General features: G+C 33.7%; 2 protein-coding genes and 3 long non-coding RNA genes across 5 annotated transcripts in view; all 5 read left to right on the top strand.

Annotated features, from left to right (window-relative positions):
- The window catches only part of LOC138700409 (zinc finger protein 436-like), a 12,610-nt gene extending 11,697 nt beyond the window's left edge, over positions 1 to 913 (top strand). The window contains exon 4 of the mRNA XM_069827027.1: positions 1 to 913. This exon is cut by the window's left edge and continues 5,085 nt beyond it. The gene's annotated coding sequence lies outside the window, so the exon portion shown is untranslated.
- Positions 914 to 25,446: 24,533 nt separating this feature from the next.
- LOC138699584 (uncharacterized) lies at positions 25,447 to 62,362 on the top strand. The gene is made up of 4 exons (XM_069825586.1): positions 25,447 to 25,616; positions 51,194 to 51,297; positions 54,227 to 54,343; positions 60,061 to 62,362. Exons 1-4 carry the CDS (start codon positions 25,612 to 25,614, stop codon positions 60,141 to 60,143), a joined length of 309 nt encoding a protein of 102 aa, XP_069681687.1. The 5' UTR covers positions 25,447 to 25,611; the 3' UTR covers positions 60,144 to 62,362.
- Positions 62,363 to 67,668: 5,306 nt separating this feature from the next.
- LOC138699583 (uncharacterized) lies at positions 67,669 to 78,581 on the top strand. Its single transcript, XR_011332034.1, has 3 exons — positions 67,669 to 72,734; positions 75,524 to 75,648; positions 78,301 to 78,581. It is a non-coding gene; the product is annotated as an uncharacterized lncRNA (long non-coding RNA).
- A 3,195-nt stretch (positions 78,582 to 81,776) lies between these two features.
- LOC138700476 (uncharacterized) lies at positions 81,777 to 95,238 on the top strand. The gene is made up of 4 exons (XR_011332358.1): positions 81,777 to 81,799; positions 83,500 to 83,609; positions 94,860 to 94,931; positions 95,099 to 95,238. It is a non-coding gene; the product is annotated as an uncharacterized lncRNA (long non-coding RNA).
- A 9,106-nt stretch (positions 95,239 to 104,344) lies between these two features.
- Positions 104,345 to 113,036, top strand: LOC138700475 (uncharacterized). The gene is made up of 4 exons (XR_011332357.1): positions 104,345 to 104,480; positions 106,015 to 106,148; positions 110,081 to 110,177; positions 112,590 to 113,036. It is a non-coding gene; the product is annotated as an uncharacterized lncRNA (long non-coding RNA).
- Positions 113,037 to 144,179: the final 31,143 nt, after the last annotated feature.

Genomic DNA, 144,179 nt, shown 5'->3' with positions numbered 1-144,179 from the left:
AAACTTACAGTTCCCATTTGGCAGTGCTTAATAGCTCTCTTGGCGACATTTATTGTGCACACAATGTTAGCATTGGTACATTTCACCTTTGATTCTCTGTCGATTTTTGTATTGTTTTCTTACCTTCACGTCAATTGTCAATTAATGTTTTAACGTCAGCTATCTTAACGACAATTGCTAGCTTCCATCAGCTGGCAGCGTGATAGTTCATATTGGCAACATGGCACTGTAGTTCCAAGCTCGGCCACTTAACTGTCATGTCCCATCTTTCAAAAAAACAAGTACAGACATGCTTATTTATTTTGATAAGCTCAACCCTGGAAAGTTTATAATGGTAATATTTCAAATATAGAAGGCTGTGGTCTGTAGCTTGTGGTGGCCATTGTTGCCAATTTAGTAACTGTGTCATTTTTTATTGCACTTTTTAATAATAATTAAGTAAGGCACTTTGAAGCTTTAACATTATTTTAAATGATAAGTCTCAAAGGACATTGTAAAATGACCTAGTAAATAGCTGAAGTAAATTGAAATTATTTTATTAAAAAATTTAACGTGTTGCGTAAGCTTCAAAGATTCGCGTTACTGACTGCACGAAACAATTTATTTATTGCATACATCATGTATGTCTATGTTGTTAGGGAGGGGTATGCCTTTTTTTAAATCGAGGTATACCAGACGAAAATCTTGGGGTAGCATACTACCTCTGGTTTTTTCCCCCTTCCCTCACTGATTCTAATTGAAATGAAACTCTTGCCTCAACATCTACAGCCAGACTCAAGATATACAAGAACTTGGTACATGCTGTTTGCCGACAATTTGTACAATTTGGTCAATTTGTTTGGTGCTGACCTTCATAGATTTTTTATTTCTAATGTATCTTCTATGGAATGCAATAAAAATATTTTGATAGACATGAGTCACAAATAAATGTTCAACATAACACTAATCCATTTCAGCAATTCATATAAGTAATGCCATTTGCCCAAAATATCCATGTTAAAATATATATATTTTTTTTATTCTTTCATTGATTTACGTAATATATTTAAACATATTTCTTGTACATACCAAACTACATAAAAGGACCATGAAAGGATTGTTTGTCTAATATCAATGTAAATCCTCACTAGAACTAGAACTAGTACACTATAAAGTTGTGATCTAAAAGCCTATGTAGGTTACATCACACTGGCCAAACTAAGAAATGGACTTTGTAATATTCATGAAAGGTATTAGGGTATCGAAAAAAAATATGTAAGTGGAAGCAGTAGAATAAATGAACAAAAGGCCTATGTAACTCAGATCTTGATATAAATCAATACAATAACATTTATAAGTTACGGAGTTTCAGAAAAGAAGAAAAAAATTTAGAGAAATGGACATTTCATTGCATAAGTTAGCAATGTTAAAACCATTCACAGATGTTATGATGATAGTCATCATTGAACAAATATGGGTCCTCATTTGCCTGTTATGGTCTCACACAATCTTTTCATTGGTCTTCCTAAACTTCTTTTGCCTCTTGGAATATATCTCAAATTTGCTTTGGTGGCCTTCATGATTCCATTCTTAGAAAATGTTGCTTCCAATTTTTCCTGTACTCCAGGTGTAAACCACATCAGGCATGAGTATCTCGTGAAACACATGCTGTTTCCCGAAGAATTTCAGAAAATAAAACCCAGCAGATCGCAAAGCTGGTCACACACTGTGGTCTTCTGGGTTGATTTCCAGTCTATGACGTGCAAATGGCCCATTTGTGCATAAGTGTTTTAGTATTAGCCCTGATCACATGTACCTATAGCAGCCTGCACCTTTATGTAAGAAGAAAAAAAAGAAGAAGTCACAGTTAATATCTAGGAAAGTTAACATTATGATATATAATGCTTCAGTCAGACAAGTTTTGTTGGTGTATGCCTCTGATCCCTGTTAAAATATGGTGAAAAAATCTAAGCATACTTGGAATAAAAATAAATGCTTCACTTTGACTCAGGGACGTCGCTAGGGGGATGCGAAAGGGTGCGCAAGCACCCCATAAAAAATCGGAGCACCCCTTTCCGCACCCCAAAGGGCAATTTATTAACAAAATACTAGGCATAAATTATTTTGAAGAACAAAAACAAACAAACAATTACTTGGATGTGAAAAAACTACGTCCCATAGTGTATCGTAATGGATGTGATGAGCAATAATAATAATAGTAATAATAATAATAATAATAATAATAATAATAATAATAATAATAATAAACAGATGTATAGTATGCGCGCAAGTGCATGAAAGAACATTTTGGATTTTTTATGTACCACATTTTTACAGCTCGCACCCCATCCGCACCCCCCTTGCTCTGATCCTGGCGACCTCACTGCTTTGACTACTGTGACGTTTCATATAGTGACCTAAGTGCTGAACTTTCACAAAACTTTGACGTGCGCATAATGTCTGCTCCTGCTTTATTTTCAATATCTGCCAACATGTTCATTTATCAGAATGTATTTTACAACTCTCCTGGCTCCGCTCGCAAGGTTCCGGTAGACATTTAGTACGTTCTCTTTGCCTGCTATATCGAATTGTACATAATTCCACACCCAACTACCTTATCTCTCAGTTTACTCTTCTAGCTTCACATCATAATTGCAATATACATTCACAGCACAATCTGTTGCTAACAATACCACGTCATCAGATATCTCTGTACTCAAGTTCTTTCTCAATAGCCATGGTCCAGTCCTGGAATTCGCTACCGCTGGACATCACGGGTAGTCGTAGTCCTCAGTTCTTTAAATCTAGGTTATTTAGGAATATTTTTAATACATAGACTTAGTTTTTTGCATCCAGATTGTATAATGTATAGTTATTATTCTGTTGTGTTCATTGTTTCATTATATTCGTAGCTAAAGCCAAGATGGCTGTGACATAATCCATACAGATACTGATTATAGAAATTGTACTGGTACGCTTTCATTAATTTTGTCTTTGTACCCATGTGTATTCAATATTTTTTTCTTAAGTTAATATTTGTACAGACCTATATATTTTCCTGTATCTGCCTTGAAGCTGGTTGAGTGGAAGAGAAGGCCTGATGATCTTAATTCTGCCAGGGAAAACTATTATTATTATTATTATTATTATTATTATTATTATTATTATTATTATTATTATTATTATTATTATTACTATTAGGTAGAGTTACCATTTTCTAAAATCTGAAAATACTGACACACTTCTCTCACTAACGAATTCCAACTTCGTCATTTATATCACTTTTGCGGCTTCAGAATATTTATCACTAGATCTAATTTTCTTAACAGTTCCTTGCTACTATACAAAAGTCAAACATAGGTTTGCATGTTTATTGTTTATTGTTTGTAAAATTACATGTACAAAAATACAGTCTTAATTCTTCCCTGAAGAGAGTAAAAACTCGAAGATGTCTTAAATTAAATTTCACTAAAACAAGTCCTTTCACAGAATCGATGATAAGTCGCATTCATGAAATTTAATAACTTACTTGATAAGTCTACTGTTATTTACAGTTAACAAAATGAAGGATGTATCTGGATGAACAGCATTTACATGTTTAACAATCACACACACTGCAATACGTTTGGCACAGCTCACAGCAACATAAGACCAAATGAAACAAATATGAATAAATAATACAGTACTTCAATATGAGAAAATGCGAACAAATTAGAGGATTTCCAAAAATGCATGCGGGTGACCATTTTTATGATCAAAACCGGACATTTCCGCATAAATGCTGACGTATGTTAACCCTACTATTAGGTACCTATTAGTAAGAACATCTCTAAAAATTGTCCTTAACTTCTGTTTCCGAAGTTAAGATCTCATTAGTCCTTTGCCGAGAAAAGATTATGATCTTTTTTGCTTGTATTTTATTTCATGAACATTTTCTCAATATACGAAGATTTTAGTTTTTCTTACCAAATTAAATTTCCTTTTTAACATGGCTATGAGTAAGTCCACAATGGGGTTCATAGTCTATAAATGAAGTGTCTGCACCTTAAGCATACACAAATGGATGATGTATAAAATCAGTCTTTCATCTGATGCGTTACAAATGATTATAATTTATCATTCAAGATCCCTACTACTTCAGTCTGTTATGATTATATTTTCTTCTTTCAAAACATAATGCTTAAAATATACACACCAATTGGAAATACAAAGCAATATAAGTCTTCAGAACTACACAAATATAAAACTTCTCAACTCACCCTTTCCTGCAGGTTAAATCAGATGATACCAGGGAGCCTACCTGCAATGTGCAGTGGCATCTGAAAAATAATGATACCGTACTACATTTAGACTGAAATAATATTCTTGTTTTTCAACACACAAACAAACAAATACAACTACATAGGCGTATACAGACTCAAATGTAACACCTGCAATAACTTCTACGTAGGACAGACAGGCAGATCATTTCAAACACGCTACAAAGAACACATCACAGCCATAACAAAATTACAAAACACTTCCACATATGCAGAACACATCACAAATGCTAACCACACCCAAAGAGACATCAACACACACATGGAAATACTACACATCCAATCAAAAAGCCAGAAACTAAACACACTAGAACAATATGAAATATACAGACACACGAAAACACACCCCAACGAAATTCTCAACACACAACTCAATTTCAGAACACACACACTCTACACTATACCACACGAACACACCCTCACAGGAAACAAAACAAGAGGCGCCAAGACCAACAACAACCAGTTCTGAGGATGACCCATAAATAAGTCGAAACATGTAAACAAGGTACATTAGAATTTAACACAAGAAAGTCTTATCATTCATATTCCAAGTGATACAGTGTTAAAAGTTGTGTAATCAAGATGTATAGAATATTCTTGTGATATGAAGAATTGAATAGAATAGAATGTAGAGTATGGGTTTCCAATTCTGATATAATGGGACAAAGTAAGGCTAAGTGCATGGATCTGTAGACCATCAATTCCCAATAGGCAGCCTGAGTGCCTTATGTAGCCCATCAAAGGTTTAGTTCAGGCCCTCAAAGCAAAAATTATCTTAATATATAAAATTGAATGTGGGTATGTATATATGTATGTATGTGTGTATGTTCTCTATACAAATCTACACGCTTTGACCAATATGTGCCATAGTTTGCACATTTAACGTTCATAACCAGTTGAAGAACATAGGCTACATTAAAATTGTGTAAATGGAAGTTAAATTAATCAAAATTATAAAATATAAAAATAAATAGATCAAATCTTCATGTATAATATTAAAATACAAAATCGTCTACAGTCAATTGTTCTTTTATTATTGTGTGTTGTATTCAACATCGACTTTCACGAGGCCTTGGAAATTTTAACACGAAATTAAATTACATTGTTGTTACAGATCGCGAAGGCTAAAGCTAGATAATTCATGCAATAAGTATTTTTACGCAGTCCAGGACCGTATTATGAATTCCTCGATGCAGTTTTGTAGATAGTGAGCAAACTGTTTTATACAACTGAATTCTAGAATTCTTTGAAACTACAAGGATTGCTACCACATAATTTAATTAATAATGAATAACCAATAGTAGACTACTATTTGCAAAATATTGACCCACCAAAATTATGCACGAATAAGAATTGGTGTGAAAAACTCATACGAAACGTAATAGAATTGGCAATATTAACTGCAAAAATAAAAGGAGATGTTTTTATTCCATGTATTGCTAGGATACTCATTCTATTTTAAGCAACTGCAATTTCAATGCCACTAGCATTTGTAATGGCCATATTAAAATGAAGCTCAAGGACAGTCGCTCAAAGTTGCAGACGTTAACTTAAAAACTGCGTGTTTTTCATATCCTCAACTATATTTTATACAAAGAAGTGGAAAAAAAAATATTTTACACATATCAATAAGAAATTCAATGATACTTTTGTCATGCAGCTAATGTAGTATGTGAATGTACATAAGCCCACTGAAAATAACGTATTAATTCTCAAAATATTGTTGTTCACGTTGCAAATTTAGTATGTTAAGCGTTGTGGAAATAAAAATCTCTTAATTTATAAAATATCAGTAGGCCTATATGTTTCTCAGAATATTAGTCTTTATGTTAAAAAGTGACTTATTGCGAGTTTATATTATATCTGTATCCTGTGTATAAAATTAGAAAAAAATATAATATGTTCTGAATTTATGAGATATAGTTTCAAGTTATATTAAAAAAAAAAAAAAAGAACTGGGTATGATATAAGTGGGTGTACAGCGGTCAAGAGGTAAAAAAATCTTCCAATACAAATTAAATTATATATATATGTATTGATTCGATGCTGAAACTGATCAGAAAGAGGAGAAGGAATTATATTTTCGTTGGGTTTTACTTTGTTCATAGTTTGATTTTTCTATTACTTTATTTGTATTTCTGGCGCTGTGGAAGAGAAGGCCTAATGGCCTTAACTACACGAGAATAAATAAATAAATAAATAAATAAATAAAAACAAACAAATAAATAAATTTAAAACAACAGTTTAACGTCAGGCACATGATATGTTTTCTTTTCGGTGCCTTATTTACAACTGTTTTAAATTGAGTAAACCCTGACAGGCATTTGGCTAAGGAGTTCATTAATTCTTGTAAGTGACGTTAAGTAAAGATTCATCTTTATGGGCGAGGAAAGCTTAGTAAAGACAATTCGTTTTGGTTATGTATAGTTAGGTTTCCGAGATTTCCGAAAATGTAATAACCAGTTTAATTAAAAGTAGAAGCAGAAAGAAAAACCCGGGCAACGCCGGGTGCTTTCAGCTAGTTGAACATAAAAAGAATCCTAATCTGTCAGATGATGTTGTTATGCGAAATAAGATTTTTTAAGAAAAAAATACGAAATTAGATGGTAATTTTCATTTAACAGCAAAAATAACTTGTCAGACATTTTAATGTCCTTGTTAGGGTTTCCAACGCCCAGGATTGGACGGGATTGATCAGGAAATGTATGCTATGTCTCTGAGGAATTTTTTAATTCACCAGGACAGCAGAAATCCCGGAATTAGAATAATTTCCTATTAGTAATACATTTTGATCATGGGTGATATAGCAGGAAGAAGTTTGAGTCAAGTGCTTTTCACAATATTTTTCAAACTGGTATGATTTTGAATTATCAGTTTTATTTTTTAAATACAGTACTGTATCTGTTTTGTCTTTGAGAACTCTATCCACATGACCTGACCTAGAAATCTTGGTGAACAGTCTTCATGTTACATTTTATTACATTTTACTCGTATTACAATTATTACAATAAGAAAACTACAAAAATACGTCATATTAAATGTAATAGAAACAAAGACTTTAAAAAACTATTACATACATAAAACAGAAATATAAATTAAAAAATCTCGTATGGGCAAACACTTGTGGTCAGAAGTTCAAAATCGAACTGTATATAAGCAGAAGAAGAAGAAGACAAATTAAACAATTAATATAAGCAATAAAATAGCACAGATTACAAAAGGATACTAGTATAAAGAATTCACATTCGTAAAATTTCACTAATTACTCTCAATTAAGATGTTGTAGAAAAAAATTATGTATTTTTTAAAGGCTATAGAATATAAGGAAATGTGGAGGAGGCAGCATCATGATCTGAAGTTACATCTCTGCAGCAGGAGTTGGAAAGATGACACAAATCGAGGGGATAATGAAGAAGGAAGACTATCTTCGTATATTGAAGCAACACTTACACAGAAGTGCAGACAAATTGGGCATAAGGGACACATTTAAATTTTACCAGAATAATGACCCTAAACACATATCCTATCTTGTGAGGAACTGGCTCCTGTATAATTGTCTCAAAGTTATTGACACCTCTCCCCAAAGCTCTGACCTGACCCCCATATAAAATCTCTGGGCTGAGCTGAAATCACGAACACGAAAAACACCTTCAAAATCAAAAGGTGAATTAGAAGAAAAAATAAAAATAAATGGGCTAAAATATCCACTGAAAACATTATAAAAAATACATTTCTAATATGCCACAATGCTTGAGATAGGTTTTAAGAAGAAGAGGATATTCTACAGATCACTAAATGTTATTTGTTTAGTTTCTACAGAGAATGAATTTAGTTAAAAGTTGAAGTGGCCGAATATTAAAGTGACTGTGACAATTGTCAATTTTTTGTTATGAATTTATTTTTATGCTTTATAATGAAGAATAGTCTGATTAATTTTTTTAGTAGTATCTTGAAAGAGGAGTTGTTGACTTTGTATTTTTTGTTGTTCATATTTGTCATTAAGCTAATCAGAATAAACATTGGTTTGGTTACAAACCTAAGTGGCCGAATATTAAAGAGAGTAACTTTATATCATTTCCGCATACTTTTAAATGTATAAAAAAAGAACATGCATTTCACATACAATAATAATAATAATAATAATAATAATAATAATAATAATAATAATAATAATAATAATAATAATAATAATATATTTTTTCATACAACACAAATCATAATCTTGTGTTATTTTTTTATTTTTTCATATATTGCATTGCAGTGTAGGGTTACGAAGGTAAAGAAATGTTATTTTGGGAGTACACTAGCAAAAAGGAATGACTACCACTTCTGCAAAGTGAGACTAAGGAGATATGACTTAAACATGTGTATCTCTGTCGCTTGCTGTTTTCCATTTTATCTACATTTATTATTTACATTCATTTACACTTATTTTATTGTTTAATGTTTTTATTGTAATAGAATTCTGGTAATGAAGGTAATGATTGAAGTTTTCTTTCGTAGTAGAGTTGGGTCGATTCGTGAACGAATCGTTCATTCGAACGACTAATAATAAAGAATCGTAAGAATCGATTCGTGGTATCAACGAATCGTCGTTCAAAAGAATCGTAACGAATCGTCGTTCAAACGAATCGTAACGAATCGTCATTCAAAAGAATATGAAGGAATCGGCATGGTATCGTAACCCACGATTCTATTCGTTGTTTGATGTAACCTGTCAACGGACATTTCCGAACCGTGTCGAATGCTCCCGAGCGAGAGTGAAATCAAAATATGTACTGCATTTGTTAAGTATGGAAAATAATGAACACAAACCTGAAATTTGCATAGTTAAATAGAGATGTAATGCAAAAAATGTACTTCATAATAAGGTTCAGTTGATAAATTATAATTTAGAGACATTATCTTGGGTAATTTTGTAGACTAATGGAGTCCATACTGAATGGTTCCAGCCAATGAGAAAGAGACAATCCAATGTCTCGCCTCTTATGCCATCTATGAGAGAGATGTAGAACGTTTTTGTTCTACGCGTGGTTTGCAAAGGAAAGTGTCTTGCGACGATTCAAAAGAATAGTTGGAATCGCAGACTGGGAAGAATCGTGAACTCGTTGACGATTCAAAAGAATAGTTGGAATCGCAGACTGAGAAGAATCGTGAACGAATCGTTAGAATCGATTCGTAATGTGTGATTGAATCGTTGGAATCGACTTCTGAAAAAGAATCGTGTTGCCCAACTCTATTTCGTAGCGTATACACTTTCAAATTGATTACACAACACTCGACAGATGGCAGCATGCATTTGCTTTGGCATGTGCTGCATCTAGCGGAGACATCTCGTGACACTCAAAAGTTGGGAACCACCAACGAGTTATATTATTATAGGGTAGAGTGGCTACAACGCAACCAGTTAGAAGCTCTCTTCTAACTCGTTACAACGCCTTCTGGTTGAAGACAATTGAACATTAGTCCGCCAAGTTTTGTTTGGTCATAACACAAGGGTGTGGTTCAAATGTGGTAGGAGATGGCAGTGATGAAGTTAGTAATTGTTGTTAATTGACTTACATATTATGCTAACAAGTAAAAAATAAAACGCACACATGCAAAACTTAACGTTTTATAACAGCTACGTGTTATTAATTTCATTAAATATCGTCCAGATATTAAATGAGAAGTTCTATTCAATGTAGGCCTAACGAAACCAAAGCATTTAAAGACGGATGAATATATTTATTCGGCATAAATAATTACATAATTTTTGGCTTCGTCACAAATTTAATCATCTTAAATCTAATCTAACCTAATATAAAGCCATCTAATTCAGTACCAAAGTGACTTTAAAAAAGAGATGACGGTAATGTAACTAATGTGAATGAATACGTGAAGAAGGATGGTGGCGACAATTTAAAGAGATACTGCAATTATTTATAGAAGTTACTTATTGACATGCAACTAATGACACTATTGTCAACGCATTTAGAACTGGCGGATCAAGGTCAAGCAATGGACTACATTTGCCACGATTGCTTACTCCATTCTTGGACCATTCTTCTCAACTAAAGTCAGCTGGAACAGCCGGGATTACCAGTGCTTCAATTCAGTGACTCATGCGTGGTTTGTACGTTTATACGTGACCTTGATCCGCCAGTTCGAAATGCGCCAAGTGTAATAGCACAGTCTAGTATATACAGTCACGAAGCTTGAGTTGTGAGGGTGCTAGGAACAATAGACTGTGCGAGTACTATTTCGCATTGTCTGTAATGAGGCGATATTAGCGACCCTAGTGGTTAGCAACTATCTATGGATGCATATTCACTATGTATTGAGCTTCGTGACTGTATATACTAGACTGTGGTAATAAAAGTTATGCTTATCTGACTACATTTATTGAAAGGCTAAGCTACTTACGGTTAACATTGTTATCACGTTTCTACATTTGACACAATGATGAGAAATTAGGGTTATCTTCTATTATATGAATTGTGTCCATCTCGAATTATCAGAAATTGTTGTCCTTCATTAAAAAAAAAAACAAAAAAAGCAAATTAAAATTACGTAAAATAGCCATCGTAACCCTAATATACCTAACTAAATGTAAGGTAATTAAAATAAACTGTTGGGATGGATGGTGACCATGTACAATAATAATAATAATAATAATAATAATAATAATAATAATAATAATAATAATAACGTATTTAATCTGGTAGAGCTAAGATCAGTTGGCCTTCTCTTCCGCCCAGCTAGACTCTAATTCAAATTGAATACAAATGGCTTATAACAGTTATTACATTAATATCTAGATCGCAAAACAACATGAAAAGTGAATAATTAAAGTAAAAGTAAATAATGAAAGTTGGATAAGTAATGCTAGTGAGACAATAATAATAATAATAATAATAATAATAATAATAATAATAATAATAATAATAATAATAATAATAATAATAATAATAATAATACTTACGTACTTACTGGCTTTTAAGGAACCCGGAGGTTCATTGCCGCCCTCACATAAGCCCGCCATTGGTCCCTATCCTGAGCAAGATTAATCCAGTCTCTACCATCATACCCTACCTCCCTCAAATCCATTTTAATATTATCTTCCCATCTACGTCTCGGCCTCCCCAAAGGTCTTTTGCCCTCCGGCCTCCCAACTGACACTCTATATGCATTTCTGGATTCGCCTATACGTGCTACATGTCCTGCCCATCTCAAACGTCTGGATTTTATGGTCCTACATAATTATGTCAGGTGAAGTATACAATGCGAATAATAATAATAATAATAATAATAATAATAATAATAATAATAATAATAATAATAATAATAATAATAATAATGAATAATTTAAATATTTATCCTGTGATATACATAACCATTAAACATTGAGAACCTTGGAACAACTATTATTGTTAACGACACTTGTTAGAAAAATATTTCCTTAGTTTATTCTTAAATTGGTTTGATGTCTGACAGTCTCTGACATTACTCGCTACGGAATTCCAAAGTCGAGGAGCAGCCACAGTGAAAGAAGATGAGTATGAGGATGTTTTGTGTGAGGGAATGGATAATATTGAGGAGTGTTGTGATTGTGTGTCTAGATTATGGTGGGTGGACACATTTTGAAAACGAGACGCAAGATAGACAGAAGTGGAGAAATGCAATATATGAAAGAGGAGGGAAATACAGTGGATTTTCCTAAGATCTTCTAGACGGAGCCAGGACAACATTTCGGGGGATGGTGTTACGTAATCAGCCCTGCGAATATTGCAGACGAAACAGACGCACATATTATGAACACGTTGCAGTCTCTGCACCGAACTAACACATAGATCAGTATAGCTATCACAGTAATCGAAATCAAAGTGAGTGTTTGCATTAACATTTTTTAAGGGAAAAGAATAGAAAGTTCTGTAATCGCCTAAATGAATGAATTTGTGAGAATACTTTTTTTCAAATTTCTGCAACTTGAATGTTCAAATTTAAACTTTTATATGTATATAAAACTGATTCACGGAACGGAATTTCGGTGCCGTTTATTTTAATCGGAGACAGATTTGGTATGGTAACATGTTTAACAAACATGAATGAACCACAATTATTGATTGTAATTTTTCTGAATTTAAGTCGGAATTTCCGTGTCCATGTCAAAACTGAGTCAAGATCGTCATTAATTTTAGTTATTGCATCATTTATTTTGTCAGAGTGGAATTTGATGTAGAGTAAAATTGGTAATATTGTGATATTAATAATATTATGATAGTTCTTTTTGAGAATTTTTTACAATTTTACTGAGCGAGAGGAAGATCGATTTTTTGCATCCATATATTAAGGGAATGCTCGTGGACAAGATTCTGCACAAAACCGGTCCTTCTCTCGCTCAGTAAAATTGTAAAAAATTCTCAAAAAGTACTATTATAATATTATTAGTATCACAATATTACCAACCTTTACCCTATACTTCAAGATCGTCTGCGTAGAGGTGATGTCGGCAGTACCGGTACTTTAAATATTCTGATATCCCGTTTATATAGATTGAAAATAATAGAGGGTCGAGAACTGTTCCCTGTGGGACCCCTAACCTCACTTCCGGCCTTCTCTATTATACCACCGAAAGTACAAATACAAAACAAACAAAAAAATGCAGGTAGAAGTTGTAAATAAAAAAGAAGTATAAGTACAAAAATGTACATATAATACAAATGAAAATAATGGGGGAAATACAAGTATGATGAGTATGAAATTTTTACAATAAAATACCAATTAAGTATCAGATATGACTGGCTGATAAGAAACTCTTTTTATCATATTAATGAATTTTTAATATGTAAAGATAATTACACGTAATTCTTGCAAATTATTCTTTTGTATTCTGGACCTTAGTGTTCAACTTCAGTTCAGCAGCAGAAGAAAATTATTAAATTTTATTAGTAGTATTATAAATGCTGTATTTCTAATTTGTATTTGTATAGCTTGGCCAATTGTTATTGTAGCTTGAAGGTCAATAAAAATGTAATTTAGATTACAATTCATAAACCAGGCATTTCCAGACAAATATTTGTATTACATATTTTCTTCTTATTCAGGTGTGGAGAACTCAAACTCAATGTTTATATAAATATTTCTGACTCACCGTGTGTGCTGCAGTAAAACCTGGAATCAAATGGAATTTGGGGAGAGGGCACCAGCGAATAGGGATTATAAAGAATGGACACTTCGCGTCGGTACCTTTGATGTAGCCTGACTGATTTCAATGACCTTCAAGCCAGCTAAAGCGTGGGATTCTGCTTTCTCCCTAGAGTTGGCACTGACATCACACCAGCTAGCAGTCGACACAGCGGAAATATAACACATAAATTAATACATTTAGGTACATTATGTACTCAAATAAAATAAATTGGATCCATAAAATAATAAATCCGTCATTAACTGTAATGTCTAGACTCTAGAGTTCCTTTATAATGAGAGTTGAGACGTTGACCCCAACAACAATTAAAATATGTAATGATGTGATAGCGCTGAAAATGGAAAAACAAAACTCTTACGAGAAGTAAAACCAGATACCTATATTATATTATATACAAATATTAAACGAATTCGATACTTAACCCTCAACTACTATCCTTTTTTTTTTACATAACTACTATCGTGGGGTCATAAGTGACCCGGTTGCAAAATATAATAAAAACACACTTTATATTTAATGTTTATTTTTTCAATTGAAAAAATGAAGAAGTCATACATATGGAGACACAATGTCACCAAATTTGTAACATCATTACTTTAATTCTACGAAAAAAGTATGTGCAAATAAAAACATACAAATTCTATCTAAAATAATACACTGTGACATTATTTTAAAAATTTTCCTCTTTCTAGTGACCCTGCAGGAGTGATATGTCCACACTTATTTCAAAGAAACATAGTTCAATCATTGCATAGAAAAAAATACTTTGGTAATTCTCATATATAAAATTTAACAGGGGTGTACAAATGGTATTTTTTTTTCTGAAAAAATGTAATAACTATGTTTGTCCATGAAAAACATAAAACGAAACAAATGAGGAGAATTCGGCCGACACTGTGGATCGTGTCCCGACATAGCTCTGTTGAAAAGAGCGCTCATCGCGCAGATCTGAGTGGTCCCGAGTTCGACTCCCGGTGCCGGGACGAATTTTTCTCAAATTAGTCATAGCAGATGATTCGCTGTTCAGAATGACTCTTGCACATAGTTCGGTGACATACACTGCATACAGTCGGGTGTTTCTTGTCGCTGTTGCGTGGGCAAATGCAACATCGTCTCCGCTTTGGTGGACCCTCTTGGAAGTGTGGAAATAGTGGTACGCACCTTAAGGTGACCCAGTGTAAGTTCCATCTCGAGGTTCTTAATAAAATTGTGACGACTTTTTATAGTCTTTACCACTAGCTATTAGGATAATGTGACCACTCACGGTTGAAATATTCAACATAGCGTGCCAGATAGCTAAAGGCCATCTTCTACATCTTTGTCCAGTCCTATAAAGTGCACATTTCTGGCCGAGACCATCGACACCACTCTGTATTGCATTATAGAACATTATCATGTCAGGTTTTCCAGAGGAATGGATAGCACTGTCGTGGTGCATGGAAGACACCAAATACCAGCTTTAGATTTCTTTGGCACAAAAGACACTATTGTTTTGTCCTTGTGAATCCGAATTTCGTTGATCGAACTTCTCGTTTTTTGTTGGACAAAAATTGTGGTAGAACCCTTTTTTTGTTTTTCCGCACTGTTCCAATATATAAATCAAGACGATTTTTCTTAGCTCATCCATTAGCTCCAGTGATGTGAACGAGTTATACCCTGCAACATTTCTGTTAGTTCCTGAAATTGGTGACACCAAAGACAAGACAGATCTTGTTGGAACGAATAACTGCTAGGACTGTGGGTTAGGACCACAAATTTTCCCCGTATATACAAATGCATTGATCAGATAATGGGTCTTCGCATCACACAAACACATATAATTTTTAGGCCATACTTTTGTGGCTTTCCTTTTAAATACACTCTGAAAGAACACCTGCCACGGAAACCAACCAGAATCTCATCAACAGTGGTGTATTCTGAACTACAATAATTTTTGTTACAGTTGTTTATGAAACTATCGAAAACTTCTGAAATTGCAGCAAGCTTATTTCCTTGTCTTTTCCTTTCTTCTCTAGTTTCAATATTATCAAATCTAAGAGCTGACAGAAGAAACAAATACCGCTCCTTGGTCATAGTAGCTCTGAATATATCTTCCTGTTCCATCTGTAGCGAAGAGTGAGCCTACATCCTCATGGTTTGATTTGAATATCCCTGCCACGAACACCAGACCAATAAATGCTTTCAATTCCAGCTCGTCTAGGTGTCTAGTGAATGTTGCAGTTTCACCGTAACTGGCAGCCATTTCATCGATTTTCTTATTTGTATGATTGATAATTGTGCGAAGGATATCCTCTGTTATGAAGAGAGTCAAAGCTTGAAGAGAAGTTCTTGGTTTGATTTCACGTGCAGGATCTCTAAGACCAGGCAAATGAGTAATGATGTTGTGATTTCGAGTTCTTGATGCAGAAGGACAATTCTGTGACCACTTATATCTATTCCTCCCCAAAAAAGCTACCAGCAGAATTATTATCAGTATAACCATCTGCATCACGTTCATGTTTATTTTCACTCTCAGAAATTTCTGATCCAGTATTGTGATCGCTATGCTCAGTTTCCTTATCACTTAGTCCGTCATCATCTTCATTTTCAGCTTCAGTTTCGTCACCAGCGATACTAGCATTGTCAATAAAGTAATTTATTTCATCAGATGCAACGAAATTCCCGTTTATTATAACACCTTCACTCGACATACCGAAGAAAATAAAGTTACGCAACTACTATTGTGGGGTCACTGGTGACCCAAACACTCATTTACTTGTAAACCACTAACAATAAAAACCCCACGACTTGTCTTTTGTGAAATCTCACTGCGATGTGAGAATACATGGAGTGGCATGACTCAGAATGGCGCGCATGCGCAGAAACAGAAGAAAGAAAATGGCGTGGGTCAAATATGACCCCACCATAGTAGTTGAGGGTTAATTTTATAATATATAATATTATTTTATAATATAATTTATTATATCTGAAATATAAAATATTATTATTACAACTAGTTTGTCACCGAGAAATAAGGAAAAGCCGTTAACTTGAATTTATTTGAAGCAAAGCGTTACTGGGTTATGCAATAAGGTAGGCGATGTTTGGATCCTGTGTCTTAACTCTGTTCTCAACAAGTTCTCAATTATTATCTTAGCGTATGCTCGATTACACTAACCTCTAGCGCTTGAAAGTGGAACTATACGCTGGCGCACAGAGAAACAAAACACAGGAAATTTCGCTCAGTGTCCATTCTTTATAATCCCTATTCGCTGGGGGCACTATGACCCAGCATTCTCAAGCTAGGCGCGTTCCCAAACTCACACTGGCTGACTACACTAAGGTTCACTACGTACCCAGGTTTCGAGCAGGCAACCCTCCTCGTCCCTAGGCCCCCTCCGTGCGTCTTCAGCCGGCGTTCGAGGACTATTATGCTATGGCGAAATCGAGAACTGTTGATGGAATGATATAGATGCCTAACATGAGGGAACAGGAGAACCCTGAGAAAATTCTAAATTGCAACCTTGTCCTCTATCATAATATTATCAGAGTTTAATATATACAGTTGCGAAGCTCAATACTTACTAAATATGCAAACATAGAGAGCTGAAATATGCATCCATAGATAGTTGCTAGCTACTATCGCCTCATCACAGACTCTTTCCCTAGCAGACGATAAAATGTATTGTACTTTTGATATCGTGTTCTTTTGAAAAATTAACACCTTCCTTCCACTATTGAAATACGAAATACATAAGGTTTATACTATATTATTTTCATAACGTATATATTATATTTTATAAACTCAGGATAACTCTGACCTCTTTTTCTTAGAATTTATAGTGCTACAAACCTCTCCTTTTCCCATATTATTATTCAGGTTATTGTATTTTAGCCATTTACAGTTATTGCAACCGATAATGAATATCTCACAGTTTACACAACTTTTCACAACAATGCGAAATACGGCACAGTCAATGCCTTTTCGATCTAGACTAGGCCGTAATATATGTTCGGGTTTTCTATTTCAGTGTATGGAGCTCAGTGAATTACTATATTATAACTTTATGGCGTATCATAGCTAAGTTTTATTTAGTGTAAGTGTCCATAAGTTCCCTTTACTTCTTGTTTCATAATAGCCTATGTTGCAGAAACAATTACAAAACTGTGTTATTTTAATGTGAAAAGAATTTTACATGTTGACATAATCTTTTCGCATCAACATTTTAAGTTTAGAATGGAATCTATTTTGAGGTTTAATAAAAAAGAATTTATAATGTTATTTAATATAGCACATCTACCTCTCTTAATAAAGAGAGAAAATTTATCATACCACTCCTATGAAATTAGTGTACGTACGATTGTTACTTCGTCTCTTACGTAGTAGATAAATACAATAATTCAATACTCAATTGTAGTATTAAAATTCAGACAAATTGAATGTGCGGAGTATCATACATGACATTATGCTTAATTATAATGTATAATTGCGAATTTAGGAATATAAGATATAGTAAACATAACCTATAATATTTCCATATGAATGGCAGGGCATTGGAGACCACTAAAATTAGACAGAAACGGGCAACTGGGAAAGTAAACATAACCTATCATTTCAACATATCTAAATATCCGTGCGGTGCAACTGAAAATTATTGAATCGTGCATAAATGAATGTACAAGAATTTCGCAATATTTAATCGAAATAAAGGCAAGTATTACACATACGAACAACGTAATTTTCACACCAAAAATAATATTTCACCTTAACTCGCAAGTGATTTATGTCTGAAGTGTCTCCTAATCATTGTTTTAAATTTTATTAATGCAATTACACTACATTTTAGAGAAATATATGTTACTCTTTATGCATTCCAACTAATTTATATGGTTGAAACGCCGCCCTTCGTGATCAGGTTAAGCGAGTTACATGGTCTGCCTTACTGCCTATATTAGATCACGATGGCAGTGACACAGTCTATTGTTCATAGTACTCACAGCGCTCCAAGCGGCTAGCAACTATCGCGAGAAATGTAAAAAAATCATCCCAAGCTTCGCAACTGTATATATTAAACTGTGATATTATCAGCTCTTTTCTTGGGGAAAAAGTAGAAGTCTTCCATGTGAATTCCATTTGTCGGTGGCTCATGTTTATGGCCCGTACGCGGGACATTCTTGTGTCAAACATTCAAGAGTTCTTTTGTTTACAGCATTTCGCCAGACTGGAGGCTTAGCCTTCTGTTTTCCGTCGGCATTGCAATGATCGTTCTGATGTGCTGGCTCTGGAAAGGATATTTCTCAAGGAAAATGGTAGAGCGTAAGTCGAAAGTCAAACAGACCCAGAGTTGTCATAAATATGGAAGCTAATAATGGTGTTATTAAAGTTAGCTCATTTATAACAGAAAATCATGATTTTTATTTATAATGGCTTATAAGATTTTCTGAATCTGAGAATTATTCCAGTTTATAATAATAATACAACTTACTTACTTACAAATGGCTTTTAAGAAACCCGCAGGTTCATTGCCGCCCTCGCATAAGCCCGCCATCGCTCCCTATCCTGTGAAAGATTAATCCACTCTCTATCATCATATCCCACCTCCCTCAAATCCATTTTAGTATTATCCTTCCATCTACGTCTCGGTCTCCCCAAAGGTCTTTTTCCCTCTGGCCTCCTCTGCGAATTCATTTCAACAGCAGTCTCTGTTCAATGTATGTGAAACATGCATTTTTAAACAATTTACGCTGAATGTCGTTATAAATGATTTGCTTATTAAAAGTGTGTCCATACAAACATTTAATAATAAATCATAATTGATTTAATACAGATAAAAACCGTACTTCTTAAAGACTGATGCTGTAGTTGAATTGAGGGGCTTAGAACAAAAAGCAGGTAAGTGACAGAAACCTAGTTTTGAGGAAACTGCAGTTAAAGTTCTACATGCAATGGAATATTATACACTAGTTTGGTGAAATGATGCCCATATAGCAACACTGCACAGTGTGATCACTTCCCTGATTTTATCACAAAGAAACATCCTTTTGGGCTATCACAACACGCACTTACCTCATTTTTTTTAAATAATGTCACTTACCTGCTTTTTGTTCTAAGCCCCTCAATTGTCGCTATAACCAAGTTCAACTATTATTATTATTATTATTATTATTATTATTATTATTATTATTATTATTATTATTATTATTATTATTATTATTGCATAGTACGAAATGGAAATATAAAAATTGGAAATTTTATCCTTTGAAAAGATGGAATACACAGAAAAAATTCATATTCTTAACTACAAAATTGAAGCCCTAGTGATTTTAGAAGAGAAATACAGTAGAACCTCTATTATCCGTGGTAATGAAGGGGCTGGACTGAACGGTTGATCTAAAAAATCGGATAATCCGTACCATGAAAGATTTTGTAATTTCCTCCATGGTCTTGTATTTAACTCGCTAGGTAGTGGATCAGAAGTTCACTAATTTAAGTCTGGTTGTCAACGACAGGTTTTTAAGGGGAAAGAATGCCATTTGAAATTATTGTCTCAGGAAAGATAGGAATAAAGAAGGTCTTGTGTTGTAGATTTACATACTTTTTTATACTTTATCCTTGTTTTTTATTAAATCGCTATGTTGCAACTCCAGTCTCGTATTCTGATGAGAGATGAGCCACAGTTTTTCTTTCTCAAACCATTCAATTATTTGCATTTTTTTCGATACTTAACACAACACGTTTTCTGTTAACACCCTGGAAGACATTTTATATAGGAGTTATATTATAAAACGGCAATTCGAACAATAGATAAACCCATATGTAGAACCTACTAATATGATGTACAAAACAGTGTTTCATATTAGTTATTTATTTCTGAAGAAAAAAAGAGCGAGAAATACAGTCGGATAATCCGCTAATCGGTTAATAGGGTGACGGATAATCGGGGTTCTACTGTACACAAAATACTGCATTACAGCGGAGAAAAATGACTAGTAAAGTTTCCAAACATCTTATACACTTCAAAAATTTTGAAACGTGTAAGCAGCATATTAGGAACCATTTCCAGGAAAAAAACAGAAATCAATTTTTTGTCCAGAAATGTCATATTTTACTTTTAGGCCTCTCTTAACTAACATATTAGTAAAATCTGCCAAATATCTATGTGAACTTAATTTTAGAAGCTATATTCATCTTCAAAAGCTACTGAACAATTTGATTGCAGCCTGTATAAAGAGTTTGTGTGACAAGAACTATTCAAACCAATTTAATTTCAGGAATTGTAATATTTCTCAAACACAGTGCCTTTATTTATTGTTGACAGGTTGCCCAGCACCACCGTCGCCACCATAATATTCTACAACAATGAACGGTCCGCAACTACAAGGAAACAACATGATCGCCGATATGAATCCGAATTAAGTTAATGTAACAGATGGAGTTAGTGAGCTCTGTAATAAATAAAGTATGGTAGAAGATAACATACAAGTATTCATGTTATTCTTCCGGAATGTGATAACTTGTGAAGGATACAGGGAAAGAATGGATTCATCAACATTCTTTAAATTTTACAGGAGGGAATTTTAAGGGTTAAGAATGTAATTTCTAGGTTACATTTTAATGTTATGTTTTATTTCGCTAAATAATAATAATAATAATAATAATAATAATAATAATAATAATAATAATAATAATAATAATAATACTTACTTACAAGTGGCTTTTAAGGAACCCGCAGGTTCATTGCCGCCCTCACATAAGCCCGCCATACACTCTCTATCATCACATCCCACCTCCCTCAAATCCATTTTAATGTTATCCTCCCATCTACGTCTCGGCCTCTCCAAAGGTATTTTCTCCTCCGGCCTCCCAACTAACATTCTATATGCATTTCTAAATTCGTCCATACGTGCTACATGCCCTGCCCATCTCAAAGTCTGGATTTAATGTTCTTAATTAATGGCAGGTGAAGAATACAATACATGCAGTTCTGCGTTGTTTAACTTTCTCCATTCTCCTGTAACTTCATCCCTCTTAGCCCCAAATATTGTCCTAAGAACCTTATTCTCAAACACCATTAATCTCTGTTCCTCTCTCAAAGTGAGAGTCCAAGTTTCACAACCATACAGGACAACCGGTAATATAACTGTTTTATAAATTCTAACTTTCAGATTTTTCGACAGCAGACTGGATGATAAAAGTTTCTCAACCGAATAATAACACGCATTTCCCATATTTATTCTTCGTTTAATTTCCTCCCGAGTGTCATTTATATTTGTTACTGTTGCTCCAAGTTATTTTAATTTTTCCATCTCTTCGAAAGATAAATCTCCAATTTTTATATTTCCATTGCGTAGAATATTCTGGTCACGAGACATAATAATATATTTCGTCTTTTCGGGGTTTACTTCCAAACCTATCTCTTTACTTGCTTCAAGTAAAATTTCCGTGTTTTCCCTAATCGTTTCTGGATTTTCTCCTAACATATTCACGTCATTTTTTTTATTGGGTTATTTTACGACGCTGTATCAACATCTAAGTTATTTAGCGTCTGAGTGAAATGAAGATGATTATGCCGGTGAAATGAGTCCGGGGTCCAGCACCGAAAGTTACCCAGCATTTATATTCACGTCATCCGCATAGACAATAATAATAATTTATTTATATAATAATAATAACAATAATAATAATAATACTAATAATAATAATAATTGTTATTAATATTATGTAATAATACTATTGTTAATAATAATAATAATAATAATTGTTATTAATATTATGTAATAATACTATTGTTAATAATAATAATAATAATAATAATAATAATAATAATAATAATTGTTATTAATATTATGTAATAATAGGCCTACTATTAATAGCAATTATTATTATTATTATTATTATTATTAGGCCTATTACATTTTGTATTACATATTCTGCTTCATATAAACCAAATAAATTAACTTTTTTGTTTAACAATTGAAAAGAGTACAACGTAAGTGGAGAAAAGGGCTCATTTCAATGTCCTTGAAGAATATTTATACGTTTATAGGCACACTGGTATTCAAATATACCTGACCCCTACAAAACAATAGTGATTGATAATTTGTTCGTGTATTTTTTTTAGTTGGTTATTTAATGACGCTGTATCAGCTACTAGGTTATTTAACGTCTATGAGATTGGTGATAGCGAAATGGTATTTGGCGAGATGAGGCCGAGGATTCGCCATATATTACCTGGAATTCACCGTACGGTTGGGGAAAACCTCGGAAAAACCCAACTAGGTAATCGACCCCAAGCGGGGATCGAACCCGCGCCCGAGCGCAACTTCAGACCGGCAGGCAGGCGCCTTAACCGACTGAGGCTCGCCGTTGGCCTCTTGTTAGTGTAAGTGTGGCTTAATTCTATTAGTTACCGGTATTACTTCTACGAATAGATGGTGAAAATAACAGTTAGTGTCGCCAATATTACCGGTACGGTAATGGGGGTGGGGGTCGGCGAAAGAAAATCTCGTTCGAAAGTGCTTCGCGCCTTCAAAACGGCCTGGAGAATAAATGTTTAAAATGTTATGTACAGTAGTGGAGGGGGGGGGGGGAGAAAAAAAAAACGGACCGACCCTTTCGTGGTTCGAATCCTGCCTGGGATGGAAACTTTTTTTTGTTCCTTATTCAAATTTATTCCCAATACTTTTCGATTGCAGCGAGTGAGGGAAAGAAGACAGAGGACGGACACTGGAAAGTTTTCTTTTCTCAATCGTACTATCAGGGACTGGAATGCTTTACCTGCAGACTTACTAAAGGCTTTACCAACAACCAAAAACGTATTTAAAAATAGGCTTAAGGACTTTACTAATAGACGGTAATTATACACAGCATTTAAAGGGTGTAAATGATATTTTGTTATTGAAGTGTTGTTCAGTGAAGAATTATGTTGTGTCAGTGAAGTGTGTTGTGTAAGTGAAACGTGTTCCTGTCAGTGAAGCTTTATAGTTTATAGTGGCAGTGCAAAGTATTTGAACAGTGAAATGTTTTTGAAGTGTTAATGAAATCAGGATAGAATCAGTGAAATGTGTCGTAGTTCCAGTGCTGTGAGTGAGTTGACAGCGAAATGAGTGTAATGTTGAAAGATTCTTGTGCAGATATGAACATATCATACTCGTGGGTTTTAGTTCGAACTTACGTTTAAGATACAAATTAGATTTATTTTAAACGTTATTTTAAGTGATCGTGCTTCATTTAATTTAGCATATTCCCTGTTATTATTATTATTATTATTATTATTATTATTATTATTATTATTATTATTTATTATTATTATAAATTATTCTTAGTATTAATTATTAGTATTATTATTAATTGTATTTTTAATTAATAAGTTTATTATTGTCATTATTGAGTGTAATTAGTTACCACTCCCACCGGGTATATACCCATTGCAGTGTGAATAAATACATACATATTTTATTATTTGATTAACTTATTATTCCCAGAACATGAATTTTACCAGCTTATTTTCTAATGGCTTTCGAAATGGGCTACGTCAACAGTCAATTTCAATAGTTTACTCGCTATCTTGTGAATGCGGGCGTGGCATGCGCAGTGGCTCATTTCGGGGACTTCGATTATTCCGTCGGTCCGGTTTTTTTGCCACTACTGTACACAGCTTTTAACAACACATTCCATGTTCTTTTATTTTATTTACGTGCAGTAGTTTAACTCATTATTTGTGTAAAAAAGTCTACTTAGCAACCGCCTTTCTAAAAACACCAATTTTACACAGTGGTCGTTTAATGCAGTTTTCACTATACTTTTGTGCGAGATCGTGCGTACTTGCTTGCTTTCCGCACAAAACCAATACGCGGTAAGTGTGAAATACCACATTCAGTATTCCCAACGTAACACACATAACAATTTCCCTCTTCTTACCGCTTAAGCGCCATATTCATTTTACTGCTTTAGGCTTTTAACATATTATTTTTAGAGACGTTTAACATAGTAATAATTATAAATTGGAAACTTACCACTGCAATTTCACCTAAATAGCACTGTTAATTATTGTTTTTAAATATTTGCAAAAATTAAGTAAACTCTACCTACAACACCACAAAAGTTGCTGCATTAGTAATGCAAGTAACATTAAGAAAGGAGTGAAAAAATCAACAAGATTCCAGATGCCGATGTTATTACTGCAATATGTTATATAAATAATTTTTTTCAGTAGGTTATTTTACGACGCTTTATCAACAGCTTAGGTTATTTAGCGTCTGAATGAGATGAAGGTGATAATGCCGGTGAAATGAGTCCGGGGTCCAGCACCGAAAGCTACCCAGCATTGGCTCATATTGGGTTGAGGGAAAACCCCGGAAAAAACCTCAACCAGGTAACTTGCCTCGACCGGGAATCGAACCCCGGCCACCTGATTTCGCGGCCAGACGTGCTAACCGTTACTCCACAGGTGTGGACTATATAAATAATATTGTTAAAATATTAAAATGAAAAATAAATAATTACATAACCTTACCGTTTGTTTTAAGTTCGCATTTATAGACTGGGGGAGGGGGGGAAGACAGACGTATATCACGGCCTGCTGGAATATAGTAAACACAGAAAACATTTTATAGCAACAATGTTGAAGATAGATATTTTAGTTTTTAAAAGTTGCCGTCATTGAACAGAAACCAAGATGGAGATTTCATTGCAACTAATTAGAAATTCGTCTTTCAGGTATGTAATAAACGATCTTCGCACAAAATAATGTACGATTCACGAGCGGTATGTTTTCTTTCAATTCTCGGAAATTAAAAAAGCTCAACTACGTTTCGCTTTTTCAATCTTTTCCTCGAACATGAAAACATCAACATACCGCTCTTGTAACGCATATTACTATTCTGTAGGAGCGAGTCGCGCAGGAGTGATTGTGAGAATATTCCCGTTTTGAAGGACAAGTGATTGCAGTTCTGCGCAAGAAGCGAACCCGCATGAAGATGGCGATCGTGTGTCTCAGGCGACCCGGAATTCAGGCATTAGCTTGACTGCCTACGTCAGTCTCTCAAGGCAAACAAACCTAGCTCGTTCGATGTGTTGATAACGAAGACGTGCGGTTTCCGTCAGTTTGGAGACCCGAGTACACGCGGCGGGCAGAGGAGAACAACATGTCGTGAGTACCGCACCGTAACACTACTTATTTAACGACAAGTTCACACTACAGCAGCTATCGAACGTCTTTGCGATAGTGGAACCATTACGAAATGAGTACTATATCATATGACTGCGTTAAGAGAGAAGTTTTATATGATATTCTTGTTGAATTTGGTATTCCCAAGAAACTAGTTCGATTAATTAAAATGTGTCTCAGTGAAACGTATAGCAGAGTCCGTATAGGTCAGTTTCTGTCAGATGCGTTTCCAATTCACTGCGGACTAAAGCTAGGAGATGCACTATCACCTTTACTTTTTAACTTTGCTCTAGAGTATGCCATTAGGAAAGTCCAGGATAACAGAGAGGGTTTAGAATTGAACGGGTTACATCAGCTGCTTGTCTGTGCGGATGACGTGAATATGTTAGGAGGAAATCCACAAACGATTAGGGAAAACACGGGAATTTTACTGGAAGCAAGTAAAGAGATAGGTTTGGAAGTAAATCCCGAAAAGACAAAGTATATGATTATGTCTCGTGACGAGAATAGGCCTATTGTACGAAATGGAAATATAAAAATTGGAAATTTATCTTTTGAAGAGGTGGAGAAGTTCGAATATCTTGGAGCAACAGTAACAAATATAAATGATACTCGGGAGGAAATTAAACAAAGAATAATGTTATTATTCGGTTGAGAAACTTTTATCATCCAGTCTGCTGTCAAAAAATCTTAAAGTTAGAATTTATAAAACAGTTATATTACCGGTTGTTCTTTATGGCTGTGAAACTTGGACTCTCACTTTGAGAGAGGAACATAGGTTAAGGGTGTTTGAGAATGAGGTGCTTAGGAAAATATTTGGGGCTAAGAGGGATGAAGTTACAGGAGAATGGAGAAAGTTACACAACACAGAACTGCACGCATTGTATTCTTCACCTGACATAATTAGGAACATTAAATCCAGACGTTTGAGATGGGCAGGGTATGTAGCACTTATGGGCGAATCCAGAAATGCATATAGAGTGTTAGTTGGGAGGCCGGAGGGAAAAAGACCTTTAGGGAGACCGAGACGTAGGTGGGAGGATAATATTAAAATGGATTTGAGGGAGGTGGGATATGATAATAGAGAATGGATTAATCTTGCTCAGGATAGGGACCAATGGCGGGCTTATGTGAGGGCGGCAATGAACCTCCGGGTTCCTTAAAAGCCAGTAAGTAAGTACTATATCACCCATATTTGGGTACTCAGCAAGTTCTTGCTCCAGGATCGTTTCGTCCATCATATCTTTTTTTTTTCTTTCTTAGTAGAATCCACCACCTGATAAGGGCTCAAAATTGGACTTACTGCTATTGAACATGTTTGCAATTGTAAGAGTGTTTGAGATTTTAAATGAAATTTTGGTATTTTTATTTCTGTCTTTATACCCTCCGCAATGAAATTCAGCCTTCTCGCTGATTTCTTCTTAATTGCTCCACATTCCATGCGGCCAGTCTTCGGCGTAGCTCAGTCGGCTAAGGCGCTTGCCTGCGGATCATGAGTTGCGCTCGGGCGCGAGTTTGATTCCTGGTAGAGTTTTTTCCGAGGTTTTTCTCAACCCTAAAGTACATGTCAGGTACTCTATGGCAAATCCTCGGCCTCATCTCGCCAAATATAATCTCGCTATTATCAATTCCATCGACGCTAAATATCCTAGTAATTGATAAAGCGTCGTTAAATAACCAAGTAAAAAAATTCCATCCGATCTAGTGTAGTAACAATAATGCAATTCATAGTCGAAATCATTAACACATCAATATGATGCCAATGAGTTGTTTGAAATTGTAATTGGGAAATGTTTCATTACAGAGAGTTGGATTCATTTGGAAATTACTAACACAGTTGAGTACTTCAGAAGTAGACTAAGTTAAATTAACTATGTTTGCCTTCATACTCCCTGCATTTATTAATAACTCTCATTTGTGTACAAATAACAACTTTTTATTAAATTAAAATTAAGTTTAATATTTCGTTAAACTTTTACACGTTAAAAATTAATTTATGTCAAATATACAGAGTGTTCCAGAAAAAGGTTCCAATATTGAGAGAGAAGGTAGTATGCATCAAAACAAGAAATAAAAGTCCTACAAACATGGGTCCTAAAATTAATATCTTCTGAGAAATGAGCAAATGTTTTCCATCACTATAAGAGTTACATATTTTCCACTCTGAGCTCTTTGGCAAGAAACAAATGAAGAAACAGAATGCAACCGTTTGTCACTACGTACTACAGATACGCAGAGTCCGTGGATATAACCATATGATCTAGGATATAACACGGACTCTGCAGATACGAACTCTAACGTAGTAATACATTTACAGTCGCCATCTAGTTCACAACAATAGAACCAGTCTCAACAATAGTACACAGGCCTTCGGATTTCAACCAGAGATTAACTCGCGATATGATCAAACATGTTAAAGCGAGTATAAATAACAACGAGAAAAAAAACTCTAACGTACTGTCGTCTGCGCGTCCTCTTGATACAAACAGAAACAAAGGTATGCTATATAATACACAGTGACAAAGGTTGGATTCTATTTCTTCATTTATTTCTTACCAAAAAGCTCACAATAGAAGGTATGCTGCTCTTTATAATTATGGTAAACGTTAGCTCATTTCAAGATATTAATTTTAGGACCCACGTTTGTAGGACCTTTATTTCTTGTTTTGATGCATGCTACCTGCTCTCTAAATATTGGAACCTTTTTCAGAACACCCTGTGTAAAAATGTTATTAAAACAAATCAAAATCTCCAAGAAAATTATATAACAAAACAAAAACGTAGAATTAACTTAAAAAAAAACGCTATAGAAATTTGAATTGAAAAGAAACCAAAAGATATTACAATGGCCAATTATGTACATTCTTAGTTCATTCATTCATTCATTCATTCATTCATTTATTTTATTCCATAGATCTTACATGAGCAATGAAGCTTTAAGATGTGGAACATGTCAACATTTTACAATATTACAATTACAATTTTTACAAATTTTTATAGTTTTACAATTTAGTAATTTTCTACAATTTTTACAATGTTGTACAATTTTTTTTTTTTTTTTACATTTTGGCGAGATGTAGTGAGATGTTCCGAATATATTGAATAAGCAGTCGTGGACAGCCGATAAGGGGTGGTCCTCCAGCTTGGACCCATCACCGTAAAAAACAGCTTGTTACGTATCCCTATAATAATATTTGGGGCTAAGAGGGATAAAGTTACAGGAGAATGGAGAAAGTTACACAACACAGAACTGCACGCATTGTATTCTTCACCTGACATAATTAGGAACATTAAATCCAGACGTTTGAGATGGGCAGGGCATGTAGCACGTATGGGCGAATCCAGAAATGCATATAGAGTGTTAGTTGGGAGACCGGAGGGAAAAAGACCTTTAGGGAGGCCGAGACGTAGATGGGAGGATAATATTAAAATGGATTTGAGGGAGGTGGGGTATGATGATAGAGACTGGATTAATCTTGCACAGGATAGGGACCGCTGGCGGGCTTATGTGAGGGCGGCAATGAACCTTCGGGTTCCTTAAAAGCCATTTGTAAGAAAGTAAGTAAGTAAGTAAGTACTTAGTGTTCCGAATAAAAATTCCTCCACCTCTCTACTAATTAAAACTTCTTTCAACCGCACAGGAAGTAATCGTCTACTGCACCTTCCAGAGTGTTTTAGAGTTCAGGAACGTAGCACATGCAATTCTCTGCCTTGGCATGGTTTTCTGGCAGTACTACCATTTCTCTGTATCACTTCACTAACACTGTCCACCTTCCCCATATTTTATATCTTATTTGCCATAGTTAACAATAGATTACATTGAAATATTAGAGGTAGTATGGGTTTTCATTGATGATATAGAAAGGATTTTGGGTCCCGGGCTCTAGGGCTTTTCAGGCATTCATCCGAGGTCGGGACTTGACTCTGTAAGGGTTAAGGCAGGATGGCCTACCTGTCATCACAGGATTCACGATTGCCACCCCGGCGGCCTGTCGCACTTGGACAATCATCGTATCCGGGTTTATTGACGAATATTGTGCAATAGTCTAGCAACTGATTCCTGGTAACGTCATTGTGAAGAAAAACTTTCATAAATTATATACTGTACATGTGTCTGATTTTGAGTAGTTTTGAAGTAATCACAGTTCTTGCTTCCGTAGCAGAGATTCGTGTGAACTTCGCTCGAGTGTTTGGAATTATACTCTACTGTAAATAATTCACACTGCTTGGAACAATGGACAAAACGTTCCTTAAAAATTTACAAAGAACGCGTTCAGTTCACTCTCGGGCGACTACGTAAATTGCTGTAGGATGTGAGGACTTTGAAAACCAGGTTTAATACAAATTTTTCTGGTGTATAATAACGTGATTGTACACTAATACATTTATAATACTACCATTATAATTTTCCTAGATATTTAGAAGCATAATCTTCATAATTTCCACGTTTATGTTCAACTTTCAGGAGGCTGTAACTTAGTCAATTTTAAAATTACGACGTCTATGTTTATATGAACTATTTTCACCACAATTTTAACAAAAATCAGTTCCTAGAGTATTGCACGATCTTCATTAATCAACCGGTATTTAGGGCGCAGAATGGACCAAAGCAAATCTAAGTGTATGAATCCGTCCCGGGCCTGGCCATCGAAAAACTAAGCCAAGCCAAGGTGAGCCAGTGGCCTATTTCCTGCATTCCCTCCATGATCACAAACCCAAGTCAAACATGTTTCTTGCAGTGGCGTTCTATTGTTAGAACTGTTTTCTTTCGCTTTGCAGCCAGAGCAATAAACGTAAAACGAAATAAAAATGCAACCCGTAAAATAAGTTAGCAGCTAAACAAAGAAGTTTTAATTTCTCATAGTTTAACTGTTGGTTGGCAGTTTTCCGACTTATTCACATGAAAGGAATGGACGAAAATACTTATGTGGAATAATGTGAGAGTTTGAGATGTGCGGTAGCCTCGCGGTTAAGACTGCAAAGTCAAATATTGCGGGTTCGATTCCCAATGGGATCATGGATTTTCTCCATCTATCTAATTTTTCCGGCCGTACTATGGCCCTGAGGTTGACTCAGCCCGAAAATGAGTACCGTCCTTCAACTAATTAACCCTCGAAACTTACCTGGGGTCTTTTTGACTCCACATCATATTTTATTGTTAATATCTACATCCATATACTCCCAAACGTTCCAGTAAGATAGATATGCTGTCCTTGGTCATATTAGTTTTCCTTACAATTAAAATTATTATTTTATAATTATATATTGGTTATTCTTTTGATATTTCTTCCTGGGGTCGTGGATGACCCCAGTTATAAAACACATATTTATTTTGCATTTTAAACTTTCACTTATAACACTTATTGATGGAAATAAACCAAAATGCAATCTAAATAGTCTGTCATGTAGGCTGTGGGTAAAAGTTTGTAGGTTTAAGAGTAATTACTCGTATTTATAAAGTAAGGTTCTTGTATTTTCTACTGCAACAGGTGATGAGAATAATTCTATTATTTATATAAATAATATTTATATTATAAATATTATATTATATATATTATATTATATTATAAATAATTATATTACTTGATGCAATAACAATTTAATTTTTTTGTGCTTTATTTCAAGGAAAGTGAAAGTGTTTTCTGATAATTTGAAAAATATAAATAAAGATACAGAATAAACAGTGTGCCATTACAATAATTAAAATAATTCATTCATTCATTGTTTCAACATAATGAGTAACTATAGTTGCAATAAAACTTTGAATTTATATATATATATATATATATATATATATATACTTTTTGAAAAGCTCTTAACGAGCTTTATTAAAAAAAATATATTGGGTGTTCCATTTAAAATAAGAGAGTTGGAGTTACTTCCGGTTAAACCGGAAGTAGAAAAAGCTCGGAAATACCATTATTGAGTTCTTAGCATATGGTTATCCTCACGTACCAAGTTTCATATCACTGAACCGTATGCTTCAAAAGTTATTTAGGTAGTGCATTTATTATTTTAATATTCGATACACTTTTCTGTTTCCTTGACTTAGCAACAATGAATTTGTACAGAAGTATCAAGTGTGGGTAATGTTTGAAAAGCTCTTAATGAGTACTATTCAAAAATAAAAAAAAAATATATTGGGTGTTCCATTTAAAATAAGAGAGTTGGAGTTACTTCCGGTTAAACCGGAAGTAGAAAAAGCTCGGTAATACCATTATTGAGTTCTTAGTATATGGTTATCCTCACATACCAAGTTTCATATCACTGAACCGTATGCTTCAAAAGTTATTTAGGGAGTGCATTTATTATTTTAATATTCGATACACTTTTCTGTTTTCTTGACTTAGCAACACTGAATTTGTACAGAAGTATCATGTGTGGGTAATTTTTTAAAAGCTCTTGATGAGCACTATTCAAAAATAAAAAAAATATATTGGGTGTTCCATTTAAAATAAGAGAGTTGGAGTTACTTCCGGTTAAACCGGAAGTAGAAAAAGCTCGGTAATACCATTATTGAGTTCTTAGTATATGGTTATCCCCACATACCAAGTTTCATGTCACTGAACCACATGCTTCAAAAGTTATTTAGGTGGTGCGGGACTTTTAACTAACCCTGTATATATATATATATATATATATATATATATATATATATATATATATATATATATAGTGCATAAACCTGTAAAATGTCATAATTATTTACAAAAACTATGATTGGGGTCAAAAAATACCCCCAGATAAGTAGCATTCTAAAGCAGCTAAGTTACGAGGGTTAAGGGGTTAGGTGCAGCTTACAGCAGTAAAATTTTGGAAATATTCAACCTTTGTTTCCTTCATTACTGTACCTTGTATAATAATGAAAATTAGTATGTGTAAAACACTGTCCTTCTGCTATATGATAAAAATATTTTTATGATTAAAAAAAATATTTATGTATTTTCTTTCAAAATTCAAAATGGTGGCAGTTCACTATGCAGTGATGAAGCGTTTCCTTCATAACTCAAAAACTATCCAACATTCTGTGATGAAATTTTTGTGTGTATTTATGCATATCATATCTACAATATGATGTAAAATCACTTCTCTATCTATGATAGATTGTCTGATAAAAAATAAATTCATTTTTAAAAATGGTCAAATATCAGTATTTTCTTATAATGCACAATACATTTTTTTTTTTTTTAAGGAATGTAGTTGAAAGAGCATGATATTGTAAACACGAGTTTCAGCAATAAAATAAAAGAGAGAGAACATTAAAAAATTTAACAAGTTTATGAGTTATGAGGGAAACGCTTCATCACGCACAGTGAACTGCCACTGTTTTCGAATTTTGAAAAAAAACTACATATATAAATGATTTTTTTTAATCGTAAAATTATTTTGTTCATATAGCAGAATGACAGTGTTTTACACATACTTATTGTCATTATTGTACAAGATACAGTAATGGAGGAAAAAAATGTTGAATATTTCCAAAATTTTACTGTTGTAAGCTGTACCTAACCCTTTAAGAGAAAATACTGACGCTAGACCCTGGATTCTTTTCGCTGGTATTATCACCTTCATTTCACTCGAAGCTAGATAACCATAGCAGTTGATAAAGCGTCGTAAAATAAACCAATTAAAAAACTGTAAATGTTTTCCAGAAAAAGAATATGTTTTGTAAGTCTAACTTTTTGAAAAAGAGAATAGACAGTCTTTATTTATTTTGCCCGATACGCACTCTGAAGCAGTCATTTGTCACTCTGTTGCGTATTGGTATGTGTTGGGTATAAGGTCATTGGCAATGACAGTCATGTTCGGTCGAGACATTGCAAATTCCACTTGCCAGGACAATATGACAATCATTATCATCATGTAGGATTTTTGTATCCATTGCGATATCAGATACAAATGTTTCTCACGGATGGTCGTTCATACCTTTGTTACTTACTAGTCCTTGTAGATAATATAGTTAATGCCATATTTAGGTATTAAATTCTCGTCCATTCTTTGTGCAAGATAATGCCATGAGAAACAGGGATGTGGGGAAGAAATATTCGAAGGAAAATTACGCTACAAACATTCGAACAGCACATATCTCAAGATTATCTGCCGGGAAACAAACTCTGGTGTTTACCATTAAAAATAATATAGAATTCTTATAATATAAATATCACTAAAAGTATTTCCTTGCTAAACAGGAATTATTCATAACACAATCAAGTAGGAAGTAATGTTTAGACTGTTCCATAAAAATCCCGCAAAGTGTAGATGAGGAAATATCGTACTTGTTGCTGAGTTCTTTCTCAAGAAAGAGTTCCAGGTTTTATTCTCGATGCATTTTATGATTTTTTCGTAAATGAAGCCTCTGTAAGACAGACTTTTGAAGTTTAATTTATATATTCGACCCACAGTAAAATAAAAATAATAGGATTTGGTGGAAATGAAATTCAACTGGAATTCGAACCTAGGCTTCCTGGCTTATAAGTCCAGCTACACACACTACTTTTAGACAGCCATTTTAATTAATTTATTCATTCATAATGTTCTGCCCAAAGGGAGGTCTTTCACTGCAAATCCAGCGTTCTTCAATCTTTTCTATTTTATGCCCTTGTCTTAGTTTGCGCATATGATCCAAATATCTGGTTGAAGACCAGCAGTCCACACCTGTGGAGTAACGGTCAGCGCGTCTGGCCGCGAAACCAGGTGGCCCGGGTTCGAATCCCGGTCGGGGCAAGTTACCTGGTTGAGGTTTTTTCCGGGGTTTTCCCTCAACCCAATATGAGCAAATGCTGGGTAACTTTCGGTGTTGGATCCCGGACTCATTTCACAGGCATTATCACCTTCATCTCATTCAGACGCTAAATAACCTAAGATGTTGATAAAGCGTCGTATAATAACCTACTAAAATAAAAAATAAAATGAAGACCAGCAACGACTAGTTCTGAAGAAGACCAATAACAGGTGGAAACATGTAAACCAGGTACGATAGAATTTAACACGAGAAAGTCATATAATACATATTCCGAAGTGATACAGTGTTAAAAGCTGTGTAATCAAGATGTATATCTTAATGTCGTCTATCATCTGATATCTTCTTCTGCCTCGAACTTTTGTACCATTAAACATTCCTTCGCTAGGCAGTTTCTTCTCAAGCAGTGATCCAACCAATTTCTTTTTTCTCTTTCTGATCAGTTTCAGCATTATTATTTCTTCACTCACTCTTTTTTCTAGCAAAGCTACATTTTTATTCTTTCTGTCCACTTCACACGTTCCATTCTTCTCCATAACTACAATTCAAATGCTTCTAGTCGCTTCTCTTCACTTCGTCGTAATGTCTATGTTTCTGCCCCATACAATGCCACACTCCACACAAAGCACTTAACTAGTCTCTTTTTTATTTCTGTTTCCAGAGGTCCACAGAAGATGCTCCTTTTTCTGTTAAAATCTTCCTTTGCCATTGCTATCCTCATTTTGATTTACTGGCAGCAGCTCATGTTACTGCTTATAGTACATCCCAAGTATTTGAAGCTGTCCACTTGCCATTGTTAAAGGGCATAGTAATTTGTCAAGTCTTTGAACAATTTATTTATTTATTTATTTATTTATTTATTTATTTATTTATTTTGCTAATAATTGTAACATAAAATATAATATATACAGAAAAACTTTAGCTCGCCCCTGAAAGAGTAGAACTCGTGCTCAGGGGCGGATTCCTGAATTGAAAATTATACAATACAATTTGTCTTATGTCTACTATGCAATTATAGTATATAAATTTAAATTTACAATTTTTCAATGTTTATAAAATCCATACATAACTGCTTTAATTTAATACTAGAACTATTAGAATTGACAAGATTATGATATTTAAATATAAATTTGTTATATATTCTTGGGCCTAAATTACTACTAGGATTATTAGTGATAGAAATTTGGAAAATGTTTCTTAATTTATGATAAATAATTCTTCAAAAAACGAAATAATTGAATCAGAAAAATTAAAAAAAAATCGGAGTAGTGTAATCGCAATTTTCTATGCGTGAATACGTCGCTGATAGATTTGCTGTTAAGGTAAATGTCAGTAATGAAAATCAACGTCTCTTTCCAGTTTCCCTGAAAACCGGTATAGCTTCTCTGTGCTGGAACTCCTGGGAGTTGCCGTCTTGTATGCATTGAAAGAAAACAGTCGGTTGCTATAGTAACTACAGTGCTTTATTGTTTACTACCCGTTTCTTATACGTCCACTCCCATTTGCGCTGCATATGCCTCGACATTGTGAATTTTTTCTCTTCACTCAATTTCACTCGCGAATTTTTGCAATTTAACTTGTCGACTGCTGAATGTTGTTCAATTAGGACTGTAGCTAGTTCGTTATGAATCGTTTGACACCATTGCGAACGTTTAATTGATTCGCATTCTCGAGTTACACTGCCTCGACTGCCGCCAATTCATGCCTGACTTTCCTCCTTCTCACGTATCGCTAGATGACATCATCGCTCCAACTCAAGGTCACGTTGGAGATATTGCTCTTTCTCTGTCGATCGTCGTTTACTGCATTGTAATATGACGTGTACTTAGAAATTATACGCATGAAAAATATGTTGGTAGACTTTCTGGAAAGGCGCGTATTATTGGAGTGAACTTACAGACGTATTCATGTCATTCACGTCAAAAACTGTTGGTAGATAGAGTCAGGGTTGCCAGATTGGGCTACAAGTAGCCAATTGGGCTACTTGAAATTTGAATTGGCTATTGATTTTTACCATTGGGCTACTTGCGACTTTATGGGCTACTCAAAAATTTTCGGGGCTATTTTCGGGCTATTTTTTTTTCTGATTTGAATTTGTGGAAAATTAATAATAACAGGTGTAGTAATAGTCTTCCTCTCCGTGAAAAAAACTGTTGCAGTGTACGTCTAGTCTTATTTCACCACCCGCTTAATGGCGTGAAACAAAGTATCTATGCAAAGTATATTGCACAATGTCACATGACCAAGCCAATGTAAGGGGATTTACTCGTTTCACCATCACCAGTATCAGCAGAAATGCAGTGGCGCAGTACAGCCTGCAAGTAGATAATAATCAGTTGCTGTTTTTCCTTCACTTCAAGCGTTAATATTTTTGTGAATGCCGATGTAGTTTATTAAAACAATCTTAAATTAGGAACAGCGTTTGTTGTAAAAGTGATATAGGCCTACAGTTTTTAAGTTATATTAGGGAATTGCTCTTTTGACATTTTTTGTAGCCTAATTATAATGTAGGCTAATTATTTCATTCTGAGTCCGATAGTGGAATAATTAAAAAAAAACTCTGTTATAGAAGTGATATATAGTAACATTTTAAAATTGTGACAGAGAATAACTTGTTATACATTTATTTTGTTTTGTAATCATACTGAAAATGGAAATATTTGCTAATTCGTTGTGTAATTACTGAAAATGGGAAAGTGGGACCCATAAATTGAGAAATATGTATTTGTCAGAGACTGCTGTGAGTTGGTTCGAATCCTACTTACGGGAAAGACAACAATGTGTTGTATCCGGGAATCGAAGCTCCTCCTGGCTTGACATAACATCAGGTATACCACAGGGGTCAGTACTCGGACCATTGTTGTTCACAATATATGTCAATGATATTACATCTCTTGTAAGGCATTGTAACTATCACTTGTATGCTGACGACCTTCAATGCTACATCTCTTCCCGCTTAGACCGAGTAAACGACGCTATAAATAAATTGAACGAAGACATTGACTCGATTGTGACATGGACAAAGACACTCCGTCTTAAAATCAATCCTGGAAAGACACAAGCAATTATATTAGGACACAAACGGCAAACCGACGCTGTAAAACACCTCGACATTTCCCCTGTTAAAGTAAATACAGTGCATATCCCTTTCAGTTCTTCAGTAAAAAATCTTGGCATTCACATGGATAATAATCTCAACTGGGACATGCAAATCACAGAAACCTGCAGAAAAGTATATTCTATTATCCATGTGCTAAAAAGGATAAATGTTCATCTCCCCTCTTGCTTAAAAAAGTCCCTTGTGCAGACACTTGTATTTCCCTATTTCGACTATGCGGACATTTTACTGACTGACCTCTCCAGCGACAACAAAATGAAACTTCAACGTGCTCATAATTTGTGTGTACGTTTTGTAAGCAATGTTCGTAAATATGATCATATTACCCCATCCCTGGAAGCAATAGGTTGGCTTAAACTAGATAAGAAAAGAAATTTACATTCACTTCTCTTTCTCTTCGAAATCTTGAACTCTTCTATTCCTTCGTACCTGTCGTCTCGCTTCACTTACCTTTCTTCCCACCATAATCTGAACACACGCTCTCGTCATGAAACAATACTAACAATACCATCCCATCGCACCTTCTCATACTCATCTTCTTTCACAATAGCCCTGCCAAGACTCTGGAATTCGCTACCTGCAAGCATCAGGGACTGTCGAAATAAAATTGAATTCAAACGAAAACTTACTAGGCACTTGGTCAGTAATTGATTACTTGTAAATAGTTTCTTTAATCTATGACAAAATATTTCAATATTCAGTAATTTCATCACTATACAATTTTGTTATTCTAGATTTAATTTGTAATTCAGTAAATATAAAATATTCATTGTTTCTCTATGATAAATTATCTAGCTTTAATTATTCAGGTAATCTTTTCGTACTTTGATTTTATTGTAATTGTAAATTTAATACTAACTGTAATATTATTTGTAATTGTAATTGTAAATTTAATACTAATTGTAATTTTATTGTTGATATTGTAGTTGGAATCTCCTGGTAGAGGGGCAGAGAAGACCTGACGGCCTTATCTCTACCAGGTTAAATAAATAAATAAATAAATACTAATACTAATACTATACTAAAACTTAAAAACCAATGGTTAAATGATACTTCATTCTCAAACTGGCTTCAGGATGTGAAAGACGGCAGCAATAAAGCAGCTTGTGAAATTTATAAAGTTCAAGTTAAGGGCTCATAAGGGAGACTTGAAAAAAACATTCCGATTCAGTTAAACATATACAGGGTGTTTCAAAAATACGGGGCATAATTTCAGGTATGTATTTCCCACATGTAGACAATCAAAATAGTTCATTACAACATGTGTCCGGAAATGCTTCATTTCCGAGTTATGGCCTTCACCAACATTGAAATTCACCGGAACGTTTTTCTTTCCGCAGATCGTTGCCGTCAAAGGAGACATTAAGAGGGCACTCTGACAGTTCATTCAGAGGCGAAGGTTACATTCAGTGTTGTGTAGGCATTAGACTGTGCGACATGTATTCAAATCAAGAGCTGGCAGAGATACACTTCATGTACGGTAAGACGGATGGCAATGCTGCGCTGGCTCGTCGTTTGTACCAGGAGAGGTACCCACAGCGACAATGTCCAAATCGGAAGACATTTGTACGTCTCCATTACCGTCTGGAAAATTTAACTCTCCTGGTTTGGGAAGGGGACGACCAAGATCTACAACTCCAGAAGTACAGGAGGAGATTCTGGAGGCTGTGAACATGACTCCTTCTATCAGCACACGAAGGGTAGCGTTGCAAGTCAATGTTCCTCAGACGACTGTCTGCAGACTGTTGAAAGAGTATCAATTGTATCCTTATCATTTGCAACGTGTACAGACCCTGTCACCAGCAGATTACCCTGCACGAGTTAGGTTCTGTCAGTGGTTCTTGTAACAGTGTGGTGTAAATCCGAACTTTCCTGCCTTAGTATTATTTACAGATGAAGCACAGTTCACACGAGATGGCATAACAAATTTCCACAATCAGCATGTATGGGCGTATGAAAACCCACGTGCAACTGTTCCATCTCATCACCAGGTGCGGTTCTGCCTCAACATGTGGGCCGGTATCATTGGTGATCGATTAGTTGGACCCCATGTACTTGTAAACAGACTTGCGGGGCAGGCGTACACAAACTTCCTGGAAAACACCATACCTACCTGATGTTTTAGAAGACACTCCACTGATCAATCGTCAACACATTCACTTCTTGCATGATGGCGCTCCTGCACACTTCAGTCGTACGGCTCGTCGGTACTTGGATCGAAGGTTTCCTGATCGATGGATAGGTAGAGGTGGCCCAATTGCTTGGCCTCCACGCTCACCTGATCTGAACCCTCTCGATTTCTACTTGTGGGGCCATTTAAAATCAATGGTTTATTCGTCTCCGGTGCCTGATTTGGAATCCCTTCGGAATCGAATTGTGGCATGTTCTGAGGACATACGCAATACTCCTGGAGTTTGGGATCGTGTTCGCAGGTCAATGAGACATCGATGTGAGGTCTGTATTCAAGTAGAAGGTGGACATTTTGAACATCTTCTGTAATGACAACGACCTGTAGAAAGAAAAACGTCCCGGTGAATTTCAATGTTGTGAGGCCATAACTCGGAAATGAAGCATTTCCGGACACATGTAATGAACTATTTTGATTGTCTACATGTGGGAAATACACACCTGAAATTATGCCCCGTATTTTTTAAACACCCTGTATCTTTCGAGAAATATAAATCGCCATTTATGTTGGGCTAATTTTGCTGAATGTTGGCTACTTTTTCAGCGAGCTTTCGCTACTTTTAGTTATACCAATCTGGTAACCCTGGATAGAGTATCTTTAGAATGATTGCTTGTAAAATCCTATCCGCAATATAGTACAGCATTCAATATATTCACTGACTGGTGTAAGCAAATGATGTGTTATGAACAGTTGGAAGTTGTTTGCTTTTAACACTTTACTGTTAAAAGGTCTACTTACTGTCTAGTAATGGCTGTCTAAAAATTAGCCTATTTGAGAAAGTTTCTTTTTTATCTCTACATATATGTGGGCATAGTCAATAAGCAGTTCGTATTGCGATAACAAGACATTAATGGAAAAATAATATTCGTGAAACCGAAATGCTTTGAAAAAACATGTCTCATAGTTCCCTTGTTTACGAGTTTAGTTACAGAGCTACAATAATGTGACCGTCTACTAACTTTGTGAGGTTTGTTGGATTACGTAATTGTCCTAATTTAAATAACGATACATAGAAATCGCTGCTTATTTGACTTTGTGTTGTTGGCAGTTGAGGTTAAGCTGTTTAGTAGCTTCTTGTTTCTCTAACAAAACGTGTATTACATACATACGCGTGGGTTGTGGGAAAGCCATTAAGTACGTGCGATTCGTTGACAAGTTACTTGAGGCCCGTGCTAGGCTGCCAGCAGACATACGACGGAAATCCCACCTACTGTCAGTGGTTTATATCCGTGTAGAGGCATGAACAGAAAATGAAGTTGCGTAGGCCTAAAGTAATAATAAGGAAGCCACGTATGTCAAATATCAGGATATCATTATTGATCAGAATTTAAAATGGCCTCATCACATTACTTATCTTTGTAAGAGGCTTCGTAAAACAATTTATAAATTCGTTAATCTTCGATGCTACTTACCTATTAGAGTTCTACGAAATGTTTATTTAGCCATTATTCAGTCTATCATTCAATATGGTATAATTGTTTGGGGTGGAAGTACAAAAATTAATCTTAGTCCGTTAAATTTACTACAAAAACGAATAATTAAAATTTGTTTGAAGAAACGTTTCGATTATCCAACTAAATTAATTTATTCTGAATTTAATGTATTTAATATTGAACAAATTTATAAGTATACGCTGTTAAAATTTTATCATAAAAATCGTAATAAGTTTGTATTACAGACACACAATTATGACACAAGACGAAATATTAATTCAACATTAGTAGAACCTAAATGTCTCACATCTGCTGGTCTAAAGCATAGCATAAATTTTGGCCCTCGGTTGTACAATGCTTTAACTAAATTACACCCAGAACTTCTAACATGTAACCCACTAACATATAACAAGAAAATTAGAAACGTGTTAATATCTTCAAGTTGATTAAATAAATTTATAGCCTATGTGTATGAATTAATCAACCTATATTATATTTGTATTCTATAATTTTGAAATATATATTAGTCCTACTTTTCACGTGCGATATTATTCTTCTCTAGTGTTAATATTATATTATATAATTCCATTGCCGCTGTAATTATATTTTAGTTCCTATTTTATTTTACTTATTTATTTATATTATTATTTTTTATTTTAATATTATATCTGAACTGCGACCGAGCACGAGCGCTGCTCATTCGGTCTCAAATTTTGTTAATACTACTGTATCTTCTTTTTATATTGCCTGTATTATTGTATTTGTATTTCTCTTTGTTTTGTTTTGTAATTATATTTCTTTATTCTGTATATTTGAAGTTAAATAAATAAATAAATTTAAATAATAATAATAATAATAATAATAATAATAATAATAATAATAATGATAATAATAACAACATGAAAATGATCAGGAGAAAAAGGAATTGGTTGGGCCACTCGCTGAGAAGAAACTGCATACTGAAGGATGCACTGGAAGGAATGGAGAACGGGAGAAAAGTTTGGGGCAGAAGAAGATAGCAATTAATAGACGACATTAAGATACATGGATCATATCCAGAGACTAAGAGGAAGGCAGAAAATAGGAAAGACTGGAGAATGCTGGGTTTGCAGTGAAGGACCTAGCCTTGGGCAGATCACTTTGAATGAATGAAATGATAATAATAGTAATGATAACAATAATAATTATATTGATAATATGAAACTGATTAGAAAGAAGAAAGGGAACTGGTTGGGTCACTGGCTGAGAAGAAACTGCCTGGAAGGAATGGTAAACGAGACAAAAGTTCGCTGCAGAAGAAGATATCAGATGAAAGACAGCATTAAAATATATGGATCTTATGCGGAGACAAAGAGGAAGGCAGAAAATAGGAAAGATTGGAGAATGCTGAAAGACTTGTCCTTGGGCAGGACGTGATGAATGAATGAAATGATAATAATGATAATAATAATAATAATGATAATAATAGCGAACTCTTATATTTTAAACCATTAACCTTAACTTTTTCTTTTCTACAGGGACATCATTTTATTTTTACTTCAATTTTTATTGTACTTGAGTTTTTGAATGTACTTCACTCCCACCCCTTCTACTAATGAAGTTTCAACTGTTTTCCAGACAGAATCAAGGCCGCTTATAGTAAACAGCACTGAGTTACTCAGTATAGTACGTTCCAGAAATATGTTCGCGTTTTCCAGTGACGAAAGAACTTTTAATATTGAATCATATTTTCGCACAGGTACTGTCCGTTTGCCTACGTCGCATCCCGATTTCCCCCACCTGCTTCTGCACGGCCCTCTGTAAAAGCAGGGCTGTCTTAGCTCTTTTCTGAAAACATTAATTTCTGCTAGGAATTGGACGTTTACGTAATATTACACAACTGTTTAAAATAACTTAAATAAAAGGGCCTCGTTAAGTAATTAACTGTCACGTGATTTCCCTCCTTTCTACGATCCTGCGAAATAACCACTTGGACGGACAGTAGATAACATGTCTGAGTAATTTTATCTATGCGAGTCGGGCAGAAGTGAAGATTGAATTTACATTGCATAAGGTACTCTTTTATAGAGTAGGTACAGAATTATTTCAACATGAGTTACTAGTACGAAGGACGAAACCGGTAATTGGAATTAGATGCAATAGTGCGATAATATGCACAAAAGAACTGAAGCCTGTAGGCTATCGAAATGAATGGCTACCATCTTCAAAAATGTGTTTAAATATCCATATTATGATTATTTTTCAATTGAACTTCATTATTCTCTATATTGTACGCTAATGTGCTGTAGTCAGTATAATATACAGTGCATAATGAATACGTTCGCATGGATAGCTCAGTTCGTGAGTAAAACACTTATTGTTAATACAGTACTGCATTTTGATTAAATAAAAATCTTAATGAAAATTATCGAACTCAAAATCGCGATATTTCCTAGTTTACGTAAATGGATGAAGTACTTTTCTTCCCTCCTATACCTAGTAAAGTGATTTGTTTGTGTTTTAAGCCAGTATCATCCAACTCCAGTTGTGGAAGGGGGTAGCGAACGGGTTTTCCGGTTATCTAAAGGTATAGCCAGGTTAATATTAAAAATGTTAGTAAAAATAAAATTATGTCCCTGTACATTCAATCCACTTAATGATTATTTTGTTATATTAATAATATATTTTTCGTAGCTTCATATCGGGTCCGAATGCCCAAGATCTATAATCTTATTTCAGTCAGAGCTTTGACCTTATCTTCCCATCTAATTTTAACTCTAAAAAGAAATTTTCCTAATTTATGGAGATTGCTAGCGTTTAGAGACCATACATTTTTATATGCCACTGTAGTGCTTATGTTCAAACATTTTTTATCCACTCAACACTTTCTCAAATCATTCGTTGCATCACAATTTAGAGCTACGGTATATGTATTGCGTCTTCCGATAGTTCGCATAACGGAAACTACTTCATATTACATTTGAATAGTAGTGGAAGGATAAGATGGGAAGAGGGACAGTCGTTCCTTAACATGATTATGATGAAGAAAAATAAATAAGACAATGAGTTTAGAATGTAGGAATATTATAAACCTCAGCACGCCCAAGGTTAAGCATTATATACACTAGACTAGGGATCATCAGCTCGAGACAAGCTTGCTCGATTTTTGGTTGGTGACTGAGGAAGCGTTAAGACAAAGTGTTAAGCATGGTATTAGACATATGAAGACCTCCCTCAAAGAAGGTTGTATATCAACGGCTTTTGCATATGATATACAACGTTCTTTGAGGGAGGTCTTCATATCTTCATTGTTATCATGCTGCTATTTCGTCACAAACGATTATCATCGAAAGAAAACAGTGGGAAATTAATGCGTGTCGTAGGCTATACCATCAGACTTAACACAATCACGGAACTTTCAAAGAAACATGTTAACTACACGGAAATTCCCCAGTAAGTATCCTGGGTGTCGTAAGGTACAGCTTTCGTCAGTCCACCACGGCTTAAACATTAAAATTAACTACTCGTACTTAAAACGTCATACTATATTATCGTAAAGTCACCAATTTACGTAAAAAGTGCTGACAGATTCGAAGTAACTCAAGATATTTTTGAAATGGCATCGTGTAACATCACCGTGACCCGAAGTGAACTTATAATATATTCTCTGTTCACGAGTGCGGCCACTTTTCTTTTGACAGTTGTACGTTGTTTAGTTATTGTGTAGACCTAAATGTAATTTGAAATTTGTACGATTTTCTTCACGCCGGATTTCACGACTTGTCATCCTATTCTGAGGTGTGGAAAAAGACGTAAAATTTATTCATTGCGTTCCGACGTTAAGATTATCAGAGCAATCCAAATGAAGAGCTTGCAGGTAATTACCATAACATTACATTTATGTCACAAAAATTACGCTTTTCACATGTAACATTATATTCGACCTATACCAATAGAAAAAGTTAAAGGATTTTGTGGAACGATATTCAATTTCGGTTGCCATGGAAATGCTTATGTCAGATCCAGGAAGCATTTTCGTTCCCAAACAAGTTAGGAGAGTTATCGGTTAGTATATCCTGCTTACGTCAGGACGCTACGAAAGGTATAACCTAGTTCGGTACATAATAATAATGGACCATGACAACTGTAAGTGGGATTGCTACTAAATTGAAATGATCTGTCCAGCTACTTTTTGACCATATAAACGCACTAACACTGCGAAACTAGCTCTGTACAAAATATTAGTGCTACATATGACAGAAAATATAATTATGTCGATAATAATACTGAACTAGTATATACAATCTATATTATAGAACATAATAGTAGGCCTAAATATTATACACATTAACTGTAAATACTCTATATATAATATATACAATTAATTCGTTTAACGAAATCAACTCCGTTACGGTGAACAAAAACATATAGGCCTATTCTGAGCTTATGAAATTCATATCTTTTACCATAAAACTGCTAGCAAAAAATTTTTTTAAGCTAAGAAAATGTTCTTCATACGTCATATGACATTACACGGACAATATAATAATAATAATAATAATAATAATAATAATAATAATATAATAATAATAATGATAATAATAACAAAAAACAATATACAAATGAGCAATATTTACATTTTACACAATATATACAAATAATTCATTTATCAAAACTCATCCGTTGCAGTAACCGAAAACATAGCCTATATTCTGAGATTATGACATGAAAATCTTTTACGAATATCACATAAAATTTGTTTAAACCAAGAGAATGTTCTTTCTACGTCATATGACATTATAGGGTATATTTATAATACATTACATCATTGTTATTCAATGACCCCATGCGTACCTGCTTCCAATTCTATCCTGCTTTCGCATCCACGTGACGTAATAGATGTACCGTATAAAAACTACTCGATCCGCTGTACATTTAGGAACAGAAATGCGCTGCCTGGTCATATCCGATATAAACGAGTGCATACCAGTACACAAGTGGAATCGGCATATATACATAACCCACTTGGAAGAGTTCATTATAATCCATGGGGGGATTTCATTATATTAAAAAAGTGTTATGCAGTTGTGCTTTGACATGGACGCGAAACAAAGGCGTGCACAATACATGCGTAACTACAGAAAGTTAATACAAGGTTAGCATTACTGGCATAGAGTTGGATAAATAACAGTAACAATATTTACAGGGTATCCTCATGTGCTTATGGAGAGTGTTCTGAAAAATGGTTCCAATATTTAGAGAAGAGATAGTATGCCTCAAAACAAGAAATAAAATTCCGATCCTAAAATTAGTACCTTCTGAGGTACGAGCAAATATTTTCCATCACAGCAAGAGCAGCATATCTTTCACTGTGAACTCTTTGGCAAGAAACGAATAAGGAAAACAGAATGCAACCGTTTGTCATTACTTACTTACTGGCTTTTAAGGGACCCGGAGGTTCATTGCCGCCCTCACATAAGCCCGCCATTGGTCCCTATCCTGAGCAAGATTAATTCAGTCTCTACCATCATATCCCATCTCCCTCAAATCCATTTTAATATTATCCTCCCATCTACGTCTCGGCCTCCCCAAAGGTCTTACTCTCAAAAATCCCTCAATCTCTGTTCCTTTCTCAAAGTGAGAGTCCAAGTTTCACAGCCATACAGAACAACCGGTAATATAGCTGTTTTATAAATTCTAACTTTCAGATTTTTTGACAGCAGATTAGATGACAAAAGCTTCTCAACCAAATAATAACAGGCATTTCCCATATTTATTCTGCGTTTAATTTCCTCCCGAGTGTCATTTATATTTGTTACTGTTGCTCCAAGATATATGAATTTTTCCACCTCTTCTAAGGATAAATCTCCAACTTTTATACTTTGTAGTTCCATTTCGTACAATATTCTGATCACGCGACATAATCATATACTTAGTCTTTTCGGGATTTACTTCCAATCCTCAGCCAGTATTAAGCTATGGTAGTGAAGCGTGGACTTTGAAGAATAAAGATGTCAGTAGAATAACAGCAAGTGAGATGAGGTTCATGAGAGCAACAGTTGGATATACTCGCTGGGATCATAAAAAAATGAGGACATAATGTAAGAACTTCAAATAGAACCCATTATACAGTTCATCAGCAAATATCAACTTCAGTGGAAGGGTCATCTCGAACGAATGAATCGATGGAGAATTCCAAAAGCACTGTTTCATTACCATCCATATGGCAAAAGATCTCTAGGACTGAAAATTCTAGTTTGAGACAGTAACAGGCCACTTGGCCTAATACTTGTTAGGAAGATGATGATGATGATGATGATGATGATGACTTCCAACCCTATCTCTTTACTTGCTTCAAGTAGAATTTCCGCGTTTTCCCTTATCGTTTGTGGATTTTTTCCTAACATATTCACGTCATCCGCATAGACAAGAAGTTGATGTATCCCGTTCAATTCCAAACCCTCTGTATTATCATGAACTTTCCTAATGGCATATTCTAAAGCGAAGTTAAAAAGTAAAGATGATAGCGGATCTCCCTGCTTTAGCCCGCAGTGAATCCGTTTGTCATTACGTATATAAATCTTTATAGGCTTGCCAACCGTCCCGTTTTTTCCGGGACAATCCCAATTTCGACCATTGCGTCCCGTGTTCCGAAATAATTTACACATGACGTATCAAAATGTCCCGATTTCATAGCATATTAGGCATTTACAGCTGATTTTCGTTCCTATCAGATTGTTGGATTTAATCTGGATTGGAAGATAATTTCGCACAATCTCATACAGACATGCTTACGAAATGGAGAAATGACCCTAGCACGCATGTTCAAGGCAAAAATTTAATTCTCGTTGATGTGTCAACGGAGTGACGGGGACCATGATCATAATACACAAGTTAGGGCAGGTTTGAATCATCTATTCTCTGTGCTCATCTAATGCACTTTGTCTTTAGTTTGGCGCCATTCAGTATTATGTCCACTTTTTTCCACTTGATGCATCATTCATTGGTTTCGGCGTAAAAGTGGAAAAAAAGAATGATTTATACGACCACTTCTACGACAGATATAGATATAAACGAGGGCAACAACAAAGACTTGTAAAATACCGCAGCCCCTCACGTGTGATAAGATCTGATAGCTCTGGTGATAAATCACGTAAACGTCTTTGTGTTTTCCGAGAAGAGTGGTTGAAAACTTTTATGTAGGTAGGTTAGGTTAATTCGAGTTAGTTCGGATTACGTTAAGTTAGATTAGTTCATATTAGGTTAGTAATAACATTAATAAGATGGTTCCAAATTTCCAAAGAGTTAACATTTGTAATAACCTTCAATAAATAGCTTCACATTCATTTTGAACTAAACGAACCAATCACAGCATCTGACGATATGGTGGAAACGGAACGTAATAAAATTAAAATTAATATTTCACTCAAGTATCTATTCACTAATGGAGCTTTAGAGGTCGTTGGATTTCATTGTAATATCCTTGTTTCAAATTTTACACTTTTATCACTAAAGTTAGGATTTTTTCAATCCCATAGTCATAATAATAATAATACCTCTCCATACGAATCTATATCACCGATGTACACCTAACTTGCAATCAAAGTAACCAAACGTAGGACTCTACTAATGTTATATGCAACTTCGGCGTCCTCATGTTCGTAGCGAGGTGCGGTGACGTTATTGGGAGTGGTGACACAAGTTACACAGATTCATGGAGTAATTACAGGGACATCATTTTATTTTTACTTCAATTTTTATTGTATTTGAGTTTTTGAATGTACTTCACTCCCACTCCTTCTACTAATGAAGTTCAACCGTCCTCCACACAGAACCAAGACCGCATATACAGTCATAGTAGCCTTACGGTCATAGTGAACAGTACGTTCCAAAAATATGTTCGCGTTTTCCAGTGACGAAAGAGCTTTCAATATTGAATCATTTTCGCACAGGTACTGTCGTCCATTTGCCTACGTCGTATCCCGGTTTCCCCCACTAGCTTTTATTCGCCAGCTAGTGGCTGGGCTGTCTTAGCTCTTTTCTGAGAACATTAATTTCTGTTAGGAATTGGATGTCTACGTAATATTATACAACTGTTTAAAATATCTTAAATAAAAGGACCTCGTTAAGTAATTAACTGTCACGTGATTTCCTCCCTTTCTGCGACCCTATGACATAACCACTTGGACGGACAGTAGATAGTATGTCTGAGAAATTATATCTTTTCGGATAGGGCAGAAGTGAAGACTTAATTTACAGTACGTAAAGTACTCTTTTATAGAGTAGGCACAGAATTATTTCAACATGAGTTAATAGTACGAAGGACGAAACTGGTAATTGGGATTAGGTACAATAATATATAGTGCGATAATATGCACATTAGAACTGAAGCCTGTATCGAAATGAACGGCCACCGTTTTAAAACAAATGTGTTTACATATCCATATTATGATTATTTTTCAATTTAACTTCATTCTCTATATTGTACGCTAATGTGCTGTAGACAGTGTAATATACACTGCATAATGAATACGTCCACATAGACAGCTCAGTTCGTGAGTAAAAACACTCATTCTTAATACAGTACTGTATTTTGATTAAACAAAAACCTAATGAAAATTATCAAACTCAAAAGCGCAATATTTCCTACTTTACGTAAATGGATGAACTACTTTCCTTCCCTCCTATACCTAGTAAAGTGATTTGTTTGTATTTTACGTCAGTATCATCGAACTTCAGTCTAGTAACATTAGACTCTGCTGTGGCTTATAGTATTGTTACAGTAAGCAATGAAATTTTATATTTTGCTTCGCCACTGGTCCCTGCCCATACTCGGTGCGGGAAAAGATGTATTCTACGTCAAAAGAAACAAAAATGGAATGAATATGTTGCTTAAAATCTTACAGAAGTCAATTCAAAATAGCGCTAACTACAAATTTACAGATCTATAGTTAGAAATTACAGCATAACTTCAAGTTTTATATAAGTTTTAATACAAATTCTTCTGACAAACTATTTCGTGATGTAAGTTTTTCATTAACCTTCAAATGGTATCCACTGTTCTCTATTGTTGAAGGATATTATTCTTCATTTTATACAGGGTGATTCACAAGGATTTACCGCCACTTACGGAGCTCATTTTCGAAGACATTCTGAGCAAAAAATGTCATGTAACAATGTGCCCTAATCTCAATATTTTCAGAGTTAGTCTACATTAATTTGAAGTTGTTTGTAAAACGCCGTTATTATTTAGTTTTAAGGGTAAAAGAATATTACAGATAATGAATGGACTATTCAGGAGCATCATTTCTTTAATTAACTAGTAATCTGAAGCTAAAAATGTGTTGTGAATTGCATAGTTGTTTTTCGATTTTTAAGTACAAAATTACATTTTTCTTATGAATTTATCACAACAATTGTTACAAATCACGCCACTCTCGTAATTTCTTCAAGACTTTACATTAGGATGCATAATTAAACTGTAAAGAATCAAGTTCTTAAAGTCATATGATTTGTAACAATTATTTTATAAGTGCGTAAGAATAATGTAATTTTTAGTTAAAAATTGAAAAACAAAATCGGTAAAAAAGCAATTAACAACACATTTTTTTAGCTTCAGAACACTAGACAGTTAAAGAAATGATACTTCCGAATAGTTTATTATCTATTTATAATATTCTTTTACCCTTAAAACCAAAGGAAAAAGATATTTTATTTACAATTTCAAACTAGTGTCACTCTGAAAACATTGAGATTAGCACACATGTTTATATGACATTTTTTTGCACAGAATGTCTTCGGAAATAAGCTCCGTAAGTGGCAGTAAATCCTCGTGAATCACTCTGCATATGCTTGAACTGCACTATCATAGCATCAAAATTAGCAGCTACTTTACTAGAAGATTAACATAAAGTATACTGTAGCCTCAAGAACGATAGTTTCCTCGTCCCTGCCTATGAGGGCTTGCTTTTCTTGCCCTATATTTCTTCTACTTCAATTTCCCTAATGCTCACACCATCTCGATGACTGTAACAATCTATTTTAACATAAATATTAAATGAAACTGAAGTGCAACATCATTTAAATCACGTTCGTTCACAGATTCATGGAGAACATGCGAGTCATTCTTCTAATCTTCGGCGCAGTTATGATTATCATGTCACTATGCTGGTGCTTCAAGAAGAGGAAGAGGAAGATCGTAGAAGGTGAGTCACAACCACGTTCCTTGCCGTAAGCAATATATAAAAAAATGAATTCCAGATAAGAAAAATCCTGAGGTAAACAAAAGGCTAGAGTTTTACCACTTCATATACCATCGTATGAAATCTAGCATGTTCTCTAAAATCAAGCATGTTCTCTAATTGGTTAGTGATGACGTACGCTCTAGAAATTAGTTCGCAATTCCTTATCAAGATGTTGATTGTTACTCATAATTTAGACAGAGATGAAATATAATAAAATCAAGAACCGAGATTCGTGATACGTTCAGAATGCAGATATGTGTTATCACCAGGCTTCGAGACTTCGGACCCAATAATGCAGTTCAGTGGGAAATCCGCATAACGGCGTACTGAGTATAGTGGTAAAGCGTACAGTGGGTGGGGGTACTGTAGAATGAATGCCAACATATACGCAAAGGAAAACTGCTCTGGATTTGAAGGTTCTGACGAATAATTTGGTTTTCGTACAAACTGTGTCTGAAACTATTACACGGTTAGAAAAGTCAGAGCAAGAGATGCCGGAAGCCCTCAAATTAATTGAGAAAATGACACAGAGAATTAATGAGACACCAAGTACACCGGTTACTGAACGTGTAAAACAGAAGTGGAAATCAATTTTATGTAAAAATAACTGATATGGATCATTGTGTAACATAAACAGCAAATTAGTGGACATAGTCACCCGAGAATAAAGGACTGACTCTTAGAGACTGCAATGATGTTAGGTTTTTTCGTTTTGCTCCTATCACTTCATGCGACGTAGAGTGCAGTACAAACTTTGGCAGATAACCGAAAAAGATTTACGTTTGAGACACTGAGAATGTATCTTGTAGTAGGTACATTGCAACTCGGTACTGTAACTGCACTTGTAATGACGACCAATAGGATAAATGTAAAAATTGAAATTGCTACATGCTTATTTCCACCATTAACACTGTGTATAATTAAAGAAAAATGCTTATAAAAGACAGGAGAATAAATGCTTTTCACATTTTTTTGACATTATCATTGTGTAATATTTACTTTCAGAATGTACATGTGTGTGTTTCCCCATACTACCGTACTCTACTATAAATAGCAACGTTGTTCCTCAACACATCTTTATCTACCTGCAGCGAGTCAACAACCTATAGTGCATGCACAGTAAACTTATTGTATCGGGTCCAAAGTCTCGAAGCCTGGTTATCACAAACCAATTTTTACAAAATTAACATCGCTGTCTAAAGTAGACGAACTTTCTTTAGGTTGTAATGTTGCAACTAGAATCTACGTCATAATGCAACCTAATCTAACCTAACCTCACCTAATTTAATCTAACCTGACCTGACCTAACCAAACCTAACCTAACCTAATCTAACCTAACCTAATGTAATCTAACCTAACCCAACCTGCACCAATTCGCGTCTCGTTTCTTCGTAACCCTACAAAGTTATCTCTTCTGTATGTGCCTAAGCATATAATGGTATATTGTACATTAAAGAAGAGAAACGCATGTTTTTCCCGAGGTAGCCTACATGATTGTACCGAAGTAAAAATCGTGTTTCGATCTCGTTGTGTATACACTATTTTTTACACGACCGGAAGTAAATTGCATTTTTTTCTGAAATAATTTTATTGAAGTTCACTGGATCTATTTTATTGAGTACATATGCATAGATGCAAAGGAATTATCATAACAACATAATGATGTTTCATTGTTAAGTTTAGGAAAAAAAATACCCGCGGAGGAAACTTCCTTTATATCGTCTTTTCATTTCAAATGTTTCTTGATTAAATCTTTCCCCATGCTCGTCGCTTGTCGCTCCAAGGTTAGGAGGAAAGAAATCCAAATGAGAATGTAAAAAGTGTATTTTGAGAGATATATTATTACACCCCATTTTCTCATACGCACTTACCATGGTTCTCACAAGTTCGATGTAGTTGTCTGCTCTAGAATTTCCAAGGAAATTTGAGCAAACATCTTTGAAAGCGTGCCATGTCATTTTTTCTGTAACGGAAAGTTTTTTCTCAAAGAATGAGTCAGCCATAACTTTGCGAATTTGTGGAGCGATGAAAATGTCCTCTTTTAATTTGTCTTCACTCTCACTGGTAAACTTTTTGTTTTTAAATACTGAAAACCACACCCTTCTTTGTTCATTGTGTAGACCTCACTATGAATTATTATGAAATTTACTCAATAGAAGGGACCAATATCATCTGTTTATTTATTAGAAGTATAAGAAAATATGCCAACAACCATAAGAATCCGGAAATAGGTCATAAACTCATAAAATGCATTAGATTTTGTTTTGGTTTACAACTCCCAACCCGTGCCAGATGTTTCCTGGTAGAGCGCTTATCGAAAAGTGAAATCATAGTAGGCCATATCTTAAAAACCTTACGTAATGCGAAGAAAAGAGATACATTTTCGGATTCAGCGCACACAAACCACAAGGGACACATTGTTTTAAGTTGGAGCAAAATTCTTGTTGTACAATCCTCTAGGAAACAAAAAAGAGATGACATTATTTTTGCTAAACTAAATTTTGTCATACGATATTTTGTAAAACTTGTGTTTCTTGTTTCAAGATTCTGCCCGACTGTAGTACTGTATAATAATTTATGTTTCAAAATGTTTTGTACTGTGTCACAGTTTGCACTTGATTTTGGAGTGTATTTTAGTAATTAAACATGTCAGAGTGACTTTTACTGGACGTTATATAATAATAAAAAATATTGCGGATAATTCGTGATTTTCAGTATTTCGATGAAGTTCGTGCATTGATTACCGCAAATTATCGGGATTCGACTGTAGTTGTAGAATTCTGTTCGTTGTTACTTTATGATTTGTCTCTGTAGGCAGCATACAATTGTAGGAAGTGTTCAATAAATTATCAAAGCATGAAATTATGATAATGTCTGTGATGTGTTTCAGATCAGGGAGTTGTATACGTATTACCAAATACTACGGAAGCAGTACCATGCGCGCCTGTGCAGTACCCCTACTCATTAGCGCCCCCACCAGGACACACATCTTACTTCGCACCACAAGGTACGCAACCTACATGGAATGTGCTGATAAAGCAATGTGGCAAGCAATGTCAAAGTCGAAACACTTATCACTGATAAACAACACCTTGGGAATTTTAAAGGTGTATCACTTGTTTTAAATCGGAAACATTGCAGAATGAAAGAAGGGGAGGGTAGAATATATCGTGTCAAGTTCATATCAAAAGGACTCCATAGCGATGGCCAGAAATTAAATATGACAAGGTCTCGACGTTTTATAACACTTTGCTAGGATATGTATTTCAAAAATCGAGCACTTGCATGTTATAAATTCGGGGTAGGAAAACTATAAAGTTGTATGTATCAAATGCTTTTGATTTAACAACAATGTTATTCTCTTTCTTACTTCCCAATATTTTGATATTAGGTACTGTATATAAAGTTTGCTAACGGCATGGCGTTGTTAGCAGAAGAGGAGATGATTAATAAGGGACATCCTGCAGTAGCTAATGACAGTTGAGAGCAGTATGGGATGAAGATAAATGCAAACAAGACGAAGACCATGGTTGTCGGAAGAAAAACAAAGAAGTAAGCTTGAGAATTCAAATTTTTATTTTGTAGGTTATTTTACGACGCTTTCTCAACGTCTTAGGTTATTTAACGTCTGAATGAGATGAAGGTGATAATACCGGTGAAATGAGTCCGATGAGTCCGGAGTCTAGCACCGATAGTTACCCAGCATTCGCTCATATTGGGTTGAGGGAAAACCCCGAAAAAACCTCAACCAGATAACTTTCCCCGACCGGGAATCGAACCCGGGCCACCTGGTTTCGCGACCAGATATGCTAACCGTTACTCCACAGGTGCAGAAGAGAATTCAAAATGAGGTAGTGGAACAAGTAGACAGCTTCAGATACTTGAGGTGTACTATAAGCAGTAACATGAGCTGCTGCCAGGAAGTCAAAAGGAGAATAGCAATGACAAAGGAAGCTTTTAATAGAAAAAATAGCATCTTCTGCAGACCTCTGAAAAAAAAGACTAGTAAAATGCTTTGTGTGGAATGTGGCATCGTATGGGGTAGGAATATGGTCATTACGACGAAGGGAAGATAAAAGTCTAGAAGTATTTGAAATGTGGATATGGAAAAGAATGGAGAGTATGAAATGGACAGAATAAGAAATAAAGCTGTCCTAGAAAGAGTGGGTGAAGAAAGAACAATATTGAAACTGATCAGGAAGAGAAAGAAAAATTGGCTAGGTCACTGATTAAGAAGAAACTGCCTTCTGAAGGATGCACTGGAAGAAATGGTGAATGGAAGAAAAGTTCGGAGCAAAAGACGATATCAGATTATAGAGAACATTAAGATATATGGAGATTAAGAGGAAGGCGGCGGAAAATAGGAAATATTATAAAATGCTGGATTTGCAGTGAAAGACCTGCCCATGGGCAGAACACTATGTATGAATGAGATCATGATGTGTCTTAAGAACTTTACAGATTTCTATGTGAGACATGGATGGCATAGAGAACAGTTTGGTGTGGTTATCATTCCAATCCTTTAGATAATATGTTTGCTTAAACAAGCATGTCTACACCTTTTCCAGTTTTATTTCAGAAAATATTTCAGATTTGTCATTTGTATTTCAGGTTAGTCAATTCAATTTTAGATGGTATAAATTCTATTTCAGAAAATATTTCAGATTTGTCATTTGTATTTCAGGTTAGTCAATTCAATTTCAGATGGTATCAATTGTATTTCAGAAAATATTTCAGATTTGTCATTTGTATTTCAGGTTAGTCAATTCAATTTCAGATGGTATCAATTGTATTTCAGAAAATATTTCAAATTTGTCATTTGTATTTCAGGTTAGTCAATTCAATTTCAGATGGTATCAATTGTATTTCTGAAAACATTTCAGATTTGTCATTTGTATTTCAGGTTAGTCAATTCAATTTCAGATGGTATAAATTGTATTTCAGAAAACATCAATTGTATTTCAGATTTGTCAATTTAATTTCAGATAGTATCATTTGTATTTAAGTTTAGTCAATTCAATTTTAGGTAGTATCAATTGTATTTCAGAAAACATCAATTGTATTTCAGATTTGTCAATTTAATTTCGATAGTATCATTTGTATTTAAGTTTAGTCAATTCAATTTCAGATGATATCAATTGTATTTCAGAAAACATCAATTGTATTTCAGATTTGTCAATTTAATATCGATAGTATCATTTGTATTTAAGTTTAGTCAATTCAATTTCAGATGGTATCAATTGTATTTCAGAAAACATCAATTGTATTTCAGATTTGTCAATTTAATTTCGATAGTATCATTTGTATTTAAGTTTAGTCAATTCAATTTCAGATAGTATAAATTGTATTTCAGAAAACATCAATTGTATTTCAGATTTGTCAATTTAATATCGATAGTATCATTTGTATTTAAGTTTAGTCAATTCAATTTCAGATGGTATCAATTGTATTTCAGAAAACATCAATTGTATTTCAGATTTGTCAATTTAATTTCGTTAGTATCATTTGTATTTAAGTTTAGTCAATTCAATTTCAGATGGTATCAATTGTATTTCAGAAAACATCAATTGTATTTCAGATTTGCCAATTTAATTTCGATAGTATCATTTGTATTTAAGTTTAGTCAATTCAATTTCAGATGGTATCAATTGTATTTCAGAAAACATCAATTGTATTTCAGGTTTGTCAATTGTAGTTCAGAAACTATCAATTGTATTTCAAAAGTTACGGTTGGCACCTTATTCTCCAATGTTAAATCCAATCGAGATCATTATTTTGGTGTAAAGTGAAGACGAACGTAAAAACCCATCTTAGAATTCCTGACGTCATAGCTCCTGGTGTTGTAGTCTAATTTACCTACTGTAGAGAGTAAAATTGATGAACCAACACATATAATATTGTTAGTAGTGATTGTGCTTCTGCAGTACAATATAGTACAATTGATGAAGCTGCAGCTTCAGCTATGGAGAATATGCTTGTCGGACGCTAAAATGCAATAAAGTTGAGGATTTTTTAAATCCATTTTCCATTTTTTTAAATTTATATTAAAATCTCAAGTAGGCCTACATTTGTTATTTTGTGAAATACGAGTAAAAATGATTATGTAATCTTAAATGCATTGCTTATTTTCTGAAATACATTTGATTCCATCTGAAATACAATTGACAAATATGAAATACATTTGATACCATCTGAAGTACAATGGACAAATATGAAATACATTTCATTCCATCTGAAATACAATTGACAAATATGAAATACATTTGATACCATCTGAAATGCAATTAACAAATATGAAATACATTTGATACCATCTGAAATACAATTGACAAATATGAAATACATTTGATATCATCTGAAGTACAATTGACAAATCTGAAATACATTTGATATCATCTGAAATACATTTGATACCATCTGAAATACAATTGACAAATATGAAATACATTTGATATCATCTGAAATACATTTGACACTATCTGAAATACAATTGACAAATATGAAATACGTTTGATATCATCTGAAGTACAATTGACAAATCTGAAATACATTTGATACCATCTGAAATACATTTGATACTATCTGGAACACATCTGATACCATCTGAAATGTATTTGATACCATCTGAAATACAATTGACAAATCTGAAATACATTTCATACCATCTGAAATACATTTGATACCATCTGAAATACATTTGGTACCATTTTAAATATATTTGATATCATCTGAAATACAACTGACAAATCTGAAATACATTTGATATCATCTGAAGTACAATTGACAAATCTGAAATACAGTTGATATCATCTGAAATACATTTGATACCATCTGAAATACAATTGACAAATATGAAATACATTTGATATCATCTGAAATACATTTGACACTATCTGAAATACAATTGACAAATATGAAATACGTTTGATATCATCTGAAGTACAATTGACAAATCTGAAATACATTTGATACCATCTGAAATACATTTGATACCATCTGGAATACATCTGATACCATCTGAAATGTATTTGATACCATCTGAAATGTATTTGATACCATCTGAAATACAATTGACAAATCTGAAATACATTTGATACCATCTAAAATACATTTGGTACCATTTGAAATATATTTGATACCATCTGAAATACAATTGACAAATCTGAAATACATTTGATACCATCTGAAATACAATTGACAAATCTGAAATACACTTGACATCATCTGAAATACCTGAAATTGATAATAGTATATAACTTGGACATATTGTTTAGCGTATGTATTAACTTTGTGAATTATTAATAAATTATTGTGATTATTGTTAGGGCTGACCAAAATCCAGGGTAAAATATGACTCACGGTATAGAATAGAACCATAACTTAGGGCCGTATTCATAAACGAGACTTTGGATGAAGACTTCCCAAAGTCGACTTTCGTAGTAAAGTTTAACTTTGTCAAAAGTCCTATTCATAGACAATATTTCTGAGACTTTGACTTTGACTTTGGTAAGTCGAGATTTGACGATCTTGTTCTAATGTTGGCAATCAAAATCACTGCCTTCTAAACGAATTAAATTAATAGATGGTTGAAATAGAGTAGGCATTGCCACAATCAAAGCCATCTTTTGAGTCACAAATCAATGAAACAATTGAACATCGGTACATGGTGAGCAATTGTTTCCATTCTTGCAGCTTTACATAATAATATTATTCGAGGGCTTATTGTGAAACTAACGTAAGTACAAAAATTGACATTTTTAGGTCTTTACACCAATCGATAATAATTTGTTCTTCTACCTGGCCACAAAAAATCGTAACTCAGTTCGAACGGCCTTGTACATAACACAATTCGTAACTACAAAACATGATGGTATAGTTTATCTAAAATAGTATTGCCTGTTAAGAATTTTGTTGTGAATAAAACATATATTGTAGTTACGTTAGTTTCACATTAAACCCTGAAATTATTTCATTGTAAAATAATTTTGTTGTGAAGATATGGAAGATAAGATTCCACCAATGATAGACTATGAAAGAGACATATTATCCTGCTGACAGTTGGCAGAGTTACTCCCTTTATGTCTGCACAAACTACTTAAAATTATCTGAAATCAATATGCAGAAAACATCAATTATGACGACTGTAAGGATCACAAATTAACTGCGTTTCCAACTGTATAACCTATTCTCTATAGAATTAAATAGTAAGAATCAATATTAAGCTAGGTATTAATCCTTAACTATGGCGTAAAATCGCGATGAAGTAAGTTGTATTATTTATTGGTGGAACAGATAATCCTATTTGATTATTCGTCAATGAAAGTTGAAACATGGCGAGGATATTTAATACTGTCTGTTTATCAAATCTGTACCTTTATTTGAATTTATAATCTATAATAATACGCTAAGGAATGTGAGCAGTTTTAATAATCTCCTAGATGTCTTCAATATTCTCGGCAAATTCAACTATTTCCCAAATATCAATAATTTTTGCTTTGTCCACGAACGAAAGTCAAAGTCAAAGTCTAGATTTTCGGCGACTTCGAAGTAAAGTCAAAATTGAAGTTTACTTTCCTCAAAGTGTCGACTGTGAATAGGAAAATGGTGACTTTGTACTTTCCAAAGTCAACTTTGGTCCAAAGTCTCGTCTATGAATACGACCCTAAGACATAATGTTCCTTTCCCACTATAACTTTATTACATCCACTTTATTTTGTTTTTCAGTTCCCATAACAACAGCGCCACCACCGTACTCAGCTGTAATTCAGCAGTCACCAGCCGCCGGTCAAATATACACACCAAGATAATACATCGGTGTCACCTTCAGTTAGGCCAACCAAAAGCAAAAACTGGAGAACATTTTCCGACGATGTCTACTGTACGAGCTGTCAAAGACACTCCTACACCTCGTCCCACGTGAAGATGATGGAAGTTAATAGGCGAGACGGGTGGAAACGGTGACGCACGCACTCTAAATAGGGGTGAAAAGAAAATTTGGGTGCGATAGAATTTTATTCTGCCCACTGACTGATTATTGTGTTTGTGAAAGTATTCTCTGTACCAGGGTTAAAAAAAGCATTGTTTACAATAACATGGTATAATTCTGAATAACAATGATTCTTAAAGTCTTGTTTTCCTACTCAGGGAGTGCAAAAAAAAGAACACAAATGTTTCTTTTTTACAATTGCAATACATGGAGTTAAGTCTTTCTTCTATTATTACTTTCTATTATATCTTAAGTTTGCCATATAGAAAAGTGGCAACACTGTGAATATGAACTCTGCACCTGCTTGCCTTACTATTATTGATATTAATAACTAAACACTATATTATTATGACTGAGATAATATTATTCATTGTAAACAAGTGTTCTTTAGTCCTGGCACGAAAAATGATAATGTTTGTGATGCAATAAGTTTGTGTTAGTTTTAGTAAAATACTCGTATGTGTAATATAACTTATATAGTTTCTTGTCAGTGTTAATAATACAGGACCTACTAGGTGCTGACGAATTTCAGCATATTGTTTTAAAATGATTATAAGATTTAGAAGTATCAAAATAACACAGAATATCGCTTGAACAGTGCAATTTATTGGCATTTATTATTTTTGACACATTTCAAGTGATTCCTTCCTACCTTACCTGGAAATTGTTCATGACACGTTGTAATACACCTGGAATTTCTGCCTGTAGCCTATTCTTCAGATCCTGCCTGTGGCCTGGTTTCAAACATCATTTGTTTGAGTTATCCCCGCAAAAAAAAATCAGCACCTATAAAGTCTGGGGACTAGTCTCTGAATAATGTCTGTAACATTTGAGCCGTTGAGAGCAGAAGTGGTGTAAGTCAAAATTGGGTAATAAGGTTTAAAGTAAAAATTCTGTAAAATATAGCGCAAAGTAGCAATTAATATGTCCTTCGTGCTATCCACTGACTACTAATAGTTTAAATAAATTGAATATTAATTGCTGCTTTGCACTGTATTTTACAGAATGTTTACTTTAACCCTCATTACCCATTTTGACTTCTCAACGGCTCATTTGCAGATACATTTTTCACTAGGCCTATTCCCTGTAGTATCTCTAATTTTCGTGCTACTGATCTGATTTCATTTTACAGTTCTGCCGTACTCATCTGAACCTAGGTATCATGAACAATTTGCGGGTAAGATTGTAACAAACCGTGAGATATCGATGGGTTCATTTGAAATCTATCATTTTCAAAAGATAGTATCGATGGTGTTTGTACAAAGGGAGATAAGTCATAAAAATGAGTTTTGAAATAAATGAAAATTAAACTTAGAGCCCTTATTGCAAATAATTTTCTACACAAATAAGACACATCAAAATACTAGTATTCTTTTGTTTTTTTGCATACCCACTTGTGTAGAATTTAACTTGTATATTCACCTGGGGAACAAAAATCCATTTGCACAAAAGATTACTTAACTTCCTTTATCCGAACACCATCGATATCTTGCTAATAAATCGCATTGTTCATGCCATATCCTGTGCTGTTTTGATATTTCTAAACCTTTAGTCACTTTAGAAGAGCATATGAATTTCGTCACAAACTGCTGGAACCTGTATTAACACAAGAATTGATCGTCTGATTGTTTTATAAAAGTGAGTACTGAAACTTGCTGGGCTTCCCGCGTGTGTATTATATTGTGTATATTATATATTATATAGCGAGTTTTTGTGGTACTCGTACATGGTCTATACTTAATCTGTATATTTTTATATGATTTGTTACAGTGGAAGTTAACTGTGATGCCTAGACTAGATACTGACGTTTCGGCGAAGTGTGTGCACATAAATAATTACGACATTTCAATTTTTTAATTGAAATTTCATACCAGTTTTGCTTCTTTTGAAGCGCACAAATACGAACTATAATGGTAATAGGCGTCGCCTTTACCCAGGAGTGCCTATTTTTCTTGTATTTACTTACGTTACACAGTTCAAATGCTGAACGACCAAGCAACGAAAATCCTTGAATAAAGTGACGCCTATGATATGTGTTTATACAGTGTGATTATTTTCATAATGTCCCGCTGCCAACAGATCCCGTGGAAAAGGCAGATAGAACCATACTCCCGAGTACGCCACTCACGCAAGCGCGGCATTTAGGAGACGTTCAACCAGAGGCTGTGATTCGATTCCAGCTTGGGCTAATTGTCAGGTTGAGATTTTCTGTCAAATATGTATCAAGTACGAGTAATTCCACTAACCCAGGTATGGCTATATATTCATGGAAGTAATAACTAAAAAGTCACACTTACACCAACAACTTATCGATAGTTGATCGATAATTTGTTTGTGTAGGTGTGCCTTTCTTAGTTATTATTTCTATGGATACATGGCGAAGATAAAAGTGTAGCCAAACGTACATAAATATACCCGCATTATAAAATTCAAAATTTATAAATTTGAAAAAATATAGGAGACCTATATTAACTGCCGACAAAATTTAAAAATACGGAGAACTAGCCTATAATAACTGCCGAAAAAAATACAGGATGATGATGATAATAATAATAATAATAATAATAATAATAATAATAATAATAATATTTATTGGCCATTAAACAATACAGTAATTATAATAGGATTCGTCATTATTGAATTACATCAGACAAACAATCATTAAGTATTAAGAAACTCATCTATGCTATAAAAACTACTTTCAATTAGAAAAGTCCTAAGAGAGTTACTAAAATTAATAGCTTCTTTTAAGTGTTTTGGTAATTTATTATAAAATTTAACACCTAAAAAAAAAAACAAAACTATCAAGTGTTTTAGTTAATCTGCAAGCAGGAATTTCCAAGTTAATTCTAGTAGCTATATTAACTGCCGACAAATTAAAAAAATACAGGGAAACTATATTAATTGCGAACAAAATTTAAAAATGCAGAAGAGCTATATTATTAACTGCCAACAACATTTAAAAATATAGCAGAACTATATTAACTGCCGATATAATTTAAAAATACAGGAGAGCTGTAGTAACTGCCAACAAAATTAAAAACTACAGGAGCGTTATATTAACTGCCGACAAAATTAAAAAAAAATACAGGGGCGCTATATTAACTGCTAAGAAAATTAAAAAATGCAGGATAACTATATCAATCGCCGAATATCAGTGGTCCATTAACATGGTAATCGTGTACGAATTTGCAGAAATTCACATAGGCCTACTGCAGAGACTTCGGTTCCGTCTCCATTGAATATCCTGTGTGTAGATGAACAACCGACTATCTACAATCTGGTGTCGTAAGACATGAGTTCACTTTCCTCTTGTAATTCTTTGCTGCTTAGCTGTATTATAATTAGTAAGTTATTACATTACACAGACGATGTTGTATAACCTGCAAGGTCAAAATAATTTACAACAATTACGATGTTTGCATTAACTTACTACTGTATTTGTATGAGGTACCTGAGAACAACACTGATGTGTTCAGAGCACGAAAAACAAATCGCCTACCTACTCGAACTTAATGTTAACATATTGTAGATAGCGTTTTGCAAGTTTTTTGAATGAAGTGCCACTATTTTTAATTTAGGACATTAGCTATACCACTATACAAATTTATAAAAACAAATCGTCAAGTGTCGCTCCCAGAGTCATAATAAACTTTTCTATGCTACAGCACCAATAATTGATTGCTCTATTTAGGCGTGTTTAATTAAAAACAATTAATATCTGAAATTATTTAAGGGAGTGTTCCATAAACAGCTATACCGGTACATGCTTATATTTGACGATAATTTATATTTTTATTTCATACAAGTACCGCAGTTTAGTATATACAGTTCCGAAGCTCAATACTTACTAAATATGCAAACATAGACAGTTGAAATATGTATCCATAGATAGTTGCTAGCCACCAGGATCGCTACTAATCGCCTCATTACAGACTCTTTCCCTAGCAGACGATAAAATGTATTGTACTTTTGATATCGTGTTCTTTTGAAAAATTAACACCTTCCTTCCACTATTGAAATACGAAATCCATAAAGTTTATGTATTATTTTCATAAAGGGCGATACACAAAGGCGGGAGTGCCGCAGGGCTCCGTATTAGGACCACTACTTTTCTCTATCTACATTAATGACGTATCAAAGAACTTACAGTATTGCCGATATCACCTCTATGCCGACGACCTACAACTTTACATACATTCCAGACCCAATACGATCAATGAATCGATTGACAAGTTAAATTGTGACCTAGCCACTGTCTCCACTTGGGCGGCCAATTTCGGACTCGCACTTAATCCAAGTAAGACTCAAGCCATAATTATTGGACATAAGCGGTTAGTTAACTCCCTTAATAACAGTAATCTTTCAGTTGTTACCCTTAACAACACGCTAATCCCTTATTCATCTGTCGTAAAAAATCTTGGCTTCTTTTTTGATAATAATCTAAGTTGGAATTTTCAAGTTAAAGAAACGATAAAAAAAATCTGTTCCTCCTTTCACTCTTTGAGTCGCTTGAGAAACTTCTTGCCTCAGCAACTAAAACTTACCCTAGTACAAACCCTAGTAATGCCGCACTTCGATTATTGTGACGTTTTGTTAAGTGATCTAAGTTCTGAACTGTCAGCCAAGTTACAGCGAGCTCAGAATATGTGCGTCAGATACGTGTGCAACATCCGACGATACGATCACATATCACCGTCCTTCGCAAGTCTCTCGTGGCTCCGACTTAAAGAACGCAGAACTTTACACTCTTTGTCTTTACTCTTTCGAATTCTGCACACCTCAACACCAAATTACCTTTCGTCTCGTTTCTCTTATCTATACTCTAACCACGACGTAAATACCAGATCACTTATCTGTGGCACGCTAAATATACCTCTTCATAGAACATCTTGTTATTCCTCATCTTTTACAATATCCACCTCGCGTCAATGGAATTCCTTGTCACAAAGTATTAGGGGCTGCAAGACAACAAACACCTTTAAGAACAGCTTAAAAGATAACCTTATTAGCATTTCACTCCAATCATACTGATTTAAAATATTACTGACTACACTGTTGCTTTTTTCTTTAGACATCATCCTGATTGTGCTGCATTTTCAAAATTGTCTCATAATAATCTCTTTCTATTATCTAATATCATTTGAAATATATTAACATTCTATGTATTTTAGTTTAATTCTGCTACACAGTTTATTTCAGTGTTTAATTAATAGTTCATACTATTTTGTTGTTTAATTCGTAAATAACTCTTGTATACATGTAACTCTCATCTAAATCAAAATGTTGAATTCTTTGTGAGTTCATGCATATGTATATACACTTTTTGCTGGTTGAGTGGAAGAGAAGGCCTTACGGCCTTAACTCTGCCAGCTAAAATAAATCATTATTATTATTATTATTATTATTATTATTATTATTATTATTATTATTATTATTATTATTATTATTATATTATATTTTATTTTATAAACTCAACTTCCTGGATCTTTCGGAAGGATAACTCTGATCTCTTTTTCTTAGAATTTATAGTGCAACAAACATCTCCTTGTCCCATATTATTACTCAAATTATTGTATTTTAGCCATTTACAGTTATCACAACCGATAACGAACATTTCACAGTTTACACAACTTTTCACAACAATGCGAAATATGGCACAGTCAATGCCTTTTCAATCTAGACCAGGCCGTAATATATGTTCGGGTTTTCTATTTCAGTGTATGGAGCTCAGTGAATTATTATATTATAACTTTATTGCGTATCATAGCTAAGTTTTATTTAGTGTAATGTGTCCATAAGTTCCGTTTACTTCTTGTTGCATAATATGTTGCAGAAATAATTACGAAACTGTGTTATTTTAATGTGAAGAGAATTTTACATGTTAATATAATCTGTTCGCATCAACATTTCAAGTTTAGAATGGAAGCTATTTTGAGGTTTAATAAAAAAGAATTTATATTGTGATTTTAATATAGCACATCTACCTTCCTCGATAAAGACAGAAAATTTATTATACCACTCTTATGAAATTAGTGTAAGTACGATTGTTACTTCGTCTCTTAGGTAGTAGATAAATACAATAATTCAATACTCAATTGTAGTATTAAAATACAGACAAATTGAATGTGCGGAGTATCATACATGACATTATGCTTAATTATAATGTATGATTGCGAATTTAGGAATATAAGATATAGTAAACATAACCTATAATATTTCCATATGAATGGCAGGGCATTGGAGACCACTAAAATTAGACAGAAAGGGGCAACTGGGACAGTAAACATAACCTATGATTTCAACATATCTAAATATTCGTGCGGTGGAACTGAAAATTATTGAATCGTGCATAAATGAATGTACAAGAATTTCGCAATATTTAATCGAAATAAAGGCAGGTATTACACATACGAACAACGTAATTTTCACACCAAAAATAATATTGCACCTTAACTCGCAAGGAATTATGTCTGAAGTGTCTCCTAATCATTGTTTTAAATTTTATTAATGCAATTACACTACATTTTAGAGAAATATATGTTACTTTTTATGCATTCAAATTAATTTATATGGTTGAAACGCCGCTCTTCGTGATCGGGTTAAGCGAGTCACATGGTCTGCCTTACGGCCTGTATTAGATCACGATGGCAGTGACAGTCTATTGTTCCTAGTACACACAGCGCTCCAAGCGGCTAGCAACTATCGCGAGAAATGCAAAAAATCACCCCAAGCTTCGCGACTATATATACTAGACTGTGCAAGTACCACACAGCAAAGGATTACATACCACCAATGGTACGCGTACCACAGGTTGAGAACTGCTGTTGTAGATTATTCAGTTTCATTAGCATTTCTTCGTTGAGAAGAGCGTTACAAGAAATATTGTGTATACTGTATATATAAACAGTATTTGTGACACAAAATTAACCAGAAATGTAATTTAATTCACTTGTACAGTAGTGGCAAAAAAAAAAAAAAAACCGGACCGACTCTTGCAGCTGATTTAGAACCTTGTTCACTCCAGAGCACGATAGACAGGTAACTAAGACTTTCGTGGTTCGAATCCTGCCTGGGAAGGAAACTCTTTTTTTCGTTCCTTATTAAAATTTATTCCTGATACTTTTCGATTGCTGGTAAAATTCATGTTCTGGAAATATGTTAATTAAGTAGTAAAATATCGCTGCAATCGAAAAGTATTGGGAATAAATTTGAATAAGGAACAAAAAAAATTTCCTTCCCAGGCAGGATTTGAACTACGAAAGTCTTAGTTACCAGTCTATCGTGCTCTGGAGTGAACAAGGCTCTGAATTCAGCTACAAGGTTCGGTCCGTTTTTTTTTTTTTTTTGCCACCTCTGTACATTATACAAGTAAAAACGTAGGTCTAACTATTAAATACAAGAAACAAAAAAGCCACTGACGTAGCTCGGTCGGCTGAGACATTTGCCTGCCGATCAGGAGTTGCGCTCGGGCGTGGGTTCGATTCTCGCTTGGGCTGATTATCTGGTTGTGATATTCGGAGGTTTTCCCCAACCGTAAGGAGAATGTCAGGTAATCTATGGCTTCGTTAAATAACCAACTGCAAATAATAATAATTCAAGCTAATTTATCCAAGATTACTAGCAGAAGAATCGTCTGATTCCTCAGAATTGAAGGGCCTATCCGTGTGATACAAGTCAATTGACTAATGGGAGACATTACTAATTGTAAAACTGAAATAATTATTGTACGAAGTAACATAATGACATGTTACCTCCAAGATGTCCGTAATCCGAGTGACCTTTCCCATTTGTACATATTCCCCTTTTGTACAGCTAGAATTCTCCAATGCTGCACTTTCTGTCTCCTTATTAATTTTCCTGAATTAGTTTCTATGGAATACGTAAAATGAATGCAGTAGGCTACATTAATTATTGAAGTAGGTCATGGTACGGTAAACAACAATGCTACAATTAGTTTATGTTTTGTTTCATTTAATGTTTGAAGCTATTGAGTTATTATTTTGAGTTGAATAAGAGTTGAAAAAGATAACATTTTGTTTATTGTTTTCAGTTGTGATATTGATATTCATTGAAAGTTGAAGAGATCATGTTGACTCCTGAACAGCGAGTAGAGGTAGTACGTATTTGATTGCGTGATTTTAAACCATGGCATTCTGTACATTGCCCATAGGTTTCCGGCGAATTGCTTCGAAGGCAACCTCCGACATTCTTCGCCGCGTCCAGCTATTTCCGCTGACGTTGATCGCTGTAAACTTTACAGTATTAGGGTACGTCTGACGTACACGTTGGAGCGAAGATAAACGATAAAAAAAAAGCAGCGATGCTGTATCAGAGAGAATTGAAGCATGCATTGTCATTGAGGTGTGCATATTGGAGTAACGATAAAAGCGAGGATACACGATAAAAGCGACGAAAAAGAAAAGTTCCATTTACTTCGCTCTTGTCGTTCATATGATCTCTGATTAAGATAATATTAATCTGTATAATTACCGGTGATTATAAATATATCCGAATATTAATCGATTTATTATTATTTCGGCTTATTAAATTAATTATTGTAGATATTGACAAATTGATCAGTTGTGTAATTATTCGTCATATGTTATGTGATAACAAGAACCAATCACAACACAACGAATTTATACTATCTTTAGAATGAGAAACGGGTTTAATTTTGTACGTATTTAAGTTATATTAACCTTGAAGTTAGCAGCTGATATTTCCTATATATCTTCTTTCATTAAGTGGATGCATAGAATATCTTCTACTGATAAATCAAAATGTTCGCTTTCCGCGTCCTCGTTGCTCGGATATGAACACTTGATTCTTTGATAATACCAAAGCGTCGCTAGATCGTTTCTTTTATCGTTTATCGTTGCTCCAACGTGTACGTACCCTAAAGAAACCGCACCCATTGATTCATTAATTTTAAAGTATACAGGATGTAAGGGGTATAAGTGCCGTCATTTTCACAGTCATCGGGGACGGTCTACAGTATCAAAAATGTCTATGCAACATAGGGTCAAAACTTGATAGTTGTCCCAGAAAAAAAAAAAGTCTTCTCTTATTTTATTCGCGTTACACTGTTTATATCGTTAGTAAAATTACGAAAACAATTACATCAGTAGGCATATCTAGCAAAGAGTTAATATTAGCTTAATTAAATATTTGTGTGATCTATTACGTTTTCATGAAATTAAATAAAATTGCATGCTTGAATTCGTTAATATTCTGACGTGAGAGACGTGGCAACGTGTTCAGCAGGCAGTACTCTGCACAGACGTATGTACGTACATGTCAGCTGAGATCAAGCTCCCTGTCCATAGCTCTACTGCCGAGCGAATGACAGTTCAGTACAAGGTATTCAATAAATAACTCACAGTTTAGGAATATCGTAGGTTATTAATTATGGAGAAAGTTGTCGTAATTCAAGTGAGGCAAGAAAATGTACCGTCAATATTTTCCGCAATGAAGGTTACCTAATCGGCGAAATTTTGTAGCGGTTTCTCAACGATTATTAGAAACTAGGAGTCTCTTACCTCGTCTCAAAAATCCCACAAACAGAAATTTCTTTAAAAATGGTACTGCTTTATGGAAGCGGGAGAGATTAAAATGTTGCATTTAAAACAAGTTCGTGTGATTTTGTGCGGTAAACCATTATTGTTTATTTTTAGACGTACAATAAAAAAGGACCAATACTGCCAATATTGTTAAATAAAATGGAAATTTACCATACAATTTTATTGATGAGATTGAAAGTTTGTATTTGCTGTTCGTTTTATGTAAACAACGGTCCGCTCAGCATTAGAACAGAGCATCTCGTCGTTGTATCTGCAATAACTCCTATGTGCAAAACATAAAATTGTTCAGTAGGAAGAAAACCACATTAATTCATTCTATGGCAGCACTTCATAGAGACTGTGAATTCTTACAATTTCGAAAGAAAGAAATATAATTACATATAGGAGATTTTATTATTTGCTGATCATTATTTAAGTTATTTAATAGGGCAAAAATATGAAAATCGATAAATATGTCACACAGGAGTTATTGTAGGAACAACGACGATATCATTTTGCCGGTATATCTGTATCAGCTTGAGCTGTACTGTGTACTTATAAACCCCCTCCTTCCCATCCAGCAACATTGCCAAACGGCTAATATTGTAAACTTTAATAATTAGTTAAATATTGCAATTAGAAAAAAGTTGTGAGGACATTTTTTCTTCCTTATGACATGAACAATCATCAGTTAAAATAATGGCACTTACACCCCGTAGAAATGTGAACGGAGATCACTATAGCGGAACCGTAGCTTCAGCCTGTATTTAAGTCATTGTATGTAAAAATAATTTATAAGTACATTTTGAAGCCTTTCCTCTGCTATGTTCCAGCACTTTATAGACATACTAGCTGATGTAGCTCATTGTGGTAAAGAACAATCAATAATAAGTGCTACATATTAAAATTTATCAGGAAGAGTTGTATTGTATTGTAGTGTATTGTATTGTATTCATTAACATTCCAAGGTATTCATACATTGATTTACAGCTAGAATATGGAACAAGTCAAAAACCTTAATACTATTATAGAGTCTTAATTGAGCTGTTCAGAGCAGAAGTGGTGTAAGTCAATTTTGACTTACACCACTTTTTCTCTGAACGGCTCATATAAACTAGGCTAATGATTCGGTCGTTATTACACAAATTTAAATGACATGAATATATATTTAGCCTGTAAATGTATATACGAAGAACAGAGAGATTGAGAGAGAGAGAGAGAGAGAGAGAGAGAGAGAGAGAGAGAGAAACAAAGAGAAAGTAGCAATTGTATTTTGTATATTATTTATTTGAGCCGTTCAGAGCAAAAGTGGTGTAAGTCAAAATTGACTTACACTACTTCTGCTCTGAACGGCTCAATTTATAGTCACAGTCTAGATGAAATATATACAGACGAGATTTACAATATAGTCTACTAGTACAACACATAGTTTTAGTATCAATTTCATGAAGTGTTATTGAATGTCATGAATTCACCTACAGAATAGAAGGCGTGAGAAATTAGGTACTTATTTAATTTGGCCCTAAATAATCTTAAGTTTTGAGTTTCATTTTTTATATCGATAGGGAGGCTATTAAAAATTTTTACTGCAATATAACGCACTCCTTTTTGATAGCACGATAGACTTGCCGATGGAGTATGAAAGTCATTTTTTGACGTGTATTTATGCTATGAACTGTTGAATTAGTTGCAAAGGTTTCACGATTACATACGAGGAACATTATTAATGAAAATATATACTGACAAGCCATGGGCATTATTTGTCGTTTTTTTTTAAATTGTCCTACACGATTCCCTAGATTTGGCACCTACTATTATTCGAATTACTCTTTTTTGTAATAGAAATATATTGTTACTATCTGTGGAATTTCCCCAGAATATTATTCCAAAACTCATTACCGAGTGGAAGTATGCAAAGTATATTGTTTTTAAGGTATTGATATTTACTATCTTTTGCGTAGATCTAATAGCAAAACAAGCTGAATTTAGTTTGGGGATAATTTCTTTAATATGATTTTTCCAAAATTTACACATTATCAATTTTTAAGCCAAGAAATTTGGTTGTTGTTGTTGTTGTTTCTGATAGGGATCTATTGTTAATTATTGCGCTAGAAATTTGGGAGGTTGAATTTGGACAGGATTTAAATTGAATTATGTTAATTTTGTTACAATTTAATACCAATTTATTGACTGAGAACCACTTACATATTTTGAAGAGAATTTCCTCTGTTGAAGATTGGAATGTGTTGGAGTTATTGGCTGTAATTACTATACTTGTGTCATCTGCAAATAATATGGGATGATCTACATCTTTTATTAGGGGGGCAAGATCATTTATAAACACTAGAAAAAGTAGGGGACCTAATATTGATCCTTGAGGAGTTAGCTATGCAGCAATTATATGTTTAAAATTGTTCACCAATAACAACTTGTTCATTCAATTATTAACCAGTAACAACTTATTCATTCACTTTTAATTCAAGCCTGATTGATATTCGTAAATCAATACAAACTATAACATATTTAATGCAACATTTCGCTGCAGTACTTGGGCCAGATGTTACGTCAGTATACTATTTATTGTGGATGCTTTTCTGTAGGACCTACGCACATCGGAGAGTATCCAATCCTGAAATGGCGAAGAGTGATTCTTCCTCCCCCTTCGCTTAAAATAAGAAACTTCTTGGTTGAGATAAAGAACTCAGTTGAGTGCACAAGAATTTGCGAACGTAGTTCCGTGGGGCTTGATAGCAAGGCTTGTGTTGTAAACAGCGCGAGGAGACAGTTGGTCGGATACAGCGAATACAAACGATTGTTTTAGTTTGTGGGAAATAATACACCATGGAGATGTGAGTACAAACATATAAAGTTAAAGCTAGCCATAAATCACGTTACGAGAAAAGAGACTAGCTTTCATAAAAGGAAAAATAAATATATTAGTAAATAATACATCCTATCGGTTAAGATTGTCGTTTATCTACCCACTTATCTGTAATTACATTATTTTATTAAACGAATTTTCTTACGCATTATTTAAATTGACTTTAATAATAGCCTGATTCTTTAAGATTGCGTATTGTATCTGTACGAAAAAAGTGTCAGTTGATTTATTGTGTTGTATTTTATTGCTACAGTACATACTACAAAAAAAAAAAATCACCCGTTTGAGTAAGCTTGTATTCGGGGGACGGTTCTTAGAAATAACTATTTTGAACCAAAGTGCGATATAAGAAAAATTCAGTAAAATTACAAAATGTAATACAATAATCACAAAGCAGGAATTACTAGGATAAAAATCAGAGAATCTATTCAAGAACTGAATAAGTTTGAATTAATAAACTGATAATAACTTAAGAAGCCTACATAAAAAGAATACCAATATTAAACAATTTTCTTCATCTTATTCTTAAATTTATCAGAATTAAAATTACTTAGGTCTGAATTTATTATCAATATGGTGTTTTATAACCTTGACCTATAACTCTGGTTTGTTCAAGCTTTTTATATGCCTTGCATTTATGTTTTTGGAAGATATGTGGATGTAGTAGATGGAAAGAATTTTCATAAGGCCGAGGTTCAGTGACGGGTCAAGTTCGATTTGCTCAGGCTTTTGTTTTGCTTTGCATATCGATTTTTTGGTGGATAGGTACACAGAAGTAGACCTGTAATTGTATTACATTTGCAAAATCTTATTTTGTATTTATTCTTAGAAATTATCCATTTTTAGCAATTAAATGTTTTTATATATTTGGAGTTTGTAATATTTAATGAATTTTCAGAAATTTAAACCGTGTTTTCCGCCATTTTTCAGTAAATTTTATTTCTAAAAATCATGAAGTAGCTACTGCAATTTTTTTTAAAGAAAAACAGAAACGAACGTTGAGCGACTTCCGCCTTTTTTTTTTTTTTTTTTGGAATAGGTTAGGTTAGGTTAGGTTAGTTTAGGCTTTTATTATCCCGCCAAGATGAAGGTGAAAGCGATTGAGTGTGATTTTTTGTTTTCTATGTTGGCAGTTCAAGTGCGTCGGTGTCTATTCCAAAATCGGTGGAAGTCGCTCAACGCTCGTTTCACCGAAAAATAAGCCATGATGAGTGATATGCCCAGATATTAATGGGCATATCTCTGACACTGTAAGAGATCTCTAAGAAATTCTTACAGAAAAAATGTATTCTATAAAGAAAAAATAAATTTATAAATGCCATTTTTTATCAGTAATTTATATATAAAATTACACCGTTCCCATTAAACTCTGCTGTTGTTGAAATGGTTAGTGACTTTTACCTACATTTTACGTCTACGAATGTTTGAAATTCTTTTGTTTATTCCCGTAATATATCGCTAAAAGAAGAAAATTAAGAAAGAGCAACGCGAATAAATTAATATTCCGGGTTATTGGTCATAAGGAATGCAGTATACATACTGAGTGTGATGTTATCACAAATGCAGATGCCGTGTTCCGCTCTTGGGTGCATAAAGCACAATTTTTAAGTCTACCGAGATTAATTCACTTCTAAATCATAAATTTGAGGACATTTTTATAAAATAATAGTACATATATATGGTAAAACAAAATTATTTAAGACCTAAACAATAAAAAAAATTATTTAATTTAAAATAGTCTCCTTCGCACAGCCTCTATAAATGACGAATATAATTCTTGAAAACATATCGATGGTGTTGAACAGCAACCTCGTTTGTAAAAATATTAAATTTTACAGGAGGGCGTAAAAATTTTTAATATTTTGATAACGAACAAATATTTGATATAAGAGTATTCCAATCTCCTCTTGTAAAATTTGTATCCATGTCTTGACATAAGATGTGTTTGCAGAAGGTTCGAAAAGACTTCTTTGATAGGGATCAAGTAAAATCTCATTTTATTAATTTTTTTTTTTACATATGATGTTGCTGTTCAACACCAACATCTATAAAAAATAAGCCTACTTAGTGATTGTATCTCATATAATTTTTGTAGAGTTTATTCATAAAATTACAAGTACAGAGCCACCATCTTCCATCTGCTGCTTTTTTGTCCATTTGTATAGACATTGATAATATTGCCATCTAACGGCTATAGCTTCAGACATCTCGTTAAAAAATATAGATCACTATTTCAAATTGTAACTTACTGACTCTCGTACAAGGTACGATATTTTAAGCGAAAACTTTTGAAACGGTAGATAAACTTACAAAATGAATTCTGCAGTGCTTGGGAAAATTTGCATAAGTCTGTTTCCACAGACATTTTTTAATAATTTATTGACAACTTATGGAACACCTGCTCGCTTGGGAAAGGAGACATAAGCATTTCTCCCATTACAATAATTCATACAGAAGAAAATCAAATCGACATAAACCAGTGTGAAGACAGTTTTTTTATTCTCCTGTAAAATTAACATTTTTGACTTGTGCCACTTTTCCCGAACACTAGAGAATTAAATCTATAGGATACTACGTGCTTTCTATTCGCCTTGTAAGGCATATTGAACAACTTACAGTTCATTTCTCACGAAAGCCTTTCACTTAGAAGTTCTGAGTAGGTTAAAGTACGTATCAGACTTATTGCATAAATTTGTACACTTGTTGTTTCGGTTGATTTTGACATTAAACTCGTCTGAAATGTGAATTTCTCCACAGGGAAGACATATTGTACATAAGGATTTTCTGGGTTGTGCTGTGCCTCATAATTATTTCACTTGGAACTGCAACGCTGCTTATCATGCTGTAATTTCTAATACAGTATAGCACAAGATTATGTTCAGGTAATTAAAATTAATATTTGCATCTTCTATTATTAATGTTATCACCACGATGAAAATCACTACCATGCTTATACACATCACTTAATTTTAGGTGTTGTTACAATAATTTTCGCATTATTTGGCAACATTTTTTTCACTGTCATTATCTCTATAAATGAGTAGATAAAGTACAATGAAGTTAATCTCTTCTTATTTTTTATCTACCTATTTAAAATATTAGGGCTCTGATTTATATCACTTAAAAACTCTGAAAATATGCATATATTAATCCCCTAAAACACCAAAATATGACAAAAACTTGGAAATATAGCTCAAAATAATTTAAATATTTTCCAAAAAATACTTAGAGAAGGGAGTGTTAGAGAGGCCGTATGGCCTTAACTCTGCCAGGTTAAATAAATCATTATTATTATTAATAGTATTATTATTAATAGTATTATTATTATTAATATTATTATTATTATTATTATTATTAATATTATTATTATTAATAATAATATTATTATTAATAATAATATTATTATTAAAAATAATATTATTATTATTAGAAAACTTTTTATTCATCTTCCTACAAAATGTATTTGTAAAAATTAACTTCTTGTATTGAAGAAGGATGGAAAACGTCCAACGTCTGTCCTACGCGTGACTAAGTTTGTACAGCCATGTTAAGAGAGTCACTGACTGTTTATGACTTACTCTCTGACAACAGGGGTGTTGGAACCTCTAGCGTCACATGTTGGGAGGGGTAATGAAGGGGAGAAGGCGAAACCGATTAGGAACAATCTGTTCGTATTTCTAACATTTTTTTGTCCTTTGTGTTTTGGCAATTCACTGCTGGTGAATGCAGTTACCTTCAAACTTCATTTAACCACAAAATATTTCTAAGGAAAGGAAATCCAGAATAATTAAACACAAACAAAATGTCTTACCATTATTGAAATATAACTTGTGAATAATAATTGTGCTAGTAAAACAATAAAATATGACGAAAAATATGCTCCTATACCATTTTTGGTAAAATATGATTTAATGCTAAAACATGGTAAAATGTGCATTTATAAAAACTATCATCGAGTTCAGTAAGGCTAGAAATGTGTTTAAATATTTTCAGCGACTGGATCATATATAGACTAGATGATAGAGGAGTAGGCTTAGATATCGAAACAGAATGGATGGATTTCAAAAAAGTAATATTAAAAGCGACAACCGAGGTATTAAGCAAAAGATTCCAGAAGAACAAGAAAGAAAGGGTTAACAATTACGAACGGAAAAATAGCTTCAATTAGGCTATAGAAGAATGAAACTAGCGCATATAAAATATTTAAGATTCAATTCAGAGGCAGATAAAATAGAATATACACAGAAACTGCGAAAGTAAAATTGAGAGTCAGACTTAACTCTCTAAATTTTTAAGATAAAAATTATTCTTCAAAATTTTTCCTCATAGAAACTCGAAAGTTGGTGCTTTTACGATACTTCTGAAAATACTCTAGAAATACCCTGAAAATGTCATAACTCCATGGTGTCCCCTTTTGGGGAGGGGGAACTTATCGCCACAGTATTCTGCATATAATACGAAAGTAGTCTTGTCACTAGGAATAGCCATATCGAGCAACTTTAAGATAAGGCTCAAACTTGGAGAGATTGTAAATTTCTTGATAATTCCCTTTCTATTGTCATGGTTACTGTACCTACTTCATGCAGGGTTCGGAAATCTCGGGAGGGACTTTAGATTGACCTTTCATATCCATTATTATCAATTCATTTTGAATATGTGTTCTTTATAAGTTACCGTCTTTGCTGATAAGATTGTTGATATGAGGGTCCTGACTTTAAAACCCCCATTCCGTTTATCAATTGCCATAAAAAACGATTCCCTGTAGTTAAATTGCCTTTTGCAAAGAACACTGAGGTAATGATTTTCTTTATAGATTCTGTGTATGTCAGAGTTTTTCAGAAAATGCAGTTCTGAGATTTTGCTTTGTTAATATCTTGACAGAAATTTTGTCGAGGTTTTCTGAATATGAATTTTGCAGAGTGAAAACTTTATCTTCATTGAACTTCTATATAAATTACTTTGTATTTTCATTGAAATCTTGCACTAATTACTGTATTTGATAATAATATTAATCTCTTAAAATTTATAAGAAACTGATGTTGTGCCTTTGTTGAAATACTACAAAATTTTGTAGAAGTCATACCTTTGTTTTGTGCAGATGCTTTTGTTGAAATTTTTAAATATTACTTTATTCAAATTAATTATAAATGAACTCTTGTTTAGTGAAGATCTAGTTGAAATCTTACAGGAAGTACTACCTAGGTACTTTGTGAGATTGAACCTTTGTGTCGAAATTTTACAGAAGTTTGCCCTTTGTTGAAGTATTGCACAGACTCCTCCTTGGTTAGGTTGTACCTTTCTTCAAAGTTTACAGCGAGTAGTATTTTATTGAGACTGTTGTTTCTATTGAAATTTTTTTAAATCACTTTCTTTGCGGAGGTTTGCTTACAGACACGATTCATTGCGTTTATCTTTTCTTGCTTGTAACACTTATTTTACTGCCTGTTATATATTAATTAATTAATACTATATTTCATAACAATGCCATGTTCTGCTATAACTTTTCTCTTTTTCATGTCCTGTGCACTCTTCAGCTAGAAACTGCATTCGGATTCAATGCACCAGAGTACACCTCAATTCGATATCAACAGATGTGATCCTCAATTTTTAATCCTTGGTTTGACATCAAGTGTAACATTATTCTGAGAATGTAATGCGTAAATGTGTGTACAACTTTGTTGTTCACTAAATCGTGGAAATTAATGCCTGTAGTTAGTTAAGAATTAATAATTTCCAAATTTGTTGTTGTTTTGTTAAATAATGTTATAAAATAAGTAATTCCTGTTACATTTACAACATTGTTAAATAAAATGAAGTAAAACTTGTTATATTTCATTACTATTCAACACCAAACAACTGCAAGAAGTGACTATATCCTCCTTTGTGGTAACAAACTATTGATACTGCTGGTAGCTAGCTAAGACTGTAACTGTATTAAAGAACCAATTACAATTTCTTTGAAGGAAATGCCATTTATTTGTAACCAGTCTGGTTTTCGAAAAGGTCGTTTTACCACTTGATATTGTTGATATAGCCTATTTGGAATATTACATGTACTAAAAACTTGATGCTTTTTCTAATGTAAGTCCAACTTTTGACTGCTATTAGAGTTTTTACACTGCAAGACAATTTTAATATTGTTTATCAAGGGGAATTGGTCGTTATCAGGATGAAAAATTGAAATTCGTTCGTTCGATCAATGGATCAATGATTCATTCAAATACCTTTTGTGGACAATTTTAGGGATGTAGTTAATATATATTCCAAAAATATTTATTTAATAAAAGTTCTGATTCAAATGACCACAAATAAATTCAACTTAAAAATCTGTTTTCCGAAACCTAAATTTTCCAGATCATTAGTATACTTTGCAGAAAAATTAAACTAGGTTTGAGATTTTCACGCTATTCTACCAGATATACAGAATGAAAAGTAACTAAACCGAGAAACTCCGGGAGGTTGTATGGGACACCAAACTGTTTTCTCAAATATATTTTCTTCAGAGGCAGAGGACGTATGCGTTCTTCAGTTCGTGACTACTCTACAAATTCACATTTCCAGGGAAGTGGATTGGCAGAGGCGGTCCTGTATTTTGGTCTCCTCGATCTCTTGATTTGACATCTCCGGTTTTTTGTGTGGGGACAGATGCGTAATCTTGTTTATGCAGTTCCAATTGAATCGGAAGATGATCTGGTGGCCCGGATATTTGCTGCAGCAGGAGAAATAAATCATAATCCTGAAATCTTTCACCGCGCTAGACAATCCATGTCCCGCCGATGTAACTTTTGTATACAGGTCCATGGAAGTATTTTTGAAAACTTTTGCAGTGATTTTGGTGTGTAAAAGTTTTATAGGAGAGACTAGCAATAAAGTATCGCAATGGTTTGTGTTACATTAAGATCTGGTGTCCTCGCGAAGTAGTGCTTCACAGCAAAATATGACATTAGAGAAAACTGATTGTTTTGGTGTTTCATACAACCTCCCGGAGTTTGTCGTGTTAACTACTTTTTACCCTTAAAGAAATAATAATGCTAACCTGTGAAAGTTATTGAAATATATTAAAACTATTTTGACCCAGATTTCATTACGTATATACTAAAATTTAAACATGCCCCAAGATCATAATAAAGAAACCCTATTCTTCCTGCTATGAATTTATTCTACTTCTAAACCTGTGATTAAAATGTCTTTGAAATCTGAAGTACAAATTAGAGATATAATATGAACATAATTTAAAAATGTATAGGTTTAATGAATTTATAATATAGATTAATGATAATACGTTGTAATCAATTTATTTTCTTTTTAAATATTTTGCTGTTCAATAATTTAAAATCCAGATAGAATATAGAACCAAAATTTTGGCTATATCTTACACTTATTTCGGTAGCATTTTAGCTCAATGAGAGGGAATCAGATCTTATATACATATTCCTGTAATATAAACATGATCTTCCAATATAAAATTATTTCGACGTTTAAGCAAATGATTTAGCAAGGTATTTTAATTACACTTCTTTTTTCGTAAAATCTGTAATGAAAGAATCGAAGATTATGTTATCCCTTCCTATCCTAATATTCCATACTGTATAACTAATTGAAATGAAGCTAGAAATATTATTTTCAGTGATTTAACTGGCATGAATAAAGTGTATAAATTTATGTATATTTTTACGCAGTTAGGAGTGTAAAAAATTAAGATGATTGTTCCAAGGTAAAGTATTTTATCAATAATAATAATACCTAAATATTTCACGTGTTTTCGATAGGTGTAACTTCGGATAATTACAAGAATTCGAATTAGAACAATTAATACTGTCATGAATAGATATAGGCCTACTGTAAATTTTATTAACTGCGGGAAGTCCTGTAACTTAGAGAGAATGGCAATCTTATTGATATTTCTTGACTATCCGAATTTTTTGTGTTTCACTATGTAGGGTAAAATAATTTTCTTTATCTGTGTAAACTTCAAAACACTAAAAAATAATAGGTAGATTTTTAAGTGCTGGGGCCATATCTATTGGAAAATTTACCGATTTTCCGATTTTACGATTTAACGGTGGTAATTTAAACGTAACAAGATTGACTGGCGTCAGTCACTGGTAAGTATTTAATCAGATCTGTAAACAAAGATGAGAAAGAAAAAAACACGATCATAAAAAATCGAGGTAAGTTCATATAATCTTAGTCTCGGCATGAACTGCGCCACTAAGTGTACGTACACGTTGGAGCGACGACAAACGATAAAAGAAGCAGCGATGCTATATCAGGGAGAATTGAAGCATGCATTGTCATTGAGGTGTGCATATTGGAGTAACGATAAAAGCGACGAAAAAGAAAAGTTCCATTTTCTTCGCTCTTGTCTTTCATATGATCTCTGATTAAGATAATATTAATCTGTATAATTACCGGTGGTTATCAATATATCCGAATATTAATAGATTTATTATTATTTCGGCATATTAAATTAATTGTTGTAGATATTGGCAAATTGATCAGTTGTGTATTTATTCGTCATATGTTATGTGACCAAAAGAACCAATCACAACACAAAGAATTTATACTATCTTTGGGATGAGAAACTAGTTTAATTTTGTACGTATTTAAGTTATATTAACCTTGAACTTAGCAGCTGATATTTCCTATATATCTTATTTCATTAAGTGGATGCATAGAATATCTTTTACTGATAAATCAAAATGTTCGCTTCCCGGTCCTCGTTGCTCCAATATGAACACTTGATTCTTTGATAATACCAAAGCGTCGCTAGGTAGTTTCTTTTATCGTTTATCGTTGCTCCAACGTGTACCTACCCTTATAAAAATATCAATAGAAGGTTAATAATCACGAACACAAAATAGTTCAAAGAGGGCGTAAGATACGACTGTATTGTGTAGAACAAAGTAGGCCATGCAATCAAATCATTCCTTCAGAATCAGCAGCCTCGTCTCAGTTCCGTTCCTAAGAAGCAAGAAATAGAAGTAAGCGGTTCCTGTCTAATTTTGAAGAAATGCCTTTCGCCAATGAAACGTAAGTACGAGAAAGGGCAGTGTGTAATATATTGCGATTATTTAAATATGTTGGATGTGACTGACAACGAAACACATTTATTATATTATGATTATTTAGTATCGTTCTGCGAAATAACACTAAGTTCAAGCTGAAAGATAGCGTATTACAATTTGTTATGATAAAATATTCGACATCTGAAATTCGATTTGAGTCATAGCCGAATTTTAGTGTTACTAATTAATACAGATCACAATTGGCACTACAATTTAATTATATTCGTAATCTTCGTAAACTCACTACTTAAACAGATATGGATTTCGGTCATGAAGAGTGATTTTAAATCTTAGTTTACATCTTTTAATTAAATTTTAATTTAACTTCCTTTGTTAATAAGACGATGTGAGGACTTTGTTCCCATAGCAACTACCATTAAGAAGCTATTATTCCAAAGTAAATATCATTGATTGAAATAGATAAAGAAATTATCATAGCTACGATAATAAGTCCATTTTATATTTATACAAAATACAGTATAAAATACTGTAACGAAAAACGATTTTCAATTATTTTCACTGTAGTTAAATTTATTGTAGATTTTAATGAAATAATAAGTAGGTCTAAATTCTTATCTTAATTTAAAATTAATTCTTCCACAACATTCTTACATCGTATATGCAGATATCATCACAAACTTTGTGATAATATCCATAAAATAAATTTTGAAAATTCATATAAACTATTGTTCAAAATTGTATCGTTTCAGAACTACAGCTCCTTTTGACTATCAGAGTCATTGGAACTTACGTTCTGTCACACAGGCTTGTCTTTGTTTCTGTTCATTGTTCTGCTAGAACTTCAAGGTTTACTCTTGCACATAAACTATAAAATGTTGTTGGAGCACTTAGTGTTCTATTTTTTTAATACGAGGGAGATAAAAATTAGGGTTTTCTATAGCACGCGACGCTGTAGGCTTTTTTTTTACGAAAAAAAAAAAATAGAAAATGAGCTAATTTTCGGAAGGTAGTTTCGAATGTGAAGAATAAAATTCATATAGGGTATAATTGACTTGAAAACATATTATAAAATAGTCGAAAATTGGAAAGAACTGTGCACGTTTTCTGTTTTTCGTAATATTTTTGCTCTACAAATAAAATTTAGGGAGTTTGTAGTTCATCTTGCATTAGAAATTATGTTTTTTTATTTGTTTTACAAATTTCCTCTCTGGCCTCTCTTTGTACGTAGTTGAGTGCATTAAGTAAAGAGTTTTAATTCTTATCCTTTGTTAAACTTGGAATTTTTTCCCTTCTCCTATTCATAGAGGCATTTTTATAATGCTTGTGGAAAATTCACATTTTTCCAAATCTTCAGCTTCCTTGCCATGTTAAAGTTGATACGAGTTCAATATAATAGGGACATATAAATCCCACAAGTTGTTATACGTTGCGTCCACACCTGTGGAGTAACGGTTAGCGCGTCTGGCCGCGAAACCAGGTGGCCCGAGTTCGATTTCCGGTTGGGGCAAGTTACCTGGTTGAGGTATTTTCCGAGGTATTCCCCTCAACCAAATATGAACAAATGCTGGGTAACTTTAGGTGCTGGACCCCGAACTCATTTCACCGACATTATCACCATCTCATACAGACTCTAAATAACCTCAGAAGTTGATAAAGCGTCGTAAAATAATCTACTAAAATAAAAATTTCTACTTTGCTTTCCAGTCTGGATGTGAAAATTGCCATTGGACTGGCAGTCTTTGGTATGAGTTTGGCATGTGTACTACTGATATCGACGTCCTTGTACACGTTTGGCGTAATCGTAGTGGAGAAATGTGAGTGACATTAACAGAATACATTAACACTTGAGCATAACGCATATGGCTGCATGAATGTAAGAGATTTTCAATAACACAAAAAAATCATAAATCATAATTAATGGAAATAAATTAATTTTCCACTCTTACGAACCTTAAAACATCACATTTTTATTTATTTATTTATTTATTTTATTTATTTATTTGTTCATTATTAGTTTATATTCATTCATACACACAGAGTGAACCGTAAGTAATATCATTCATTTCAAGGGATTATTCTTTAATATATTAAAAAAAATGGTTTTCATAATTTTGGTAATTTTTTTGCTTCCTTTTTGAGAAAAAAAGTTATTTTATATACAAAATTTCATAACGTATTTTGGGAAAACTATTTAATTAAATCCCAGTATGCTCAGTCAATTTAAGAGAGCAAGTAAGTAAGTGTATTATAATAATACATGATTGAAAGAATTTCAGTTTTGTGCCTTAAATGTGCAGAAATTTGATACGAACAAATGCAAGTTTTTATTCTGCAAAGGAATTTTAAAACGTGATGCGCTGTGACAACGCTATAAAGGCTATTGCCTGGAGCGATGCAGCTCGCGTATACGAGGAATGGATGAGAAAAACAGGATTGTAAACATAACACAATTGGTTTTAAAAATAGCTCGGGAAATTTTCTTATATGTAAGTTTACCGGTAACTACTTCAAAAATCAAAGTGCGAGGAAACTATTTCTAATTGGCTGAAGAGAATGATCGTAGTAAGACAAACTGAGACTTTTTAAAATCATTAATTGGATTTGTATAACGTAAAATAAGATTTTCTTATTGCCTGTGTTCACCTAATATTTAATTAAAATTAAATCAAAGAGTTTAAAAATAATATTTTTAATTTTGTTCGTTACTTTAACGTAAAATAAGGAATCTTATTTTTCTTTGTTTCTTTAGAGTTTTAAATGCTTTAAAATTTTGTTTTTTATAACGTAGCTCGTAGTACGACAAACGGAGGATTTTTAAAATCATCGCTATACTGGAGAATTCCCACGGTATCATTGAACTGTGCCGTTACGTTTAGCGCCAAATTTTACTAAATACACAATCTCGCCAACATAAGAACACGATGTTGGTGTGTGGCGTCATTAGAGAGAGAAATTTGTTTATTTTCTTTCTGTGCCTCCTTCGTTCTGAACATTACTGAGAGATAGCACCACTGTTAGCTACAAGGTATATTTGCGCAAATATATTGCAAGTAGATTACGTGACTTAAGCACAGGAACGCCATTTCGTAATTTCATTTAAGAAACAAGCCAAACGAATTATCTTTGCATCAAAAACGGATGCTCCCTGGACCAAATTATCGTATTTTATAATTGTTTGAAACTTATTACATGACTTAGATGAGAGTTTCGAGACAAAACAGTTTTGCTATATTTGTTTTTTTTTATTAAATGTTAAGCACCACTGTTAGGTACAAGGTGTATTTGCGCAAATATTGCGGGTAAATTATGACGAGTGGCTTAGATGAGAGGCTCGCGACAGAAACAGTTTTGCTGTAGCGCATGCGCGGACCTCTCATGCAGTGGAAGCGTGATCCTTGAAATTATTTTCGCGTGTACATTGAAGATTAAATGATTGAGATCCCTTCTTGTTCCGGTTACAGACCTTGGATATACGAAGGTTAGGTTTGGTTAGTTTTGGTTTTTATTAGCAAAGTCCGCGCATGCGCAGACAGGCAATATCCTGTCGCGAGCCGCATGTGATAAGTGATATGAGGTCGAGGAATGGGAGAAGGTTAGGTTAGGTTAGGTTAGGTTGGGTTAGGTTAAGTTTGGTTGGGTTGGGTAAGGTTAGGTTAGGATAGGTTAGGTTGGGTTTGGATAGGATAGGTTAGGTTGGGTTAGGTTAGGATAGGTTAGGTTGGGTTAGGATAGGTTAGGTTAGGATAGATTAGGTTAGGATAGGATAGGTTAGGATAGGATAGGTTAGGATAGGATAGGTTGGGTTAGATTAGGATAGGTTAGGTTAGGATAGGTTAGGTTGGGTTAGGTTAGTTTAGAATAAATTAGGTTGGGTTAGGATAGGTTAGGTTAGGATAGGTTAGGTTAGGTTAGATTAGCTTTGGTTAAAAAATAATAGGCCTATAATGAAAGCGGTGAATAATTTCATGGTCCTTAAATTTTTTTTTCGTAAAAGGCTAAGTATTTTTCTATAGGCCAGAAATAAAACAGCAACGCCGTCATAATTACGTACTTTACGCTTTGGCGAACATTAACCGGAAATTTACTTTCCGTCATTTTAATTGTATTCCGTGAAACACACCTTTATCCTGTTAATTTCCTTGTGATAACCTAGTTTATTATCTTATTACATCTTCATTTTCTTTTAATGCATTCAAAAAACCGCCGTTGTACTACATAAAACCTTGAACTTGACTAATGGAGTGAATTATTTAAGAATATAGTCGGGAATTTGACTACCACCATTTCGATTATATTTTGTTTGATACGGCTCGGTACGGCCCGGTGACTAGTGGCCAGCGAGTAGAGTCGACTATCGATATTGGTCTGCCGTGCGTATTATCCAGTTGTTCCAAAATCATTAATTATATTTCTATAATGTAAAATAAGCTTTTCTTATTGCCTGTGTTCACCGAATATTTAATTAAAATTAAATCGAAGAGTTTAAAAATAATATTTTTAATTTTGTTCGTTACTTTAACGTAAAATAAGCAATCGTATTTTTCTTTGTTTCTTTAGAGTTTTAAATGCTTTAAAATTTTGTTTTTTTTTTATAACGTGAAATAAGAATAATTCTTGTTTTTTATTATCCAATAAAAAATAATTGTTTTCATTGAAATGGTAGCGTAGAAATTATTTTTTAATCTTTTCAATTTAGATTGAAAAAAGCATATCTTATTGTTTGTGTTCTCTCAATATGTAATTGAAATTAGGTTGTAGAATTTATTTTAAATTTTCCAAGATATTTTTAATTGATACGAGCATTGTTCATTCTCCGTTCTCTAACACAGTTTAAACACAAAAATTAAACTGTGTATCATCTGTATTTTTTGAGAGTTTATGAAAAGCAATATACATGCCAGTTACCTTCAATAAGCCAGGTGAAATGGTTGCTCAGCGCAACAAAAATCAATGTGTACTCCTTGTTGATTGTATAAAAAAGGCATTATTTTTCTGGAAAACAATTCGAAACATAGCAAAATGTTATTTGACTTTTTTGTTAGTCTTGAGTGAAGGAATCATCCAGTAGAATTAATGATATTACTTACTGTTCATTATATATATATATATATATATATATATATATATATATATATTCACTAATTAGAGAGCTGCCACATGGCACTATGAGCTTTTTGTTACATAAAGTAGCGTAATTCCGAAACTAAGTATTTCCAGGACCATGTTTATATGAAAGTTTTTCTATGTTTTATTAGGAATACGTCTCCAAAATAAGACAACAATTTGTATACATCCTGTATATGACTGCCGTTAACGACGCTATACCAGTTTATAATCACAGAGATTTGTTATGGATACCCTTATTACATATCACCGCGACCGATCCATCGTCGAGGATAGGTTTCATTGTAACTTCACTACACAGCATGTACTTACAAGGAGAGACATACTCTGTATATCACCGAATGGAATAAGATTGTGAGATGAAAATACGAGACATACTGTTTAAAGTCATACCTGATATGGGTGGCCAATGACCCCTCGTTTTGGAAATATTGGCTATTGTTTGTGACATACTTCCGTTAGGTGCCTAATAGAGAAGCATGAGACTGTGTGACGGCGTAGCTCATATGGTTGAGTGCTGAGTTGTTATCCAGGCAAGCTAAGTTCGAATCTTAACTGGTCCTATATTTTTTTCTTTTAATAATGATTAATAGACTTCGTTGAATTGCCACACGCAGCATGCAATCAGGTTGCCGATGTACGGTAGTATAGAAGAGGTGAGCGACCTCCCGGTCTCGTAGTATAAGCAGTTCATGTTAAGAGATGTGACCGGTCCAAATAGATATAGCAGCTAAAGCTAATGTATACCTATGTAAGCACTTGTTTTTGCATTACTGTGGTTGGAATAGTCAAAGCTTAACATTTGTTCAGTGCAGACAAGAATTCAATCAAACATACTACAATGGGAGTGTTGCTGTTCCAAATAATTACCCCTGGAATACTCCTACCCCCGCAGCCAGTCTTGACCCGTTGGGGAACGTGGTTGGATGCTGTTAATTATTATGAAAAGTATTACGGCAAAATAATAGAGGTAACTGATGCATTGGATAGCACAGACAGTTCTGCTGTTGCAGCTGTAAAATCATTGCCTTCTGAACAGCTATTGGAAATATTCTGTTCATTGATTCTAATTGTCCACACCTGTGGAGTAACGGTCAGCGCATCTGGCTGCGAAACCAGGTGGCCCGGGTTCGAATCCCGGTCGGGGCAAGTTACCTAGTTGAGGTTTTTTCCGGGGTTTTCCCTCAACCCAATACGAGCAAATACTGGGTAACTTTCGGTGCTGGATCCCGGACTCATTTCACCGGCATTATCACCTTCATATCATTCAGACGCAAAATAACCTAGATGTTGATACAGCGTCGTAAAATAACCCAATAAAAATTGATTCTAATTTTAAAATCGTGTCCAAAAGCATCACCCTGTTAGAATCGTCTAATCTACAACTCTCAGAAGCCCTTATTATAGTGTATAAAGTATCACAAACCGTTATCCAAAATAACAATTCACTAATTTCAGAAAAAGTGAAATGTAAGTTGAGAAACATTATTGCTAAAAATTCTGCCTATTCACAACTTCGTATTTATAATACGATGTACGATGATGTACTATCAGGTCACGACAAGACTTCTGAAGTTGGTGTACTGAAAAGTAGTGACTTCCCGTTCTTCAAATATGCACGTATTACATCGTGTGTTGTTGAACGTACATTTTCCCAATATACAAACTGTTTAAGTGACCATCGGAGGAGGTTACTTTGCAGTCGCTCAAAATGTACAGTACGTAACTCTTCATTGCAATGCACATGTGAGTATATTACATTAAATTTTAAGAGTTAATATATCTCACTACAAAATAATTGTGTATTTACATGTTTAGACGTCTCCTACTTCAATGATCATTCATTATATTTCTTGAATGCAGGATACAGGTTTTATTGTAACCGTAGTATACTGCCCAGTGTTTACATAAGAGGCATACTCCATCCGTTGCACGTCCCCTTCTCATACAGTCTATACCGCGTGCGTAGTAAACCTTACGATTCTCGTGGCAATTCCACGATTAATATTGTGATCACAGTTATCTATTTACATACCTATATCATATTTCTCAATGTACTGAATGCTTCATCATGTTTTAAACAAATTACTAACATTGTATTGTAAAGGATAAACAATGAAATACTGCTCATGTAGGAAGGTAAGATGTGCCACTTGTGTCTGTTCTATTTCTGTAGCAGCTATTCCATTTCATTTTGTACCCGATTCATTATGATGTCATAAAAACACACAAAACATACATATTTCCTGCACCATGCACAGCAAATGAAAGAAGGTTGTCCACAGTCACACACATTTTCCCGCACTTCTGCTGCGAAAAGATATCCTTCACATTCACAAACACTTCTCGTTCGTTTATCAATTTTGATGCATACCACGGATATTTCAACATGGCTGACAACTACAGATTATTATTATTATTATTATTATTATTATTATTATTATTATTATTATTATTATTATTATTATTATTATTACAGATTACAACTAATGGCGTTAAAATTTCAGATAACATTCGCTATTACCTTTCTTTTCATGAACATTGGTAGCTTTTTACAATTTAAAATTCACAATTCAAATTTATTTACAATTTACATTTGAAATGAATACATGTGAATAGATACCCGAAATGAGCATATGCTCGTGCTCGGGTACAGTCCAGTAGTCTACATAAAATTTTACAGGGATCAAATAATAATACTGAAGATAGAAATAATGGTAACAATAATAATAATAATAATAATAATAATAATAATAATAATAATAATAATAATAAAATAATCGTGACAGAAATGATACAAAGATTGTAATACAAAATAATTCATTAATAATAATAATAATAATAATATTAATAATAATGATGATGATGATAATAATAATAATAATAATAACAATAATAATAATAATGATAAAACAAAAATATTTACAATAATAAAATAAATACTAAGACGGATAAAATAAAATATAAAACCACTAGCGAGAGTTAACACAACTTAAATAAGCATATAATAACCGGAAAAAAATGACGAACTCGAAAATCAACAGAAAAGTTCGTTGTATCGCAGACGACAGCAACCGCCGTATTGACATTGTGTTGTGCATTAATGGTAGTAGGGGGGAGCCGAAAGTTTACGTAAGTGCCATTCTCTTCGAATCTTCTCGTACAATCATGGGAAGTTAATGCTGCAAAAACAAAATGTCTAAGAGTCAAACTGTTCATTATTACCAGGATGAATACAAATAATACTGAAATATATTAATCTAGTTTCAGTTATAGATCTCCCCTTTCGTGCAAGAGATATCGTATCAAAAATATTTTATGAATGGTGGGGAAAATATAAATTTCAAGAACTCTCTAGTGACAAGAAATAGTGACAAGTACAATCAAGTGTATCTGTGGCGATGCTAAGAAATCATTTATTGGATATATACACTGTTATTAATATAAATAAAAAATAAAATTGATCAAATATCATACAAACATTTTCACTTTATTTTTAAACTTAAGAATATGTAAATTGCTTAGGTCTGGATTATTTTTCAATACTGAATTGTATAGTCTTGGTCCATAATTCCTACTGTGTCTTAATCCAGCTGTAGTGTGGCATTTAGGTTCTGCCAAAAGAGTTGGGACATTTCTTCTGGTGTTATGTATATGTTTCTCAGTTATAAAATTCATTCGATTTTTGTGAAAATAAATTAGTACTGTATGTTTATATATTTGCTCAATTTTTAGTACTTGGAATTCAGAATAAGTGAATTGTGTCGGATAATCAAGTGGTTTATGCAGACAAATTTTCATGATACGTTTTTGTAGTAATATTAATGGAGTTAGGATAGTCTTTGTCATTCCACCCCATCCTATTATTCCGTATTGAATGACTGATTGAAACAAGGCTAGATAAGCAACACGGAGAACATAGATAGGCATATATGCACGAAGGGTTACGAAGTTGTGAATTGTTTTCCGTTACCTATTACATAAATATGTTACATGTTTATTCCATCTTAAATGTTGATCAATGATAACACCTAAGAATTTTACTTGCATGGATTCTGTCAAGGTAGAGCAATTGCAATCAATCAAGTTTATGTTACTGCAATTGTGTATTTTTAAATTTGTATGCTTATCGAGTTTGATTTTTCTCGGACTAGAAGCCGTTAATGTAAAAGGAACTGCAGTTGTTTTTGAAATGTTCAATGAGAGCAAATTTTCATCTAACCATTTCTTAATTATATCTATTAGCATTTAGGTAGGCATCATTCCAATTCGATCCACTAAAAATTACGGCTGTATCATCGGCATATGCAAATATATCTCCAGATCTGTTTCCTATATCAATATTTAGCAAGTCATTGATGTATATTAAAAATACTAGTGGGCCTAAAACTGTACCTTGTGGCACACCTATATTTATATTATGAATTTCACTGTGTTGGTCGTTAAATTTCGTTAATTGGGATCTGTTGCTTAAGTATGACTTAAATAAATTTAACGCGATTCCTTTAATACCGTAGGCATGAAGTATAGAAGTGAGTATATTATGGTCTACAGTATCGAAGGCTTTTTGAATATCTAGAAAAACTCCTAAACATTTTTTACCCGAGTCTAATTCTTTAATAATCCTTGATGTTACGTTCATAATAGCGTCGTCTGTGCTCATGTTAGTACGGAAGCCAAACTGCTTTTGACTTAATAGACTGTTTTTTTCTAAGAAATTAATTAGCCTGCTTTTAATACATCTTTCTAATAGTTCCGAGAGACTTGGTAAGAGTGAGATGGGTCTGTAGTTACTGAGATTGTTTCTGTCACCAGATTTGTATATAGGTATTACCACAGCACATTTTAGATCAGTTGGAAATACACCTTGTGATAGGCACAAATTAAAGACATGGGTTAGTGATTTCGATATAGGTTCAATAATCATTTTGAGTGTTCTAGTGGTGATACCATCAACACCCGGAGCCACATTATTTTTTAAAGTTTTAGCAATAGTTATAATTTCTTTATCACTTACGGGAAACATGAACATTGATGATGGCGATGATGATGATGATGATGATGATGATGGATAAGAAAAGGAAGAAGAGGGTCTTGTGTTTTTGTTTATTTTTGATGCTATATTGGGTCCTATGTTTGTAAAATGAGCATTAAATTCGTTTGCAATATCATGATGATTCTTAATAATTAAGCCATCTTTATTTACTATTTCCATAATACTGCAGCTTTTATTTGTTGAAACGTTGGTAGCTTCGTTAATAGACTGCCAAAAGTTTTGGGGTCATTCCTATTGTTGACAAATTTCTCTGAGTAGTAACTAACTTTCATATTTCTTATAACGCAAGTTAAGATATTTCTGTACCTTTCATATTTTTTTGATAAATCTTCATTCAAAGGTTCACTCTTTACTTTTTTGGCTAGTCTGTCTCTTGTGGAAAGTGAATAATAATAATAATAATAATAATAATAATAATAATAATAATAATAATAATAATAATAATAATAATAATAATAATAATAATAATAATAATAATATCAAGCTTTAAAAAATGAAAAGGCATTAGGTTTCGAACTCGGGTTGCCTGAATGACAACTCAGCATCCAACCACATGAGCTGCGGTGTTACACAGTCGAATGCTTCCCTATTAGGCACCTAACGGAAGTATGTCACAAACAATAGCCAATATTTCCAAAACGAGGAGTCATTGGCCACCCATACCAGGTATGACTTTAAACAGTATGTATTGTACTTTCATGTCACAAAATCTGATTTAATTCGGTGATATACAGAGCGTGTCCTCTCCTTGTTAGTAAACTGCTACAAACTTTGTGAATGATGAGACTTATTTCTCCAATGTTAATACACACTTGCAAGTGGTCAAATGAAAAAGATAGCAGAACACTCTAATGTCGTTTTATTTGCTTCTGCGTCAATGTGAGCAGTTATGTGGAGGAAAAAAAACTGAATTATTCGTGTCATTTTAAAATAGCTTTTTCTGGGAAAACTTCGAGAATGAGATATATGTTTATATAACGTTTTCCCTTTGGAATCGCCCACCTATCAGCCCTCAGCGTATGGCCCTTTCTTTTTTAACCACACTGTATACTATATGAATTTTTTTTAGTTTATATTTCTGACAAAGTTCATGAACGTAATTGCCTTCTGTTACGTTACATGCAGTGGATTTCTGTGCTGTGAAGACGGTATATAATGGTGATGTATGGTCGTTAGTGATGTATGGTAGTTGTATAGTATACAAATTCAATATTATTTTAAATGATTTCAATAAAAATGTCGCGGCTGAAAATGCCGATTTTTTTTTTTTTTTTTTTTTTTTTTTTTTTTTTTTTTTTTTTTGCTTGTCCAATATCATCTAATTTCATATTCGTCCTCTTTAATTCCTTGCTCAAGTTCTTTCTCAATAGCCATGGCCCGCTCATGGAATTCGCTGCCGCTCGAAATCAGGGGTAGTCTTAGTCCTCAGTTGTTTAAAATTAGGTTGTTTAGATATATTTTAAATGCAAAGAATTAGTTTTTTAGGTATCATTTTTATTATTATTATTATTATTATTATTATTATTATTATTATTATTTTACACAGTCATTACTTTATTTTTCCATTAACACTTATATCTAGGTAATTGTCATTGTCTCAATGTAACACGTGCTGTGCTGATCATACTAATTCTACTATTCCTTTAGTTGTGAGATTATATTCATATGTATTAATTCTTCTTTTTTTAAATTAATACTGTATACTAGATGTATTTTCCTGTTTGTGATTATGTAGGCCTATTCAGTCTCTTTTTTATTATATATATTTTTTTATTGTTGTTATTTTAAAGTTAATACTGATTGTGTATTTGTATTCAATCTCTCTTTTTTACTTAATTATGTTTATTATTATTTTTAAGTTAATATTTGTATACCGGTATGTATTTTTTTGTATGTGATTTGATCCTGGTTGAGTGGAAGAGAAGGCCTGATGGTCTTAACTCTGCCAGGGAAATGAAAACTATTATTATTATTATTATTATTATTATTATTATTATTATTATTATTATTATTGCTACTTCATATTGTTTTTCACTCAAGTTTAATAAGACTGCGAATACTATAGTCTTATCAGTAGAGACGCACTATAAAATCCCAAAATATGCATGCATTCATGCACTATCAAACTACGAAACATGCACGAACAAAAGAAAAATAAATTAAAATATGGACTTTCATTTTTGTTCCAAATTTCTTATTTAACTTCACTTAGTTTTTAACTGTGCAAAAAAAAAATCATCATTTCTAAATTGGTTTCTGTGAGGTTTCTGTGCTTGTCAGTCAATATATCTTTGTAGGCAAAGAATTACCTCTGTAAATCGCAAGAAGTTATGGGTGCAATCTTGAATAAACCTTTTTCTGTTATTTAGTTCTTTCTTTCTTTCTTTTCCTTCTTCACTCCTCATTCTTGAAGCTAAAAAAAGGGATATAAAAATCTAGAAACTGAGATGTCCACTCAAAATCATTAAAACGTGCATTTAAACTGAATACCATGTATATTATATGCATTATTAAGCTAAAAATTGCATAAATATGCATTATGCAAGGTTTTATCCCCAAAAGGCCAAAACATGCAAAAATATGCACGAAAAAAAGTACACATATTTGGAACCGGAAAGTAATGAAATGGATACGTACTAAGTTTGAGCTATGTTCTACACATGCATTTCCATGGAATTCTTGTCTCTACTTATCTGATTCCGTGTCAAACTTAAAACATACTTTTCTTTTTTTTACAATATTTGAGTATGTTCATTACCTCAGTTTATACAGTGCTCCCAGGACAGTAGCTTATTTCAATGGACGTAAGTCTAGGCACCTATATAGCAATAATTCAGCATGTGACAATATATATTCTAAGAGTTTCTCAATTTTCTTGTCACAGTAAAAGCAAGACGTGCAAGACGAATGTCTGCCAGCAATCAGCCTTATTCTGAAGCTCCAAGATCGCGACCAGGTAAGTGATCAGAAAATAATTCACATTTCAAATGCTTCTATGCGTTTTTCTTCACTTCGTCGTAATGTCCATGTTTCCACCCCATTTGAAATAGTACAACGAACAGTCATTTCACTTCTATTCTGGTATCTCTCAAAAATAAATTCGTTTTCTTTGTGCAATTGCAGATCCTGGAGAGGGGACTTCAAATATGCAGCAGGAGCAGCTGCAAGCGTAGACAATAAAAGGTCCTTTAGGACTCTACGAAGGGCTATAGACCTATTGCAGATGATAGAGCTTATTTTTGTAGGAAATGGATGATATGAACTATTACGTACCTGTATAGAATAATTAATATTTTTGAAGATTTCTTGTTGCCTTGCAGTGATCGATATTGTTCAGATATTTTATACAGAATTTATTTATATTTATTGTCTAGAGAAATTAAAAAATATATAAGTGAATTGATTCGTATTTATTTTCCACAATCGAACCCTATTTAATACGATTAAATATCAGATGCGGCAATTACAAGAAAACTAAATTAAAAAACGAACTACGTTTTTACTAGTAGTACAGTATGCATTTTGCTTGCAGATTATACAGGGACATCACTTTATTTTTACCAACATTTTTAACATTAACCTAGCTATACTCGGAAACTCTGTTGCCCCCTTCCATTACAGGAGTTTGATGTTACTAGTGCAATATGTAAACAAATCATTTTACTAGGTATAGGAGGAGAGAAAAGTAGTGTATCCATTTATGTTGTAGGGAAATACGATATTACGATTTTCAGTTTGATTATCACTTTTACGGAATTTATCAAAATACAGTAGAGTAGTAACATTTTTTTTTAAAAACTCAACTTTTTAGGCGGCTATGTTCGTTATGTAATGTCTACTTTATTTAGCATACTAATTATTGGTGTTAACATACAATATAGAGAGTGCATTTAAATTGAGGGGGTCATAAGTAAAGGGCTGTAAGTGCACTTAAGGTACTTTTGAGAAAATGGGGTTTAAATATTTAAGCTTTCGTAAAATCGGTGAAACTTTTATTTAAATATTAATGTGTGATGCGATTAAAATATCCCTTTGCCACTAAAATTTTAGATACTTTAGCTTACACTGGATGCACTTAACTCATGTTATTACAAATGTCCCTAGCGTTCCTTTGCTTCTAGCTACCTCAATTCAAAATAAGCTAATCTGAATTTTTAAATAAGTTGCTGAAAATGGTTGCCGTTCATTACAATGCAGGCTTCAATTCTTTTATGCATATTATTAAAACCATTTTTAAGCATATTCTTTGAAATTGAATTTATCGTTTCTTGAATATAATTTTTTAGTACGATATTATTAATATCGGTTCTTTCTTCGATAGAAAACGCAACCATATTTCTGAAACACGCTATACACTGCAGTGTTTACTTCACTGCTTGAAGACTTGGAATGTAACAGCGGCCGTAAGTTTGTGTGTCTGACGGGAGCAAGGACATTAGTGAAGGGGTGAGAGTGAAGTACATTCAGAAATGCAGGTACAATAAAAATGCAAGTAAAAATAAAATGATGTCCCTGTATAAAACAAAACAATTAAGATGGTTTTGTCATATGAAGAGAGTGACAGAAGATGGCTTGCCGAAGAAGGTGTACGAATGGATTCCAACGCGGAAAGGAAGAGGGGGAAGACCGAAAATTGACATGGACACAAGAAATACTTACTTACAAATTACTTTTAGAGAACCCGGAAGTTCATTGACGCCATCGCATAAGCCCGCGATCATCGGTCCCTATCCTAAGCAAGATTAATCCAGTTACTAGCATCATATCCCATCGCCCTCATATTTATTTTAATATTTTCCTCCCATCTACATCTCACCCAAACGTCTTTTTTTCCTCCGGCCTCCCAACTAACACTCTGTATGCATTTTCGGAATCGCCCACACGTGTGATAGTTTCCCTTGTGAGACACATTAAAGGACAGTGTGCAAAAGTAATACAAATTTCCTGTAAGAACTAATATATATCTAGGAAGACACTTCCGTTTCTCATCGGGAACTGCAGCGAATATTGTTTTCAAACAAAATGGCAGACCATTTCAGCATATCTATTCTCAATTTGGGTGTATAAGTGATGATTCAACAGTTTATATTTAGTAATATTTTACATTAAGAACTTGCGGTGTGTCGAATTATTGATGCTCCGTTACGCATCACCGATGGGGAACTATCTCCGTAATCAGAGTTTGCGAAATGTTCGGCCGAGAGCCGGGTTGCCGCATTGGGGTTTGTCTAAAAAATTCTTATATTCTTAGTCTTGCCTGTAGCTAATTATAAATACTTTTTTCTGCAAAAATTCAACCTCGCGTTGAAAGGTACTAAACTACAAAAGAAATAGAATTGTGATTTTATGAAAAGTGCCTTCGTTTGCAGTCCAGTAAAGAAAGCTTATTTTTTATTATTTCATGAAGAATGCCATCATTTGCAGTCCACTAAAGAAAACCATTTCTTTTTTACTATTTTATGAATTCCTTCCTTTGCAGTTCAATAAAGAAAGCTTATTTTTTATTATTTTTATGAAGAATGCCTTCGTTTGCAGTCCAGTAAAGAAAGCTTATTTTTTATTATTTTATGAAGAATGCCTTAATATGTAGTCCAATAAAGAAAGCCTATTTATTATTTTTTGGTGCATAGGAATTTAAGTATTACTTTTGAATAACAGTTATAAAATAATGTTGACGTAATTCACAGCATGATAATATGACTGAATTCTTACGAAACTTGTAAAGCAAGTAACGAAAATCACGACATCTTCGTGACTCTTTTGTTTCGTCATTATTAATTTTCTCGTAGCATGTCACATAAAAATAGGCAAGTTGGAGTAAAGGAAAGATGATTTTGCATATTTTCTTCACAGCTGAGTCTAGAAAATTTGTTTGATCTCCCATTCGTCTTGCTTCTTACTCCCCATTAATCTCTCAAATCTCTTCCTTTTGTGTGATTGTATGCTACGTAGTGGTCAATGTATCTTTGTTAACGTGCCAGACTTTGCACTATGAACCTCATGTCTTGTGTAATGTAAACAAGTAAACAGTCTATTTAGTAACTATTAAAACTGTATGGAAGGTCAGAAAAAATATTTATTTCTATTGTAGTTAACCTAATACAAACTATCAGCATGGGGCACAGGAATCTGCTTCTTATAACTTGCATCACCTGAAATTTAGTTTTCATCACCACCTCTCTTATCGGTCAGGTTAATTCATTTGATACTACTTACAGGCCGAAGTAATCTTTGACCTCAGCCTATACCTGAACTTCATGTCGACCTGACCTGACTAGTGATTAAAATTATCCGAAAAATTTTGAATCTGAAAAGTTTTCCTTAAACAATATTTTATCTTACCGATTTTTTTAGTTCTATAGTTGTAACGATACACTGTAATTAGGTATACATATTTTTATGAAAATTTCACTTTTTTTAGCTTACCAATTTTGCTCAATTTTATTGTACTGGCGTAATTACAAATGTTACAGAATATTTTACTCTCATTAAAGATTTTTTACACTGTTTATTTTGCTAAGTTATATAATTGTACTGGTCTAATTATAAATGTCCTCAATATTTTGTGCTTAATAAAGATTTTTTTCACTTTATTCGTTTTTGTAAGTTTATAATACAATTTTACTGATGTAATTATACAAAATATTCTTGAATATTTTCCTCCAAGCTTTTTTAGATAACAGATTTTGCTAAATTTATAAATAATAGTATTGCTGATGGCTATACATTTTCCTGAATATTTTTCTCATATAGAGGAATTTTTTTAGGTAATTCATTTTGCTAAGTTTTGTAATAAAATTGTACTGATGTAATTATGATTTTCCTGAATATCTTCCTCTTGCTAAGGATTTTTAAACTACTGATTTTGCTAAGTTTGATAATTGTACTGGTGTAATTATAAATTTTCCTGAATATCTTCCTCTTGCTAAGGATTTTTAGACTACTGATTTTGCTAAGTTTGATAATTGTACTGGTGTAATTATAAATTTTCCTGAATATCTTCCTCTTGCTAAGGATTTTTAAACTACTGATTTTGCTAAGTTTGATAATTGTACTGGTGTAATTATAAATTTTCCTGAATATCTTCCTCTTGCTAAGGATTTTTAAACTACTGATTTTGCTAAGTTTGATAATTGTACTGGTGTAATTATAAATTTTCCTGAATATCTTCCTCTTGCTAAGGATTTTTAGACTACTGATTTTGCTAAGTTTGATAATTGTACTGGTGTAATTATAAATTTTCCTGAATATCTTCCTCTTGCTAAGGATTTTTAAACTACTGATTTTGCTAAGTTTGATAATTGTACTGGTGTAATTATAAATTTTCCTGAATATCTTCCTCTTGCTAAGGATTTTTAGATTACTGATTTTGCTAAGTTTGATAATTGTACTGGTGTAATTATAAATTTTCCTGAATATCTTCCTCTTGCTAAGGATTTTTAGATTACTGATTTTGCTAAGTTTGATAATTGTACTGGTGTAATTATAAATTTTCCTGAATATCTTCCTCTTGCTAAGGATTTTTAGACTACTGATTTTGCTAAGTTTGATAATTGTACTGGTGTAATTATAAATTTTCCTGAATATCTTCCTCTTGCTAAGGATTTTTAAACTACTGATTTTGCTAAGTTTGATAATTGTACTGGTGTAATTATAAATTTTCCTGAATATCTTCCTCTTGCTAAGGATTTTTAGATTACTGATTTTGCTAAGTTTGATAATTGTACTGGTGTAATTATAAATTTTCCTGAATATCTTCCTCTTGCTAAGGATTTTTAGATTACTGATTTTGCTAAGTTTGATAATTGTACTGGTGTAATTATAAATTTTCCTGAATATCTTCCTCTTGCTAAGGATTTTTAGACTACTGATTTTGCTAAGTTTGATAATTGTACTGGTGTAATTATAAATTTTCCTGAATATCTTCCTCTTGCTAAGGATTTTTAGATTACTGATTTTGCTAAGTTTGATAATTGTACTGGTGTAATTATAAATTTTCCAGAATATCTTCCTCTTGCTAAGGATTTTTAAACTACTGATTTTGCTAAGTTTGATAATTGTACTGGTGTAATTATAAATTTTCCTGAATATCTTCCTCTTGCTAAGGATTTTTAGACTACTGATTTTGCTAAGTTTGATAATTGTACTGGTGTAATTATAAATTTTCCTGAATATCTTCCTCTTGCTAAGGATTTTTAGATTACTGATTTTCCTACGAAAAACATCCGAGGTTCTGTCACCATCACAGCTTTTACTGATGTAATTACAATGTCTCTTAAATTTGTTAAAGTTTGTAAATATTACAGGGAGTAATGTACTTAAAACCGTTGAAAAATATATGAATGGGAAAAAATTATTTCTCAATAAAGAAAATAACTAACGAAAAACATTGTCAAGTCAAGTTATGTGCTCATCAGGTGTTGGCTTCAATAGTTTTCGAGAAAAATGTCCTTATGTAAGATATAATTTAACATTATCAAGATAGCTAATTGCATATCCCTTCAATCAGTATGAATGTTATGGTAAAGCAGATGTGACAATGGCGCTTTCATGGAGTCGGCATTTATGCAATCATTGACAGTTATATAAGGATAGACGACTTACGAAATTACGTTCGATAGCTGGTGGAAAAATGAAAATACTAAATGAGCAATAGATATGAATAGTGAATTTGCAAAACGACTTGAGTCCACATTTTGGGGGTTTGAGTTGAGAGCATGATTATGTTACTGTGTGCAAGGGATATCGATTAGTAGCAGAATGACTTTAATCCACGACTTTTGTATAGTTTTTCTTAGCAGCAGAATGTTTTGGTTACGGGGTAAAACGACTTAAATCCTGGACTTAAGTTGTTTTGCCTGTCAAGTACTGAAGAAACGTACATAATATGTAATTTTAATCATACAATCAGCTGACAAATTGTTTTATATCTGTTGTCATTGGTAATTCTTTAGTTGAGAAAATGTCTTACGTTTGAAAAACAGAGCATGAAAATGAAAAGCAATATGCTCAGTAATCGTGCTAAACTTGTAGCTGAAGTAAAAAATTGCAAAATGGAGCCAAGTTAAGCATCGAGAGAGAGGATTTTCTTGCTGTCACATTTAGCTACATAAAAAATGTATGCTTGTCTAAACACCAGTTCAGGATATGTACTACTATCGCCATTTTACCGTCAGAGCTTTTTCTGTGCACAACATGAAAACTAGTGAAATGTCCTTTTGTGTCTACCGTGAAGGACAGGCCAAGAAAAGTCTTAATGAGGTATGTAATTTTCTCCTGCACACTACTTCAATAACTGTGTCCCATCCAGTACATTAAAGAACTGCGTTTGGTTTGCAGACAGTTGTCTTGGACAAAATAGGAACAACACACAGTCAAATTCTTAACGGCAATAAGTGCTCAGAAACATTTTTTCAACATCATACTTTTCTCCATCAGAGGTCTGTGCTCTTGTGATTAACAAATTGTTCAAAATAATGTTGAACAATTGCAATAAGGTTATTTTATGATTTTGGAATAAATACATTCACTTAAAGATGTTTATGCTCGACCATGCCGAAATGTAGTAATTATACACCTGGTAGCAGTCCTTTAATGCATGTCATTAAAGTACACCTACTCATTAAAGTACAGGTGTTCAGCCAATGACAACTCAGCTTACAGGTGTTCAGCCAATGACAACTCAGCTTACAGGTGTTCAGCCAATGACAAGTCAGCTTTGTACCGTTATAAAACCGCAAGTATCGATTATTCTCGGATATGCAATCGAAAGAGAATTAGCGAAAAGTCACGGAGGCTGGAAATCCAATACTGTCGCAGAAAGTTATGTTCTGTTACTATAATAATTAGCGTTAATTGTAAATAATACTCAAATAAATTCAATTTGTCATCTCGTTTTTCAATGTCGAATTCAATAATCAATGTTATATAAAGTTTAACGGGATTATACCAAGGTCAATTACATTATTGTTCCTCAGAAAAAATCAATACTTTCGCGTCTGCGCACATCTCACAATTCACGACCTAGAACAAGGTCACTTCCGATCTTCTCAGATACAAATAAAATGTATACATCTGAATAATTTCAAGTTAGAAATATGGTCGAGCATAAAAAGTCGTATGAAACTCGCCTATAATGGTAATTAAGAAGTTCGTATGAAAATTATGAAACTCGCTTGCGCTCGTTTCATAAACATCCGTACTCGCTTCTTAATTACTATCATTATAGGCGCGTTGCATAATGTACTATTATGTGTCAGTAACCTAATAATTATGTTGCAGGATTAAAGTTAATTTGCAGAACAACTTAAGAAAATTAAATTTTTTACGACCTGAAGAAAAGTACAAAAGTATGAATTTTTATACTTTCTAACTTACTGGCTTTTAAGGAACCCGGAGGTTCATTGCCACCCTCACATAAGCCCGCCGTTGGTCCCTATCCTGAGCAAGATTAATCCAGTCTCTATCATCATATCCCACCTCCCTCAAATCCATTTTAATTAATTGTTTCCTTCCCCATAATACAACAAGTAATCTCCTATTTGTGTTGTACCGTTTCCATCTAACCTAACCTCCTGTATTCCCATAAAGATTATCCTATATCTAGCTAGTTCTTTCGCTACTAATGTTAGCCCTCCTGTTCTATATAGACTTGTAACATTCCAAGTACCAAATCTCAAAACCTTATTCCTTTGCTGTGGTCGTGCCAGAGAATCAGTCCCATTCCGAGGCTTATTTGAAGGTTTCGTAACAAGCTGTTTTTTACGGTGATGGGTTGTTAGCCCTTCGCCCAACCTCCAAGCTGGAGGACCACCTCTCATCGGCTGTCCACAACTGCTTATTCACTATATCCACAGCTACCCTCCATATCTGGAGGCGTTTCCTCGATCCGCAACCTGAGGACGTGCCATGTCGTGGTGATAGGGACCCACAATACAAGGATGAATTTTTATATACTTACTGGCTTTTAAGGAATCCGGAGATTCATTGCCGCCCTCACATAAGCCCGCCATTGGTCCCTATCCTGAGCAAAATTAATCCATTCTCTATCATCATATCCCACCTCCATCAAATCCATTTTAATATTATATTTCCATCTACGTCTCGGCCTCCCTAAAGGTCTTTTTCCCTCCGGCCTCCCAACTAGCATTCTATATGCATTTCTGGATTCAACCATACGTGCTACATGTCCTGTACATCTCAAACGTCTGGATTTAATATTCCTAATTATGTCAGGTGAAGAATACAATGCGTGCAGTTCTGTGTTGTGTAACTTTCTCCATCCCCCTGTAATTTCATCCCTCTTAGCCCCAAATATTTTCCTAAGCACCTTATTCTCAAACACCCTTAATCTCTGTTCCTCTCTCAAAGTGAGAGTCCAGGTTTCACAACCATACAGAACAACCGGTAATATAACTGTTTTATAAATTCTAACGTTCAGATTTTTCGACAGCAGACTGGATGATAAAAGTCTCTCAACCGAATAATAACAGGCATTTCCCATATTTATTCTATGTTTAATTTCCTCCCGAGTATCATTTATATTTGTTACTGTTGCTCCCAGATATTTGAACTTTTCCACCTCTTCAAAAGATAAATTTCCAATTTTTATATTTCCATTTCGTACAATATTCTGGTCACGAGACATAATCATATACTTAGTCTTTTCGGGATTTACCTCCAAACCTATCTCTTTACTTGCTTCCAGTAAAATTCCCGTGTTTTCCCTAATCGTTTGTGGATTTTCTCCTAACATATTCACGTCATCCGCATAGACAAGCAGCTGATGTAACCCGTTCAATTCCAAACCTCTCTGTTATCCTGGACTTTCCTAATGGCATACTCTAGAGCAAAGTTAAAAAGTAAAGGTGATAGTGCATCTCCTTGCTTTAGCCCACAGTGAATTGGAAACGCATCTGACAGAAACTGACCTATACGAACTAGAATATAAAAAAAATATATATATGAATTTTTATATTCTAAAACTATTTCTCTTACATATAAAAAATTATATTGTAACAATATATGGTTCAGCGAGGCCAAAAACGGTTTTCTTTAATTTTCTCAAAACTACTTCTAGGGCCTTAAGTCGTTTCACCATTCATAAGTACTCTTAAGGCTGTGGGCAAGAGAACGAAGAAACAACCATTTGATCAGTAGGGATGTTTCCTTCTCATATCACTATCTTACGTTAAATTAGCATGTTAGAACGACTCGTGTAACGTTGGATTGAAAAGTCGTTACAATGAGAGTAAATCGGACATAATTTATCTTAGTTGTATTACAGTTCAGTATTAGCCTAGGCTTATATTCATTTTATGTGAACAAGAAACATCACTGTGGAATCTATAAACATTGCCAGATATAAATCAGTGGAGACGAGCAGTGTTATCTCTGTAGTCAGAAGTCAAGAGTACACAGTGTGTTGAGTAACGCGGTAGAGAAGTAACCACGAAAATCAACAGGGGTTCTGTCGCCATTACAGCTTCTATGTCATGGAGTTCAAGTGAGTAAAAATCGCACATTGTGCATTATATAAATTACAGTTAATTTTTCATTAAAGAGGTAGCAAATGACTATATAGTTCCATATCCGCGTAGTCTAAAGCGTCGTGCCTTAAAGTATCTGTACGTAATGAGCACCGGTTCGAGTCCTCACGAGAGAAGAAATTTTCTCAAGAAATTTTGACAGTGTGTCGGATCAGTGCCCACATAGTACTGTAATGAATTTCGGGAGTACAGTGAGTAGCGAAATACGGTTCCGCAAATCAATTTTAACCGCTGTGGGGATCACTGCACTAACTACACGTTGTTTGGATGATCGTTCACCTCTGTTGAGAAATGCGAACGTGAGGCCAGCAGTCGGCTGTTTGAACCTGGTCCTCTGCTGTCTATCGCGCCACGGATTTATTTATTTTATTTTATTAGACGATTATAAAAGCAGTCGATCATTTCTTAGAGAATTAACGGTCACTGGTTGTAAATCCCTCTTGTTATGCTGGTTGAAATTCTATAGAAGGGATTAATTTATTCATAGTTTTCTGTCCAAGGGTAGGTATTTCACCGCAAACTCAGCATTCTCCAGTCTGTGTTGGAAAGAATGGGTGAAGAAAGAATGATGCTAAAACTGATCAGGAAGAGAAAAAGGAATTGAGTCACTGGCTGAGAAGAAACTGTCTACTGAAGGATGCACTGGAAGGAATGGTGAACGGGAAAAAAGTTCGTGCCAGAAGAAGATATCAGATGATTGACGATATTAAGATATATTTATGGATCATATGATGAAATTAAAAGGTAGGCAGAAAATAGGAAAGATTGGAGAATGCTGGGTTTGGAGTAAAGAACCTGTCATTGGATAGAAAACTATGAATGAATTAGGGGCTACTTAAATTGTATTATTATTAGACAAATCTAAACTTCAAAATCAAATCTGAAAGGAATAATTTCTTTTATCATGTTGGAAGTGATATCTTTTGAATTACAGTATTTTAATGGTTTTTCTTTCGTTAGATTTAATGTTTTGTAGACATAATTCAATGGTGAAACTCCATTTTGTACGCCACCAATGTGATATTTTTATTTATAAAACGCGCTTTTGAACGTTGTACATTTTGAGACCTGAAGAATCTAAAAATGGGAAAATAAGAACATATTTTTAAAGAGTACGTTCTGAGGCACAGCCTTTATGAAATGAAAAACATAGTTTTTGTATACTTAAAACTATTCCTTCTTTTACGCACTATATTTTTTTTTGTATACAGAGTCTCGATAAAATCAAAAATGGTAAAGCTAGAAGCAGTTCCCATACCTTTTAGTCTACTTACATTATGGATTTAGAATAATAAAAATGTATAGGTTTGAATTAGAAGAGCTAAAAAAAATTATTTGCACAACTTTTAAGGACAAATTTTCCTGAAATTAATAAATTGAATTAAAAATAATATACGGCTTTGTACATGTGAGAGACATGTAATTGTTATTTTCGTTAGAATGGAAATGTTCCATCGCTTCTGTCTGTATTTTACAATGTTTTCTGTACAGAAGTGAAGATAGGATAGTGATGGCAGTTCTGGTGCTTGTAATGTTGGCTGCGCTCGGAGTGATAATGTGCATCTATGTGTGGATTCTAGTTCTGTATTTACTGAAGAAGTGGCAGATGTCAAAGATTCGGTGCCGTAAGTACCAGCATTATGTGTATTTATGTAATGAACCAGTTTGTACGCTTGACTATGTTGGGAAATAATAATAATAATAATAATAATAATAATAATAATAATAATAATAATAATAATAATAGTAATAATAATAATAATAATAATAATAATAATCCTGAGCAAGATTAATCCATTCTCTATCATCATATCCCACCTCCCTCAAATCCATTTTAATATTATTTCCCATCTACGTCTAGGCCTCCCTAAAAGTCTTTTTCCCTCCGGCCTCCCAACTAACACTATATATGCATTTCTGGATTCGCACATACGTGCTACATGCCCTGCCCATCTCAAACGTCTGGATTTAATGTTCCTAATTACGTTAGGTGAAGAATACAATGCGTGCAGTTCTGTGTTGTGTAACTTTCTCCATTCTCCTGTAACGTCATCCCTCTTAGCCCCAAATATTTTCGTAAGCACCTTATTCACCTTATCCAAGTTTCACAACCATAAAGAACAACCTGTAATATAACTGTTTTATAAATTCTAACTTTCAGATTTTTTGACAGCAGACTGGATGATAAAAGCTTTTCAACCGAATAATAAGAGGCATTTCCCATATTTATTCTGTGTTTAATTTCCTCCCGAGTATCATTTATATTTGTTACCGTTGCTCCAAGATACTTGAACTTCTCCACCTCTTCAAAAGATAAATTTCCAATTCTTATATTTCCATTTCCTACAATATTCTGGTCACAAGACATAATCATATACTTTGTCTTTTCGGGATTTACTTCCAAACCTATCTCTTTACTTGCTTCCAGTAAAATTCCCGTATTTTCCCTAATCGTTTGTGGATTTTCTCCTAACATATTCACGTCATCCGCATAGACAAGCAGCTGATGTAACCCGTTCAATTCCAAGCCCTCTCTGTTATCCTGGACTTTCCTAATGGCATACTCTAGAGCAAAGTTAAAAAGTAAAGTTGATAGTGCATCTCCTTGCTTTAGCCCACAGTGAATTGGAAAAGCATCTGACAGAAACTGACCTATACGAACTCTGCTGTACGTTTCACTGAGACACATTTTAATTAATCGAACTAGTTTCTTCGGAATACCAAATTCAATAAGAATATCATATAAAACTTCTCTCTTAATTATTATTATTATTATTATTATTATTATTATTATTATTATTATTATTTAAGGTTTTATTTATCACAAGATAAATTAAATATGCGCAGCACAATAAAACACAATATTAAAGTGGAAAGAAATAAACATTGCATATATCAAACAACGCTAAATAACGTCGTAGTTGGTACAACATCGTTAAATAACCGATTAAGAAGACTTGAATGTTGACGTATGAAAAAAGAATAATTATAAATTTTCTAATATTTTAACTGCTAATGCACAAAGAAGTGAGAACATAATTTGATGTCATTTTTACAGCGTTATAATGGATAATTTAAGTCTACTTCAAGATGTGAGACATAACTTTAATGTGAATAGTTTTTGTTTACTGACTATTACATACTACGTGAAAAAATCAATTTACCTTATATAGTTCACAAATCTAAAAAACAAATTGTGTTATAAAGCTGAAATTTTGTTTGTTTTAAGAAGAATAATACGGTAAAAATAAACCGTTGAAGTATTTTTACATAAATTATTTAATAATAAGCCATTTTAAACATTATTTTATTAAGAACTACCTGTAAAAATCAAGCTTCTTAACATACAGTACTTCGTTTTACGTGTGTGCACTCAAACTAATAAAATGTAAATTTAATACTATTTTCACATGTAACAGCCATATTCCATAGAAAACATGGAAGGATTTTGTGAAACAGATATTTCATTTTATTTGCCATAGAAATGTCTTATCAGATGCAATAAACAATGTAAGTGATTTTACAAAGACACAAAACACACGTGCACAAATGTAACTATAAAAACTTAATACAAGCGTCGCATTACGTATATACAGATGGATAAATAGCAATAACAGTATTTACTAGACATTCTCATGAGCTTACATAAAGGGGAAACCAATATATTTCCGAACTGCACTTGTATTTATTGTAGCCTACAGTTAAACATATGTGCGCGCGTCACTGAAGATCATTGTTTCCATGCCTATTGATTCAGTCTATCAAACAGCGTTAGATTGCCTTTAAGAATTGAGCTTCTACACGTGATTTTGTTCAAACCTGTCAACAACCTATTGTGATTTTCCCTAAATCTCTTCATAAACTACGCCTTACGGCTAGCCTTCCTCTCTGCCTTTCAAGTGATGCATTTAGTACAGATTCCAGTCGTTTCCTTGGTTTTAAATAACTTCTCCGTTTTCTATGTCCTTGTGTTGTCTACATTCAGGGCAGTCCGGAAACTTATTGATTGCCCCTTGTACAGTGTACCAGTTAATTTTTAAATGTCTGTGGCTCATAAACAGTTCATTACTTGCTGTCGTAAAAGGAGATTAAAAATTCGATTTTTTTAATTATTTTTATTTCATTCTCTGACGTTGAAAGACTAAGTTGCCAAAATTTTACCTAAAAATGCCATGGCCCCACGGCAGTTTTCTTTATAATCCTAAACTTTAGGCTTAATTTTCCGAAAAATACAGTTGTCTACAATTGAGCAACATTTTTTCACAAACTATTTGAGATAAAGTAATGAAGTTTTGCAAACCTTTTTGTTCTTGAATAATCCAAATTTTCCTGATGACAGATTGCTTTTATATGTCAGTTTAAAGTACTTTACTTAGATAAAGTATAAGACAAAGTAATAATAGTTTTTATACATTAAAATATTTATATAAAAATATGTGTAATATTTTAAAATTCTGTCTACATGAGTTTTGTTAGATATAGGCCCATAACATAGGGTAAATGTATACAAGATTATAGATCAATATCTCTAACAGATCATAAGAAAATCTCTTTATCGTTTGTAATATCAAGTCAGGTTAGCCCTGTTTATAACTGGAGCTTCCTATAATCCTACAATAATGTAATTAATATCCACAATATGAAAATTCACTTTAAATAACCATACCAAATTTCAGGTCTATAGCTTAAAACTGGGGATCTTTGATCAATTAAATACAAAAGTGAATTTGAACAGAAGTCCTCCCTTAACATGTTTTAATGCATCATCATCATCATCATCATTATTATCACCATCACCAGCGTTCTGTTCATTAGACGCACTTCAATCTTATAGCAAATTATATTTATATATCCTAATTCTATTTCTCTAATTTTTGGATATATATTACACGCTATCATAGGGGTTTTCTCAAATGGTCTTCACTTTTTTTCCACACATTAGGCCTATGCATCCCTTAAGATATTCCTTAACGACATAAAATTATGGATGCAACATTTTGTATATCTGCAGTTTGTATATTAGTATATTTAAAATGATTTTCCATGTGTTCAAGTACAAGTCCCTAAAAAAAAGAAATATTTGCAGTTATTGGATATGAACATTTTTTGCTTGGGCATGTATAGATATTAAAATTTATATTTTTAGTTGTCTTGCATGAGTTTTGACTTCCTTCCTTTGTGTCGAAGTAAATAGAAGAAAAGTATAAAATTTATTATATATTTTAGTTCAGTATGAAGATAAATTTTTTTATGTCCAATATTTTTTCATTGAAAATGCACTTTATGTTTGAAACATTATGTAATTTCACCTATCAAGTAAATATCCTATTTATTTATCCCTCATATTCACTAAATACCATATTCCTTGTACCCAAGCAGTGCCTCCACTTTCTCTGACCAAGTTGTCTAGATGGCGTCCACTATAAACTCTTTTTATCGTGCTTCATTTTGATATTTTTGTAATATGTAATTTATTATAGGTGTAAGGTAAACTTATTATGAAAGTCGATAAAGTATAATTATTATGTAAAATATGGATTAATTTATAAATCCACAGGCGAAGCTCCACCTCGAGCAGTGCTGATTTATGCAGACGAATTGATGAATGATATAATATGAAGTAGAGAAAGAAAATATACAGGAAGCAACACCAGGTGAGGTTAAAAGTTTGGCCAAAAAATTAAAGGTTTTGCTACTCAAAAGTTTAAAACCTTATTACAAGTAAATTATATATTCTATATTTTATTTCACATTGATGTCTAAGAAGTTATATCTCGTATTTGTGAATTTGCAGGAGAATCAGAAATCTGTTTCAAGAATTAATTTATCTCAAAATATACAAACTTTTTATATGTTTCTGCTTTTGAAGATCTTCTACTTGAGAACAAAATATTAGTTAATTGTTCAATTTTGTGAACATAATAATAACAACGTAGTTAACCCAAATAATGATGTAGTTAAACTAAATGACTATATTTGTAGATACGAGGTATCACTTCTTAGCCATTGATATAAGGGTGATTCACGAGGATTCACCGTCTCTTACGGAGCTTATTTCCGGATACATTCTGAACAAAAAATATCATATAAACATTTGTCTTAATCTCAATATTTTCAGAGTTAAACTAATTTGAAATTGTTTGTAAAATACCATTATTCTTCAGTTTTAAGGGTAAAAGAATATTACAGATAAAGAATGACTATTCAGGAGTACCACTTCTTTAATTAGCTAGTATCCTGAAGCTAAAAATGTGTTTGAATTCCATAGTTGCTTCGTACAGTTTTTTTTTTTCAATTTTTAACTACAAAATTACATTTTCTTACGCATTTATCACAACAATTGTTACAAATCACGCCATCTGGTAAATTCTCCAAGACTGCATAATTAAACTGTAAGGAATCAAGTTCCTAAAGTCGTTTGATTTGTAACAATTTTTGTGATAAGTGCGTAAGAATGATGTCATTTTTAGTTAAAAATTGAAAAACAAAATTTGTACAAAGCAACTGACAACACATTTTAGCTTCAGTACACTAGCCAATTAAAGAAATGATACTTCTGAACAATTGATTCTCTATTTGTAATATTATTTTAACCTTAGAACTAAAGAAAAACGGAATTTTACGAACAATTTAAAATTAATGTAACTTTGAAAATATTGAGATTAGGACAAATGTTTATATGACATTTCATGCTCAGAATGTCTTCGGAAAAAGTTCCGAAAGTGACGGTAAATTCTCGTCAATCACCCTGTATAATAAATTAGATTATGAGAATTTCATAATTGTAATTAATATCATATCAAGCTTTCAAAGCTATAGGCAATCGGTGACCTGTTCCTACTTCAGAATCATCCATCAGTTTCTTGGGAACTTGGCTCTGTAAATATTGATCTGGTCATTTGGTTTACATGTTAAATCGAATTTGTTTTGCATGTTTCTACTTTTTCCAAAATGGATGTTACCTTCCATTTCTTCCCATAAATTTCATTTCGGCAGATTTCAGTCTCGATGCTTCTTTGACTCTTAGAGTTCAACTCCCCTATAATATAATAGCACAGAAAAGTCTATAGTGTTGTATAATTTTGTTCCTGTACTCATTCGTACTTTGTTGTGTTTGAAAATATTTATTAATATAGGCCTAATACACGAAGATTATAAAAAAGGACTTAAAATTTTAGTGTCAGTATCTTTATTTCCATTATATAACTAGACTTTCTAGATAGTTGAATGTATTTATTGCGCGATAATTTTGTTATCAATTAATATTTTGCTCCTCTCTAGATTTCAGCTCAAAACGCCATTACTTTAAATTGTGCTGTTGAAACCGCTAAACTATAGTCCTTTAGAATTTTGTTTACTTTGTGACTTGCAAGCTGTAAATTATCATCGGAAGCTGATAATATGAGTTGATCAGTTCAATTGAAATATTCTTCTCTCTGATAATTCGAATTCTTTTATTATTCAGTTCCTCCCAAATTTTTAGAATATCGTGCTTATGAATAATGTTGATGAAAGCTCTGATCACATAGGCCTATAGATTGGCCATTCCCATGTTATGAAATGGCAACATAAAATGAGAAACACTAGCATCGCCACAGTCGAAAAGGCATTTTTTTGGTAACGACCACTAGATGTAAGTACAACTGCTCCATGCAATTCCATGAGGGATATAACGTATCTTCTTTTACATTCGCTAAGTGGCAGCATAGTGAAATTGATAACAGTGGTTACCTTGAAAGTCAATAAGATTGATAAATCTGTTATATGTGACCAGGGGTGAAAGCGTACAATCCTGCCGTATTCCATTGTTAATGTCGTCTTCTATTGAGAATCTAGTATTATTTTATTGCCACTTTATTTGTGTGTAAATATCCAGTAGGTATTGCTTGTAATAATTCGTCTGGAATGTTTCTTGATTCTAGAATTTCAAACGGTTTTTCCTCTATCTAGGTTATCGTTTAGAGCTGATAAGTGAAACTACATCCCTAAATAATTCCCAGTCTACCGAACACAATATATTAACAATATGAAATGAAATTCATATCTTCTTATCTTGTCCTCCACAGCTATAAGTACAGTCAATGCCAGGAATCGAATCCAAGTTGAAGGAATGATCAGCCGCGCCCTGATGCCGAGTTACGCGAAGAGCAGTGACAACATAACAGTGATTATTTTCTTTTTTCAATTCTCTACTATTTAACCATTGGTCTACACATCGACAGCCACATGCCTCAGCAGAAACGTCAACTTCAATTATTCATCAAGAGATGAAACAGACGCCAGCAGTGGACGCATGCGTTGTGAAATTCCGAAAGACATTCCAGTGGTTAGTGGTAGCCCAAAGTATTTGAACAGTGAAATGTTTAGAATAGTGTCAGTGAAATGTGTCGTAGTTCAAGTGCAATGAGTGAGTTGACAGCGAAATGAGTGTAGTTCCAGTGGTTCTCAACAATTGGCGCAATGATATTACGTAGTTTAGTATTGTGTACAGATGTTTTAACAGGAATTTAAGTATTATTAATTGTACTCTTATACAAGCACAATAAAATACATACTTTTCTATTACTGTTTATTTACTTATTCTGGTGGAGTTAAAATCATGAGGCCTTCTCTTCCACAACAGCAGAAAAAAAAAATTGGAATTCACTTTGACTTCAAATAACAATATTCTAACTAAAAGGAGAGAAAAATTGTAACGTTTTGACATGTAACGTTTTCTGTAAATTCTGACGTCACTCATGGTACTGTAATGATAAGTAACAATTTTACTGGTGTTATTGAAGTTGTGTAATTGAACTCAACACAGAACTGCACGCATTGTATTCTTCACCTGACATAATTAGGAACATTAAATCCAGACGTTTGAGATGGGGAGGGCATGTAGCACGTATGGTCGAATCCAGAAATGCATATAGAGTGTTAGTTGGGAGGCCGGAGGGAAAAAGACCTTTAGGGAGGCCAAGACGTAGATGGGAAGATAATATTAAAATGGATTTGAGGGAGGTGGGATATGATGATAGAGACTGGATTAATCTTGCTCAGGATAGGGACCAATGGCGGGCTTATGTGAGGGCGGCAATGAACCTCCGGGTTCCTTAAACGCCAGTAAGTAAGTAATTGAACTCATCATTTCGTAAGAATATGCAAGAATTTCGTCAGACTGAAATCTGGATGTCCAAAATTTATGTTCCAATTATTTTGTTTTCTGAGTCCATCTTCCTTCAGTTAAATTGTAACGCTAGATTTAAATTCTTTGCTTCATTTAACCGATTCGGCCTATTTATGAAAGTATAAGAAGTAACAACCAAATGTAAGACTTCTACTGAAGCCTGATCCCGAGGTCGAGGAAGAGGACGGTCTATAGGTTACATGAGCTTGGCCAGCGTCCTCTCTTATCACTCTTTCGAGATTCTACATAAACTGTTAACACATTGTAAAACGTGCTTGCCTGCCGCCATCTGGTAATAAAGCTGTTCTGTTACGTACGCACTGAGGACTTAGTTCCTGCAACGAACCTACGTACAACTTCAGTCTGTTCGCAACCCGAAGGCTACGGACACGACAGTACAATAGAAACATAAGTGCCAGATCAGCTTCGAGTCTCATGGTTTTTCTTGCGGCTCAATAAATGAAATATATTTACCTCTGTTATATATAAACGCTAGAAAATATGCAATTAACATATTTAAAATACAGTAGAAGACGCCTACATCCCAATGGTATTTTATAAACTTCGATCGCTCTAATAATATGAATTAGAAAAATGTAGATTGGAGATAAGACGCGAAAGTTCCTTTACCCAGGATATAGATTGAGAAGAAAATAATGTGGAGCGCCACTATAAAAATCATCATCATATCCCTCACGTATTAGACCCTACAGGATCTGTTACGGTCTCATGCCAGCGCTTTCGTGGTCTTTCCAATTTCCTCTTTCCTCTTGGTACATAAGTAAGAATCTGTTTAGGCCATCTAGTGCGATCCATCCTTTCGACATGTTTTTTCCACTGAAGTCGATATTGTTGAACAAAATTAACTATAGGATCCATTTTGAGTTCCTGCAATATGTCCACATTTTTACGGTGTTCCAGCAAAGAGCATCCCGCTGTTCGTCTCATGAACCTCATTTCCGCTGTCGTCAGCCTTTGCTCATCAGCTTTTCTGATTGTCCATGCCTCGCTACCGTAAGTGAGGACCGGTCGAAGCTAGTGTCTTATATACCTTTAGCCTTGTATGTTGCTGAACATGGGAGGATTTGAAGACGGCGTTAATGACGCCAGTGATTTTTATAAATTTAGATATTTTGTTTGACATATCTTCATCAGTGATGTAAGAGAGGTTATAACCTAAATAGTTAAATGAGTTAACACGTTCAATTAAAGTATTATTTATCATGATCTTACTTGGAATTGGGTTCTCTCCCGAAAATGCCATGACTTTTGTTTTCTCTTTTGAGATTTCCATATTGAAATCAGAGGCGATTATTTGCAAATTATAAATGGCTCTCTATAAAAATAAACATGCTAATATCTATGATTTGGTGGTAGAAGAGTGTCGTACAAAAATGACTCAGGGTCTTTTTCTTTTAATTGATTAATTTTATGACGCTTTATCGACTGCTATGATTATCTAGCGTTTGAGTGAGATGATGTTAATAGTCTATGGCGAGTTCTCGGCCTCGCCTCACTTCAACTCACCAAAAAATTTGAAAATTGTAATCTTGTAAACTTTTTACTTGTTTCACATCTTAAAGCTTAATGCTAATATAAGATCTATGGAATAGGCCTACAATAAATTAAAAAAAAAATGCTAGTGCCGAAAGTTACCTAGTATTTGTTCTTAATAAGTTGAGAGAAAACTCCGGTAAAAATATCATCCAAATAACTTTCCCAACAAGAATTTGAACCCTTGGCCGTTCGTTTCGCGGTCAGATATGCTAATCGTTACCCCACAGCGGTGGACCTCAGGATCTTGAGAAAACCTCCTTAAGGAGTTAGGTACAACTTACAGCAGTCAAATGTTTGGAAATATTAAACATTTTTTCCCTCCATTACTGTATCTTGTACAATAATGACAATTGGTTTGTGTAAAACACTGCCCTTCTGCTACATGAAAAAATATTTTTACGATTAAAAAAAAATTATTCTTATATGTTTTTTTCTTTTTCAAAATTCAAAACGGTGGCAGTTCATTGTGCAGTGATGAAGCGTTTCCCTCGCAACTCATAAACTTGTTAACTTTCTCATGTTCTCTCTCTTTTATTTTATTGCTGAAACTCATGTTTACAATATCATGCTCTTTCAACTACATTCCTTAATAAATAATATATATTTTTTATTTTATGTTAGAAGAAAATACTAATATTTGACCAATTTTTAAATGAATTTACTTTTATCAGAAAATCTATCAAAGGTAGAGAAGTGATTTTGCATCATATTGTAGATATGACATGCATAAATACACACAAAAAATTTCATTTTTTATTTTAGTAGGTTATTTTACGACGCTTTATCAACAGCTTAGGTTATTTAGCGTCTGAATTAGATGAAGGTGATAATGCCGGTGAAATGATTCCGGGATCCAACACCGAAAGTTACCCAGCATTTGCTCATATTGGGTTGAGGGAAAACCCCGGAAAAAAACCTCAACCAGGTAATTTGCCCCGACCGGGAATCGAACCCGGGCCACCTGGTTTCGCGGCTAGACGTGCTAACCGTTACTCCACAGGTGTGGACCCAAAAAAATTTCATCACAGAATGTTGGATAATTTTTGAGTTATGAGGGAAACGCTTCATCACTGCACAGTGAACTGCCACCATTTTGAATTTTGAAAAAAAAAATTATAAATAATTTTTAATCGTAAAAATATTGTTATCATATAGCAAGACAGTGTTTTACACATACTAATTTTCATTATTGTGCAAAATACAGTAATGGAGGAAACAAATGAAGGGTACACGGGAATAACGATCAAGGTCCATTTTAGAAAGTTTCGAGAAAAACGAATTTTAAAATTTAAGCACTTAATACTTAGGTATATGTGTATTTAATATAAATTGACGTAGTGGAATGTCAAGAATGATGATTTCTTATTACTAGCTAGACCACATGATAGTACTTTCTTTCCACTATAAGATAGCATTATTAACTCAATTTCGATTTTTGATGGACCTTGATCGTTTTTCCCGTGTACCCTTCAAATGTTGAATATTTCCAAAATTTTACTGCTGTAAGCTGTACCTAACCCCTTAAACGAGGAAAGTTTAATTCTGAGTAATAGTAATAATAATAATAATAATAATAATAATAATAATAATAATAATAATAATAATAATAATAATAATAATAATAATAATAATGTTACAGATATTATTTGGTTATTATTAACAGTTGCAATGATGATAATCAGGGAACGGATTTATATGGACTAAAAATATATGAAATATGTAAATATATATGTAGTTATTTTTACCAAAATATGGAATTAAATATGGATTTTTACCAAAATATGGAATTAAATATGGACTTAAAATTATAAAAAAATGACTATGTACGTTAAATATTGGTACATTTTAATCAAACTAAACAAAAAATATAATGGACGTACCTTATCTTCCAATGTAGTTTCAACAAAACACAATTTTTATTGTCTGTTACCATAACAATAGGTTACAAACATTTCTTTCAAGTGCTGAAAAGTGAATCTTCTTCTATTGTCTCTGAGGATAGATTTATACTGACTAAAAGAGCGTTCGACGTCACAAGAAGTAACTGGTACATAATTCAATTTCACAATGTCTGCTGGGGATAAGTCCAAGTTAATCTTCACTGTTGATTCACCACTCATCACAGCAACAACCTTTTGTAGTTCTTCATATCCAGGGTTTTTTGAAAGTACAGTGTCCACCTTAGCTCTTACTGCATCTGCAACTTTACCTCTACCACGATTCAGTTGTTCCACAGTACTATTTATAATTTCAAAACTTTCAGATAGTGAAAGGTGCCTATTTTGGAGACTTTTGAGCGTTTTTATGATGCATGAAAATGTATGCTGAATGTGAGCTAAGTCATTCTTCACACTTATGTCACAGGTAACTGTTTTCGCAGTATCAATTGAGACTGCATCTTCAGAGTCCAATGCAAGGAGAACATTGTTAATAGAGTCTATATGTTCGGCATAATATTCAACTGCTTCTAGCCATGTACCCCATCTAGTTAAAATTGGCTTTGGTGGCAATGGAATTTCAGGGTACATTTCTTTCAACACGTTAACTCTACTGGGAGCTTTGAGAAATACTTTTTTCACTGATGAAATCAACAAAATCTACTTTAGGGAAATTGTCTCTGACCACTTCTGCCACACGATGAAATGCATGCGCCACACAAGTAAAATGAGTCAATTTAGGATATACAACAGATAATGCTTGTCCAGCTTTGACCATATAAGGGGCAGCATCGCTAATAAAGAATAACACATTATCGTACATAATACCCTTTGGCCACAGGATACCCATAGCTTCGTTGAACAGTTTAACTATAGTTTTGTTATTGCACTTTTCTAGAACATCACAATGTAAAAGAATTCGTTCAGAATATTGTTCACTTAACAAACCGATAACTACATTACCAACAAGTCTACCTTCTTTGTCGGGAGTCTCATCAATGGAAACCCAAATTGAACTATCTTTAATTTCATCTCTTATCTTCTGTATTGTCTCATCGTAGATGGATGGAGCATACGTCTTCCTAAGTGTTGACTCATCCGGGATTGTATGTTGAGTATATTTTTCAAGGAATTCCCTGAAGACCTTATTCTTTAGTTTGTAGAGAGGAATATCAGCAGAGATGAGAGAACGGCACAGGTCGATGTTAAACTCAGATCTTACATTCGATGTTGTTGGTTGTGTTAAAAACAATTGTCTCTGCTTGGAATTTAGTTGTTTGTTGGCCTGATGTTTACTAGTTGTAATGTGTTGTTGCACCAGGAACTTTTGTGTAGATGATACTGCACACTGACACAAATTACAAAATAATATTTTATTGTCAGTTGATAAACCATCTTCTTTAAATTCTGAAATGTAACTTGTTAGTTTTGATTTTAAATTGACTGAATGACGTACTTTTGGCATATTTACCGTCTTTATAGTATGATTTACAAAACTGAACCTATGTGTACTCTGACTGGCATTTAACTGTTGAGCTGCACAACTGAAGTCTGTTAAAAATTTTAAATTAAATTAATACAGTTTTGTAACTTACTTTCCCATTGTTGATAGGACTGCTAATTTTCAAATAACTCTGATGTTAAAGGGATTACTGAACATGTGTTTAAATCTCTATTGTTGAAATGTATTTTTAAAAGTTAATGGAATTTTGTTTTGTTTTATTGTTAAACCTAATATAATATGGACTGTTTTATATGAAATATGGAAAATATATGGAAATTAACGAAAATATGTACTAAACTCTAAAATATGGAAAAATATGGAAAATAGAAGTAGGATTTTTCAACCCTACACATTGTGAAACATAAAGATAATGCAAAATATAAATTATATTAGCTTTATAAGTAAATATGTATTTACATATAAATCCTTTCCCTGATGATAATGTTTAGCAAGTCTGACGACTGATGTTGACCATTTGAGATGCCGGCGTGCTGTAATCTTGTCGTGTGGCATTGTTTACGTACCGGTAATTTTTGTTCTCTGTCTGTATGTCCAGATATTTCACTTCTCATAGCACAGACACATACGTAATATAATCTCATGGAAATTGTTGTAGCCAAGAGAAATGGTCTTTATGTGTTAAGTATACTGTAATCTCTGAATTAAACTAATATTATTATTTTGTTTATTTTGGTACATGCAAGGACACATATTCTCAAGTATAATACAAATAGGCCTATTAAATAAATGTTTAGAGCAATTCTTGTGCATACACTTAAACTGACAATTGTTATCTGAGAAGCATTTATTCGAAAATATATATAAAGCCACTCCACTGAGTGAAACACGACTTGTGCCTGAGTCCGCTACTGCACACCTCCTCGTTCACTTTGTGCACCCGTGCCCCGAGAGCCAGTTCGGGGCAGCTTCCTTGGACAGATCTGCCTTAGACCATTATTTTCTCTACTTTTTTTTACGATGAGGTCCCTCTTTTCTTCACATTATTTAATGCGATCCTTTGGCCTAAGGTGTAGCTCTAGAGCAGTAGAATGTAGAACATAGTAATGTGAAATTTGCCAACAGTTTAAAAAAGAAAATAATTTAATAATGTTCTGTTTTCATTTAAGCATTTGTTTTTCTGAACTGACGCATGCGCGATGTGAGGCCCGCCTCGCACCTCGCATTCAGAAAAACCAAGGCTTCAATGTAATATTGTCAGATGTTCAAATTTTCATACAACAACTTTTAAAAATCATTAATTTGTAGGACTTGAGGCTTTCCCGGGCGGCGTTGGATAGGGGTTCTCAACCAGGTCAGTTGGATAGTTGCTTCCAATCTTTCGATGACTAACTCCGCCATCTTCTTCAGATATTTCATTATTATTTTGTTTGCGCCCTTCTTATAAGTCATAAATTGTATTGTGACAGCCACGTGAGATTCGATCTCACGACCGGCAGAAGGGCTAGGTCGGCCGTGGTTCAGGCAGGTTGCGCGCGCATCTGCTTCCTGGGGCATGTGCTGTAGCGGAGAGAAGAGAGGGGCGAGAGCGACCGCGGCAGAGAGGAGAGAAATCCAGATTATTCGAGAGTGGAATCATCCGGAAATTTCTCGCAACTATGGTGTGGTTATAAATTACGACACGCGAGTGAACTTGAGCAGTTTTAGTTAGTTGCAGTGTTGTTGTAGTCAGTGGACAGCAAGCCATCCAGTCTTGTGTAGCAGTGAAGCCAGCTTCGAGACAGGAGTTCGACTTGAGTTGTGTCCGTAACTGTGGAGCCGGAAGTCCTGAGTTTGAGTGCAGTGGACCGCAGTTGGGGGACCTGAGTTCGAAGTTCAGTGGACTGCCTCTGAAGGTCTGGGGTTCGAGATACTGTGAACTTGAGTGACTGAGCTAGAAGAACTAGCCAAGGCAAACGAACTGTGAACTGAGAAATGACAGTTCTGATTTGTAAAAAGTGCTTTGTGAACATTAGTTAGAATTAACAGTTCATTGTTGTTCTCAATAATCCAAGTAAATTGTCATTGTCGTCTGTGGAGTGCAATAACGAATTCTGTGTTACTGTGTGGAGTGGAAATCCCATTGTTGACGGGGGTAGAATTAAATTGTAGAAAGTGAAGAGTTATTGTTGTAAGAATAAAACTACATTATTGTTTTGAATTTTAAAGTTACAGTATTATGAAAAAACAAACGTGAAATCTGGAAATAACATAACCTACAAACCTAAAATATGCAGCAACGCTTTGTAGCAGGTTTTTTTAGTCAACGGTCCGAAGATCTGTTAGAACCTCTTAAGTGACACCAATAAGGGGCAACTAAACCAGGAGATAATGGAGTAGGGTGACCAGTTCCTTTCTCCTCCATTGCATACATCGCTGACTAGTAACATATTACACTGATCAGACTTAAGATGTATACAAAAATTATTGTTCTTCCTCTGACACACATTGTCAAGTGAAATGTACTGTGTCTATAATTATTCGTGGAATATTAATACATACTTCTCTCTGCATATAATTAAAATAAACTTCACTCACAACGTTGCTTACAGGTGCAGTATTTATTTATTTTGATAAAGAATTATTTAGCTTCTGCCTAACTTCTACTAGTCCACACCTGTAGAGTAACGGTCAGCGCGTCTGGCTGCCAAACTAGGTGGCCCGAGTTCGAATCCCGGTAGGGGCAAGTTACCTGGTTAATGTTTTTTCCGGGGTTTTCCCTCAACCCAATACGAGCAAATACTGGGTAACTTTCGGTGCTGGACCCAGACTCATTTCACCGGCATTATCACCTTCATATCATTCAGACGCTAAATAACCTAATGTTGATACAGCGTCGTAAAATAACCCAATAAATTTAAAAAAAACTTCTACTATATCGAGCCCAGAAAAATTATTAGTCAGATTTTATCTTAAATGAAGACAAAAGTATCTTAGATTAGTGTTTACACAACCAAAAATCTACACTTAGCTTAATTGTCTAATCTCAGATTAACTACTTAAACAATAGCCCTAGGAATATCAAAACAAATATAGACTATTTGTTGATAGCTAAGTATAGTTATCTGTACGACACACACAAACACCTCGGTATGTTTGGAAAAGGTCGGACTGAAAGCTCAGAGTCTGTGGAGTTCTTTACTATGCAGTTGCAAGAGCGTGGACCATGGACGATGAGTGAGTACAAGATTGCTTCATTGTAAGAGTCAAGAGTGATTTTAATCGAGTTTACAACGGCCTACAACATGTGCATCAAGCATATCCTGAAGTAACTCTAGAAATATTTATTTAGGTTGATTTCAGAGATTAACATATAAATAGTTGTTCACGAACTTAAATTTGCATGTAAGAAGGAATAATTTACAGAAAGAAAATCGGTGGCACAAGATTATACGTTAAGGGCGCCCACAGGGGGTAGCCAGCGGTAGCAATTGCTATCACTGAGATTTTTACTTTTACGCTTTTTCATTTATTTTTCCCTACGTATTCGATACATGTTTCCTCAAACCCTCAGTAAACAATTCAGCAAAAGCGAGTGCTTCAAAGTATGAATGCGTGCGCAAGGTAATTTAGATTTCAGAACTGGCTACTTTTCATATTGAGTTTTCTCTCTCCTCGTCAATCCGTTTCCTCTAATTTTGTAACGATCTTGCTACTACTGAGACTGAATCCAGAGGGCGCCCTTGTAATACGTATTTCCCTATTACACGTTTAACAAGTTTCGAAAGAAATTCTTTATTAAGTATGTTATGGAAGGCGAGTTCATAGTCCACGTATTTTATTTAATATTCATAATGCATGCATTAATTATATAATTTACTGTGAAACTAAATAACAAATGTCACAAAGGTCACAAGTACTCTGTGTTCCAATTTATGACAATATTTTTATGTGATTTTTACTAAGTAAGTATTAACTTGGTTCATATAATGTGTTTATGAAAGAAATTCTCAAGGTTTTTATGGCACTTCGTAAACACTGGTTATGTGCATTAACTTTGGTTAAAACGTAGTAATAAGTTACGAAACCACGGTTAACAGTAACCGTGATTTAATGTAATTTCTACGCACGATTCGTATACACCGGTTACTTAAGCATGGTTAGCTGAGATTTAATTTAATCAAGGTAAAGTCTGTGATGGTACACTGACATTCAAAGATATCTGATCAGACTTATCGATAGTGATCGATAATTTGTTCGTGTAAATGTGGATTCTTTAGTTATTGCTTCTATGAATAGATGGCGAAGATAATAGTCACTATTGCCAATTGTTTTGTTGTATTGTATTTTTTTTATATTTTTTTTATTTTATTCCTAGTAAGTTTCAAATGAATACAAGTTAATACAATATAATATAAACTAGCCACATCCTGAATGAGTAAGACTCGTGCTCAGGAGGGGATTCTAATACAAAGAAAAATAAAATTGAGAGTGAATAAATTAGATTGAAAAGTGTTACATATCTAAATCCAACTATAAATCCAATTTTTTATATATTTTTTTATTAATTTAGAGATGATTAGTAGTTAAAAAATATTAGAATAAAATTTGTTTAATAATCTAGGACATTGACTCATGCTATGATAAAAAGCTGCATTGGTTTTACGTTTAGGTTCAGATAAAGTCAGATAATTCATATTTTTAGTTCTCAACATGTACATACCTTTCAAAGTTATTAATATTTCTGTGAAAATATTTTATTAAAATAAAATAAAAAATTTGTTTAATGTTGAAAACTTTGAAATGTTTAAACAACAATTCAGTTGCGTAATCTTTCTGCTTTTTTAAACAAATTTTGATACTGAATAATTTCAAGGGAAAAATTGTTCTGGGGCCGGGTATCGATCCTGGGACCTCTGGTTGAACGTACCAGCGCTCTGCCAACTGAGCTACCCGGGAACTCCACCCGATACCGTCTCAACTTTTCCCTTTTATATCCACACAACTCGCGTGGGCTGACGAAGCGTCAGAGACCCACATCGAGTGCACACAATCTCTGTGCGACTTGGAATTGTGGTTTTCTGTTAACGTACACAGTGACGTAGCGCTGGCAGAGCGCTGGTACGTTCAACCAGAGGTCCCGGGATCGATATCCGGCCCCGCAACAATTTTTCCCTTGAAATTATTCAAATCTGCTTTACAGGGAGCTTTACCTGAAAGACTAGATTTGCAAAATTTTAATACTTTTCTCTGTAGTAAAATTAACGGATAAAGGTTGTACTTGTAAGTTTCATTCCAATCTATAATACCATAAATAAATATAGATTGAAATAATGCTAAATAAATTGTACGTAAACAGTTAATTGACAAAATATTTCTTAGAACAACAAAGTAATATAATGTTTTACGTAACTTATTACAAATATAATGAATATGATTATTCCATTTTAAATTATTATCAATAATTGTACCTAAGTAGATATATTGCAGATATTGTACGTGTCAACGTGTTAAGGGAATGTTCGTGTACAGGTTGCTGCATAAAATTGGTCCTTCTCTCGCTCGGTAGAATTGTAATTAATTCTCAAAAAGAACTAATACAATATCACTCGTATCACAGTATTACCAACCTTCACCCTATCTCTAACTTGTAAATTATCGATGGCCCACTCGTTTTGCCGCGAAGTGTGCATAAGGTTAGACCTCATAAGTCTAAATATTGATGATAAAATTAATACATTAGAAATAATTGCATTCTTTTTGTGGAACTGAACATTTCACTTTGATTCAATCCAAAAGTAACACTCGTATTTTCATTCACATTTACAGTGAACTGCTCGAAGTGATAGTCCTAATTTTCGCTATCGCGGGCACCGTGTGTGCTCTGTGCTTTTTGCTTGTTCGTTGTTTGATCGAGAAGTGTACCAAACAAGTCTCTGATAAAAGATGTAAGTACCACTATAAGTAAGTATATTTTTAAATAGGAAAATCAATTATTATGTGTTATCGGAAAGTGTTTTTATTAGATTGATTTTTTGTAATCGTATAAATATGGAGTGTCTGTGAGTCCTCCAAAAAGTGTAATAGACCGAAGCGAAATGTGATCGACAGGTCCTAATTTGCTTCCTTATCTATGGCACACCCTTTAAATATTGGTTTTAGACTTTAGTTCGTTCAAATGAAACCTCGATATTTCTTATAGAAAGAAATTACACTTCTACTTCCTCTTCTTGCAGACATTAGGGCCAATGATCTGTTGTGGCTACATTTCTAGTTTTGTTGTCATCATTTTCTAGGCGGCGGCTAAATTCAGTTTTCCTGAGAGGATATAATTTATTATTTGACGGTGTAATACCACAGTCTACTATATACGGTTACGAAGCTTGGGATGATTTTTTGCCAACAAGTTGCATTTCTCGCGATAGTTGCTAGCCGCTTGGAGCGCTGTGAGTACTAGGAACAATAGACTGTGTCACTGCCATCGTGATCTAATACAGACCGTAAGGCAGACCATGTGACTCGCTTAACCCGATCACGAAGGGCGGCGTTTCAACCATATAAATTAATTGGAATGCATAAAGAGGAACATATATTTCTCTAAAATGTAGTGTAATTGCATTAATAAAATTTAAAACAATGATTAGGGGAACTTCAGACATAATTCCTTGCGAGATAAGGTTTAATATCATTTTTGGTATGAAAATTACGTTGTTCGTATGTATAATACCTGCCTTTATTTCGATTAAATATTGCGAAATTCTTGTACATTCATTTATGAACGATTCAATAATTTACAGTTGCACCGCACTAATATTTAGATATGTTGAAATTATAGGTTATGTTTACTGTAGCAGTTGCCCCTTTCTGTCTAATTTTAGTGGTCTCCAATGCCCTGCCACTACATATGTATGTTATGTCATATGGATATTATAGGTTATGTTTACTATATTTAACTCATATTCCTATATTCGCAATTATGTTATGTCATATGGATATTATAGGTTATGTTTACTATATTTAACTCATATTCCTATATTCGCAATTATACATTATAATTAAACATAATGTTATTTATGATACCCGTCACATTCTATTTGTATGTATTTTAATACTACAATTGAGTACTGAATTATTGTATTTATCTACTACCTAATAGACGAAGTAACACAATCGTACGTACACTAATTTCATAGGAGTGGTATGGTAAATTTTCTGTCTACAATTAAGGAAGGTAAATATGCTAAATTAAAATCACAATATTATTATAAATTCGTTTTTATTGAACCTCAAAATAGCTTCCATTGTAAACTTAAAATGTTGATGCGAACAGATTATGTTAACACGTAAAATTCTCTTCACATTAAAATAACACAGTTTTGTAATTATTTCTGCAACATATTATGCAACAAGAAGTAAACGGAACTTATGGACACATTACACTAAATAAAGCTTAGCAATGATACGCAATAAAGTTATAATATAATATTTCACTGAGCTCCATACACTGAAATAGAAAACCCGAACAAACATTACGGCCTGGTCTAGATCGAAAAGGCATTGACTGTGCCGTATTTGGCTTTGTTGTGAAAACTGTGAAATATTCGTTATCGGTTTTAATAACTGTAAATGGCTAAAACACAATAATAAGAATAATGATATAGGACAAGGAGACGTTTGTAGTACTATAAATTGTAAGAAAAATAAGTTAGATTTATCCTTCTTCCGAAAGATCCAGAAAGGTGAGTTTATAGAATATAATATATATTTCATGAACATAATATATAAACCTTATGTATTTCATATTTCAATAGTGGAAGGAAGTTGTTAATTTTTTGAAAAGAACACGATATCGGAAGTACACAATACATTTTATCGTCTGCTAGGGAAAGAGTCTGTGATGAGGCGATAGTAACGATCCTGGTGGTGAGCAACTATCTATGTTTGCATATTTAGTAAGTATTGAGCTTAGCAACTGTATATACTAAACTGTGGTAATACAGTGCGTTCGCTTCCCCCTGCTGCCGGGCGATTAACAGCAAGCACGTGGACCAGCAATAATATAGCCTACCAACGTGCTGCCACACGTGCTTAAGAATCACTCAACAGCTGTCCATCATTCTGCAGTCAGGTGACCTAATTGCGTTCTGTTTCAACAATCAGTTTGCTTTACTGAAGCGCTTAAAAAAAAACACATCGCTAACTAATGCTCCGCGCTTGCTGGCCGGCCGCAGGGGGAAGCGAACGCACTGTATATTACTTTCAATTCGAGTAATATGCTGTAGCCTATAAAGTATCAGGAAATGTTACTCAAAGTGAAAAGACTTGAAACTTTTCTGGGTTTTTAGACACTTTAAAATTTGATATACTATTTTTAAAATATCACCATATTCATTTTTTCAGCTTATATGCGAAAGATATAATAAAAAAAAAAATATTTATCTGAAGATGCGATGCGATGCGATACTGAAATTTCTAAAATTCACGATTTTTGAGCTAGCGAGTTGAAATTTTTACTGAATATGTGTATCAATAACATAATCACACATTCTAAATTTCAATCTTTTCTCACATAAACTTAAAAAAATCTCTAACTTGTTTTTTTCTTTTTTTAATTTTCTTAGTGAAAATTCTATTTCTAAAAAAAAATGTATTATTAGTTTTTAAATCTAATTTTTTCTTAAAGGTATCACTGCATAATTTAGTATTTCACGGAGTAATATATTACTTTCAATTCGAGTAATATGCTGTAGCCAGTAAAGTATCAGGAAATATTAATCAAAGTGAAAGGATGTGAAACTTTTCTGGTTTTTTAGACACTTTAAAATTTGATATATTTTTTAATTTTTAAAATATTACTATATTCATTTTTCAGCTTATATGTGAAAGACATAATAAAAAATATATATCTGAAGATTTAAGGCGATGCGATACTGAAATTTCTAAAATCCACGATTTTTGAGCTAGTGAGTTGAAATTTTTACTGAATATGCATAGCAATATCATAATCACACATTCTAAATTTCAATCTTTTCTCATAACACTTCAAAAAAATTAAACTTATTTTTTCTTTCTTTTTTTTTTTTTTTTTTTTAATTTTCTTAGTAAAAATCCTATTTCTAAAAAAAGTATTCTAACGCTATTAAATCTATTTTTTTCTTAAAGGCAACACTGCATATTGTGCAAAGGAGCATTAGTAATGCCCTTTTCTAATTTGTTCATTCGTAAAAAAATATAATTCCTTCAATGTTCAAACATTAATAAAAATAATACTGCTTTACGTATAATTCTCTACCAATAAAACTATGCTGAATACAGCCTATCAAATGTTTAATTTCATAACAGAGATATTAATGGATAAGTTTGCCGAGTTCAGTCACTATAGTTTTAACCACTGAGAAATAAAATTAATATTTGTTGAAAACGTAGAAAATTTCTTTCTTGGGATAATTGAATTTAAAGTTTTGGTTACACATAACTAGTGCATTAACACAACTTCTATATAGAAGTATATTTATAATTAAGATATTGAGATAAAATTTTCACGAAAATACTCCTAACGAAAACGTACATTTTTTAGTGCGCAAAAAAATGATGAAATTCGTCGAAATTCGAATATTTTCAGTAGCGCATCGCCTTAAGTCAGATAATACTCGTAAAATATAATCCTGCTTCTGTAGCTACATTACAAGAGGAAACTATATTTCATATTTTGTAAGAAGAAAAACATTTAACATATGGCGGTAACATGTGGTCGGAATGTTCAGCGTCATAGCCGTAACAAAGTGTAGACTACAGACAGCATTTCTTATAATAATAATAATAATAATAATAATAATAATAATAATAATAATAATAATAATAATAATAATAATAATAATATTACAGTATGCGGCAAAAACAGTACTGAAATTGTCGCTCTTCTGCTGTCCAAGGTCCACACCTGTGGAGTAACGGCTAGCGCGTCTGGCCGCGAAACCAGGTGGCTCGGGTTCGATTCCCGGTCAGGGCAACTTACCTGGTTGAGGTTTTTTCCGGGATTTTCCCTCAACCCAATATGAGCAAATGCTGGGTAACTTCAGGTGCTGGACTCCGGACTCATTTCATCGGCATTATCACCTTCATCTCATTCAGACGCTAAATAACCTAGATGTTGATAAAGCGTCGTAAAATAACCTATTAAAATTTAAAAAAAAATAAAGAAAATGCTGTCCAAGTTTCCCCAGCAACTGAGTATTTATTTATTTTATACGATAGTTTGACATATTGTATATTCAATGTTGAGTTTAGTGCTGCAATTATGGTTCTCACAACAAAGAAGAAGGTGTTTATCGTGGAGCATTATTTCCGGTCATACGGAGTGGGGATTTATTTATTTTATTGGGTTATTTTACGACGCTGTATCAACATCTCAGGTTATTTAGCATCTGAATGATATGAAGGTGATAATGCCGGTGAAATGAGTCCGGGGTCCACACTTAAAGTTACCCAGCATTTGCTCGTATTGGGTTCAGGGAAAACCCCGGAAAAAACATCAACCAGATAACTTGCCCCGACCGGGATTCGAACCCGGGCTACCTGGTTTCGCGGCCAGACGCGCTGACCGTTAATCCACAGGTGTGGACCGTAGTAGGGAGTCAGAATGGGCCGAGTTTGCGCCACGTTAAAGAGCAGTGGCAGGAGCGATTTAACAATGCGGCACCAAATAACACAACAATGTTAGCTGTCGTCGAGAAGTTATGTTGTACGAGTTCAGTGTCATGTCACCTTTCATGTTATAATGACTTATCTTGATTTTCTGAGTATGTTTGTAATTACAGCATTGTTTTTTTTTGTCGTATACTGTATAATGGATATTTTCAAAGAGTAACTTTCAAGAGCTCGTAGTTTAGTCTGTCTGGGCAGGGCTAGCTAAACCTGAGTCACATAGTCATGACAAACGTTATTATTTTGCTCCTATTTTAGGTTATTTTCTGGTTTAATAGTTTGATTTATTATTTCTTATTGTAATGGTTTGATTTTTTAAAATTGGATATATTATTTTTTCTTTATTTTACTAATGTCATTGTTTATACAGTTATAATATTACTGGATGATCATCTAATTTTAATTAGAATGAATGAAAATGATTATTAGAGTAGAATAATTCGCTCCGGAGCCGAGAATCGAACCCGGGTCCTTGATTCTACGTACCAAGTGCTCTAAAAAAATATAAAAAAAATGACAACGTAACAACCCAAGCCTTCTGGAGGACAGTTACGGGTTCCTACCCACGCCAGTTTACAGGCATCCAAATCGTAGTAACATAGTTACTTACTTACTTACAAATGGCTTTTAAGGAACCCGAAGGTTCATTGCCGCCCTCACATAAGCCCGCCATCGGCCCCTATCCTGTGCAAGATTAATCCAGTCTCTATCATCATATCCCACCTCCCTCAAATCCATTTTAATATTATCCTCCCATCTACGTCTCGGCCTCCCCAAAGGTCTTTTTCCCTCCGGTCTCCCAACTAACACTCTATATGCATTTCTGGATTCCCCCATACGTGCTACATGCCCTGCCCATCTCAAACGTCTGGATTTAATGTTCCTAATTATGTCAGGTGAAGAATACAATGCGTGCAGTTCTGCATTGTGTAACTTTCTCCATTCTCCTGTAACTTCATCCCGCTTAGCCCCAAATATTTTCCTAAGCACCTTATTCTCAAACACCCTTAACCTGTGTTCCTCTCTCAGAGTGAGAGTCCAAGTTTCACAACCATACAGAACAACCGGTAATATAACTGTTTTATAAATTCTAACTTTCAGATTTTTTGACAGCAGAGTAGATGATAAAAGCTTCTCGACCGAATAATAACACGCATTTCCCATACTTATTTTGCATTTAATTTCCTCCCGAGTGTCATTTATATTTGTTACTGTTGCTCCAAGATATTTGAATTTTTCCACCCTTTCGAACGATAAATCTTCAATTTTTATATTTCCATTTCGTACAATATTCTAGTCACGAGACATAATCATATACTTTGACTTTTCGGGATTTACATCCAAACCGTAGTAACCTAGTATCAACAAAAGTAGCAATAACGTCAGTATACGAGTAGATAGCAGTAGTAATGACAATAGTGATTGTAGGGTAAACAAGGGTGAAACGGGTCACCAGATGAATCGGGTCAGTTTTGAAAACACCGCTCTGTAAGTCAAAGAACAAAGAATACTGGATTGTGCGCTAGCTAGCGTTGATGTTGGGAACTTCTTCAATGCAGAAAGGCGAGAAAGCAATGTAACTGCATTGTTTTCGGTGCGGTTTTTGAAGTAGAAAATTGTTATTGTAACGATAAGTGGCAATATTTTATTTAATTTCTTGTATTGTAGTGTTTATTTAATCTGCGTTTTACCAGTTATTATTGTGATACTTATATGATTTAGTAATTAAGCTGAAAGTGGACTCTTAAAGGACAGGTTACCCATATGTTGAGCTTCTAAGACCAATCAGTATGGCAAAACTTACGATGCAAAATATTACTGCTCTTTGGGTGATTCGGGTTACTATTTTAAGGGTGAAAAGGGTCAGAATATTTTTACTGATTTTATTGAAATAGGGTTTATATTTGTCCTAAATGGAGAAATACAGAAGGAAGACGCAGTCTTCATGATTGGAGGAGTATATGTAGAGGACAATAAAAGCTTATCGTGAAGTACGAAGTCAGCGCCACGCTGCGGCGCTCTTCAATGTACCACATTACTGCCTACAAAGACGTCTGTAAAATGAGGTCAACTAACAGGTAAAGAATAGGGGAGGATAAACCGTGTTCTCAGTTGACCAATAAAAGCAATTTGCAAAGAGAATACTTAGGCCTAAACTTTCAGCTTGTGGGTTTGAACTGAATGTTCGATGTTCGAAAAGGTGCCCATAATCATCGTCAGGAGATGAATCATCAGATGAATATGACACTACATGTCGTTTTTGCAATGTTAAATAGAGTGATCCTGTTTCTTTAAAGCTCGGAAACTGTGTACAATGCATGGGAAAGGGGAATGAGTGATTCCATGAGAATTGTGTTGGAGCTGAGAGTAAGAAGAGATTTATTTGTGGAAGATGTTCATTGAATAATTAAAACAGGACATTTCTTGCTTGTGATGAAGAATTAGTATTAAATATACAAGGTGAGCCATAAATATGTTTGGAAAACTACTTGTGAGCGTGCTCCTGGATAAAAAATAAGAACAATTCCTTATATGAAAATATGACGGAAATAGTGATTTTCGTTTTCATAAGCATCTGATGATATTATTATTGTGTTGTTTTTGTTTTGATTTTGTACCAGTGTTTGTTTACAAACAACACAGTAACAAGACAATAGTACATTGTTTTTTTTGTTTTGATTGGACGCGGTGGTCCAGTGCCTTGGCCACCCAGATCACCCGACTTCACCCCATTAGATTTTTACCTTTGGGTCTCTTGAAGTCTGTCGTCTATTCAACACCAGTGAATAATGCAGAGGAGCTATTGCAACGTGTTGAAAATGCATGCCAATTGATCAGTGATGACAACATGGTGTTTGAGCGAACTCGCCAGTCGTGTGTACGTCGTGCTCAGGTATGTAAAAAAAATGAAGGGGGACACACTGCGCGCCTTTTGTAAACGTTAAATGACAAGTTTCTCAACATGTACTTGTGACACAACGAAAAAAGAACAAAAAGAAAGTATGACCATTTCTCCAATAAATAAGCATTTTCCGTCAAATTTTCATGTAAGGAATTGTTCTTATTTTCGATCCAGGAGCACGCTCACGCGTTTTCCAAACATACTTATGGCTCACTCTGTACAATTTGTCTGGATCTGAATCTTCATAAGTATTTTAAATTGTACAAGTTTATGAATAAAAATGAAAAGTAATAACGTTTCCATTCGCCCTTCTTGATGACCCTATTCACCCTGGCTGCTTAGGGTGAAAAGGGTCATGCAGTACTTTGTTTAATTTCTAAATATGCTAAATTGTTGCAGAGTTAATTCTAATATAGATATTTAAACGTGTAGCTAAAACTTCAATCTTTCTGACGAGTATCACACTTTAGGTTTCACGTTAATTTATGTGAGTTATTAGAGTAAATATGAATTTTGATCCTATTCACCCTTGGTTACCCTATTCGAGTGAAAACACTAAACACTTTATTACAGGTGCAGAATCAGCAGCCCCTTTAACACCAGGGACTAAGGATACAATGTACAGCTCCATAGCAGAGTACGAAGATTCAGGTGAGCAAAGAGCTATCGTCTTTTATTTTTAATCAGATAACTGGCTGAGTTTTGTTAACAGAATATTTGTGTACTATTGTTTAAAACTACAGAGCGTTCGGGCCAAGATGTCCACTCACTACCGCTGGCCTCGCGGCCTCCGCATGCTACACGGGTCGCTCATCTCCCGCTAAACGGTGACCGTATTTTGCGGCGAAGTAAAACTCATAATACTGAAATAAAAGGCTAATCTTATTGTAGCAATTCCTGGAAATGGTGACCTTCGGCATTCAAGCATGCTTGACATAGCTTCAGTACATTTCGGGACACATTCCCTGTAATTCATTTTCACTTTATTTGTTGCACTACATGGGTTTTGTACTGTTTTAACTTCAACAATTTAGTTTTTTATTTTCGTTGTTGGTAACTCTATAGCATCTATTAGATGCTTTATGGTTGTGCTAACAGATGGAGTTACTTGTCAACAATGTGACGCTGAAACGTGTGTTCAGGTTACTACCCAGCGACAGTCCTGATGTATTTTTTTTATATTTGTGATGATTGGTTAATTAATATTAACCCGGCACACTCACAATCTCACTCACATTCATACAAATTTCCGGACTCTAGACACCCAGGGAATTCTTCTTCTTCAAGAAAAATTCACTAAGAGCTGAGCCCGAGAATCGAACCCGGGACTCCTGCCCTGGAAGCCAGCATGCTGACCAACAGACCAGTCAACAATTTAGTGGCGTGTTGAACTGAGGTTCTTGACGACACCCCTATTTCCTGGGCTAATCTCCCCAAGGAATTTTATAAAAAAAAAGCCGCCCTAAATAAGGGTTCGAATAGATCGGCCTACTAATCAATTCATAAAGAATAATCATGAAAACCAATTGTGTGACAATTTGAAAGGAAAAAGAAAACATTAGGATAAATGATATGAAAACATAGGAAATCATTTACAATAAAAGTTTGTAGGGTACAAATGATTACTAATTATAGCTAAGGATGATTTTAACACATGAGATCCTATGACATCAATCGTTGCATCATAAATTTTAAATTGTTTAAGTTGATTTAAAGTTTCTCGTGGGATCGTGCCACGGGCACCGAACATGAGTCCAAAACTGTCCAATGTGTGATGTGGTATTGTGCTCCAAGATGCTGACAAGGCTCATATATGACTTGTTTTTCACGACACACCTCTTGTGGCTGTTGCTCGTACATCTCGAAATGGATTGTGGGGTCAAGAATGACACCCTTATCCTTCTGCCGATCAATTATGATGATATCAGCACGTCTAGTAGAGCCATCAGAAGAGACGCAACCAACCTCCTCATAAACCTCGTAGGAAGCATTCTGACGGATTGAAGATGCGATGAGAGAACGAACCGTATTATGTCTATTGATTCGGAGCAATTCTCCATGATGGCAAAAACCCAAGACGTGAGGAAGCGTTTCTAAGGGATTCGTTCTAATTGAAAACCTGTTACATAAATATTTTCTCAGTTAACCCTTAAATTGGCAAAACTTCATTTTTCACACTAGTTTATTAAACCGTGTCGGACTGTAAAGAAAACAACTATCACAATGTCCATATTTTATATGTCGTACAATATTATAGTATTGTGAAATTTTAATTTTTCTACCAATTTTTTTTTCTATTGTATTATTAAAATTATAGCATATAGCCTATTAACCTGTTGTATCCTATAGGATACCCGTTTATTCACTCGACGTTTTTTTGTTTTGAACCGAGCCTGTGTCGTTTATTTATTTTATGTTACATTATCAAAACATTTGAAAGAACCATAACATTTACAGGAAAGTATTCATCATTTATGCTGAGTCAAACTTCTATTTGTATGTAAAATTGAATGGAGATTTCAAATATGTAAAATTTAATATAGAGTGTCATTTTTTTCCCACACCGTGTACATGAGACCACAGCCATAAGTTTTAGTTAGATATCTCCAATAACTTTTGTTTATTGCATTTTTTCATAAAATAAATATATACGGAGTTATTAGCAATATTTCATAATTAATTAATACAGTTCTCCGGTTGAAGTGATTGTTCGATTTCAAACGAAGAAACTTAGTTCTTTTAGATTCCTTCAGATCAGTTCCATTTAATCTATTGAGAACTGAGGACTATTATGTTTACTGAATTTTATTGCATTGATTTGACTAGCATTATGAACTAGTTTCATTCATTCATTCATTCATTCATTCATTCATTCATTCATTCATTCATTCATTTTATTCCATAGATCTTACATGAGCAATGAAGCTTTAAGATGTGGAACAAGTCAAAATCTTACAATATTACAATTACAATTTTTACAAATTTTTACAGTTTTACAATTTAGTAATTTTCTACAATTTTTACAATTTTTTGCAATTTTTTGCAATATTTTGGCGAGATGTAATGAGATGAGGTGAGGTCCGAGGATTCGCCAAAAGATTACCCGGCATTTGCCTTTTGGCTGGGGAAAACCTCGGAAAAACCCAACCAGGTAATCAAATCAAAGGGGTGAAATGAAGTGATACCGAGGACTCGCCATAGACCATCCGGCTTCAGTCCCACGGCTGGGGAAAACCTCGGAAGAAACCTTTATTTGCACCAAACCCCAATTATACATTAGTTTTAACATTATGTTAGAAGAATTTATAAAATGATTAGGTCTACATTTTTACTTGATATATTTGTACCAACTACAAATAATGGAATAAACTACTTATGGTTGAGCTTAAATCATTAATGTAAACTGAGGTCCAAAATGAAGGAAATATTTGACAAATATTGGTGAAATGGCTTTTGGCTTGCTGTGCTCAAATTATTTGCACATTTCTATAAATTCTTCAAAACAAAACTTACATAATTATTTATGTACTTTTCTTACCCACAGACTGACAAACTGAAGACTCCTGACACAACTTATTGGAACCGGTTATTCACATCTGTCAACAACATCAGTGATGGAGCAAGCGCGAAGAGTTCTTCATCACTACATGTCACATCTTATATAGTTTGTTTTAAGAAATATCTAACGAAGTCATCTTGAAATGTATAATTTATTACTTGTCACTTTGCTGTATTACAATGTATAGAACAGAATTTGTGTCGTTTTATTTTTTATGTCATCCCATCATGTTCTCTTACTGTTTAGTGAAGGTATTTGATTGCTAAGACAGGTGACAAGTTTTCGATTATCGTTAGTCTTCTGGAGGAATGCTACTCCTCCCTGTTCACCAACATGTAATGACCCCATCAACACATCCGTGATGCATAACTCCCCCAATGGAAAATGTCAACCAGACAAATAGCCAATTAAAATCGCTCATACATGCATACATATATTAATAGACTAGGCACACACATGTATGCATACAGAATATATAGAAGTACGTACGAGAGCAAGACAGACAATGAGTGTACAAATTGCGAAACTCAACTTCACTGACATGATCATTTCGTTAGTTGTTGTTCAAGCTAGGTACTACATACAAGACAATGCAATTTGTCATATAGAGTAGGTTACTTCTTTGTTGCTAATTACAACCTTATTTCGCATTGCAAATCTATTAGTGTACATTATAAAACTACCTTAATTTTCTTTAACTATGTAAAATTCATTCCACGTAATTGACAATATTTAAGTCTTACTAATTTAATTTTTTAAGCAATTTATTTATTTATTATTGCTAGTAAGTTTGAAATGAATACAAATTAATAAATACAATGAAATATAATCTAGCCCACTCCTGAATGAGTAAGACTTGTGCTCAGGAGGGGATTCCAATACGGCCAAAAATAAAATTAAAATTGAGAGTGAATACAGACTAAAAAGTGTTTAATATGTTTAAACCCAAACTATAAATCCAATACATTTTTTTTTTATTTTTTTTTTTAAATTAGGCGAGAGTCGGGTAGTATCGGACATCGGGTAATATCGGACAGTGCGTTTCTTTCATCTACCAACATATGGCAGTACCTGTATGACATGGTTACGTTTCTCTATGTGACATCACAGAAATGTAACCATGTCAATCAGGTACTATCATCGTGTGGTAGATGAAAGAAACTCACTGTCCGATATTACCTGCTGTCCGATACTACCCGACTCTCCCCTAATTTTGAGAGGATTCGTGGTTGAAATATTATTGGAATAAAATTTGTTTAATAATCTGGGACCTTGACTCATGCTATGATAAAAAGCTGCATTGGTTTTACATTTTGGTTCAGACAAACGCAGAGAATTCATATTTTTAGTTCTATATTTATGTATATACCTTTCAAAGTTATTAAAATTTCTATGAAAATATTTTAACGGATAAAGGTTGGATTTCCACCCCAACCTATAATACCATACATAAATATGGATTGAAATAATGCTAAATAAATTACACGTAAACAGTTAATTGACAAAACATTTCTTAGAATGACAAAGTAACATAATGTTTTACGTAATTTATTACAAATATAATGAATATGATTATTCCATTTTAAATGATTATCAATAATTATACCTAAGTATTTAACCTCATTAACTTCATTAATAACTGAACAATTGTAATTTATGTCGGAACAATCAGAATTATGCATTTTAATTTGTAGTATAGATGAAATTGGTTTATTACCTTTATTATTTAAAGAAAATGGGATAGCTATTGTTTTATCTTTATTAATTACAAGTGAATTTAAATCGAACCTTTTTTATTAACTTTAAGCCGCAATTTATATTGTAATAAGCGTCAGTCCAAGTTTTTCCACTAAAAAGTAAAACAGTATCATCAGCATACGAATATAATTCACCTTCATATTCTTTAAGGTCTATCATTAAAAAGTCATTGCAATAACATATCATACTACAGGGTTGTTTTCGATCTTTGACAGCGAACTTGAATGACATCATGAGCGCCAGGAGTCACACGACAGCTGAACTGTGGCGCGAGGTGACAGACCAGTAGTGAGTGATCTCATAGTCAGTGTGCACAGCGACTCACAGCAGAAATTCTCAAGATAATCGAGTCTTTTGGGAGGGATATATTACGGCCCTTTCCAATGCCAAGTACAGTTAAGTGAAAATAAAAGTATCCTGCAATAAACGAGGTTTCATTATTTCCCAGAAAAGCATCTTCTGTGTACTTAATAAGATTAATAAAGCTCGAATGGAAATAATTTGTATCATCTCGTGACGGGAGGGGTGGATTTGCTTGCTTTTTCCACTCTGGAATTAATCCCATCCGAGCTTTGCCAGTCTTATTAGGTACACACAAGATGCCTTTCTTGGAAATAACGAAACCACGTTTTTTGCAGGCTCCTGTGATTTTCACGTAACTGCAATTGGCATCGGAAAGAGTTGTTATGTACCCTTCCCCTTCCACAAAAGGCTCGATTTTCTTGGGCATTGCTACTGTGATACACCGTGCACTCTGACTATGAGATCACTCACTACTGGTGTGTCACCTTTCGCCGCAATTCAGCTGTCGATGACGTCATTCAAATTCGTTATCAGAGATCGGAAACAACCCTATACTTCAAATCCATTTGTATATATAAATGTTAAGACAAAGAGAACATTACACCCTGAATTACCACCGTACGTACATGTACTCGTATATGCACATAACTAATGCTATGAAGCTACGGTAGACTACCAAAGAATACGATATGACTATATCTGTAGAATACGTCAGTTCTCCCAGCAGCATTCGTAAAATACAATGCAGCTTCAGATACACCAAGGTTCTGCTAGTTGCATTTACAACAGGCGATATTGTCTATCAATGCCATCAAAATATCGTTATAATAAGCAGAATCTATGACATAATTTGTCTTCGTGGTGTATCGGTCAGCATTTCTGACTACAAATCATGAGATCATCGGTTCGATTCTCGCCCCGAGCATGGAAATTTGTCATTATAGTCGCGTCGCTGTTATTTCCGGCGTATTTCCTCTTGGCTTACGCCTTAGGAAGTGAAGGCTGTATAAAGTTTAGGTAGGTAGTATCGTTCGCCATTTTTGTTCTCTCGTTGCCGAACTACCAGACGAGGAATCTATTTGCCGCACCGTTAAACATTATCATGTCGTAGCTCCTATGATAACAAATCAAATGCACTGTAATTCAGCAAATAACTGAGCGGCAAATAACGTCCTCGTGTGCTTTCTGCGAACGCCAATGAAAGAACAAAAATGGCGGGCGATTATATTAAGTATTTATCGAGCCTCAGGTAATGCATAATGTCATCAGCAGAGAATGACAAGACGCATTCGTTTAAATGTAGCCGACCTGCAACGTGATTGGCTGCCGGAAATAAGAGCGACAGGACTATAAATAGACTATTAAATACTGGAAGAAGATTGTTCTGAAGTATGACGTGTCTGGAACTTCTAAAGTTCTAGTAGTTACCAGAATGTAGATTAAAACAGTTTCTATAGGAAAAGACACATTACTGTTCCTTCATTGGAAATAAATTTAATTAGACAAGAGATATTAACTTTAAAGATTTAAAGTGGCAGAAATTATGTTTTGCGTCATCACGAAAGTGTTGGTTTATTTATTTTTCGTTGCTAGAGTGGGTTTTAATTTTTTTTTCAGGCTCACAAGCAAATATTCTCATGAAGACAGATAAAAAGTTTTTTTTTTCACCATGTTAATAATGTCAAAAAAGGCTTATACAAATTTTGACCACTCGAGCACAATTATGAGGGCGTCCAGAAAGTAAGTTTGTCTGGGGCCATTTTTCAGAAAGAAAACACAATTTAATGGAAAGATTTATTGGAACAGATACAGCAATTATTGAGTTACTCTATTTTTCAACATATTTCCCACCTGAATTGAGGCATTTGTCATATCATGGCTCAACTTTTGTATCCCTGTGTCGTAGAAGTTCTGCGATCTGGGATCGCAGTTAGTGCCTGACAGTTGTCTGCACCTCTATTTACGAATCTTTCAGTTTCCCTTACTCATTGCCTCCTGTATCCGGACCCAATTCGGCACTAGTATTGCGAAGCACATTCCAGTGACCTTCAACAGCATATAGTGAATTTCTATTTCTGCAGCTTTAATGGCTGATATAATGTAGTTGCTATAGTTGCCACGACCTATGAAATGACCCTCGTACAAATTTCTACACTCTAGACACACATAAATCTCGAAAAGACAAAGTATATGATTATGTCTCGTGACGAGAATATTGTACGAAATGGAAATATAAAAATTGGAAATTTATCCTTTGAAGAGGTGGAAAAATTCAAGTACCTGGGAACAACAGTAACATATATAAATGATACTCGGGAGGAAATTAAACACAGAATAAATGTGGGAAATGCCTGTTATTATTCGGTTGAAAAACTTTTATCATCCAGTCTGCTGTCAAAAAATCTGAAAGTTAGAATTTAAAAAACAGTTATATTACCGGTTGTTCTTTATGGTTGTGAAACTTGGACTCTCACTTTGAGAGAGGAACAGAGGTTAAGGGTGTTTTAGAATAAGGTACTTAGGAAAGTATTTGGTTCTAAGAGGGATGAAGTTACAGGAGAATGGAGAAAGTTACACAACACAGAACTGCACGCATTGTATTCTTCACCTGACATAATTAGGAACATTAAATCCAGACGTTTGAGATGGGCAGGGCATGTAGCACGTATGGACGAATCCAGAAATGCATATAGAGTATTAGTTGGGAGGCCGGAGGGAAAAATACCTTTGAGGAGGCCGAGACGTAGATGGGAAGATAATATTTAATGAATTTGAGGGAGGTGGGATATGATGATAGAGACTGGATTAATCTTGCTCAGGATAGGGACCAATGGCGGGCTTATGTGAGGGTAGCAATGAACCTCCGGGTTCCTTAAAAGCCAGTAAGTAAGTAAGTAAGTAAGTAAGTAAGTAAGTAAGTAAGTAAGTAAGTAAGTAAGTAAGAAAGTAAGACACATAACTTTTCTTCTTCAAGGAAAAGTCCCTGAGAGCCGAGCCTGAAAATAGAACCCAGGACAGTCAAATCTGGAAGCCAGCATGCTGATTACCAGACCACGGAGCCAGCCTTAACTGAGTATTGAAATTTATTATTTCCAGTGTCGTCATGACAATACGAACTATTAGCCCAAGATCTGAAGAGTCGTCCATGCTATTTTATCCGTTATGCATGCTAGCCCAAAGAACTAGACGGACAGGAAATTCAAAGTAACAAGGTGAAATGTTAAGCATACGACGAAAATATTTCCTCAGAAAATATCCCTCTCATATATAATGTTATTTTAATAAATGTCGGGTTACAAAATCCAGCGAGATTGTTATTCTCTCAGAAACGAACCAGGAAGGATCCGTGGCCTTCAGGTTGCGGTGTTCATGGTATTTACCTGAAACTGTGTCGCTGCGAAATGTCTGAAATTAATATTGTGGTTAAACTCCATTACAGGGTCAAGGGTCCCCAGGAGCGACTCGGTGGGGTCACTGCCCCACGGGTCAAGTGACCGACGTCACCGGATGCCCAGATAAACTAACAACGTCATAGCGGGTAGGTCGTGGTTAACTTGCTGGTTATTCTGGTTTCTCGTGGTCTCTCTCATTCAAGTGTTATAATATTTTTCTCATATTCTTGCAATTGAACAATTGTAACATCCTCTGCAGTAAAAAATGATTAAGAGTATTAACATTCGATATTTTTCTCTGGGAATTAACCATTCTCAGATTTTGGTCCACGTAACCCAACCCCCAACAGAGTCTGTGGCACAAAATAAATAACAAGTAAAACTATAAACATGTCCACTGATGAAGTAGGACCTTTCTTAGAAATTCAAAATTTTCATGTGGTCAGTTGTGTTCGGTAGCATAGCCTAGTTAAAAAACATCTTTGGATTAGGTAAAAGGACGTAAGCCTTATTTTTTAAATTTGAGTTTTTTGCAGTAATTAGTAAAAGTTTAATTACAAAATGTGAGATACGGTTTCGACAATTATTTTTACATTTGTTCATATTAGGTAACTAATAATGAGAATGTGTTAAAATTTAATTTCTGTTGTTCTTGAAAGATCTTTCTTCTGTGGGATAAGCCCTTTTATCTAAAGACCATCGATGTTTTGGCTTACTTGAACACACTCAACACTAGACATCAAGGTAATAATACCAAATATTTTAACCCCTAAATTGGCAAAACTTCATTTCTCACACTAGTTTATTAAACCGTGTCGGACTGTAAAGAAAACAACTATCGCAATGTCCATTTTTATATGTTGTACAATATTACAGTATTGTGAAATTTTAATTTTCCTACCATTTTTTTTTCTATTGTTCTAGTAAAATTAATATAGTCTATTAATCTGTTTCATCCTATAGGAATTTAAGGGTTAACAAAGAAAATATGATTGAAGCTGCGATTAAAAAAAAAGAGAAAGTACTAAGGAATATACTGTTTGATAATAGTACATTGCGATAAAGTTCGTTCATTTTCCTCGAATGCAAAGTTCAAAGAAGCCACGGAACTGCACACGAGGAATTTGTACGAACTAGACAATTGCGTTATTACAAAATCGAGGAAATAAAAAAAAAAAAAAAAAAAAACGAGACGAAGTCAAGTTTCTTCAATTCTGATTTTTTGTAACGCACTTTCCACTTGTATTGCACAACTTTTAGACGATTGTCATTTAAATAAATAAACACACAAATAAAGCAACTAAGTAGGTAAATAAATAAATAAATGAATAAATGAATGAATAAATAAATAAATAAATAAATAAATAAATAAATAAATAAATGATGAATGAATGAATGAATTAATTAATAACCTGTTTTCAACTTTATATTGCCTATCATGTGTGATGAAAATATGATTGAAGCTGCGATTAAAAAAAAGAGAAAGGACTAAGGAATATACTGTTTGATAATAGTACATTGCGATAAAGTTCGTTCATTTTCCTCGAATGCAAAGTTCAAAGAAGCCACGGAACTGCACACGAGGAATTTGTACGAACTAGACAAGTGCGTTATTACAGAATCGAGGAAATATATAAAAAAAAAGAGACGAAGTCAAGTTTCTTTAATTCTGATGTTCTGTAACGCACTTACCACTTGTATTGCACACCTTTTAGACGATTGTCATTTAAATAAATAAATAAATAAACACAGTAACTAAGTAAATAAATAAATAAGTGAATTAATGAATTAATGAATAAATAAATAAATAAATAAACAAATAAATAAATAAATAAATAAATAAATAAATAAATAAATAAATAAATAAATAAATAAATAAATAAATAAATAAATAAATAACCTGTTTTCAACTTTATATTGCCTATCATGTGTGATGATAAATGAAAGAGCTACTAACTAGAAGACAAAGCTAGATTTATAAAATCTGTGGTGTTTGGTCAGAACATGATAAATTCAAAAATGGTCTTTTTGAAAGCGCAGCTCTATATAGAAAACAGTTCTCTTTCGTTTGGTATAGTCGTGATATTTCCATCTAATTTTATGTTATTTTCATACACATTTGTATGTAAGTTAGAATTATGCTTCGTATAGGAAAAGTGAAAATAAAAATGCTTGTATCTCAAAACAGATTTTTTGGAATCATCGTGTTTTGACCAAACACCACAGAAATAAGTTGAAGTAAATCCCAACAAAACAAAAACTCTAATTGCAAAGGCTTGTAATGAACATAATATAACATAAAATAATACAGTAATTATATTTAAAGTCTGAGCTCATGATTGAAGAAAAATTTCATAGCAAATGTATGTATTGCATTTATATTAAACATTAAAATAAATTCCAGTCGCTATCTATTGATTAAAACACATTTGGAGAAGTTAAAATAATTCTTAAGTGCTTCCAGTTGTTTATGTTCTATCAAACTGATTCCTAATCATTCGAGACTTAGCTTATATTCAGACCTTATTCATACGTGGTTCTGAGTTGTGAGTAATTTAAATCATTACCTTTCTGTTACGTACAACCCAGGTTTTACTATACATGTATACTTATATACATACAAATATATATCTTAAGCTAAGTCATTGGATATAAAGGCCTGTAATTTGTTTTCAATTTTGTGTATGTGTAGGCCTATTTCAAAGTTTTTGGTAGGAATAAGATAAATGTTTTTTTTTTTTTTTAATTTTGGAGCGCTCTTCGATTTTAATAAATCCTCATTTTGATAGAACTGATAATCTACTTTATGAATAGCATAATAAATATTGGCTCTTAGACATAATACTTATACTTTACAGGTATAAGAGAAAGAATAACTTCGCAGATAATATAAGCAACCCTGAGGGAAATTATATTTCTTTGGCCTGTTACCTA

The sequence above is a fragment of the Periplaneta americana genome, chromosome 5 (assembly GCF_040183065.1).
Source record: "Periplaneta americana isolate PAMFEO1 chromosome 5, P.americana_PAMFEO1_priV1, whole genome shotgun sequence".
In the NCBI taxonomy this organism is placed as follows: domain Eukaryota; kingdom Metazoa; phylum Arthropoda; class Insecta; order Blattodea; family Blattidae; genus Periplaneta; species Periplaneta americana.
Note: the sequence above shows the minus strand (reverse complement) of the source record. Positions and strands in the feature narration are given on the sequence as shown.

Bases quoted from the DNA above. Each gene is read 5' to 3' on its own strand.
- LOC138699584 (XM_069825586.1), top strand. The intron at 51,298-54,226 runs GTGAGTCACAAC...GATGTGTTTCAG, and splicing joins GAAGAGGAAGATCGTAGAAG to ATCAGGGAGTTGTATACGTA. The intron at 54,344-60,060 runs GTACGCAACCTA...TTTGTTTTTCAG, and splicing joins ATCTTACTTCGCACCACAAG to TTCCCATAACAACAGCGCCA.